The following is a 144,179-nucleotide window of genomic DNA, read 5'->3' on the forward strand; positions in this document are numbered from 1 at the left end:
TTGTGTGTGAAAGCCGTCCTTCACCTAGCTTGTTGGGAACACAAAGTTTCTTTTCAGTTGCAAACTCCATTCCATTCATATATATGGGGAGGTACTAGCTCCAACTCGGTTTTACAGTGAAAACTGCAGGAACTTCAAACCGGCACTAGGAAACAGAATGAGAAAGCAGAGAAAAAGTTTCTCCTGCAACCCGTTCCCTTGGTGCTAGATGAACGAACGTCTCTGTACACGCTCAGTTCTGAGAGATAATTGTCTGTGAAAGCCATCCTTCACCTAGCTTGTTGGGAACACAAAGTTTCTTTTCAGTTGCAAACTCCATTCCATACATTTATATTGGAGGTACTAGCTCCAACTCGGTTTTACAGTGAAAACTGCAGGAACTTCAAATAGGCACTAGGAAACAGACTGGGAAACCAGAGTAAAAGTTTCTCCTGCAACCCGTTCCCTTGGTGCTAGATGAACGAACGTCTCTTTACATGCTCAGTTTTGAGAGATAAGTGTGTGTGAAAGCCGTCCTTCACCTAGCTATTTGGGAAAACAAAGTATCTTTTCAGTTCCAAACTCCATTCCATACATATATATGGGGAGTTACTAGCTCCAACTTGGTTTTACAGTGAAAACTGCAGGAACTTCAAACCGGCACTAGGAAACAGACTGAGATAGCAGAGAAAAAGTGTCTCCTGCAACCCGTTCCCTTGGTGCTAGATGAACGAACGTCTCTTCACTTGCTCAGTTCTGAGAGATAATTGTGTGTGAAAGCCGTCCTTCACCTAGCTTGTTGGGAACACAAAGTTTCTTTTCAGTAGCAAACTCCACTTCATACATATATATGGGGAGGTACTAGCTCCAACTCGGTTTTACAGTGAAAACTGCAGGAACTTCAAAACGTCACTAGGAAACAGACTGAGAAAGCAGAGAAAAAGTGTCTCCTGCAACCCGTTCCCTTGGTGCTAGATGAACGAACGTCTCTCCATTGCTCAGTTCTGAGAGATAATTGTGTGTGAAAGCCGTCCTTCACCTAGCTTGTTGGGAACACAAAGTTTCTTTTCAGTAGCAAACTCCACTTCATACATATATATGGGGAGGTACTAGCTCCAACTCGGTTTTACAGTGAAAACTGCAGGAACTTCAAACCGGCACTAGGAAACAGACTGAGATAGCAGAGAAAAAGTGTCTCCTGCAACCCGTTCCCTTGGTGCTAGATGAACGAACGTCTCTCCATTGCTCAGTTCTGAGAGATAATTGTGTGTGAAAGCCGTCCTTCACCTAGCTTGTTGGGAACACAAAGTTTCTTTTCAGTAGCAAACTCCACTTCATACATATATATGGGGAGGTACTAGCTCCAACTCGGTTTTACAGTGAAAACTGCAGGAACTTCAAACCGGCACTAGGAAACAGACTGAGAAAGCAGAGAAAAAGTGTCTCCTGCAACCCGTTCCCTTGGTGCTAGATGAACGAACGTCTCTGTACACGCTCAGTTCTGAGAGATAATTGTGTGTGAAAGCCGTCCTTCACCTAGCTTGTTGGGAACACAAAGTTTCTTTTCATTTGCAAACTCCATTCCATACATTTATAATGGAGGTACTAGCTCCAACTCGGTTTTACAGTGAAAACTGCAGGAACTTCAAACCGGCACTAGGAAACAGACTGTGATAGCAGAGAAAAAGTGTCTCCTGCAACCCGTTCCCTTGGTGCTAGATGAACGAACGTCTCTCCATTGCTCAGTTCTGAGAGATAATTGTGTGTGAAAGCCGTCCTTCACCTAGCTTGTTGGGAACACAAAGTTTCTTTTCAGTAGCAAACTCCACTTCATACATATATATGGGGAGGTACTAGCTCCAACTCGGTTTTACAGTGAAAACTGCAGGAACTTCAAACCGGCACTAGGAAACAGAATGAGAAAGCAGAGAAAAAGTGTCTCCTGCAACCCGTTCCCTTGGTGCTAGATGAACGAACGTCTCTGTACACGCTCAGTTCTGAGAGATAATTGTGTGTGAAAGCCGTCCTTCACCTAGCTTGTTGGGAACACAAAGTTTCTTTTCAGTTGCAAACTCCATTCCATTCATATATATGGGGAGGTACTAGCTCCAACTCGGTTTTACAGTGAAAACTGCAGGAACTTCAAACCGGCACTAGGAAACAGAATGAGAAAGCAGAGAAAAAGTGTCTCCTGCATCCCGTTCCCTTGGTGCTAGATGAACGAACGTCTCTGTACACGCTCAGTTCTGAGAGATAATTGTGTGTGAAAGCCGTCCTTCACCTAGCTTGTTGGGAACACAAAGTTTCTTTTCAGTTGCAAACTCCATTCCATACATTTATATTGGAGGTACTAGCTCCAACTCGGTTTTACAGTGAAAACTGCAGGAACTTCAAATAGGCACTAGGAAACAGACTGGGAAACCAGAGTAAAAGTTTCTCCTGCAACCCGTTCCCTTGGTGCAAGATGAACGAACGTCTCTTTACATGCTCAGTTTTGAGAGATTAGTGTGTGTGAAAGCCGTACTTCACCTAGCTATTTGGGAAAACAAAGTATCTTTTCAGTTCCAAACTCCATTCCATACATATATATGGGGAGTTACTAGCTCCAACTCGGTTTTACAGTGAAAACTGCAGGAACTTCAAACCGGCACTAGGAAACAGACTGAGAAAGCAGAGAAAAAGTGTCTCCTGCAACCCGTTCCCTTGGTGGTAGATGAACGAACGTCTCTGTACACGCTCAGTTCTGAGAGATAATTGTGTGTGAAAGCCGTCCTTCACCTAGCTTGTTGGGAACACAAAGTTTCTTTTCAGTTGCAAACTCCATTCCTTACATATATATGGGGAGGTACTAGCTCCAACTCGGTTTTACAGTGAAAACTGCAGGAACTTCAAACCGGCACTAGGAAACAGACTGAGAAAGCAGAGAAAAAGTGTCTCCTGCAACCCGTTCCCTTGGTGCTAGATGAACGAACGTCTCTGTACACGCTCAGTTCTGAGAGATAATTGTGTGTGAAAGCCGTCCTTCACCTAGCTTGTTGGGAACACAAAGTTTCTTTTCAGTTGCAAACTCCATTCCATACATTTATATTGGAGGTACTAGCTCCAACTCGGTTTTACAGTGAAAACTGCAGGAACTTCAAATAGGCACTAGGAAACAGACTGGGAAACCAGAGTAAAAGTTTCTCCTGCAACCCGTTCCCTTGGTGCTAGATGAACGAACGTCTCTGTACATGCTCAGTTTTGAGAGATAAGTGTGTGTGAAAGCCGTCCTTCACCTAGCTATTTGGGAAAACAAAGTATCTTTTCAGTTCCAAACTCCATTCCATACATATATATGGGGAGTTACTAGCTCCAACTCGGTTTTACATTGAAAACTGCAGGAACTTCAAACCGGCACTAGGAAACAGACTGAGAAAGCAGAGAAAAAGTGTCTCCTGCAACCCGTTCCCTTGGTGTTAGATGAACGAACGTCTCTTTACACGCTCAGTTCCGAGAGATAATTGTGTGTGAAAGCCGTCCTTCACCTAGCTTGTTGGGAACACAAAGTTTCTTTTCAGTTGCAAACTCCATTCCATACATATATATGGGGAGGTACTAGCTCCAACTCGGTTTTACAGTGAAAACTGCAGGAACTTCAAACCGGCACTAGGAAACAGACTGAGAAAGCAGAGAAAAAGTGTCTCCTGCAACCCGTTCCCTTGGTGCTAGATGAACGAACGTCTCTGTACACGCTCAGTTCTGAGAGATAATTCTGTGTGAAAGCCGTCCTTCACCTAGCTTGTTGGGAACACAAAGTTTCTTTTCAGTAGCAAACTCCACTTCATACATATATATGGGGAGGTACTAGCTCCAACTCGGTTTTACAGTGAAAACTGCAGGAACTTCAAACCGGCACTAGGAAACAGAATGAGAAAGCAGAGAAAAAGTGTCTCCTGCAACCCGTTCCCTTGGTGCTAGATGAACGAACGTCTCTGTACACGCTCAGTTCTGAGAGATAATTGTGTGTGAAAGCCGTCCTTCACCTAGCTTGTTGGGAACACAAAGTTTCTTTTCAGTTGCAAACTCCATTCCATTCATATATATGGGGAGGTACTAGCTCCAACTCGGTTTTACAGTGAAAACTGCAGGAACTTCAAACCGGCACTAGGAAACAGAATGAGAAAGCAGAGAAAAAGTGTCTCCTGCAACCCGTTCCCTTGGTGCTAGATGAACGAACGTCTCTGTACACGCTCAGTTCTGAGAGATAATTGTGTGTGAAAGCCGTCCTTCACCTAGCTTGTTGGGAACACAAAGTTTCTTTTCAGTTGCAAACTCCATTCCATACATTTATATTGGAGGTACTAGCTCCAACTCGGTTTTACAGTGAAAACTGCAGGAACTTCAAATAGGCACTAGGAAACAGACTGGGAAACCAGAGTAAAAGTTTCTCCTGCAACCCGTTCCCTTGGTGCTAGATGAACGAACGTCTCTTTACATGCTCAGTTTTGAGAGATAAGTGTGTGTGAAAGCCGTCCTTCACCTAGCTATTTGGGAAAACAAAGTATCTTTTCAGTTCCAAACTCCATTCCATACATATATATGGGGAGTTACTAGCTCCAACTCGGTTTTACAGTGAAAACTGCAGGAACTTCAAACCGGCACTAGGAAACAGACTGAGATAGCAGAGAAAAAGTGTCTCCTGCAACCCGTTCCCTTGGTGCTAGATGAACGAACGTCTCTTCACTTGCTCAGTTCAGAGAGATAATTGTGTGTGAAAGCCGTCCTTCACCTAGCTTGTTGAGAACACAAAGTTTCTTTTCAGTAGCAAACTCCACTTCATACATATATATGGGGAGGTACTAGCTCCAACTCGGTTTTACAGTGAAAACTGCAGGAACTTCAAACCGGCACTAGGAAACAGAATGAGAAAGCAGAGAAAAAGTGTCTCCTTCAACCCGTTCCCTTGGTGCTAGATGAACGAACGTCTCTGTACACGCTCAGTTCTGAGAGGTAATTGTGTGTGAAAGCCGTACTTCACATAGCTTGTTGGGAACACAAAGTTTCTTTTCAGTTGCAAACTCCATTCCATTCATATATATGTGGAGGTACTAGCTCCAACTCGGTTTTACAGTGAAAACTGCAGGAACTTCAAACCGGCACTAGGAAACAGACTGAGAAAGCAGATAAAAAGTGTCTCCTGCAACCCGTTCCCTTGGTGCTAGATGAACGAACGTCTCTGTACACGCTCAGTTCTGAGAGATAATTGTGTGTGAAAGCCGTCCTTCACCTAGCTTGTTGGGAACACAAAGTTTCTTTTCAGTTGCAAACTCCATTCCATACATTTATATTGGAGGTACTAGCTCCAACTCGGTTTTACAGTGAAAACTGCAGGAACTTCAAATAGGCACTAGGAAACAGACTGGGAAACCAGAGTAAAAGTTTCTCCTGCAACCCGTTCCCTTGGTGCTAGATGAACGAACGTCTCTGTACATGCTCAGTTTTGAGAGATAAGTGTGTGTGAAAGCCGTCCTTCACCTAGCTATTTGGGAAAACAAAGTATCTTTTCACTTCCAAACTCCATTCCATACATATATATGGGGAGTTACTAGCTCCAACTCGGTTTTACAGTGAAAACTGCAGGAACTTCAAACCGGCACTAGGAAACAGACTGAGAAAGCAGAGAAAAAGTGTCTCCTGCAACCCGTTCCCTTGGTGCTAGATGAACGAACGTCTCTTCACTTGCTCAGTTCTGAGAGATAATTGTGTGTGAAAGCCGTCCTTCACCTAGCTTGTTGGGAACACAAAGTTTCTTTTCAGTAGCAAACTCCACTTCATACATATATATGGGGAGGTACTAGCTCCAACTCGGTTTTACAGTGAAAACTGCAGGAACTTCAAACCGTCACTAGGAAACAGACTGAGAAAGCAGAGAAAAAGTGTCTCCTGCAACCCGTTCCCTTGGTGCTAGATGAACGAACGTCTCTCCATTGCTCAGTTCTGAGAGATAATTGTGTGTGAAAGCCGTCCTTCACCTAGCTTGTTGGGAACACAAAGTTTCTTTTCAGTAGCAAACTCCACTTCATACATATATATGGGGAGGTACTAGCTCCAACTCGGTTTTACAGTGAAAACTGCAGGAACTTCAAACCGGCACTAGGAAACAGAATGAGAAAGCAGAGAAAAAGTGTCTCCTGCAACCCGTTCCCTTGGTGGTAGATGAACGAACGTCTCTGTACACGCTCAGTTCTGAGAGATAATTGTGTGTGAAAGCCGTCCTTCACCTAGCTTGTTGGGAACACAAAGTTTCTTTTCAGTTGCAAACTCCATTCCTTACATATATATGGGGAGGTACTAGCTCCAACTCGGTTTTACAGTGAAAACTGCAGGAACTTCAAACCGGCACTAGGAAACAGACTGAGAAAGCAGAGAAAAAGTGTCTCCTGCAACCCGTTCCCTTGGTGCTAGATGAACGAACGTCTCTGTACACGCTCAGTTCTGAGAGATAATTGTGTGTGAAAGTCGTCCTTCACCTAGCTTGTTGGGAACACAAAGTTTCTTTTCAGTTGCAAACTCCATTCCATACATTTATATTGGAGGTACTAGCTCCAACTCGGTTTTACAGTGAAAACTGCAGGAACTTCAAACCGGCACTAGGAAACAGACTGAGAAAGCAGAGAAAAAGTGCCTCCTGCAACCCGTTCCCTTGGTGCTAGATGAACGAACGTCTCTCCACTTGCTCAGTTCTGAGAGATAATTGTGTGTGAAAGCCGTCCTTCACCTAGCTTGTTGGGAACACAAAGTTTCTTTTCAGTAGCAAACTCCACTTCATACATATATATGGGGAGGTACTAGCTCCAACTTGGTTTTACAGTGAAAACTGCAGGAACTTCAAACCGGCACTAGGAAACAGACTGAGAAAGCAGAGAAAAAGTGTCTCCTGCAACCCGTTCAATTGGTGCTAGATGAACGAACGTCTCTGTACACGCTCAGTTCCGAGAGATAATTGTGTGTGAAAGCCGTCCTTCACCTAGCTTGTTGGGAACACAAAGTTTCTTTTCAGTTGCAAACTCCATTCCATACATATATATGGGGAGGTACTAGCTCCAACTCGGTTTTACAGTGAAAACTGCAGGAACTTCAAACCGGCACTAGGAAACAGACTGAGAAAGCAGAGAAAAAGTGTCTCCTGCAACCCGTTCCCTTGGTGCTAGATGAACGAACGTCTCTGTACACGCTCAGTTCTGAGAGATAATTGTGTGTGAAAGCCGTCCTTCACCTAGCTTGTTGGGAACACAAAGTTTCTTTTCAGTAGCAAACTCCACTTCATACATATATATGGGGAGGTACTAGCTCCAACTCGGTTTTACAGTGAAAACTGCAGGAACTTCAAACCGGCACTAGGAAACAGACTGAGAAAGCAGAGAAAAAGTGTCTCCTGCAACCCGTTCCCTTGGTGCTAGATGAACGAACGTCTCTGTACACGCTCAGTTCTGAGAGATAATTCTGTGTGAAAGCCGTCCTTCACCTAGCTTCTTGGGAACACAAAGTTTCTTTTCATTTGCAAACTCCATTCCATACATTTATATTGGAGGTACTAGCTCCAACTCGGTTTTACAGTGAAAACTGCAGGAACTTCAAACCGGCACTAGGAAACAGACTGTGATAGCAGAGAAAAAGTGTCTCCTGCAACCCGTTCCCTTGGTGCTAGATGAACGAACGTCTCTCCATTGCTCAGTTCTGAGAGATAATTGTGTGTGAAAGCCGTCCTTCACCTAGCTTGTTGGGAACACAAAGTTTCTTTTCAGTAGCAAACTCCAATTCATACATATATATGGGGAGGTACTAGCTCCAACTCGGTTTTACAGTGAAAACTGCAGGAACTTCAAACCGGCACTAGGAAACAGAATGAGAAAGCAGAGAAAAAGTGTCTCCTGCAACCCGTTCCCTTGGTGGTAGATGAACGAACGTCTCTGTACACGCTCAGTTCTGAGAGATAATTGTGTGTGAAAGCCGTCCTTCACCTAGCTTGTTGGGAACACAAAGTTTCTTTTCAGTTGCAAACTCCTTTCCATTCATATATATGGGGAGGTACTAGCTCCAACTCGGTTTTACAGTGAAAACTGCAGGAACTTCAAACCGGCACTAGGAAACAGAATGAGAAAGCAGAGAAAAAGTTTCTCCTGCAACCCGTTCCCTTGGTGCTAGATGAACGAACGTCTCTGTACACGCTCAGTTCTGAGAGATAATTGTCTGTGAAAGCCGTCCTTCACCTAGCTTGTTGGGAACACAAAGTTTCTTTTCAGTTGCAAACTCCATTCCATACATTTATATTGGAGGTACTAGCTCCAACACGGTTTTACAGTGGAAACTGCAGGAACTTCAAATAGGCACTAGGAAACAGACTGGGAAACCAGAGTAAAAGTTTCTCCTGCAACCCGTTCCCTTGGTGCTAGATGAACGAACGTCTCTTTACGTGCTCAGTTTTGAGAGATAAGTGTGTGTGAAAGCCGTCCTTCACCTAGCTATTTGGGAAAACAAAGTATCTTTTCAGTTCCAAACTCCATTCCATACATATATATGGGGAGTTACTAGCTCCAACTTGGTTTTACAGTGAAAACTGCAGGAACTTCAAACCGGCACTAGGAAACTGACTGAGATAGCAGAGAAAAAGTGTCTCCTGCAACCCGTTCCCTTGGTGCTAGATGAACGAACGTCTCTTCACTTGCTCAGTTCTGAGAGATAATTGTGTGTGAAAGCCGCCCTTCACCTAGCTTGTTGGGAACACAAAGTTTCTTTTCAGTAGCAAACTCCACTTCATACATATATATGGGGAGGTACTAGCTCCAACTCGGTTTTACAGTGAAAACTGCAGGAACTTCAAACCGTCACTAGGAAACAGACTGAGAAAGCAGAGAAAAAGTGTCTCCTGCAACCCGTTCCCTTGGTGCTAGATGAACGAACGTCTCTCCATTGCTCAGTTCTGAGAGATAATTGTGTGTGAAAGCCGTCCTTCACCTAGCTTGTTGGGAACACAAAGTTTCTTTTCAGTAGCAAACTCCACTTCATACATATATATGGGGAGGTACTAGCTCCAACTCGGTTTTACAGTGAAAACTGCAGGAACTTCAAACCGGCACTAGGAAACAGAATGAGAAAGCAGAGAAAAAGTGTCTCCTGCAACCCGTTCCCTTGGTGGTAGATGAACGAACGTCTCTGTACACGCTCAGTTCTGAGAGATCATTGTGTGTGAAAGCCGTCCTTCACCTAGCTTGTTGGGAACACAAAGTTTCTTTTCAGTTGCAAACTCCATTCCTTACATATATATGGGGAGGTACTAGCTCCAACTCGGTTTTACAGTGAAAACTGCAGGAACTTCAAACCGGCACTAGGAAACAGACTGAGAAAGCAGAGAAAAAGTGTCTCCTGCAACCCGTTCCCTTGGTGCTAGATGAACGAACGTCTCTGTACACGCTCAGTTCTGAGAGATAATTGTGTGTGAATGTCGTCCTTCACCTAGCTTGTTGGGAACACAAAGTTTCTTTTCAGTTGCAAACTCCATTCCATACATTTATATTGGAGGTACTAGCTCCAACTCGGTTTTACAGTGAAAACTGCAGGAACTTCAAATAGGCACTAGGAAACAGACTGGGAAACCAGAGTAAAAGTTTCTCCTGCAACCCGTTCCCTTGGTGCTAGATGAACGAACGTCTCTGTACATACTCAGTTTTGAGAGATAAGTGTGTGTGAAAGCCGTCCTTCACCTAGCTATTTGGGAAAACAAAGTATCTTTTCAGTTCCAAACTCCATTCCATACATATATATGGGGAGTTACTAGCTCCAACTCGGTTTTACAGTGAAAACTGCAGGAACTTCAAACCGGCACTAGGAAACAGACTGAGAAAGCAGAGAAAAAGTGTCTCCTGCAACCCGTTCCCTTGGTGTTAGATGAACGAACGTCTCTGTACACGCTCAGTTCCGAGAGATAATTGTGTGTGAAAGCCGTCCTTCACCTAGCTTGTTGGGAACACAAAGTTTCTTTTCAGTTGCAAACTCCATTCCATACATATATATGGGGAGGTACTAGCTCCAACTCGGTTTTACAGTGAAAACTGCAGGAACTTCAAACCGGCACTAGGAAACAGACTGAGAAAGCAGAGAAAAAGTGTCTCCTGCAACCCGTTCCCTTGGTGCTAGATGAACGAACGTCTCTGTACACGCTCAGTTCTGAGAGATAATTCTGTGTGAAAGCCGTCCTTCACCTAGCTTGTTGGGAACACAAAGTTTCTTTTCATTTGCAAACTCCATTCCATACATTTATATTGGAGGTACTAGCTCCAACTCGGTTTTACAGTGAAAACTGCAGGAACTTCAAACCGGCACTAGGAAACAGACTGTGATAGCAGAGAAAAAGTGTTTCCTGCAACCCGTTCCCTTGGTTCTAGATGAACGAACGTCTCTCCATTGCTCAGTTCTGAGAGATAATTGTGTGTGAAAGCCGTCCTTCACCTAGCTTGTTGGGAACACAAAGTTTCTTTTCAGTAGCAAACTCCACTTCATACATATATATGGGGAGGTACTAGCTCCAACTCGGTTTTACAGTGAAAACTGCAGGAACTTCAAACCGGCACTAGGAAACAGACTGAGAAAGCAGAGAAAAAGTGTCTCCTGCAACCCGTTCCCTTGGTGCTAGATGAACGAACGTCTCTGTACACGCTCAGTTCTGAGAGATAATTGTGTGTGAAAGCCGTCCTTCACCTAGCTTGTTGGGAACACAAAGTTTCTTTTCAGTAGCAAACTCCACTTCATACATATATATGGGGAGGTACTAGCTCCAACTTGGTTTTACAGTGAAAACTGCAGGAACTTCAAACCGGCACTAGGAAACAGACTGAGAAAGCAGAGAAATAGTGTCTCCTGCAACCCGTTCAATTGGTGCTAGATGAACGAACGTCTCTGTACACGCTCAGTTCCGAGAGATAATTGTGTGTGAAAGCCGTCCTTCACCTAGCTTGTTGGGAACACAAAGTTTCTTTTCAGTTGCAAACTCCATTCCATACATATATATGGGGAGGTACTAGCTCCAACTCGGTTTTACAGTGAAAACTGCAGGAACTTCAAACCGGAACTAGGAAACAGACTGAGAAAGCAGAGAAAAAGTGTCTCCTGCAACCCGTTCCCTTGGTGCTAGATGAACGAACGTCTCTCCACTTGCTCAGTTCTGAGAGATAATTGTGTGTGAAAGCCGTCCTTCACCTAGCTTGTTGGGAACACAAAGTTTCTTTTCAGTAGCAAACTCCACTTCATACATATATATGGGGAGGTACTAGCTCCAACTTGGTTTTACAGTGAAAACTGCAGGAACTTCAAACCGGCACTAGGAAACAGACTGAGAAAGCAGAGAAAAAGTGTCTCCTGCAACCCGTTCAATTGGTGCTAGATGAACGAACGTCTCTGTACACGCTCAGTTCCGAGAGATAATTGTGTGTGAAAGCCGTCCTTCACCTAGCTTGTTGGGAACACAAAGTTTCTTTTCAGTTGCAAACTCCATTCCATACATATATATGGGGAGGTACTAGCTCCAACTCGGTTTTACAGTGAAAACTGCAGGAACTTCAAACCGGCACTAGGAAACAGACTGAGAAAGCAGAGAAAAAGTGTCTCCTGCAACCCGTTCCCTTGGTGCTAGATGAACGAACGTCTCTGTACACGCTCAGTTCTGAGAGATAATTGTGTGTGAAAGCCGTCCTTCACCTAGCTTGTTGGGAACACAAAGTTTCTTTTCAGTAGCAAACTCCACTTCATACATATATATGGGGAGGTACTAGCTCCAACTCGGTTTTACAGTGAAAACTGCAGGAACTTCAAACCGGCACTAGGAAACAGACTGAGAAAGCAGAGAAAAAGTGTCTCCTGCAACCCGTTCCCTTGGTGCTAGATGAACGAACGTCTCTGTACACGCTCAGTTCTGAGAGATAATTCTGTGTGAAAGCCGTCCTTCACCTAGCTTCTTGGGAACACAAAGTTTCTTTTCATTTGCAAACTCCATTCCATACATTTATATTGGAGGTACTAGCTCCAACTCGGTTTTACAGTGAAAACTGCAGGAACTTCAAACCGGCACTAGGAAACAGACTGTGATAGCAGAGAAAAAGTGTCTCCTGCAACCCGTTCCCTTGGTGCTAGATGAACGAACGTCTCTCCATTGCTCAGTTCTGAGAGATAATTGTGTGTGAAAGCCGTCCTTCACCTAGCTTGTTGGGAACACAAAGTTTCTTTTCAGTAGAAAACTCCACTTCATACATATATATGGGGAGGTACTAGCTCCAACTCGGTTTTACAGTGAAAACTGCAGGAACTTCAAACCGGCACTAGGAAACAGAATGAGAAAGCAGAGAAAAAGTGTCTCCTGCAACCCGTTCCCTTGGTGGTAGATGAACGAAAGTCTCTGTACACGCTCAGTTCTGAGAGATAATTGTGTGTGAAAGCCGTCCTTCACCTAGCTTGTTGGGAACACAAAGTTTCTTTTCAGTTGCAAACTCCATTCCATTCATATATATGGGGAGGTACTAGCTCCAACTCGGTTTTACAGTGAAAACTGCAGGAACTTCAAACCGGCACTAGGAAACAGAATGAGAAAGCAGAGAAAAAGTTTCTCCTGCAACCCGTTCCCTTGGTGCTAGATGAACGAACGTCTCTGTACACGCTCAGTTCTGAGAGATAATTGTCTGTGAAAGCCGTCCTTCACCTAGCTTGTTGGGAACACAAAGTTTCTTTTCAGTTGCAAACTCCATTCCATACATTTATATTGGAGGTACTAGCTCCAACTCGGTTTTACAGTGAAAACTGCAGGAACTTCAAATAGGCACTAGGAAACAGACTGGGAAACCAGAGTAAAAGTTTCTCCTGCAACCCGTTCCCTTGGTGCTAGATGAACGAACGTCTCTTTACATGCTCAGTTTTGAGAGATAAGTGTGTGTGAAAGCCGTCCTTCACCTAGCTATTTGGGAAAACAAAGTATCTTTTCAGTTCCAAACTCCATTCCATACATATATATGGGGAGTTACTAGCTCCAACTTGGTTTTACAGTGAAAACTGCAGGAACTTCAAACCGGCACTAGGAAACAGACTGAGATAGCAGAGAAAAAGTGTCTCCTGCAACCCGTTCCCTTGGTGCTAGATGAACGAACGTCTCTGTACACGCTCAGTTCTGAGAGATAATTGTGTGTGAAAGCCGTCCTTCACCTAGCTTGTTGGGAACACAAAGTTTCTTTTCAGTAGCAAACTCCACTTCATACATATATATGGGGAGGTACTAGCTCCAACTTGGTTTTACAGTGAAAACTGCAGGAACTTCAAACCGGCACTAGGAAACAGACTGAGAAAGCAGAGAAATAGTGTCTCCTGCAACCCGTTCAATTGGTGCTAGATGAACGAACGTCTCTGTACACGCTCAGTTCCGAGAGATAATTGTGTGTGAAAGCCGTCCTTCACCTAGCTTGTTGGGAACACAAAGTTTCTTTTCAGTTGCAAACTCCATTCCATACATATATATGGGGAGGTACTAGCTCCAACTCGGTTTTACAGTGAAAACTGCAGGAACTTCAAACCGGAACTAGGAAACAGACTGAGAAAGCAGAGAAAAAGTGCCTCCTGCAACCCGTTCCCTTGGTGCTAGATGAACGAACGTCTCTCCACTTGCTCAGTTCTGAGAGATAATTGTGTGTGAAAGCCGTCCTTCACCTAGCTTGTTGGGAACACAAAGTTTCTTTTCAGTAGCAAACTCCACTTCATACATATATATGGGGAGGTACTAGCTCCAACTTGGTTTTACAGTGAAAACTGCAGGAACTTCAAACCGGCACTAGGAAACAGACTGAGAAAGCAGAGAAAAAGTGTCTCCTGCAACCCGTTCAATTGGTGCTAGATGAACGAACGTCTCTGTACACGCTCAGTTCCGAGAGATAATTGTGTGTGAAAGCCGTCCTTCACCTAGCTTGTTGGGAACACAAAGTTTCTTTTCAGTTGCAAACTCCATTCCATACATATATATGGGGAGGTACTAGCTCCAACTCGGTTTTACAGTGAAAACTGCAGGAACTTCAAACCGGCACTAGGAAACAGACTGAGAAAGCAGAGAAAAAGTGTCTCCTGCAACCCGTTCCCTTGGTGCTAGATGAACGAACGTCTCTGTACACGCTCAGTTCTGAGAGATAATTCTGTGTGAAAGCCGTCCTTCACCTAGCTTCTTGGGAACACAAAGTTTCTTTTCATTTGCAAACTCCATTCCATACATTTATATTGGAGGTACTAGCTCCAACTCGAATTACAGTGAAAACTGCAGGAACTTCAAACCGGCACTAGGAAACAGACTGTGATAGCAGAGAAAAAGTGTCTCCTGCAACCCGTTCCCTTGGTGCTAGATGAACGAACGTCTCTCCATTGCTCAGTTCTGAGAGATAATTGTGTGTGAAAGCCGTCCTTCACCTAGCTTGTTGGGAACACAAAGTTTCTTTTCAGTAGCAAACTCCACTTCATACATATATATGGGGAGGTACTAGCTCCAACTCGGTTTTACAGTGAAAACTGCAGGAACTTCAAACCGGCACTAGGAAACAGAATGAGAAAGCAGAGAAAAAGTGTCTCCTGCAACCCGTTCCCTTGGTGGTAGATGAACGAACGTCTCTGTACACGCTCAGTTCTGAGAGATAATTGTGTGTGAAAGCCGTCCTTCACCTAGCTTGTTGGGAACACAAAGTTTCTTTTCAGTTGCAAACTCCATTCCATTCATATATATGGGGAGGTACTAGCTCCAACTCGGTTTTACAGTGAAAACTGCAGGAACTTCAAACCGGCACTAGGAAACAGAATGAGAAAGCAGAGAAAAAGTTTCTCCTGCAACCCGTTCCCTTGGTGCTAGATGAACGAACGTCTCTGTACACGCTCAGTTCTGAGAGATAATTGTCTGTGAAAGCCGTCCTTCACCTAGCTTGTTGGGAACACAAAGTTTCTTTTCAGTTGCAAACTCCATTCCATACATTTATATTGGAGGTACTAGCTCCAACTCGGTTTTACAGTGAAAACTGCAGGAACTTCAAATAGGCACTAGGAAACAGACTGGGAAACCAGAGTAAAAGTTTCTCCTGCAACCCGTTCCCTTGGTGCTAGATGAACGAACGTCTCTTTACATGCTCAGTTTTGAGAGATAAGTGTGTGTGAAAGCCGTCCTTCACCTAGCTATTTGGGAAAACAAAGTATCTTTTCAGTTCCAAACTCCATTCCATACATATATATGGGGAGTTACTAGCTCCAACTTGGTTTTACAGTGAAAACTGCAGGAACTTCAAACCGGCACTAGGAAACAGACTGAGATAGCAGAGAAAAAGTGTCTCCTGCAACCCGTTCCCTTGGTGCTAGATGAACGAACGTCTCTGTACACGCTCAGTTCTGAGAGATAATTGTGTGTGAAAGCCGTCCTTCACCTAGCTTGTTGGGAACACAAAGTTTCTTTTCAGTAGCAAACTCCACTTCATACATATATATGGGGAGGTACTAGCTCCAACTTGGTTTTACAGTGAAAACTGCAGGAACTTCAAACCGGCACTAGGAAACAGACTGAGAAAGCAGAGAAATAGTGTCTCCTGCAACCCGTTCAATTGGTGCTAGATGAACGAACGTCTCTGTACACGCTCAGTTCCGAGAGATAATTGTGTGTGAAAGCCGTCCTTCACCTAGCTTGTTGGGAACACAAAGTTTCTTTTCAGTTGCAAACTCCATTCCATACATATATATGGGGAGGTACTAGCTCCAACTCGGTTTTACAGTGAAAACTGCAGGAACTTCAAACCGGAACTAGGAAACAGACTGAGAAAGCAGAGAAAAAGTGCCTCCTGCAACCCGTTCCCTTGGTGCTAGATGAACGAACGTCTCTCCACTTGCTCAGTTCTGAGAGATAATTGTGTGTGAAAGCCGTCCTTCACCTAGCTTGTTGGGAACACAAAGTTTCTTTTCAGTAGCAAACTCCACTTCATACATATATATGGGGAGGTACTAGCTCCAACTTGGTTTTACAGTGAAAACTGCAGGAACTTCAAACCGGCACTAGGAAACAGACTGAGAAAGCAGAGAAAAAGTGTCTCCTGCAACCCGTTCAATTGGTGCTAGATGAACGAACGTCTCTGTACACGCTCAGTTCCGAGAGATAATTGTGTGTGAAAGCCGTCCTTCACCTAGCTTGTTGGGAACACAAAGTTTCTTTTCAGTTGCAAACTCCATTCCATACATATATATGGGGAGGTACTAGCTCCAACTCGGTTTTACAGTGAAAACTGCAGGAACTTCAAACCGGCACTAGGAAACAGACTGAGAAAGCAGAGAAAAAGTGTCTCCTGCAACCCGTTCCCTTGGTGCTAGATGAACGAACGTCTCTGTACACGCTCAGTTCTGAGAGATAATTGTGTGTGAAAGCCGTCCTTCACCTAGCTTGTTGGGAACACAAAGTTTCTTTTCAGTAGCAAACTCCACTTCATACATATATATGGGGAGGTACTAGCTCCAACTCGGTTTTACAGTGAAAACTGCAGGAACTTCAAACCGGCACTAGGAAACAGACTTAGAAAGCAGAGAAAAAGTGTCTCCTGCAACCCGTTCCCTTGGTGCTAGATGAACGAACGTCTCTGTACACGCTCAGTTCTGAGAGATAATTCTGTGTGAAAGCCGTCCTTCACCTAGCTTCTTGGGAACACAAAGTTTCTTTTCATTTGCAAACTCCATTCCATACATTTATATTGGAGGTACTAGCTCCAACTCGGTTTTACAGTGAAAACTGCAGGAACTTCAAACCGGCACTAGGAAACAGACTGTGATAGCAGAGAAAAAGTGTCTCCTGCAACCCGTTCCCTTGGTGCTAGATGAACGAACGTCTCTCCATTGCTCAGTTCTGAGAGATAATTGTGTGTGAAAGCCGTCCTTCACCTAGCTTGTTGGGAACACAAAGTTTCTTTTCAGTAGCAAACTCCACTTCATACATATATATGGGGAGGTACTAGCTCCAACTCGGTTTTACAGTGAAAACTGCAGGAACTTCAAACCGGCACTAGGAAACAGAATGAGAAAGCAGAGAAAAAGTTTCTCCTGCAACCCGTTCCCTTGGTGCTAGATGAACGAACGTCTCTGTACACGCTCAGTTCTGAGAGATAATTGTCTGTGAAAGCCGTCCTTCACCTAGCTTGTTGGGAACACAAAGTTTCTTTTCAGTTGCAAACTCCATTCCATACATTTATATTGGAGGTACTAGCTCCAACTCGGTTTTACAGTGAAAACTGCAGGAACTTCAAATAGGCACTAGGAAACAGACTGGGAAACCAGAGTAAAAGTTTCTCCTGCAACCCGTTCCCTTGGTGCTAGATGAACGAACGTCTCTTTACATGCTCAGTTTTGAGAGATAAGTGTGTGTGAAAGCCGTCCTTCACCTAGCTATTTGGGAAAACAAAGTATCTTTTCAGTTCCAAACTCCATTCCATACATATATATGGGGAGTTACTAGCTCCAACTTGGTTTTACAGTGAAAACTGCAGGAACTTCAAACCGGCACTAGGAAACAGACTGAGATAGCAGAGAAAAAGTGTCTCCTGCAACCCGTTCCCTTGGTGCTAGATGAACGAACGTCTCTTCACTTGCTCAGTTCTGAGAGATAATTGTGTGTGAAAGCCGTCCTTCACCTAGCTTGTTGGGAACACAAAGTTTCTTTTCAGTAGCAAACTCCACTTCATACATATATATGGGGAGGTACTAGCTCCAACTCGGTTTTACAGTGAAAACTGCAGGAACTTCAAACCGTCACTAGGAAACAGACTGAGAAAGCAGAGAAAAAGTGTCTCCTGCAACCCGTTCCCTTGGTGCTAGATGAACGAACGTCTCTCCATTGCTCAGTTCTGAGAGATAATTGTGTGTGAAAGCCGTCCTTCACCTAGCTTGTTGGGAACACAAAGTTTCTTTTCAGTTGCAAACTCCATTCCATTCATATATATGGGGAGGTACTAGCTCCAACTCGGTTTTACAGTGAAAACTGCAGGAACTTCAAACCGGCACTAGGAAACAGAATGAGAAAGCAGAGAAAAAGTTTCTCCTGCAACCCGTTCCCTTGGTGCTAGATGAACGAACGTCTCTGTACACGCTCAGTTCTGAGAGATAATTGTCTGTGAAAGCCGTCCTTCACCTAGCTTGTTGGGAACACAAAGTTTCTTTTCAGTTGCAAACTCCATTCCATACATTTATATTGGAGGTACTAGCTCCAACTCGGTTTTACAGTGAAAACTGCAGGAACTTCAAATAGGCACTAGGAAACAGACTGGGAAACCAGAGTAAAAGTTTCTCCTGCAACCCGTTCCCTTGGTGCTAGATGAACGAACGTCTCTTTACATGCTCAGTTTTGAGAGATAAGTGTGTGTGAAAGCCGTCCTTCACCTAGCTATTTGGGAAAACAAAGTATCTTTTCAGTTCCAAACTCCATTCCATACATATATATGGGGAGTTACTAGCTCCAACTTGGTTTTACAGTGAAAACTGCAGGAACTTCAAACCGGCACTAGGAAACAGACTGAGATAGCAGAGAAAAAGTGTCTCCTGCAACCCGTTCCCTTGGTGCTAGATGAACGAACGTCTCTTCACTTGCTCAGTTCTGAGAGATAATTGTGTGTGAAAGCCGTCCTTCACCTAGCTTGTTGGGAACACAAAGTTTCTTTTCAGTAGCAAACTCCACTTCATACATATATATGGGGAGGTACTAGCTCCAACTCGGTTTTACAGTGAAAACTGCAGGAACTTCATACCGTCACTAGGAAACAGACTGAGAAAGCAGAGAAAAAGTGTCTCCTGCAACCCGTTCCCTTGGTGCTAGATGAACGAACGTCTCTCCATTGCTCAGTTCTGAGAGATAATTGTGTGTGAAAGCCGTCCTTCACCTAGCTTGTTGGGAACACAAAGTTTCTTTTCAGTTGCAAACTCCATTCCATACATTTATACTGGAGGTACTAGCTCCAACTCGGTTTTACAGTGAAAACTGCAGGAACTTCAAATAGGCACTAGGAAACAGACTGGGAAACCAGAGTAAAAGTTTCTCCTGCAACCCGTTCCCTTGGTGCTAGATGAACGAACGTCTCTGTACATGCTCAGTTTTGAGAGATAAGTGTGTGTGAAAGCCGTCCTTCACCTAGCTATTTGGGAAAACAAAGTATCTTTTCAGTTGCAAACTCCATTCCATACATATATATGGGGAGTTACTAGCTCCAACTCGGTTTTACAGTGAAAACTGCAGGAACTTCAAACCGGCACTAGGAAACAGACTGAGAAAGCAGAGAAAAAGTGTCTCCTGCAACCCGTTCCCTTGGTGTTAGATGAACGAACGTCTCTGTACACGCTCAGTTCCGAGAGATAATTGTGTGTGAAAGCCGTCCTTCACCTAGCTTGTTGGGAACACAAAGTTTCTTTTCAGTTGCAAACTCCATTCCATACATATATATGGGGAGGTACTAGCTCCAACTCGGTTTTACAGTGAAAACTGCAGGAACTTCAAACCGGCACTAGGAAACAGACTGAGAAAGCAGAGAAAAAGTGTCTCCTGCAACCCGTTCCCTTGGTGCTAGATGAACGAACGTCTCTGTACACGCTCAGTTCTGAGAGATAATTCTGTGTGAAAGCCGTCCTTCACCTAGCTTGTTGGGAACACAAAGTTTCTTTTCATTTGCAAACTCCATTCCATACATTTATATTGGAGGTACTAGCTCCAACTCGGTTTTACAGTGAAAACTGCAGGAACTTCAAACCGGCACTAGGAAACAGACTGTGATAGCAGAGAAAAAGTGTTTCCTGCAACCCGTTCCCTTGGTGCTAGATGAACGAACGTCTCTCCATTGCTCAGTTCTGAGAGATAATTGTGTGTGAAAGCCGTCCTTCACCTAGCTTGTTGGGAACACAAAGTTTCTTTTCAGTAGCAAACTCCACTTCATACATATATATGGGGAGGTACTAGCTCCAACTCGGTTTTACAGTGAAAACTGCAGGAACTTCAAACCGGCACTAGGAAACAGACTGAGAAAGCAGAGAAAAAGTGTCTCCTGCAACCCGTTCCCTTGGTGCTAGATGAACGAACGTCTCTGTACACGCTCAGTTCTGAGAGATAATTGTGTGTGAAAGCCGTCCTTCACCTAGCTTGTTGGGAACACAAAGTTTCTTTTCAGTAGCAAACTCTACTTCATACATATATATGGGGAGGTACTAGCTCCAACTTGGTTTTACAGTGAAAACTGCAGGAACTTCAAACCGGCACTAGGAAACAGACTGAGAAAGCAGAGAAATAGTGTCTCCTGCAACCCGTTCAATTGGTGCTAGATGAACGAACGTCTCTGTACACGCTCAGTTCCGAGAGATAATTGTGTGTGAAAGCCGTCCTTCACCTAGCTTGTTGGGAACACAAAGTTTCTTTTCAGTTGCAAACTCCATTCCATACATATATATGGGGAGGTACTAGCTCCAACTCGGTTTTACAGTGAAAACTGCAGGAACTTCAAACCGGAACTAGGAAACAGACTGAGAAAGCAGAGAAAAAGTGCCTCCTGCAACCCGTTCCCTTGGTGCTAGATGAACGAACGTCTCTCCACTTGCTCAGTTCTGAGAGATAATTGTGTGTGAAAGCCGTCCTTCACCTAGCTTGTTGGGAACACAAAGTTTCTTTTCAGTAGCAAACTCCACTTCATACATATATATGGGGAGGTACTAGCTCCAACTTGGTTTTACAGTGAAAACTGCAGGAACTTCAAACCGGCACTAGGAAACAGACTGAGAAAGCAGAGAAAAAGTGTCTCCTGCAACCCGTTCAATTGGTGCTAGATGAACGAACGTCTCTGTACACGCTCAGTTCCGAGAGATAATTGTGTGTGAAAGCCGTCCTTCACCTAGCTTGTTGTGAACACAAAGTTTCTTTTCAGTTGCAAACTCCATTCCATACATATATATGGGGAGGTACTAGCTCCAACTCGGTTTTACAGTGAAAACTGCAGGAACTTCAAACCGGCACTAGGAAACAGACTGAGAAAGCAGAGAAAAAGTGTCTCCTGCAACCCGTTCCCTTGGTGCTAGATGAACGAACGTCTCTGTACACGCTCAGTTCTGAGAGATAATTGTGTGTGAAAGCCGTCCTTCACCTAGCTTGTTGGGAACACAAAGTTTCTTTTCAGTAGCAAACTCCACTTCATACATATATATGGGGAGGTACTAGCTCCAACTCGGTTTTACAGTGAAAACTGCAGGAACTTCAAACCAGCACTAGGAAACAGACTGAGAAAGCAGAGAAAAAGTGTCTCCTGCAACCCGTTCCCTTGGTGCTAGATGAACGAACGTCTCTGTACACGCTCAGTTCTGAGAGATAATTCTGTGTGAAAGCCGTCCTTCACCTAGCTTCTTGGGAACACAAAGTTTCTTTTCATTTGCAAACTCCATTACATACATTTATATTGGAGGTACTAGCTCCAACTCGGTTTTACAGTGAAAACTGCAGGAACTTCAAACCGGCACTAGGAAACAGACTGTGATAGAAGAGAAAAAGTGTCTCCTGCAACCCGTTCCCTTGGTGGTAGATGAACGAACGTCTCTGTACACGCTCAGTTCTGAGAGATAATTGTGTGTGAAAGCCGTCCTTCACCTAGCTTGTTGGGAACACAAAGTTTCTTTTCAGTAGCAAACTCCACTTCATACATATATATGGGGAGGTACTAGCTCCAACTCGGTTTTACAGTGAAAACTGCAGGAACTTCAAACCGGCACTAGGAAACAGAATGAGAAAGCAGAGAAAAAGTGTCTCCTGCAACCCGTTCCCTTGGTGGTAGATGAACGAACGTCTCTGTACACGCTCAGTTCTGAGAGATAATTGTGTGTGAAAGCCGTCCTTCACCTAGCTTGTTGGGAACACAAAGTTTCTTTTCAGTTGCAAACTCCATTCCATTCATATATATGGGGAGGTACTAGCTCCAACTCGGTTTTACAGTGAAAACTGCAGGAACTTCAAACCGGCACTAGGAAACAGAATGAGAAAGCAGAGAAAAAGTTTCTCCTGCAACCCGTTCCCTTGGTGCTAGATGAACGAACGTCTCTGTACACGCTCAGTTCTGAGAGATAATTGTCTGTGAAAGCCGTCCTTCACCTAGCTTGTTGGGAACACAAAGTTTCTTTTCAGTTGCAAACTCCATTCCATACATTTATATTGGAGGTACTAGCTCCAACTCGGTTTTACAGTGAAAACTGCAGGAACTTCAAATAGGCACTAGGAAACAGACTGGGAAACCAGAGTAAAAGTTTCTCCTGCAACCCGTTCCCTTGGTGCTAGATGAACGAACGTCTCTTTACATGCTCAGTTTTGAGAGATAAGTGTGTGTGAAAGCCGTCCTTCACCTAGCTATTTGGGAAAACAAAGTATCTTTTCAGTTCCAAACTCCATTCCATACATATATATGGGGAGTTACTAGCTCCAACTTGGTTTTACAGTGAAAACTGCAGGAACTTCAAACCGGCACTAGGAAACAGACTGAGATAGCAGAGAAAAAGTGTCTCCTGCAACCCGTTCCCTTGGTGCTAGATGAACGAACGTCTCTTCACTTGCTCAGTTCTGAGAGATAATTGTGTGTGAAAGCCGTCCTTCACCTAGCTTGTTGGGAACACAAAGTTTCTTTTCAGTAGCAAACTCCACTTCATACATATATATGGGGAGGTACTAGCTCCAACTCGGTTTTACAGTGAAAACTGCAGGAACTTCAAACCGTCACTAGGAAACAGACTGAGAAAGCAGAGAAAAAGTGTCTCCTGCAACCCGTTCCCTTGGTGCTAGATGAACGAACGTCTCTCCATTGCTCAGTTCTGAGAGATAATTGTGTGTGAAAGCCGTCCTTCACCTAGCTTGTTGGGAACACAAAGTTTCTTTTCAGTTGCAAACTCCATTCCATTCATATATATGGGGAGGTACTAGCTCCAACTCGGTTTTACAGTGAAAACTGCAGGAACTTCAAACCGGCACTAGGAAACAGAATGAGAAAGCAGAGAAAAAGTTTCTCCTGCAACCCGTTCCCTTGGTGCTAGATGAACGAACGTCTCTGTACACGCTCAGTTCTGAGAGATAATTGTCTGTGAAAGCCGTCCTTCACCTAGCTTGTTGGGAACACAAAGTTTCTTTTCAGTTGCAAACTCCATTCCATACATTTATATTGGAGGTACTAGCTCCAACTCGGTTTTACAGTGAAAACTGCAGGAACTTCAAATAGGCACTAGGAAACAGACTGGGAAACCAGAGTAAAAGTTTCTCCTGCAACCCGTTCCCTTGGTGCTAGATGAACGAACGTCTCTTTACATGCTCAGTTTTGAGAGATAAGTGTGTGTGAAAGCCGTCCTTCACCTAGCTATTTGGGAAAACAAAGTATCTTTTCAGTTCCAAACTCCATTCCATACATATATATGGGGAGTTACTAGCTCCAACTTGGTTTTACAGTGAAAACTGCAGGAACTTCAAACCGGCACTAGGAAACAGACTGAGATAGCAGAGAAAAAGTGTCTCCTGCAACCCGTTCCCTTGGTGCTAGATGAACGAACGTCTCTTCACTTGCTCAGTTCTGAGAGATAATTGTGTGTGAAAGCCGTCCTTCACCTAGCTTGTTGGGAACACAAAGTTTCTTTTCAGTAGCAAACTCCACTTCATACATATATATGGGGAGGTACTAGCTCCAACTCGGTTTTACAGTGAAAACTGCAGGAACTTCAAACCGTCACTAGGAAACAGACTGAGAAAGCAGAGAAAAAGTGTCTCCTGCAACCCGTTCCCTTGGTGCTAGATGAACGAACGTCTCTCCATTGCTCAGTTCTGAGAGATAATTGTGTGTGAAAGCCGTCCTTCACCTAGCTTGTTGGGAACACAAAGTTTCTTTTCAGTTGCAAACTCCATTCCATACATTTATACTGGAGGTACTAGCTCCAACTCGGTTTTACAGTGAAAACTGCAGGAACTTCAAATAGGCACTAGGAAACAGACTGGGAAACCAGAGTAAAAGTTTCTCCTGCAACCCGTTCCCTTGGTGCTAGATGAACGAACGTCTCTGTACATGCTCAGTTTTGAGAGATAAGTGTGTGTGAAAGCCGTCCTTCACCTAGCTATTTGGGAAAACAAAGTATCTTTTCAGTTGCAAACTCCATTCCATACATATATATGGGGAGTTACTAGCTCCAACTCGGTTTTACAGTGAAAACTGCAGGAACTTCAAACCGGCACTAGGAAACAGACTGAGAAAGCAGAGAAAAAGTGTCTCCTGCAACCCGTTCCCTTGGTGTTAGATGAACGAACGTCTCTGTACACGCTCAGTTCCGAGAGATAATTGTGTGTGAAAGCCGTCCTTCACCTAGCTTGTTGGGAACACAAAGTTTCTTTTCAGTTGCAAACTCCATTCCATACATATATATGGGGAGGTACTAGCTCCAACTCGGTTTTACAGTGAAAACTGCAGGAACTTCAAACCGGCACTAGGAAACAGACTGAGAAAGCAGAGAAAAAGTGTCTCCTGCAACCCGTTCCCTTGGTGCTAGATGAACGAACGTCTCTGTACACGCTCAGTTCTGAGAGATAATTCTGTGTGAAAGCCGTCCTTCACCTAGCTTGTTGGGAACACAAAGTTTCTTTTCATTTGCAAACTCCATTCCATACATTTATATTGGAGGTACTAGCTCCAACTCGGTTTTACAGTGAAAACTGCAGGAACTTCAAACCGGCACTAGGAAACAGACTGTGATAGCAGAGAAAAAGTGTTTCCTGCAACCCGTTCCCTTGGTGCTAGATGAACGAACGTCTCTCCATTGCTCAGTTCTGAGAGATAATTGTGTGTGAAAGCCGTCCTTCACCTAGCTTGTTGGGAACACAAAGTTTCTTTTCAGTAGCAAACTCCACTTCATACATATATATGGGGAGGTACTAGCTCCAACTCGGTTTTACAGTGAAAACTGCAGGAACTTCAAACCGGCACTAGGAAACAGACTGAGAAAGCAGAGAAAAAGTGTCTCCTGCAACCCGTTCCCTTGGTGCTAGATGAACGAACGTCTCTGTACACGCTCAGTTCTGAGAGATAATTGTGTGTGAAAGCCGTCCTTCACCTAGCTTGTTGGGAACACAAAGTTTCTTTTCAGTAGCAAACTCTACTTCATACATATATATGGGGAGGTACTAGCTCCAACTTGGTTTTACAGTGAAAACTGCAGGAACTTCAAACCGGCACTAGGAAACAGACTGAGAAAGCAGAGAAATAGTGTCTCCTGCAACCCGTTCAATTGGTGCTAGATGAACGAACGTCTCTGTACACGCTCAGTTCCGAGAGATAATTGTGTGTGAAAGCCGTCCTTCACCTAGCTTGTTGGGAACACAAAGTTTCTTTTCAGTTGCAAACTCCATTCCATACATATATATGGGGAGGTACTAGCTCCAACTCGGTTTTACAGTGAAAACTGCAGGAACTTCAAACCGGAACTAGGAAACAGACTGAGAAAGCAGAGAAAAAGTGCCTCCTGCAACCCGTTCCCTTGGTGCTAGATGAACGAACGTCTCTCCACTTGCTCAGTTCTGAGAGATAATTGTGTGTGAAAGCCGTCCTTCACCTAGCTTGTTGGGAACACAAAGTTTCTTTTCAGTAGCAAACTCCACTTCATACATATATATGGGGAGGTACTAGCTCCAACTTGGTTTTACAGTGAAAACTGCAGGAACTTCAAACCGGCACTAGGAAACAGACTGAGAAAGCAGAGAAAAAGTGTCTCCTGCAACCCGTTCAATTGGTGCTAGATGAACGAACGTCTCTGTACACGCTCAGTTCCGAGAGATAATTGTGTGTGAAAGCCGTCCTTCACCTAGCTTGTTGTGAACACAAAGTTTCTTTTCAGTTGCAAACTCCATTCCATACATATATATGGGGAGGTACTAGCTCCAACTCGGTTTTACAGTGAAAACTGCAGGAACTTCAAACCGGCACTAGGAAACAGACTGAGAAAGCAGAGAAAAAGTGTCTCCTGCAACCCGTTCCCTTGGTGCTAGATGAACGAACGTCTCTGTACACGCTCAGTTCTGAGAGATAATTGTGTGTGAAAGCCGTCCTTCACCTAGCTTGTTGGGAACACAAAGTTTCTTTTCAGTAGCAAACTCCACTTCATACATATATATGGGGAGGTACTAGCTCCAACTCGGTTTTACAGTGAAAACTGCAGGAACTTCAAACCAGCACTAGGAAACAGACTGAGAAAGCAGAGAAAAAGTGTCTCCTGCAACCCGTTCCCTTGGTGCTAGATGAACGAACGTCTCTGTACACGCTCAGTTCTGAGAGATAATTCTGTGTGAAAGCCGTCCTTCACCTAGCTTCTTGGGAACACAAAGTTTCTTTTCATTTGCAAACTCCATTACATACATTTATATTGGAGGTACTAGCTCCAACTCGGTTTTACAGTGAAAACTGCAGGAACTTCAAACCGGCACTAGGAAACAGACTGTGATAGAAGAGAAAAAGTGTCTCCTGCAACCCGTTCCCTTGGTGGTAGATGAACGAACGTCTCTGTACACGCTCAGTTCTGAGAGATAATTGTGTGTGAAAGCCGTCCTTCACCTAGCTTGTTGGGAACACAAAGTTTCTTTTCAGTAGCAAACTCCACTTCATACATATATATGGGGAGGTACTAGCTCCAACTCGGTTTTACAGTGAAAACTGCAGGAACTTCAAACCGGCACTAGGAAACAGAATGAGAAAGCAGAGAAAAAGTGTCTCCTGCAACCCGTTCCCTTGGTGGTAGATGAACGAACGTCTCTGTACACGCTCAGTTCTGAGAGATAATTGTGTGTGAAAGCCGTCCTTCACCTAGCTTGTTGGGAACACAAAGTTTCTTTTCAGTTGCAAACTCCATTCCATTCATATATATGGGGAGGTACTAGCTCCAACTCGGTTTTACAGTGAAAACTGCAGGAACTTCAAACCGGCACTAGGAAACAGAATGAGAAAGCAGAGAAAAAGTTTCTCCTGCAACCCGTTCCCTTGGTGCTAGATGAACGAACGTCTCTGTACACGCTCAGTTCTGAGAGATAATTGTCTGTGAAAGCCGTCCTTCACCTAGCTTGTTGGGAACACAAAGTTTCTTTTCAGTTGCAAACTCCATTCCATACATTTATATTGGAGGTACTAGCTCCAACTCGGTTTTACAGTGAAAACTGCAGGAACTTCAAATAGGCACTAGGAAACAGACTGGGAAACCAGAGTAAAAGTTTCTCCTGCAACCCGTTCCCTTGGTGCTAGATGAACGAACGTCTCTTTACATGCTCAGTTTTGAGAGATAAGTGTGTGTGAAAGCCGTCCTTCACCTAGCTATTTGGGAAAACAAAGTATCTTTTCAGTTCCAAACTCCATTCCATACATATATATGGGGAGTTACTAGCTCCAACTTGGTTTTACAGTGAAAACTGCAGGAACTTCAAACCGGCACTAGGAAACAGACTGAGATAGCAGAGAAAAAGTGTCTCCTGCAACCCGTTCCCTTGGTGCTAGATGAACGAACGTCTCTTCACTTGCTCAGTTCTGAGAGATAATTGTGTGTGAAAGCCGTCCTTCACCTAGCTTGTTGGGAACACAAAGTTTCTTTTCAGTAGCAAACTCCACTTCATACATATATATGGGGAGGTACTAGCTCCAACTCGGTTTTACAGTGAAAACTGCAGGAACTTCAAACCGTCACTAGGAAACAGACTGAGAAAGCAGAGAAAAAGTGTCTCCTGCAACCCGTTCCCTTGGTGCTAGATGAACGAACGTCTCTCCATTGCTCAGTTCTGAGAGATAATTGTGTGTGAAAGCCGTCCTTCACCTAGCTTGTTGGGAACACAAAGTTTCTTTTCAGTAGCAAACTCCACTTCATACATATATATGGGGAGGTACTAGCTCCAACTCGGTTTTACAGTGAAAACTGCAGGAACTTCAAACCGGCACTAGGAAACAGAATGAGAAAGCAGAGAAAAAGTGTCTCCTGCAACCCGTTCCCTTGGTGGTAGATGAACGAACGTCTCTGTACACGCTCAGTTCTGAGAGATAATTGTGTGTGAAAGCCGTCCTTCACCTAGCTTGTTGGGAACACAAAGTTTCTTTTCAGTTGCAAACTCCATTCCATACATTTATATTGGAGGTACTAGCTCCAACTCGGTTTTACAGTGAAAACTGCAGGAACTTCAAATAGGCACTAGGAAACAGACTGGGAAACCAGAGTAAAAGTTTCTCCTGCAACCCGTTCCCTTGGTGCTAGATGAACGAACGTCTCTGTACATGCTCAGTTTTGAGAGATAAGTGTGTGTGAAAGCCGTCCTTCACCTAGCTATTTGGGAAAACAAAGTATCTTTTCAGTTCCAAACTCCATTCCATACATATATATGGGGAGTTACTAGCTCCAACTCGGTTTTACAGTGAAAACTGCAGGAACTTCAAACCGGCACTAGGAAACAGACTGAGAAAGCAGAGAAAAAGTGTCTCCTGCAACCCGTTCCCTTGGTGTTAGATGAACGAACGTCTCTGTACACGCTCAGTTCCGAGAGATAATTGTGTGTGAAAGCCGTCCTTCACCTAGCTTGTTGGGAACACAAAGTTTCTTTTCAGTTGCAAACTCCATTCCATACATATATATGGGGAGGTACTAGCTCCAACTCGGTTTTACAGTGAAAACTGCAGGAACTTCAAACCGGCACTAGGAAACAGACTGAGAAAGCAGAGAAAAAGTGTCTCCTGCAACCCGTTCCCTTGGTGCTAGATGAACGAACGTCTCTGTACACGCTCAGTTCTGAGAGATAATTCTGTGTGAAAGCCGTCCTTCACCTAGCTTGTTGGGAACACAAAGTTTCTTTTCAGTTGCAAACTCCATTCCATTCATATATATGGGGAGGTACTAGCTCCAACTCGGTTTTACAGTGAAAACTGCAGGAACTTCAAACCGGCACTAGGAAACAGAATGAGAAAGCAGAGAAAAAGTTTCTCCTGCAACCCGTTCCCTTGGTGCTAGATGAACGAACGTCTCTGTACACGCTCAGTTCTGAGAGATAATTGTCTGTGAAAGCCGTCCTTCACCTAGCTTGTTGGGAACACAAAGTTTCTTTTCAGTTGCAAACTCCATTCCATACATTTATATTGGAGGTACTAGCTCCAACTCGGTTTTACAGTGAAAACTGCAGGAACTTCAAATAGGCACTAGGAAACAGACTGGGAAACCAGAGTAAAAGTTTCTCCTGCAACCCGTTCCCTTGGTGCTAGATGAACGAACGTGTCTGTACATGCTCAGTTTTGAGAGATAAGTGTGTGTGAAAGCCGTCCTTCACCTAGCTATTTGGGAAAACAAAGTATCTTTTCAGTTCCAAACTCCATTCCATACATATATATGGGGAGTTACTAGCTCCAACTCGGTTTTACAGTGAAAACTGCAGGAACTTCAAACCGGCACTAGGAAACAGACTGAGAAAGCAGAGAAAAAGTGTCTCCTGCAACCCGTTCCCTTGGTGTTAGATGAACGAACGTCTCTGTACACGCTCAGTTCCGAGAGATAATTGTGTGTGAAAGCCGTCCTTCACCTAGCTTGTTGGGAACACAAAGTTTCTTTTCAGTTGCAAACTCCATTCCATACATATATATGGGGAGGTACTAGCTCCAACTCGGTTTTACAGTGAAAACTGCAGGAACTTCAAACCGGCACTAGGAAACAGACTGAGAAAGCAGAGAAAAAGTGTCTCCTGCAACCCGTTCCCTTGGTGCTAGATGAACGAACGTCTCTGTACACGCTCAGTTCTGAGAGATAATTCTGTGTGAAAGCCGTCCTTCACCTAGCTTGTTGGGAACACAAAGTTTCTTTTCATTTGCAAACTCCATTCCATACATTTATATTGGAGGTACTAGCTCCAACTCGGTTTTACAGTGAAAACTGCAGGAACTTCAAACCGGCACTAGGAAACAGACTGTGATAGCAGAGAAAAAGTGTTTCCTGCAACCCGTTCCCTTGGTGCTAGATGAACGAACGTCTCTCCATTGCTCAGTTCTGAGAGATAATTGTGTGTGAAAGCCGTCCTTCACCTAGCTTGTTGGGAACACAAAGTTTCTTTTCAGTTGCAAACTCCATTCCATTCATATATATGGGGAGGTACTAGCTCCAACTCGGTTTTACAGTGAAAACTGCAGGAACTTCAAACCGGCACTAGGAAACAGAATGAGAAAGCAGAGAAAAAGTGTCTCCTGCAACCCGTTCCCTTGGTGCTAGATGAACGAACGTCTCTGTACACGCTCAGTTCTGAGAGATAATTGTGTGTGAAAGCCGTCCTTCACCTAGCTTGTTGGGAACACAAAGTTTCTTTTCAGTTGCAAACTCCATTCCATACATTTATATTGGAGGTACTAGCTCCAACTCGGTTTTACAGTGAAAACTGCAGGAACTTCAAATAGGCACTAGGAAACAGACTGGGAAACCAGAGTAAAAGTTTCTCCTGCAACCCGTTCCCTTGGTGCTAGATGAACGAACGTCTTTTTCATGCTCAGTTTTGAGAGATAAGTGTGTGTGAAAGCCGTCCTTCACCTAGCTATTTGGGAAAACAAAGTATCTTTTCAGTTCCAAACTCCATTCCATACATATATATGGGGAGTTACTAGCTCCAACTCGGTTTTACAGTGAAAACTGCAGGAACTTCAAACCGGCACTAGGAAACAGACTGAGATAGCAGAGAAAAAGTGTCTCCTGCAACCCGTTCCCTTGGTGCTAGATGAACGAACGTCTCTTCACTTGCTCAGTTCAGAGAGATAATTGTGTGTGAAAGCCGTCCTTCACCTAGCTTGTTGGGAACACAAAGTTTCTTTTCAGTAGCAAACTCCACTTCATACATATATATGGGGAGGTACTAGCTCCAACTCGGTTTTACAGTGAAAACTGCAGGAACTTCAAACCGGCACTAGGAAACAGAATGAGAAAGCAGAGAAAAAGTGTCTCCTGCAACCCGTTCCCTTGGTGCTAGATGAACGAACGTCTCTGTACACGCTCAGTTCTGAGAGGTAATTGTGTGTGAAAGCCGTACTTCATCTAGCTTGTTGGGAACACAAAGTTTCTTTTCAGTTGCAAACTCCATTCCATTCATATATATGTGGAGGTACTAGCTCCAACTCGGTTTTACAGTGAAAACTGCAGGAACTTCAAACCGGCACTAGGAAACAGACTGAGAAAGCAGATAAAAAGTGTCTCCTGCAACCCGTTCCCTTGGTGCTAGATGAACGAACGTCTCTGTACACGCTCAGTTCTGAGAGATAATTGTGTGTGAAAGCCGTCCTTCACCTAGCTTGTTGGGAACACAAAGTTTCTTTTCAGTTGCAAACTCCATTCCATACATTTATATTGGAGGTACTAGCTCCAACTCGGTTTTACAGTGAAAACTGCAGGAACTTCAAATAGGCACTAGGAAACAGACTGGGAAACCAGAGTAAAAGTTTCTCCTGCAACCCGTTCCCTTGGTGCTAGATGAACGAACGTCTCTGTACATGCTCAGTTTTGAGAGATAAGTGTGTGTGAAAGCCGTCCTTCACCTAGCTATTTGGGAAAACAAAGTATCTTTTCACTTCCAAACTCCATTCCATACATATATATGGGGAGTTACTAGCTCCAACTCGGTTTTACAGTGAAAACTGCAGGAACTTCAAACCGGCACTAGGAAACAGACTGAGATAGCAGAGAAAAAGTGTCTCCTGCAACCCGTTCCCTTGGTGCTAGATGAACGAACGTCTCTCCACTTGCTCAGTTCGGAGAGATAATTGTGTGTGAAAGCCGTCCTTCACCTAGCTTGTTGGGAACACAAAGTTTCTTTTCAGTAGCAAACTCCACTTCATACATATATATGGGGAGGTACTAGCTCCAACTCGGTTTTACAGTGAAAACTGCAGGAACTTCAAACCGGCACTAGGAAACAGACTGAGAAAGCAGAGAAAAAGTGCCTCCTGCAACCCGTTCCCTTGGTGCTAGATGAACGAACGTCTCTCCACTTGCTCAGTTCTGAGAGATAATTGTGTGTGAAAGCCGTCCTTCACCTAGCTTGTTGGGAACACAAAGTTTCTTTTCAGTAGCAAACTCCACTTCATACATATATATGGGGAGGTACTAGCTCCAACTTGGTTTTACAGTGAAAACTGCAGGAACTTCAAACCGGCACTAGGAAACAGACTGAGAAAGCAGAGAAAAAGTGTCTCCTGCAACCCGTTCAATTGGTGCTAGATGAACGAACGTCTCTGTACACGCTCAGTTCCGAGAGATAATTGTGTGTGAAAGCCGTCCTTCACCTAGCTTGTTGGGAACACAAAGTTTCTTTTCAGTAGCAAACTCCACTTCATACATATATATGGGGAGGTACTAGCTCCAACTTGGTTTTACAGTGAAAACTGCAGGAACTTCAAACCGGCACTAGGAAACAGACTGAGAAAGCAGAGAAAAAGTGTCTCCTGCAACCCGTTCAATTGGTGCTAGATGAACGAACGTCTCTGTACACGCTCAGTTCCGAGAGATAATTGTGTGTGAAAGCCGTCCTTCACCTAGCTTGTTGGGAACACAAAGTTTCTTTTCAGTTGCAAACTCCATTCCATACATTTATATTGGAGGTACTAGCTCCAACTCGGTTTTACAGTGAAAACTGCAGGAACTTCAAACCGGCACTAGGAAACAGACTGTGATAGCAGAGAAAAAGTGTCTCCTGCAACCCGTTCCCTTGGTGCTAGATGAACGAACGTCTCTTCACTTGCTCAGTTCAGAGAGATAATTGTGTGTGAAAGCCGTCCTTCACCTAGCTTGTTGGGAACACAAAGTTTCTTTTCAGTAGCAAACTCCACTTCATACATATATATGGGGAGGTACTAGCTCCAACTCGGTTTTACAGTGAAAACTGCAGGAACTTCAAACCGGCACTAGGAAACAGAATGAGAAAGCAGAGAAAAAGTGTCTCCTGCAACCCGTTCCCTTGGTGCTAGATGAACGAACGTCTCTGTACACGCTCAGTTCTGAGAGGTAATTGTGTGTGAAAGCCGTACTTCATCTAGCTTGTTGGGAACACAAAGTTTCTTTTCAGTTGCAAACTCCATTCCATTCATATATATGTGGAGGTACTAGCTCCAACTCGGTTTTACAGTGAAAACTGCAGGAACTTCAAACCGGCACTAGGAAACAGACTGAGAAAGCAGATAAAAAGTGTCTCCTGCAACCCGTTCCCTTGGTGCTAGATGAACGAACGTCTCTGTACACGCTCAGTTCTGAGAGATAATTGTGTGTGAAAGCCGTCCTTCACCTAGCTTGTTGGGAACACAAAGTTTCTTTTCAGTTGCAAACTCCATTCCATACATTTATATTGGAGGTACTAGCTCCAACTCGGTTTTACAGTGAAAACTGCAGGAACTTCAAATAGGCACTAGGAAACAGACTGGGAAACCAGAGTAAAAGTTTCTCCTGCAACCCGTCCCTTGGTGCTAGATGAACGAACGTCTCTGTACATGCTCAGTTTTGAGAGATAAGTGTGTGTGAAAGCCGTCCTTCACCTAGCTATTTGGGAAAACAAAGTATCTTTTCACTTCCAAACTCCATTCCATACATATATATGGGGAGTTACTAGCTCCAACTCGGTTTTACAGTGAAAACTGCAGGAACTTCAAACCGGCACTAGGAAACAGACTGAGATAGCAGAGAAAAAGTGTCTCCTGCAACCCGTTCCCTTGGTGCTAGATGAACGAACGTCTCTCCACTTGCTCAGTTCGGAGAGATAATTGTGTGTGAAAGCCGTCCTTCACCTAGCTTGTTGGGAACACAAAGTTTCTTTTCAGTAGCAAACTCCACTTCATACATATATATGGGGAGGTACTAGCTCCAACTCGGTTTTACAGTGAAAACTGCAGGAACTTCAAACCGGCACTAGGAAACAGACTGAGAAAGCAGAGAAAAAGTGCCTCCTGCAACCCGTTCCCTTGGTGCTACATGAACGAACGTCTCTCCACTTGCTCAGTTCTGAGAGATAATTGTGTGTGAAAGCCGTCCTTCACCTAGCTTGTTGGGAACACAAAGTTTCTTTTCAGTAGCAAACTCCACTTCATACATATATATGGGGAGGTACTAGCTCCAACTTGGTTTTACAGTGAAAACTGCAGGAACTTCAAACCGGCACTAGGAAACAGACTGAGAAAGCAGAGAAAAAGTGTCTCCTGCAACCCGTTCAATTGGTGCTAGATGAACGAACGTCTCTGTACACGCTCAGTTCCGAGAGATAATTGTGTGTGAAAGCCGTCCTTCACCTAGCTTGTTGGGAACACAAAGTTTCTTTTCAGTTGCAAACTCCATTCCATACATATATATGGGGAGGTACTAGCTCCAACTCGGTTTTACACTGAAAACTGCAGGAACTTCAAACCGGCACTAGGAAACAGACTGAGAAAGCAGAGAAAAAGTGTCTCCTGCAACCCGTTCCCTTGGTGCTAGATGAACGAACGTCTCTGTACACGCTCAGTTCTGAGAGATAATTGTGTGTGAAAGCCGTCCTTCACCTAGCTTGTTGGGAACACAAAGTTTCTTTTCAGTAGCAAACTCCACTTCATACATATATATGGGGAGGTACTAGCTCCAACTTGGTTTTACAGTGAAAACTGCAGGAACTTCAAACCGGCACTAGGAAACAGACTGAGAAAGCAGAGAAAAAGTGTCTCCTGCAACCCGTTCAATTGGTGCTAGATGAACGAACGTCTCTGTACACGCTCAGTTCCGAGAGATAATTGTGTGTGAAAGCCGTCCTTCAACTAGCTTGTTGGGAACACAAAGTTTCTTTTCAGTTGCAAACTCCATTCCATACATATATATGGGGAGGTACTAGCTCCAACTCGGTTTTACAGTGAAAACTGCAGGAACTTCAAACCGGCACTAGGAAACAGACTGAGAAAGCAGAGAAAAAGTGCCTCCTGCAACCCGTTCCCTTGGTGCTAGATGAACGAACGTCTCTCCACTTGCTCAGTTCTGAGAGATAATTGTGTGTGAAAGCCGTCCTTCACCTAGCTTGTTGGGAACACAAAGTTTCTTTTCAGTAGCAAACTCCACTTCATACATATATATGGGGAGGTACTAGCTCCAACTTGGTTTTACAGTGAAAACTGCAGGAACTTCAAACCGGCACTAGGAAACAGACTGAGAAAGCAGAGAAAAAGTGTCTCCTGCAACCCGTTCAATTGGAGCTAGATGAACGAACGTCTCTGTACACGCTCAGTTCCGAGAGATAATTGTGTGTGAAAGCCGTCCTTCACCTAGCTTGTTGGGAACACAAAGTTTCTTTTCAGTTGCAAACTCCATTGCATACATATATATGGGGAGGTACTAGCTCCAACTCGGTTTTACAGTGAAAACTGCAGGAACTTCAAACCGGCACTAGGAAACAGACTGAGAAAGCAGAGAAAAAGTGTCTCCTGCAACCCGTTCCCTTGGTGCTAGATGAACGAACGTCTCTGTACACGCTCAGTTCTGAGAGATAATTGTGTGTGAAAGCCGTCCTTCACCTAGCTTGTTGGGAACACAAAGTTTCTTTTCAGTAGCAAACTCCACTTCATACATATATATGGGGAGGTACTAGCTCCAACTCGGTTTTACAGTGAAAACTGCAGGAACTTCAAACCGGCACTAGGAAACAGACTGTGATAGCAGAGAAAAAGTGTCTCCTGCAACCCGTTCCCTTGGTGCTAGATGAACGAACGTCTCTCCATTGCTCAGTTCTGAGAGATAATTGTGTGTGAAAGCCGTCCTTCACCTAGCTTGTTGGGAACACAAAGTTTCTTTTCAGTAGCAAACTCCACTTCATACATATATATGGGGAGGTACTAGCTCCAACTCGGTTTTACAGTGAAAACTGCAGGAACTTCAAACCGGCACTAGGAAACAGAATGAGAAAGCAGAGAAAAAGTGTCTCCTGCAACCCGTTCCCTTGGTGCTAGATGAACGAACGTCTCTGTACACGCTCAGTTCTGAGAGATAATTGTGTGTGAAAGCCGTCCTTCACCTAGCTTGTTGGGAACACAAAGTTTCTTTTCAGTTGCAAACTCCATTCCATTCATATATATGGGGAGGTACTAGCTCCAACTCGGTTTTACAGTGAAAACTGCAGGAACTTCAAACCGGCACTAGGAAACAGAATGAGAAAGCAGAGAAAAAGTTTCTCCTGCAACCCGTTCCCTTGGTGCTAGATGAACGAACGTCTCTGTACACGCTCAGTTCTGAGAGATAATTGTGTGTGAAAGCCGTCCTTCACCTAGCTTGTTGGGAACACAAAGTTTCTTTTCAGTTGCAAACTCCATTCCATACATTTATATTGGAGGTACTAGCTCCAACTCGGTTTTACAGTGAAAACTGCAGGAACTTCAAATAGGCACTAGGAAACAGACTGGGAAACCAGAGTAAAAGTTTCTCCTGCAACCCGTTCCCTTGGTGCTAGATGAACGAACGTCTCTTTACATGCTCAGTTTTGAGAGATAAGATGTGTGAAAGCCGTCCTTCACCTAGCTATTTGGGAAAACAAAGTATCTTTTCAGTTCCAAACTCCATTCCATACATATATATGGGGAGTTACTAGCTCCAACTTGGTTTTACAGTGAAAACTGCAGGAACTTCAAACCGGCACTAGGAAACAGACTGAGATAGCAGAGAAAAAGTGTCTCCTGCAACCCGTTCCCTTGGTGCTAGATGAACGAACGTCTCTTCACTTGCTCAGTTCTGAGAGATAATTGTGTGTGAAAGCCGTCCTTCACCTAGCTTGTTGGGAACACAAAGTTTCTTTTCAGTAGCAAACTCCACTTCATACATATATATGGGGAGGTACTAGCTCCAACTCGGTTTTACAGTGAAAACTGCAGGAACTTCAAACCGTCACTAGGAAACAGACTGAGAAAGCAGAGAAAAAGTGTCTCCTGCAACCCGTTCCTTTGGTGCTAGATGAACGAACGTCTCTCCATTGCTCAGTTCCGAGAGATAATTGTGTGTGAAAGCCGTCCTTCACCTAGCTTGTTGGGAACACAAAGTTTCTTTTCAGTAGCAAACTCCACTTCATACATATATATGGGGAGGTACTAGCTCCAACTCGGTTTTACAGTGAAAACTGCAGGAACTTCAAACCGGCACTAGGAAACAGAATGAGAAAGCAGAGAAAAAGTGTCTCCTGCAACCCGTTCCCTTGGTGCTAGATGAACGAACGTCTCTGTACACGCTCAGTTCTGAGAGGTAATTGTGTGTGAAAGCCGTACTTCATCTAGCTTGTTGGGAACACAAAGTTTCTTTTCAGTTGCAAACTCCATTCCATTCATATATATGTGGAGGTACTAGCTCCAACTCGGTTTTACAGTGAAAACTGCAGGAACTTCAAACCGGCACTAGGAAACAGACTGAGAAAGCAGAGAAAAAGTGTCTCCTGCAACCCGTTCCCTTGGTGCTAGATGAACGAACGTCTCTGTACACGCTCAGTTCTGAGAGATAATTGTGTGTGAAAGCCGTCCTTCACCTAGCTTGTTGGGAACACAAAGTTTCTTTTCAGTTGCAAACTCCATTCCATACATTTATATTGGAGGTACTAGCTCCAACTCGGTTTTACAGTGAAAACTGCAGGAACTTCAAATAGGCACTAGGAAACAGACTGGGAAACCAGAGTAAAAGTTTCTCCTGCAACCCGTTCCCTTGGTGCTAGATGAACGAACGTCTCTGTACATGCTCAGTTCTGAGAGATAAGTGTGTGTGAAAGCCGTCCTTCACCTAGCTATTTGGGAAAACAAAGTATCTTTTCAGTTCCAAACTCCATTCCATACATATATATGGGGAGTTACTAGCTCCAACTCGGTTTTACAGTGAATACTGCAGGAACTTCAAACCGGCACTAGGAAACAGACTGAGATAGCAGAGAAAAAGTGTCTCCTGCAACCCGTTCCCTTGGTGCTAGATGAACGAACGTCTCTCCACTTGCTCAGTTCTGAGAGATAATTGTGTGTGAAAGCCGTCCTTCACCTAGCTTGTTGGGAACACAAAGTTTCTTTTCAGTAGCAAACTCCACTTCATACATATATATAGGGAGGTACTAGCTCCAACTCGGTTTTACAGTGAAAACTGCAGGAACTTCAAACCGGCACTAGGAAACAGACTGAGAAAGCAGAGAAAAAGTGTCTCCTGCAACCCGTTCCCTTGGTGCTAGATGAACGAACGTCTCTGTACACGCTCAGTTCCGAGAGATAATTGTGTGTGAAAGCCGTCCTTCACCTAGCTTGTTGGGAACACAAAGTTTCTTTTCAGTTGCAAACTCCATTCCATACATATATATGGGGAGGTACAAGCTCCAACTCGGTTTTACAGTGAAAACTGCAGGAACTTCAAACCGGCACTAGGAAAGAGACTGAGAAAGCAGAGAAAAAGTGTCTCCTGCAACCCGTTCCCTTGGTGCTAGATGAACGAACGTCTCTCCATTGCTCAGTTCTGAGAGATAATTGTGTGTGAAAGCCGTCCTTCACCTAGCTTGTTGGGAACACAAAGTTTCTTTTCAGTAGCAAACTCCACTTCATACATATATATGGGGAGGTACTAGCTCCAACTCGGTTTTACAGTGAAAACTGCAGGAACTTCAAACCGGCACTAGGAAACAGAATGAGAAAGCAGAGAAAAAGTGTCTCCTGCAACCCGTTCCCTTGGTGCTAGATGAACGAACGTCTCTGTACACGCTCAGTTCTGAGAGATAATTGTGTGTGAAAGCCGTCCTTCACCTAGCTTGTTGGGAACACAAAGTTTCTTTTCAGTTGCAAACTCCATTCCATTCATATATATGGGGAGGTACTAGCTCCAACTCGGTTTTACAGTGAAAACTGCAGGAACTTCAAACCGGCACTAGGAAACAGAATGAGAAAGCAGAGAAAAAGTGTCTCCTGCACCCCGTTCCCTTGGTGCTAGATTAACGAACGTCTCTGTACACGCTCAGTTCTGAGAGATAATTGTGTGTGAAAGCCGTCCTTCACCTAGCTTGTTGGGAACACAAAGTTTCTTTTCAGTTGCAAACTCCATTCTATACATTTATATTGGAGGTACTAGCTCCAACTCGGTTTTACAGTGAAAACTGCAGGAACTTCAAATAGGCACTAGGAAACAGACTGGGAAACCAGAGTAAAAGTTTCTCCTGCAACCCGTTCCCTTGGTGCTAGATGAACGAACGTCTCTTTACATGCTCAGTTTTGAGAGATAAGTGTGTGTGAAAGCCGTCCTTCACCTAGCTATTTGGGAAAACAAAGTATCTTTTCAGATCCAAACTCCATTCCATACATATATATGGGGAGTTACTAGCTCCAACTCGGTTTTACCGTGAAAACTGCAGGAACTTCAAACCGGCACTAGGAAACAGACTGAGAAAGCAGAGAAAAAGTGTCTCCTGCAACCCGTTCCCTTGGTGCTAGATGAACGAACGTCTCTGTACACGCTCAGTTCCGAGAGATAATTGTGTGTGAAAGCCGTCCTTCACCTAGCTTGTTGGGAACACAAAGTTTCTTTTCAGTTGCAAACTCCATTCCATACATATATATGGGGAGGTACTAGCTCCAACTCGGTTTTACAGTGAAAACTGCAGGAACTTCAAACCGGCACTAGGAAACAGACTGAGAAAGCAGAGAAAAAGTGTCTCCTGCAACCCGTTCCCTTGGTGCTAGATGAACGAACGTCTCTGTACACGCTCAGTTCTGAGAGATAATTGTGTGTGAAAGCCGTCTTTCACCTAGCTTGTTGGGAACACAAAGTTTCTTTTCAGTAGCAAACTCCACTTCATACATATATATGGGGAGGTACTAGCTCCAACTCGATTTTACAGTGAAAACTGCAGGAACTTCAAACCGGCACTAGGAAACAGACTGAGAAAGCAGAGAAAAAGTGTCTCCTGCAACCCGTTCCCTTGGTGCTAGATTAACGAACGTCTCTGTACACGCTCAGTTCTGAGAGATAATTCTGTGTGAAAGCCGTCCTTCACCTAGCTTGTTGGGAACACAAAGTTTCTTTTCATTTGCAAACTCCATTCCATACATTTATATTGGAGGTACTAGCTCCAACTCGGTTTTACAGTGAAAACTGCAGGAACTTCAAACCGGCACTAGGAAACAGACTGTGATAGCAGAGAAAAAGTGTCTCCTGCAACCCGTTCCCTTGGTGCTAGATGAACGAACGTCTCTCCATTGCTCAGTTCTGAGAGATAATTGTGTGTGAAAGCCGTCCTTCACCTAGCTTGTTGGGAACACAAAGTTTCTTTTCAATAGCAAACTCCACTTCATACATATATATGGGGAGGTACTAGCTCCAACTCGGTTTTACAGTGAAAACTGCAGGAACTTCAAACCGGCACTAGGAAACAGAATGAGAAAGCAGAGAAAAAGTGTCTCCTGCAACCCGTTCCCTTGGTGCTAGATGAACGAACGTCTCTGTACACGCTCAGTTCTGAGAGATAATTGTGTGTGAAAGCCGTCCTTCACCTAGCTTGTTGGGAACACAAAGTTTCTTTTCAGTTGCAAACTCCATTCCATACATTTATATTGGAGGTACTAGCTCCAACTCGGTTTTACAGTGAAAACTGCAGGAACTTCAAACCGGCACTAGGAAACAGACTGAGATAGTAGAGAAAAAGTGTCTCCTGCAACCCGTTCCCTTGGTGCTAGATGAACGAACGTCTCTCCATTGCTCAGTTCTGAGAGATAATTGTGTGTGAAAGCCGTCCTTCACCTAGCTTGTTGGGAACACAAAGTTTGTTTTCAGTAGCAAACTCCACTTCATACATATATATGGGGAGGTACTAGCTCCAACTCGGTTTTACAGTGAAAACTGCAGGAACTTCAAACTGGCACTAGGAAACAGAATGAGAAAGCAGAGAAAAAGTGTCTCCTGCAACCCGTTCCCTTGGTGCTAGATGAACGAACGTCTCTGTACACGCTCAGTTCTGAGAGGTAATTGTGTGTGAAAGCCGTACTTCATCTAGCTTGTTGGGAACACAAAGTTTCTTTTCAGTTGCAAACTCCATTCCATTCATATATATGGGGAGGTACTAGCTCCAACTCGGTTTTACAGTGAAAACTGCAGGAACTTCAAACCGGCACTAGGAAACAGACTGAGAAAGCAGAGAAAAAGTGTCTCCTGCAACCCGTTCCCTTGGTGCTAGATGAACGAACGTCTCTGTACACGCTCAGTTCTGAGAGATAATTGTGTGTGAAAGCCGTCCTTCACCTAGCTTGTTGGGAACACAAAGTTTCTTTTCAGTTGCAAACTCCATTCCATACATTTATATTGGAGGTACTAGCTCCAACTCGGTTTTACAGTGAAAACTGCAGGAACTTCAAATAGGCACTAGGAAACAGACTGGGAAACCAGAGTAAAAGTTTCTCCTGCAACCCGTTCCCTTGGTGCTAGATGAACGAACGTCTCTGTACATGCTCAGTTTTGAGAGATAAGTGTGTGTGAAAGCCGTCCTTCACCTAGCTATTTGGGAAAACAAAGTATCTTTTCAGTTCCAAACTCCATTCCATACATATATATGGGGAGTTACTAGCTCCAACACGGTTTTACAGTGAAAACTGCAGAAACTTCAAACCGGCACTAGGAAACAGACTGAGATAGCAGAGAAAAAGTGTCTCCTGCAACCCGTTCCCTTGGTGCTAGATGAACGAACGTCTCTCCACTTGCTCAGTTCTGAGAGATAAGTGTGTGTGAAAGCCGTCCTTCACCTAGCTTGTTGGGAACACAAAGTTTCTTTTCAGTTGGAAACTCCATTCAATACATATATATGGGGAGGTACTTGCTCCAACTCAGTTTTACAGTGAAAACTGCTGGTACTTCAAACCGGCACTAGGAAACAGACTGAGAAAGCAGAGAAAAAGTGTCTCCTGCAACCCGTTCCCTTGGTGCTAGATGAACGAACGTCTCTCCACTTGCTCAGTTCTGAGAGATATGTGTGTGTGAAAGCCGTCCTTCACCTAGCTTGTTGGGAACACAAAGTTTCTTTTCAGTTTCAAACTCCACTCCATACATATATATGGGGATGTACTAGCTCCAACTCGGTTTTACAGTGAAAACTGCAGGAACTTCAAACCGGCACTAGGAAACAGACTGAGAAAGCAGAGAAAAAGTGTCTCCTGCAACCCGTTCCCTTGGTGCTAGATGAACGAACGTCTCTCCACTTGCTCAGTTCTGAGAGTTAAGTGTGTGTGAAAGCCGTCCTTCACCTAGCTTGTTGAGAACACAAAGTTTCTTTTCAGTTGCAAACTCCAATCCATACATATATATGGGTAGGTACTAGCTCCAACTCGGTTTTACAGTGAAAACTGCAGGAACTTCAAACCGGCACTAGGAACCAGACTGAGAAAGCAGAGAAAAAGTGTCTCCTGCAACCCGTTCCCTTGGTGCTAGATGAACGAACGTCTCTCCACTTGCTCAGTTCTGAGAGATAAGTGTGTGTGAAAGCCGTCCTTCACCTAGGTTGTTGGGAACACAAAGTTTCTTTTTAAGTTGCAAACTCCATCCATACATATATATGGGGATGTACTGGCTCCAACTCGGTTTTACAGTGAAAACTGCAGGAACTTCAAACCGGCACTAGGAAACAGAATGAGAAAGCAGAGAAAAAGTGTCTCCTGCAACCCGTTCCCTTGGTGCTAGATGAACGAACGTCTCTACACTTGCTCAGTTCTGAGAGATAAGTGTGTGTGAAAGCCGTCCTTCACCTAGCTTGTTGGGAACACAAAGATTCTTTTCAGTTGCAAACTCCATTCCATTCATATATATGGGGAGGTACTAGCTCCAACTCGGTTTTACAGTGAAAACTGCAGGAACTTCAAACCGGCACTAGGAAACAGAATGAGAAAGCAGAGAAAAAGTGTCTCCTGCACCCCGTTCCCTTGGTGCTAGATTAACGAACGTCTCTGTACACGCTCAGTTCTGAGAGATAATTGTGTGTGAAAGCCGTCCTTCACCTAGCTTGTTGGGAACACAAAGTTTCTTTTCAGTTGCAAACTCCATTCTATACATTTATATTGGAGGTACTAGCTCCAACTCGGTTTTACAGTGAAAACTGCAGGAACTTCAAATAGGCACTAGGAAACAGACTGGGAAACCAGAGTAAAAGTTTCTCCTGCAACCCGTTCCCTTGGTGCTAGATGAACGAACGTCTCTTTACATGCTCAGTTTTGAGAGATAAGTGTGTGTGAAAGCCGTCCTTCACCTAGCTATTTGGGAAAACAAAGTATCTTTTCAGTTCCAAACTCCATTCCATACATATATATGGGGAGTTACTAGCTCCAACTCGGTTTTACCGTGAAAACTGCAGGAACTTCAAACCGGCACTAGGAAACAGACTGAGAAAGCAGAGAAAAAGTGTCTCCTGCAACCCGTTCCCTTGGTGCTAGATGAACGAACGTCTCTGTACACGCTCAGTTCCGAGAGATAATTGTGTGTGAAAGCCGTCCTTCACCTAGCTTGTTGGGAACACAAAGTTTCTTTTCAGTTGCAAACTCCATTCCATACATATATATGGGGAGGTACTAGCTCCAACTCGGTTTTACAGTGAAAACTGCAGGAATTTCAAACCGGCACTAGGAAACAGACTGAGAAAGCAGAGAAAAAGTGTCTCCTGCAACCCGTTCCCTTGGTGCTAGATGAACGAACGTCTCTGTACACGCTCAGTTCTGAGAGATAATTGTGTGTGAAAGCCGTCTTTCACCTAGCTTGTTGGGAACACAAAGTTTCTTTTCAGTAGCAAACTCCACTTCATACATATATATGGGGAGGTACTAGCTCCAACTCGGTTTTACAGTGAAAACTGCAGGTACTTCAAACCGGCACTAGGAAACAGACTGAGAAAGCAGAGAAAAAGTGTCTCCTGCAACCCGTTCCCTTGGTGCTAGATGAACGAACGTCTCTGTACACGCTCAGTTCTGAGAGATAATTCTGTGTGAAAGCCGTCCTTCACCTAGCTTGTTGGGAACACAAAGTTTCTTTTCATTTGCAAACTCCATTCCATACATTTATATTGGAGGTACTAGCTCCAACTCGGTTTTACAGTGAAAACTGCAGGAACTTCAAACCGGCACTAGGAAACAGACTGTGATAGCAGAGAAAAAGTGTCTCCTGCAACCCGTTCCCTTGGTGCTAGATGAACGAACGTCTCTCCATTGCTCAGTTCTGAGAGATAATTGTGTGTGAAAGCCGTCCTTCACCTAGCTTGTTGGGAACACAAAGTTTCTTTTCAATAGCAAACTCCACTTCATACATATATATGGGGAGGTACTAGCTCCAACTCGGTTTTACAGTGAAAACTGCAGGAACTTCAAACCGGCACTAGGAAACAGAATGAGAAAGCAGAGAAAAAGTGTCTCCTGCAACCCGTTCCCTTGGTGCTAGATGAACGAACGTCTCTGTACACGCTCAGTTCTGAGAGATAATTGTGTGTGAAAGCCGTCCTTCACCTAGCTTGTTGGGAACACAAAGTTTCTTTTCAGTTGCAAACTCCATTCCATACATTTATATTGGAGGTACTAGCTCCAACTCGGTTTTACAGTGAAAACTGCAGGAACTTCAAATAGGCACTAGGAAACAGACTGGGAAACCAGAGTAAAAGTTTCTCCTGCAACCCGTTCCCTTGGTGCTAGATGAACGAACGTCTCTGTACATGCTCAGTTCTGAGAGATAAGTGTGTGTGAAAGCCGTCCTTCACCTAGCTATTTGGGAAAACAAAGTATCTTTTCAGTTCCAAACTCCATTCCATACATATATATGGGGAGTTACTAGCTCCAACTCGGTTTTACAGTGAAAACTGCAGGAACTTCAAACCGGCACTAGGAAACAGACTGAGATAGTAGAGAAAAAGTGTCTCCTGCAACCCGTTCCCTTGGTGCTAGATGAACGAACGTCTCTCCATTGCTCAGTTCTGAGAGATAATTGTGTGTGAAAGCCGTCCTTCACCTAGCTTGTTGGGAACACAAAGTTTCTTTTCAGTAGCAAACTCCACTTCATACATATATATGGGGAGGTACTAGCTCCAACTCGGTTTTACAGTGAAAACTGCAGGAACTTCAAACTGGCACTAGGAAACAGAATGAGAAAGCAGAGAAAAAGTGTCTCCTGCAACCCGTTCCCTTGGTGCTAGATGAACGAACGTCTCTGTACACGCTCAGTTCTGAGAGGTAATTGTGTGTGAAAGCCGTACTTCATCTAGCTTGTTGGGAACACAAAGTTTCTTTTCAGTTGCAAACTCCATTCCATTCATATATATGGGGAGGTACTAGCTCCAACTCGGTTTTACAGTGAAAACTGCAGGAACTTCAAACCGGCACTAGGAAACAGACTGAGAAAGCAGAGAAAAAGTGTCTCCTGCAACCCGTTCCCTTGGTGCTAGATGAACGAACGTCACTGTACACGCTCAGTTCTGAGAGATAATTGTGTGTGAAAGCCGTCCTTCACCTAGCTTGTTGGGAACACAAAGTTTCTTTTCAGTTGCAAACTCCATTCCATACATTTATATTGGAGGTACTAGCTCCAACTCGGTTTTACAGTGAAAACTGCAGGAACTTCAAATAGGCACTAGGAAACAGACTGGGAAACCAGAGTAAAAGTTTCTCCTGCAACCCGTTCCCTTGGTGCTAGATGAACGAACGTCTCTGTACATGCTCAGTTTTGAGAGATAAGTGTGTGTGAAAGCCGTCCTTCACCTAGCTATTTGGGAAAACAAAGTATCTTTTCAGTTCCAAACTCCATTCCATACATATATATGGGGAGTTACTAGCTCCAACACGGTTTTACAGTGAAAACTGCAGAAACTTCAAACCGGCACTAGGAAACAGACTGAGATAGCAGAGAAAAAGTGTCTCCTGCAACCCGTTCCCTTGGTGCTAGATGAACGAACGTCTCTCCACTTGCTCAGTTCTGAGAGATAAGTGTGTGTGAAAGCCGTCCTTCACCTAGCTTGTTGGGAACACAAAGTTTCTTTTCAGTTGGAAACTCCATTCAATACATATATATGGGGACGTACTTGCTCCAACTCAGTTTTACAGTGAAAACTGCTGGTACTTCAAACCGGCACTAGGAAACAGACTGAGAAAGCAGAGAAAAAGTGTCTCCTGCAACCCGTTCCCTTGGTGCTAGATGAACGAACGTCTCTCCACTTGCTCAGTTCTGAGAGATATGTGTGTGTGAAAGCCGTCCTTCACCTAGCTTGTTGGGAACACAAAGTTTCTTTTCAGTTTCAAACTCCACTCCATACATATATATGGGGATGTACTAGCTCCAACTCGGTTTTACAGTGAAAACTGCAGGAACTTCAAACCGGCACTAGGAAACAGACTGAGAAAGCAGAGAAAAAGTGTCTCCTGCAACCCGTTCCCTTGGTGCTAGATGAACGAACGTCTCTACACTTGCTCAGTTCTGAGAGTTAAGTGTGTGTGAAAGCCGTCCTTCACCTAGCTTGTTGAGAACACAAAGTTTCTTTTCAGTTGCAAACTCCATTCCATACATATATATGGGTAGGTACTAGCTCCAACTCGGTTTTACAGTGAAAACTGCAGGAACTTCAAACCGGCACTAGGAACCAGACTGAGAAAGCAGAGAAAAAGTGTCTCCTGCAACCCGTTCCCTTGGTGCTAGATGAACGAACGTCTCTCCACTTGCTCAGTTCTGAGAGATAAGTGTGTGTGAAAGCCGTCCTTCACCTAGCTTGTTGGGAACACAAAGTTTCTTTTCAGTAGCAAACTCCAATCCATACATATATATGGGGAGGTACTAGCTCCAACTCGGTTTTACAGTGAAAACTGCAGGAACATCAAACCAGCACTAGGAAACTGCCTGAGAAAGCAGAGAAAAGTGTCCCTGCAATCCGTTCCCTTGGTGCTAGATGAACGAACGTCTCTCCAATTGCTCAGTTCTGAGAGATAAGTGTGTGTGAAAGCCGTCCTTCACCTAGCTTGTTGGGAACACAAAGTTTCTTTTCAGTTGCAAACTCCATTCCATACATATTTATGGGGAGGTACTAGCTCCAACTCTGTTTTACAGTGAAAACAGCAGGAACTTCAAACCGGCACTAGGAAACAGACTTAGAAAGCAGAGAAAAAGTGTCTCCTGCAACCCGTTCCCTTGGTGCTAGATGAACGAACGTCTCTCCAATTGCTCAGTTCTGAGAGATAAGTGTGTGTGAAAGCCGTCCTTCACCTAGCTTGTTGGGAACACAAAGTTTCTTTTCAGTTGCAAACTCCACTCCATACATATATATGGGGATGTACTGGCTCCAACTCGGTTTTACAGTGAAAACTGCAGGAACTTCAAACCGGCACTAGGAAACAGACTGAGAAAGCAGAGAAAGAGTGTCTCCTGCAACCCGTTCCCTTGGTGCTAGATGAACGAACGTCTCTCCACTTGCTCATTTCTGAGAGATAAGTGTGTGTGAAAGCCGCCCTTCACCTAGCTTGTTGGGAACACAAAGTTTCTTTTCAGTTGCAAACTCCAATCCATACATATATATGGGGAGGTACTAGATCCAACTCGGTTTTACAGTGAATACTGCAGGAACTTCAAACCGGCACTAGGAAACAGACTGAGAAAGCAGAGAAAAAGTGTCTCCTGCAACCTGTTCCCTTGGTGCTAGGTGAACGAACGTCTCTCCAATTGCTCAGTTCTGAGAGATAAGTGTGTGTGAAAGCCGTCCTTCACCTAGGTTGTTGGGAACACAAAGTTTCTTTTTAAGTTGCAAAATCCATTCATACATATATATGGGGATGTACTGGCTCCAACTCGGTTTTACAGTGAAAACTGCAGGAACTTCAAACCGGCACTAGGAAACAGCCTGAGAAAGCAGAGAAAAAGTGTCTCCTGCAACCCGTTCCCTTGGTGCTAGATGAACGAACGTCTCTCCACTTGCTCAGTTCTGAGAGATAAGTGTGTGTGAAAGCCGTCCTTCACCTAGCTTGTTGAGAACACAAAGTTTCTTTTCAGTTGCAAACTCCATTCCATACATATATATGGGGATGTACTAGCTCCAACTCGGTTTTACAGTGAAAACTGCAGGAACTTCAAACCGGCACTAGGAAACAGACTGAGAAAGCAGAGAAAAAGTGTCTCCTGCAACCCGTTCCCTTGGTGCTAGATGAACGAACGTCTCTACACTTGCTCAGTTCTGAGAGATAAGTGTGTGTGAAAGCCGTCCTTCACCTAGCTTGTTGGGAACACAAAGATTCTTTTCAGTTGCAAACTCCATTCCATACATATATATGTGGAGGTACTAGCTCCAACTCGGTTTTATAGTGAAAACTGCAGGAACATCAAACCAGCACTAGGAAACTGCCTGAGAAAGCAGAGAAAAGTGTCCCTGCAATCCGTTCCCTTGGTGCTAGATGAACGAACGTCTCTCCACTTGCTCAGTTCTGAGAGATAAGTGTGTGTGAAAGCCGTCCTTCACCTAGCTTGTTGGGAACACAAAGTTTCTTTTCAGTTGCAAACTCCATTCCATACATATTTATGGGGAGGTACTAGCTCCAACTCGGTTTTACAGTGAAAACAGCAGGAACTTCAAACCGGCACTAGGAAACAGACTTAGAAAGCAGAGAAAAAGTGTCTCCTGCAACCCGTTCCCTTGGTGCTAGATGAACGAACGTCTCTCCAATTGCTCAGTTCTGAGAGATAAGTGTGTGTGAAAGCCGTCCTTCACCTAGCTTGTTGGGAACACAAAGTTTCTTTTCAGTTGCAAACTCCACTCCATACATATATATGGGGATGTACTGGCTCCAACTCGGTTTTACAGTGAAAACTGCAGGAACTTCAAACCGGCACTAGGAAACAGACTGAGAAAGCAGAGAAAGAGTGTCTCCTGCAACCCGTTCCCTTGGTGCTAGATGAACGAACGTCTCTCCACTTGCTCATTTCTGAGAGATAAGTGTGTGTGAAAGCCGCCCTTCACCTAGCTTGTTGGGAACACAAAGTTTCTTTTCAGTTGCAAACTCCAATCCATACATATATATGGAGAGGTACTAGATCCAACTCGGTTTTACAGTGAAAACTGCAGGAACTTCAAACCGGCACTAGGAAACAGACTGAGAAAGCAGAGAAAAAGTGTCTCCTGCAACCTGTTCCCTTGGTGCTAGGTGAACGAACGTCTCTCCAATTGCTCAGTTCTGAGAGATAAGTGTGTGTGAAAGCCGTCCTTCACCTAGCTTGTTGGGAACACAAAGTTTCTTTTCAGTTGCAAACTCCATTCCATACATATATATGTGGAGGTACTAGCTCCAACTCGGTTTTACAGTGAAAACTGCAGGAACATCAAACCAGCACTAGGAAACTGCCTGACAAAGCAGAGAAAAGTGTCCCTGCAATCCGTTCCCTTGGTGCTAGATGAACGAACGTCTCTCCACTTGCTCAGGTCTGAGAGATAAGTGTGTGTGAAAGCCGTCCTTCACCTAGCTTGTTGGGAACACAAAGTTTCTTTTCAGTTGCAAACTCCATTCCATACATATATATGGGGAAGTACTAGCTCCAACTCGGTTTTACAGTGAAAACTGCAGGAACTTCAAACCGGCACTAGGAAACAGAGTTAGAAAGCAGAGGAAAAGTGTCTCCTGCAACCCGTTCCCTTGGTGCTAGATGAACGAACGTCTCTCCAATTGCTCAGTTCTGAGAGATAATTGTGTGTGAAAGCCGTCCTTCACCTAGCTTGTTGGGAACACAAAGTTTCTTTTCAGTTGCAAACTCCATTCCATACATATATACGGGGATGTACTAGCTCCAACTCTGTTTTACAGTGAAAACTGCATGAACTTCAAACCGGCACTAGGAAACAGACTGAGAAAGCAGAGAAAAAGTGTCTCCTGCAACCCGTTCCCTTGGTGCTAGATGAACGAACGTCTCTCCACTTGCTCAGTTCTGAGAGATAAGTGTGTGTGAAAGCCGTCCTTCACCTAGCTTGTTGGGAACACAAAGTTTCTTTTCAGTTGGAAACTCCATTCAATACATATATATGGGGAGGTACTTGCTCCAACTCAGTTTTACAGTGAAAACTGCAGGTACTTCAAACCGGCACTAGGAAACAGACTGAGAAAGCAGAGAAAAAGTGTCTCCTGCAACCCGTTCCCTTGGTGCTAGATGAACGAACGTCTCTCCACTTGCTCAGTTCTGAGAGAAATGTGTGTGTGAAAGCCGTCCTTCACCTAGCTTGTTGGGAACACAAAGTTTCTTTTCAGTTTCAAACTCCACTCCATACATATATATGGGGATGTACTAGCTCCAACTCGGTTTTACAGTGAAAACTGCAGGAACTTCAAACCGGCACTAGGAAACAGACTGAGAAAGCAGAGAAAGAGTGTCTCCTGCAACCCGTTCCCTTGGTGCTAGATGAACGAACGTCTCTCCACTTGCTCAGTTCTCAGAGATAAGTGTGTGTGAAAGCCGCCCTTCACCTAGCTTGTTGGGAACACAAAGTTTCTTTTCAGTTGCAAACTCCACTCAATACATATATATGGGGAGGTACGAGCTCCAACTCGGTTTTACAGTGAAAACTGCAGGAACTTCAAACCGGCACTAGGAAACTGCCTGAGAAAGCAGAGAAAAGTGTCCCTGCAATCCGTTCCCTTGGTGCTAGATGAACGAACGTCTCTCCACTTGCTCAGTTCTGAGAGATAAGTGTCTGTGAAAGCCGTCCTTCACGTAGCTTGTTTGGAACACAAAGTTTCTTTTCAGTTGCAAACTCCATTCCATACATATTTATGGGGAGGTACTAGCTCCAACTCGGTTTTACAGTGAAAACAGCAGGAACTTCAAACCGGCACTAGGAAACAGACTTAGAAAGCAGAGAAAAAGTGTCTCCTGCAACCCGTTCCCTTGGTGCTAGATGAACGAACGTCTCTACACTTGCTCAGTTCTGAGAGATAAGTGTGTGTGAAAGCCGTCCTTCACCTAGCTTGTTGGGAACACAAAGTTTCTTTTCAGTTGCAAACTCCATTCCATACATATATATGGGGAAGTACTAGCTCCAACTCGGTTTTACAGTGAAAACTGCAGGAACTTCAAACCGGCACTAGGAAACAGACTTAGAAAGCAGAGAAAAAGTGTCTCCTGCAACCCGTTCCCTTGGTGCTAGATGAACGAACGTCTCTACACTTGCTCAGTTCTGAGAGATAAGTGTGTGTGAAAGCCGTCCTTCACCTAGCTTGTTGGGAACACAAAGATTCTTTTCAGTTGCAAACTCCATTCCATACATATATATGTGGAGGTACTAGCTCCAACTCGGTTTTATAGTGAAAACTGCAGGAACATCAAACCAGCACTAGGAAACTGCCTGACAAAGCAGAGAAAAGTGTCCCTGCAATCCGTTCCCTTGGTGCTAGATGAACGAACGTCTCTCCACTTGCTCAGTTCTGAGAGATAAGTGTGTGTGAAAGCCGTCCTTCACCTAGCTTGTTGGGAACACAAAGTTTCTTTTCAGTTGCAAACTCCATTCCATACATATATATGGGGAAATACTAGCTCCAACTCGGTTTTACAGTGAAAACTGCAGGAACTTCAAACCGGCACTAGGAAACAGACTTAGAAAGCAGAGAAAAAGTGTCTCCTGCAACCCGTTCCCTTGGTGCTAGATGAACGAACGTCTCTCCACTTGCTCAGTTCTGAGAGATTATTGTGTGTGAAAGCCGTCCTTCACCTAGCTTGTTGGGAACACAAAGTTTCTTTTCAGTTGCAAACTCCATTCAATACATATATATGGGGAGGTACTTGCTCCAACTCAGTTTTACAGTGAAAACTGCAGGAACATCAAACCAGCACTAGGAAACTGCCTGAGAAAGCAGAGAAAAGTGTCCCTGCAATCCGTTCCCTTGGTGCTAGATGAACGAACGTCTCTCCACTTGCTCATTTCTGAGAGATAAGTGTGTGTGAAAGCCGTCCTTCACCTAGCTTGTTTGGAACACAAAGTTTCTTTTCAGTTGCAAACTCCATTCCATACATATTTATGGGGAGGTACTAGCTCCAACTCGGTTTTACAGTGAAAACAGCAGGAACTTCAAACCGGCACTAGGAAACAGACTTAGAAAGCAGAGAAAAAGTGTCTCCTGCAACCCGTTCCCTTGGTGCTAGATGAACGAACGTCTCTCCAATTGCTCAGTTCTGAGAGATAAGTGTGTGTGAAAGCCGTCCTTCACCTAGCTTGTTGGGAACACAAAGTTTCTTTTCAGTTGCAAACTCCACTCCATACATATATATGGGGATGTACTGGCTCCAACTCGGTTTTACAGTGAAAACTGCAGGAACTTCAAACCGGCACTAGGAAACAGACTGAGAAAGCAGAGAAAGAGTGTCTCCTGCAACCCGTTCCCTTGGTGCTAGATGAACGAACGTCTCTCCACTTGCTCATTTCTGAGAGATAAGTGTGTGTGAAAGCCGCCCTTCACCTAGCTTGTTGGGAACACAAAGTTTCTTTTCAGTTGCAAACTCCAATCCATACATATATATGGAGAGGTACTAGATCCAACTCGGTTTTACAGTGAAAACTGCAGGAACTTCAAACCGGCACTAGGAAACAGACTGAGAAAGCAGAGAAAAAGTGTCTCCTGCAACCTGTTCCCTTGGTGCTAGGTGAACGAACGTCTCTCCAATTGCCCAGTTCTGAGAGATAAGTGTGTGTGAAAGCCGTCCTTCACCTAGCTTGTTGGGAACACAAAGTTTCTTTTCAGTTGCAAACTCCATTCCATACATATATATGTGGAGGTACTAGCTCCAACTCGGTTTTACAGTGAAAACTGCAGGAACATCAAACCAGCACTAGGAAACTGCCTGACAAAGCAGAGAAAAGTGTCCCTGCAATCCGTTCCCTTGGTGCTAGATGAACGAACGTCTCTCCACTTGCTCAGGTCTGAGAGATAAGTGTGTGTGAAAGCCGTCCTTCACCTAGCTTGTTGGGAACACAAAGTTTCTTTTCAGTTGCAAACTCCATTCCATACATATATATGGGGAAGTACTAGCTCCAACTCGGTTTTACAGTGAAAACTGCAGGAACTTCAAACCGGCACTAGGAAACAGAGTTAGAAAGCAGAGGAAAATGTCTCCTGCAACCCGTTCCCTTGGTGCTAGATGAACGAACGTCTCTCCAATTGCTCAGTTCTGAGAGATAATTGTGTGTGAAAGCCGTCCTTCACCTAGCTTGTTGGGAACACAAAGTTTCTTTTCAGTTGCAAACTCCATTCCATACATATATACGGGGATGTACTAGCTCCAACTCTGTTTTACAGTGAAAACTGCATGAACTTCAAACCGGCACTAGGAAACAGACTGAGAAAGCAGAGAAAGAGTGTCTCCTGCAACCCGTTCCCTTGGTGCTAGATGAACGAACGTCTCTCCACTTGCTCAGTTCTGAGAGATAAGTGTGTGTGAAAGCCGTCCTTCACCTAGCTTGTTGGGAACACAAAGTTTCTTTTCAGTTGGAAACTCCATTCAATACATATATATGGGGAGGTACTTGCTCCAACTCGGTTTTACAGTGAAAACTGCAGGTACTTCAAACCGGCACTAGGAAACAGACTGAGAAAGCAGAGAAAAAGTGTCTCCTGCAACCCGTTCCCTTGGTGCTAGATGAACGAACGTCTCTCCACTTGCTCAGTTCTGAGAGAAATGTGTGTGTGAAAGCCGTCCTTCACCTAGCTTGTTGGGAACACAAAGTTTCTTTTCAGTTTCAAACTCCACTCCATACATATATATGGGGATGTACTAGCTCCAACTCGGTTTTACAGTGAAAACTGCAGGAACTTCAAACCGGCACTAGGAAACAGACTGAGAAAGCAGAGAAAGAGTGTCTCCTGCAACCCGTTCCCTTGGTGCTAGATGAACGAACGTCTCTCCACTTGCTCAGTTCTCAGAGATAAGTGTGTGTGAAAGCCGCCCTTCACCTAGCTTGTTGGGAACACAAAGTTTCTTTTCAGTTGCAAACTCCACTCAATACATATATATGGGGAGGTACGAGCTCCAACTCGGTTTTACAGTGAAAACTGCAGGAACTTCAAACCGGCACTAGGAAACTGCCTGAGAAAGCAGAGAAAAGTGTCCCTGCAATCCGTTCCCTTGGTGCTAGATGAACGAACGTCTCTCCACTTGCTCAGTTCTGAGAGATAAGTGTGTGTGAAAGCCGTCCTTCACCTAGCTTGTTTGGAACACAAAGTTTCTTTTCAGTTGCAAACTCCATTCCATACATATTTATGGGGAGGTACTAGCTCCAACTCGGTTTTACAGTGAAAACAGCAGGAACTTCAAACCGGCACTAGGAAACAGACTTAGAAAGCAGAGAAAAAGTGTCTCCTGCAACCCGTTCCCTTGGTGCTAGATGAACGAACGTCTCTCCAATTGCTCAGTTCTGAGAGATAAGTGTGTGTGAAAGCCGTCCTTCACCTAGCTTGTTGGGAACACAAAGTTTCTTTTCAGTTGCAAACTCCACTCCATACATATATATGGGGATGTACTGGCTCCAACTCGGTTTTACAGTGAAAACTGCAGGAACTTCAAACCGGCACTAGGAAACAGACTGAGAAAGCAGAGAAAGAGTGTCTCCTGCAACCCGTTCCCTTGGTGCTAGATGAACGAACGTCTCTCCACTTGCTCATTTCTGAGAGATAAGTGTGTGTGAAAGCCGCCCTTCACCTAGCTTGTTGGGAACACAAAGTTTCTTTTCAGTTGCAAACTCCAATCCATACATATATATGGGGAGGTACTAGATCCAACTCGGTTTTACAGTGAAAACTGCAGGAACTTCAAACCGGCACTAGGAAACAGACTGAGAAAGAAGAGAAAAAGTGTCTCCTGCAACCTGTTCCCTTGGTGCTAGGTGAACGAACGTCTCTCCAATTGCTCAGTTCTGAGAGATAAGTGTGTGTGAAAGCCGTCCTTCACCTAGCTTGTTGGGAACACAAAGTTTCTTTTCAGTTGCAAACTCCATTCCATACATATATATGGGGATGTACTGGCTCCAACTCGGTTTTACAGTGAAAACTGCAGGAACTTCAAACCGGCACTAGGAAACAGCCTGAGAAAGCAGAGAAAAAGTGTCTCCTGCAACCCGTTCCCTTGGTGCTAGATGAACGAACGTCTCTCCACTTGCTCAGTTCTGAGAGATAAGTGTGTGTGAAAGCCGTCCTTCACCTAGCTTGTTGAGAACACAAAGTTTCTTTTCAGTTGCAAACTCCATTCCATACATATATATGTGGAGGTACTAGCTCCAACTCGGTTTTACAGTGAAAACTGCAGGAACATCAAACCAGCACTAGGAAACTGCCTGACAAACCAGAGAAAAGTGTCCCTGCAATCCGTTCCCTTGGTGCTAGATGAACGAACGTCTCTCCACTTGCTCAGGTCTGAGAGATAAGTGTGTGTGAAAGCCGTCCTTCACCTAGCTTGTTGGGAACACAAAGTTTCTTTTCAGTTGCAAACTCCATTCCATACATATATATGGGGAAGTACTAGCTCCAACTCGGTTTTACAGTGAAAACTGCAGGAACTTCAAACCGGCACTAGGAAACAGAGTTAGAAAGCAGAGGAAAAGTGTCTCCTGCAACCCGTTCCCTTGGTGCTAGATGAACGAACGTCTCTCCAATTGCTCAGTTCTGAGAGATAATTGTGTGTGAAAGCCGTCCTTCACCTAGCTTGTTGGGAACACAAAGTTTCTTTTCAGTTGCAAACTCCATTCCATACATATATACGGGGATGTACTAGCTCCAACTTTGTTTTACAGTGAAAACTGCAGGAACTTCAAACCGGCACTAGGAAACTGCCTGAGAAAGCAGAGAAAAAGTGTCTCCTGCAACCCGTTCCCTTGGTGCTAGATGAACGAACGTCTCTCCACTTGCTCAGTTCTGAGAGATAAGTGTGTGTGAAAGCCGTCCTTCACCTAGCTTGTTGGGAACACAAAGTTTCTTTTCAGTTGGAAACTCCATTCAATACATATATATGGGGAGGTACTTGCTCCAACTCAGTTTTACAGTGAAAACTGCAGGTACTTCAAACCGGCACTAGGAAACAGACTGAGAAAGCAGAGAAAAAGTGTCTCCTGCAACCCGTTCCCTTGGTGCTAGATGAACGAACGTCTCTCCACTTGCTCAGTTCTGAGAGATATGTGTGTGTGAAAGCCGTCCTTCACCTAGCTTGTTGGGAACACAAAGTTTCTTTTCAGTTTCAAACTCCACTCCATACATATATATGGGGATGTACTAGCTCCAACTCGGTTTTACAGTGAAAACTGCAGGAACTTCAAACCGGCACTAGGAAACAGACTGAGAAAGCAGAGAAAGAGTGTCTCCTGCAACCCGTTCCCTTGGTGCTAGATGAACGAACGTCTCTCCACTTGCTCAGTTCTCAGAGATAAGTGTGTGTGAAAGCCGCCCTACACTTAGCTTGTTGGGAACACAAAGTTTCTTTTCAGTTGCAAACTCCACTCAATACATATATATGGGGAGGTACGAGCTCCAACTCGGTTTTACAGTGAAAACTGCAGGAACTTCAAACCGGCACTAGGAAACAGACTGAGAAAGCAGAGAAAGAGTGTCTCCTGCAACCCGTTCCCTTGGTGCTAGATGAACGAACGTCTCTAGACTTGCTCAGTTCTGACAGAAAAGTGTGTGTGAAAGCCGTCCTTCACCTAGCTTGTTGGGAACACAAAGTTAATTTTCAGTTGCAAACTCCATTCCATACATATATATGGGTAGGTACTAGCTCCAACTCGGTTTTACAGTGAAAACTGCAGGAACTTCAAACCGGCACTAGGAAACAGACTGAGAAAGCAGAGAAAAAGTGTCTCCTGCAACCCGTTCCCTAGGTGCTAGATGAACGAACGTCTCTCCACTTGCTCAGTTCTGAGAGATAAGTGTGTGTGAAAGCCGTCCTTCACCTAGCTTGTTGGGAACACAAAGTTTCTTTTCAGTTGCAAACTCCAATCCATACATATATATGGGGAGGTACTAGCTCCAACTCGGTTTTACAGTGAAAACTGCAGGAACATCAAACCAGCACTAGGAAACTGCCTGAGAAAGCAGAGAAAAGTGTCCCTGCAATCCGTTCCCTTGGTGCTAGATGAACGAACGTCTCTCCACTTGCTCAGTTCTGAGAGATAAGTGTGAGTGAAAGCCGTCCTTCACCTAGCTTGTTGGGAACACAAAGTTTCTTTTCAGTTGCAAACTCCATTCCATACATATTTATGGGGAGATACTAGCTCCAACTCGGTTTTACAGTGAAAACTGCAGGAACTTCAAACTGGCACTAGGAAACAGACTGAGAAAGCAGAGAAACAGTGTCTCCTGCATCACGTTCCCTTGGTGCTAGATGAACGAACGTCTCTCCACTTGCTCAGTTCTGAGAGATAAGTATGTGTGAAAGTCGCCCTTCACCTAGCTTGTTGGGAACACAAAGTTTCTTTTCAGTTGCAAACTCCATTCAATACATATATATGGGGAGGTACTAGCTCCAAATCTGTTTTACAGTGAAAACTGCAGGAACTTCAAACCGGCACTAGGAAACAGAATGAGAAAGCAGAGAAAAAGTGTCTCCTGCAACCCGTTCCCTTGGTGCTAGATGAACGAACGTCTCTCCAATTGCTCAGTTCTGAGAGATAATTGTGTGTGAAAGCCGTCCTTCACCTAGCTTGTTGGGAACACAAAGTTTCTTTTCAGTTGGAAACTCCATTCCATACATATATATGGGGATGTACTGGCTCCAACTCGGTTTTACAGTGAAAACTGCAGGAACTTCAAACCGGCACTAGGAAAAAGACTGAGAAAGCAGAGAAAAAGTGTCTCCTGCAACCCGTTCCCTTGGTGCTAGATGAACGAACGTCTCTCCAATTGCTCAGTTCTGAGAGATAAGTGTGTGTGAAAGCCGTCCTTTACCTAGCTTGTTGGGAACACAAAGTTTTTTTTTAATAGCAACCTCCACTCCATACATATATATGGGTACGTACTAGCTCCAACTCGGTTTTACAGTGAAAACTGCAGGAACTTCAAACCGGCACTAGGAAACAGACTGAGAAAGCAGAGAAAAAGTGTCTCCTGCAACCCGTTCCCTTGGTGCTAGATGAACGAACGTCTCTACATTTGCTCAGTTCTGAGAGTTAAGTGTGTGTGAAAGCCGTCCTTCACCTAGCTTGTTGAGAACACAAAGTTTCTTTTCAGTTGCAAACTCCATTCCATACATATATATGGGTAGGTACTAGCTCCAACTCGGTTTTACAGTGAAAACTGCAGGAACTTCAAACCGGCACTAGGAAACAGCCTGAGAAAGCAGAGAAAAAGTGTCTCCTGCAACCCGTTCCCTTGGTGCTAGATGAACGAACGTCTCTCCACTTGCTCAGTTCTGAGAGATAAGTGTGTGTGAAAGCCGTCCTTCACCTAGCTTGTTTGGAACACAAAGTTTCTTTTCAGTTGCAAACTCCATTCCATACATATTTATGGGGAGGTACTAGCTCCAACTCGTTTTTACAGTGAAAACTGCAGGAACTTCAAACCGGCACTAGGAAACAGACTGAGAAAGCAGAGAAAAAGTGTCTCCTGCAACCCGTTCCCTTGGTGCTAGTTGAACGAACGTCTCTCCAATTGCTCAATTCTGAGAGATACGTGTGTGTGAAAGCCGTCCTTCACCTAGCTTGTTGGGAACACAAAGTTTCTTTTCAGTTGCAAACTCCACTCCATACATATATATGGGGATGTACTGGCTCCAACTCGGTTTTACAGTGAAAACTGCAGGAACTTCAAACCGGCACTAGGAAACAGACTGAGAAAGCAGAGAAAGAGTGTCTCCTGCAACCCGTTCCCTTGGTGCTAGATGAACGAACGTCTCTCCACTTGCTCATTTCTGAGAGATAAGTGTGTGTGAAAGCCGCCCTTCACCTAGCTTGTTGGGAACACAAAGTTTCTTTTCAGTTGCAAACTCCATTCCATACATATATATGGGGAGGTACTAGATCCAACTCGGTTTTACAGTGAAAACTGCAGGAACTTCAAACCGGCACTAGGAAACAGACTGAGAAAGCAGAGAAAAAGTGTCTCCTGCAACCCGTTCCCTTGGTGCTAGGTGAACGAACGTCTCTCCAATTGCTCAGTTCTGAGAGATAAGTGTGTGTGAAAGCCGTCCTTCACCTAGCTTGTTGGGAACACAAAGTTTCTTTTCAGTTGGAAACTCCATTCCATACATATATATGGGGATGTACTGGCTCCAACTCGGTTTTACAGTGAAAACTGCAGGAATTCAAACCGGCACTAGGAAACAGACTGAGAAAGCAGAGAAAAAGTGTCTCCTGCAACCCGTTCCCTTGGTGCTAGATGAACGAACGTCTCTACACTTGCTCAGTTCTGAGAGATAAGTGTGTGTGAAAGCCGTCCTTCACCTAGCTTGTTGGGAACACAAAGTTTCTTTTCAGTTGCAAACTCCATTCCATACATATATATGGGGAGGTACAAGCTCCAACTCGGTTTTACAGTGAAAACTGCAGGAACATCAAACCAGCACTAGGAAACTGCCTGACAAAGCAGAGAAAAGTGTCCCTGCAATCCGTTCCCTTGGTGCTAGATGAACGAACGTCTCTCCACTTGCTCAGTTCTGAGAGATAAGTGTGTGTGAAAGCCGTCCTTCACCTAGCTTGTTGGGAACACAAAGTTTCTTTTCAGTTGCAAACTCCATTCCATAAATATATATGGGGATGTACTGGCTCCAACTCGGTTTTACAGTGAAAACTGCAGGAACTTCAAACCGGCACTAGGAAACAGACTGAGAAAGCAGAGAAAAAGTGTCTCCTGCAACCCGTTCCCTTGGTGCTAGATGAACGAACGTCTCTCCAATTGCTCAGTTCTGAGAGATAAGTGTGTGTGAAAGCCGTCCTTCACCTAGCTTGTTGGGAACACAAAGTTTCTTTTCAGTTGCAAACTCCAATCCATACATATATATGGGGAGGTACTAGCTCCAACTCGGTTTTACAGTGAAAACTGCAGGAACATCAAACCAGCACTAGGAAACTGCCTGAGAAAGCAGAGAAAAGTGTCCCTGCAATCCGTTCCCTTGGTGCTAGATGAACGAACGTCTCTCCACTTGCTCAGTTCTGAGAGATAAGTGTGTGTGAAAGCCGTCCTTCACCTAGCTTGTTGGGAACACAAAGTTTCTTTTCAGTTGCAAACTCCATTCCATACATATTTATGGGGAGATACTAGCTCCAATTCGGTTTTACAGTGAAAACTGCAGGAACTTCAAACTGGCACTAGGAAACAGACTGAGAAAGCAGAGAAACAGTGTCTCCTGCATCACGTTCCCTTGGTGCTAGATGAACGAACGTCTCTCCACTTGCTCAGTTCTGAGAGATAAGTATGTGTGAAAGTCGCCCTTCACCTAGCTTGTTGGGAACACAAAGTTTCTTTTCAGTTGCAAACGCCATTCAATACATATATATGGGGAGGTACTAGCTCCAACTCTGTTTTACAGTGAAAACTGCAGGAACTTCAAACCGGCACTAGGAAACAGACTTAGAAAGCAGAGAAAAAGTGTCTCCTGCAACCCGTTCCCTTGGTGCTAGATGAACGAACGTCTCTCCAATTGCTCAGTTCTGAGAGATAATTGTGTGTGAAAGCCGTCCTTCACCTAGCTTGTTGGGAACACAAAGTTTCTTTTCAGTTGGAAACTCCATTCCATACATATATATGGGGATGTACTGGCTCCAACTCGGTTTTACAGTGAAAACTGCAGGAACTTCAAACCGGCACTAGGAAACAGACTGAGAAAGCAGAGAAAAAGTGTCTCCTGCAACCCGTTCCCTTGGTGCTAGATGAACGAACGTCTCTCCAATTGCTCAGTTCTGAGAGATAAGTGTGTGTGAAAGCCGTCCTTTACCTAGCTTGTTGGGAACACAAAGTTTTTTTTTAATAGCAACCTCCACTCCATACATATATATGGGTACGTACTAGCTCCAACTCGGTTTTACAGTGAAAACTGCAGGAACTTCAAACCGGCACTAGGAAACAGACTGAGAAAGCAGAGAAAAAGTGTCTCCTGCCACCCGTTCCCTTGGTGCTAGATGAACGAACGTCTCTCCACTTGCTCAGTTCTGAGAGATAAGTGTGTGTGAAAGCCGTCCTTCACCTAGCTTGTTTGGAACACAAAGTTTCTTTTCAGTTGCAAACTCCATTCCATACATATTTATGGGGAGGTACTAGCTCCAACTCGGTTTTACAGTGAAAACTGCAGGAACTTCAAACCGGCACTAGGAAACAGACTGAGAAAGCAGAGAAAAAGTGTCTCCTGCAACCCGTTCCCTTGGTGCTAGTTGAACGAACGTCTCTCCAATTGCTCAGTTCTGAGAGATACGTGTGTGTGAAAGCCGTCCTTCACCTAGCTTGTTGGGAACACAAAGTTTCTTTTCAGTTGCAAATTCCACTCCATACATATATATGGGGATGTACTGGCTCCAACTCGGTTTTACAGTGAAAACTGCAGGAACTTCAAACCGGCACTAGGAAACAGACTGAGAAAGCAGAGAAAGAGTGTCTCCTGCAACCCGTTCCCTTGGTGCTAGATGAACGAACGTCTCTCCACTTGCTCATTTCTGAGAGATAAGTGTGTGTGAAAGCCGTCCTTCACCTAGCTTGTTGGGAACACAAAGTTTCTTTTCAGTTGCAAACTCCATTCCATACATATATATGGGGAGGTACTAGATCCAACTCGGTTTTACAGTGAAAACTGCAGGAACTTCAAACCGGCACTAGGAAACAGACTGAGAAAGCAGAGAAAAAGTGTCTCCTGCAACCCGTTCCCTTGGTGCTAGGTGAACGAACGTCTCTCCAATTGCTCAGTTCTGAGAGATAAGTGTGTGTGAAAGCCGTCCTTCACCTAGCTTGTTGGGAACACAAAGTTTCTTTTCAGTTGGAAACTCCATTCCATACATATATATGGGGATGTACAGGCTCCAACTCGGTTTTACAGTGAAAACTGCAGGAACTTCAAACCGGCACTAGGAAACAGACTGAGAAAGCAGAGAAAAAGTGTCTCCTGCAACACGTTCCCTTGGTGCTAGATGAACGAACGTCTCTACACTTGCTCAGTTCTGAGAGATAAGTGTGTGTGAAAGCCGTCCTTCACCTAGCTTGTTGGGAACACAAAGTTTCTTTTCAGTTGCAAACTCCATTCCATACATATATATGGGGAGGTACAAGCTCCAACTCGGTTTTACAGTGAAAACTGCAGGAACATCAAACCAGCACTAGGAAACTGCCTGACAAAGCAGAGAAAAGTGTCCCTGCAATCCGTTCCCTTGGTGCTAGATGAACGAACGTCTCTCCACTTGCTCAGTTCTGAGAGATAAGTGTGTGTGAAAGCCGTCCTTCACCTAGCTTGTTGGGAACACAAAGTTTCTTTTCAGTTGCAAACTCCATTCCATACATATATATGGGGATGTACTGGCTCCAACTCGGTTTTACAGTGAAAACTGCAGGAACTTCAAACCGGCACTAGGAAACAGACTGAGAAAGCAGAGAAAAAGTGTCTCCTGCAACCCGTTCCCTTGGTGCTAGATGAACGAACGTCTCTCCAATTGCTCAGTTCTGAGAGATAAGTGTGTGTGAAAGCCGTCCTTCACCTAGCTTGTTGGGAACACAAAGTTTCTTTTCAGTTGCAAACTCCATTCCATACATATATATGTGGAGGTACTAGCTCCAACTCGGTTTTACAGTGAAAACTGCAGGAACATCAAACCAGCACTAGGAAACTGCCTGACAAAGCAGAGAAAAGTGTCCCTGCAATCCGTTCCCTTGGTGCTAGATGAACGAACGTCTCTCCAATTGCTCAGTTCTGAGAGATAAGTGTGTGTGAAAGCCGTCCTTCACCTAGCTTGTTGGGAACACAAAGTTTCTTTTCAGTTGCAAACTCCATTCCATACATATATATGGGGAAGTACTAGCTCCAACTCGGTTTTACAGTGAAAACTGCAGGAACTTCAAACCGGCACTAGGAAACAAACTTAGAAAGCAGAGGAAAAGTGTCTCCTGCAACGCGTTCCCTTGGTGCTAGATGAACGAACGTCTCTCCAATTGCTCAGTTCTGAGAGATAATTGTGTGTGAAAGCCGTCCTTCACCTAGCTTGTTGGGAACACAAAGTTTCTTTTCAGTTGCAAACTCCATTCCATACATATATACGGGGATGTACTAGCTCCAACTCTGTTTTACAGTGAAAACTGCAGGAACTTCAAACCGGCACTAGGAAACAGACTGAGAAAGCAGAGAAAAAGTGTCTCCTGCAACCCGTTCCCTTGGTGCTAGATGAACGAACGTCTCTCCACTTGCTCAGTTCTGAGAGATAAGTGTGTGTGAAAGCCGTCCTTCACCTAGCTTGTTGGGAACACAAAGTTTCTTTTCAGTTGGAAACTCCATTCAATACATATATATGGGGAGGTACTTGCTCCAACTCAGTTTTACAGTGAAAACTGCAGGTACTTCAAACCGGCACTAGGAAACAGACTGAGAAAGCAGAGAAAAAGTGTCTCCTGCAACCCGTTCCCTTGGTGCTAGATGAACGAACGTCTCTCCACTTGCTCAGTTCTGAGAGATATGTGTGTGTGAAAGCCGTCCTTCACCTAGCTTGTTGGGAACACAAAGTTTCTTTTCAGTTTCAAACTCCACTCCATACATATATATGGGGATGTACTAGCTCCAACTCGGTTTTACAGTGAAAACTGCAGGAACTTCAAACCGGCACTAAGAAACAGACTGAGAAAGCAGAGAACGAGTGTCTCCTGCAACCCGTTCCCTTGGTGCTAGATGAACGAACGTCTCTCCACTTGCTCAGTTCTCAGAGATAAGTGTGTGTGAAAGCCGCCCTTCACCTAGCTTGTTGGGAACACAAAGTTTCTTTTCAGTTGCAAACTCCACTCAATACATATATATGGGGAGGTACGAGCTCCAACTCGGTTTTACAGTGAAATCTGCAGGAACTTCAAACCGGCACTAGGAAACAGACTGAGAAAGCAGAGAAAAAGTGTCTCCTGCAACCCGTTCCCTTGGTGCTAGATGAACGAACGTCTCTCCACTTGCTCAGTTCTGAGAGATAAGTGTGTGTGAAAGCCGTCCTTCACCTAGCTTGTTGGGAACACAAAGTTTCTTTTCAGTTGCAAACTCCATTCCATACATATATATGGGGATGTACTGGCTCCAACTCGGTTTTACAGTGAAAACTGCAGGAACTTCAAACCGGCACTAGGAAACAGACTGAGAAAGCAGAGAAAGAGTGTCTCCTGCAACCCGTTCCCTTGGTGCTAGATGAACGAACGTCTCTAGACTTGCTCAGTTCTGACAGAAAAGTGTGTGTGAAAGCCGTCCTTCACCTAGCTTGTTGGGAACACAAAGTTAATTTTCAGTTGCAAACTCCATTCCATACATATATATGGGTAGGTACTAGCTCCAACTCGGTTTTACAGTGAAAACTGCAGGAACTTCAAACCGGCACTAGGAAACAGACTGAGAAAGCAGAGAAAAAGTGTCTCCTGCAACCCGTTCCCTTGGTGCTAGATGAACGAACGTCTCTCCACTTGCTCAGTTCTGAGAGATAATTGTGTGTGAAAGCCGTCCTTCACCTAGCTTGTTGGGAACACAAAGTTTCTTTTCAGTTGCAAACTCCAATCCATACATATATATGGGGAGGTACTAGCTCCAACTCGGTTTTACAGTGAAAACTGCAGGAACATCAAACCAGCACTAGGAAACTGCCTGAGAAAGCAGAGAAACAGTGTCTCCTGCATCCCGTTCCCTTGGTGCTAGATGAACGAACGTCTCTCCACTTGCTCAGTTCTGAGAGATAATTGTGTGTGAAAGCCGTCCTTCACCTAGCTTGTTGGGAACACAAAGTTTCTTTTCAGTTGCAAACTCCATTCCATACATATTTATGGGGAGATACTAGCTCCAACTCGGTTTTACAGTGAAAACTGCAGGAACTTCAAACTGGCACTAGGAAACAGACTGAGAAGCAGAGAAACAGTGTCTCCTGCATCCCGTTCCCTTGGTGCTAGATGAACGAACGTCTCTCCACTTGCTCAGTTCTGAGAGATAAGTATGTGTTATAGTCGCCCTTCACCTAGCTTGTTGGGAACACAAAGTTTCTTTTCAGTTGCAAACTCCATTCAATACATATATATGGGGAGGTACTAGCTCCAACTCTGTTTTACAGTGAAAACTGCAGGAACTTCAAACCGGCACTAGGAAACAGACTTAGAAAGCAGAGAAAAAGTGTCTCCTGCAACCCGTTCCCTTGGTGCTAGATGAACGAACGTCTCTCCAATTGCTCAGTTCTGAGAGATAATTGTGTGTGAAAGCCGTCCTTCACCTAGCTTGTTGGGAACACAAAGTTTCTTTTCAGTTGCAAACTCCATTCCATACATATATATGGGGATATACTGGCTCCAACTCGGTTTTACAGTGAAAACTGCAGGAACTTCAAACCGGCACTAGGAAACAGCCTGAGAAAGCAGAGAAAAAGTGTCTCCTGCAACCCGTTCCCTTGGTGCTAGATGAACGAACGTCTCTCCAATTGCTCAGTTCTGAGAGATAAGTGTGTGTGAAAGCCGTCCTTTACCTAGCTTGTTGGGAACACAAAGTTTTTTTTTAATAGCAACCTCCACTCCATACATATATATGGGTACGTACTAGCTCCAACTCGGTTTTACAGTGAAAACTGTAGGAACTTCAAACCGGCACTAGGAAACAGACTGAGAAAGCAGAGAAAAAGTGTCTCCTGCAACCCGTTCCCTTGGTGCTAGATGAACGAACGTCTCTACATTTGCTCAGTTCTGAGAGTTAAGTGTGTGTGAAAGCCGTCCTTCACCTAGCTTGTTGAGAACACAAAGTTTCTTTTCAGTTGCAAACTCCATTCCATACATATATATGGGTAGGTACTAGCTCCAACTCGGTTTTACAGTGAAAACTGCAGGAACTTCAAACCGGCACTAGGAAACAGCCTGAGAAAGCAGAGAAAAAGTGTCTCCTGCAACCCGTTCCCTTGGTGCTAGATGAACGAACGTCTCTCCACTTGCTCAGTTCTGAGAGATAAGTGTGTGTGAAAGCCGTCCTTCACCTAGCTTGTTGGGAACACAAAGTTTCTTTTCAGTTGCAAACTCCAATCCATACATATATAAGGGGAGGTACTAGCTCCAACTCGGTTTTACAGTGAAAACTGCAGGAACATCAAACCAGCACTAGGAAACTGCCTGAGAAAGCAGAGAAAAGTGTCCCTGCAATCCGTTCCCTTGGTGCTAGATGAACGAACGTCTCTCCACTTGCTCAGTTCTGAGAGATAAGTGTGTGTGAAAGCCGTCCTTCACCTAGCTTGTTTGGAACACAAAGTTTCTTTTCAGTTGCAAACTCCATTCCATACATATTTATGGGGAGGTACTAGCTCCAACTCGGTTTTACAGTGAAAACTGCAGGAACTTCAAACCGGCACTAGGAAACAGACTGAGAAAGCAGAGAAAAAGTGTCTCCTGCAACCCGTTCCCTTGGTGCTAGTTGAACGAACGTCTCTCCAATTGCTCAGTTCTGAGAGATACGTGTGTATGAAAGCCGTCCTTCACCTAGCTTGTTGGGAACACAAAGTTTCTTTTCAGTTGCAAACTCCACTCCATACATATATATGGGGATGTACTGGCTCCAACTCGGTTTTACAGTGAAAACTGCAGGAACTTCAAACCGGCACTAGGAAACAGACTGAGAAAGCAGAGAAAGAGTGTCTCCTGCAACCCGTTCCCTTGGTGCTAGATGAACGAACGTCTCTCCACTTGCTCATTTCTGAGAGATAAGTGTGTGTGAAAGCCGCCCTTCACCTAGCTTGTTGGGAACACAAAGTTTCTTTTCAGTTGCAAACTCCACTCCATACATATACATGGGGAGGTACTAGATCCAACTCGGTTTTACAGTGAAAACTGCAGGAACTTCAAACCGGCACTAGGAAACAGACTTAGAAAGCAGAGAAAAAGTGTCTCCTGCAACCCGTTCCCTTGGTGCTAGATGAACGAACGTCTCTCCACTTGCTCAGTTCTGAGAGATAATTGTGTGTGAAAGCCGTCCTTCACCTAGCTTGTTGGGAACACAAAGTTTCTTTTCAGTTGCAAACTCCATTCCATACATATTTATGGGGAGATACTAGCTCCAACTCGGTTTTACAGTGAAAACTGCAGGAACTTCAAACTGGCACTAGGAAACAGACTGAGAAGCAGAGAAACAGTGTCTCCTGCATCCCGTTCCCTTGGTGCTAGATGAACGAACGTCTCTCCACTTGCTCAGTTCTGAGAGATAAGTATGTGTTATAGTCGCCCTTCACCTAGCTTGTTGGGAACACAAAGTTTCTTTTCAGTTGCAAACTCCATTCAATACATATATATGGGGAGGTACTAGCTCCAACTCTGTTTTACAGTGAAAACTGCAGGAACTTCAAACCGGCACTAGGAAACAGACTTAGAAAGCAGAGAAAAAGTGTCTCCTGCAACCCGTTCCCTTGGTGCTAGATGAACGAACGTCTCTCCAATTGCTCAGTTCTGAGAGATAATTGTGTGTGAAAGCCGTCCTTCACCTAGCTTGTTGGGAACACAAAGTTTCTTTTCAGTTGCAAACTCCATTCCATACATATATATGGGGATATACTGGCTCCAACTCGGTTTTACAGTGAAAACTGCAGGAACTTCAAACCGGCACTAGGAAACAGCCTGAGAAAGCAGAGAAAAAGTGTCTCCTGCAACCCGTTCCCTTGGTGCTAGTTGAACGAACGTCTCTCCAATTGCTCAGTTCTGAGAGATAAGTGTGTGTGAAAGCCGTCCTTTACCTAGCTTGTTGGGAACACAAAGTTTTTTTTTAATAGCAACCTCCACTCCATACATATATATGGGTACGTACTAGCTCCAACTCGGTTTTACAGTGAAAACTGTAGGAACTTCAAACCGGCACTAGGAAACAGACTGAGAAAGCAGAGAAAAAGTGTCTCCTGCAACCCGTTCCCTTGGTGCTAGATGAACGAACGTCTCTACATTTGCTCAGTTCTGAGAGTTAAGTGTGTGTGAAAGCCGTCCTTCACCTAGCTTGTTGAGAACACAAAGTTTCTTTTCAGTTGCAAACTCCATTCCATACATATATATGGGTAGGTACTAGCTCCAACTCGGTTTTACAGTGAAAACTGCAGGAACTTCAAACCGGCACTAGGAAACAGCCTGAGAAAGCAGAGAAAAAGTGTCTCCTGCAACCCGTTCCCTTGGTGCTAGATGAACGAACGTCTCTCCACTTGCTCAGTTCTGAGAGATAAGTGTGTGTGAAAGCCGTCCTTCACCTAGCTTGTTGGGAACACAAAGTTTCTTTTCAGTTGCAAACTCCAATCCATACATATATAAGGGGAGGTACTAGCTCCAACTCGGTTTTACAGTGAAAACTGCAGGAACATCAAACCAGCACTAGGAAACTGCCTGAGAAAGCAGAGAAAAGTGTCCCTGCAATCCGTTCCCTTGGTGCTAGATGAACGAACGTCTCTCCACTTGCTCAGTTCTGAGAGATAAGTGTGTGTGAAAGCCGTCCTTCACCTAGCTTGTTTGGAACACAAAGTTTCTTTTCAGTTGCAAACTCCATTCCATACATATTTATGGGGAGGTACTAGCTCCAACTCGGTTTTACAGTGAAAACTGCAGGAACTTCAAACCGGCACTAGGAAACAGACTGAGAAAGCAGAGAAAAAGTGTCTCCTGCAACCCGTTCCCTTGGTGCTAGTTGAACGAACGTCTCTCCAATTGCTCAGTTCTGAGAGATACGTGTGTATGAAAGCCGTCCTTCACCTAGCTTGTTGGGAACACAAAGTTTCTTTTCAGTTGCAAACTCCACTCCATACATATATATGGGGATGTACTGGCTCCAACTCGGTTTTACAGTGAAAACTGCAGGAACTTCAAACCGGCACTAGGAAACAGACTGAGAAAGCAGAGAAAGAGTGTCTCCTGCAACCCGTTCCCTTGGTGCTAGATGAACGAACGTCTCTCCACTTGCTCATTTCTGAGAGATAAGTGTGTGTGAAAGCCGCCCTTCACCTAGCTTGTTGGGAACACAAAGTTTCTTTTCAGTTGCAAACTCCACTCCATACATATACATGGGGAGGTACTAGATCCAACTCGGTTTTACAGTGAAAACTGCAGGAACTTCAAACCGGCACTAGGAAACAGACTGAGAAAGCAGATAAAAAGTGTCTCCTGCAACCAGTTCCCTTGGTGCTAGGTGAACGAACGTCTCTCCAATTGCTCAGTTCTGAGAGATAAGTGTGTGTGAAAGCCGTCCTTCACCTAGCTTGTTGGGAACACAAAGTTTCTTTTCAGTTGCAAACTCCATTCCATACATATATATGGGGATGTACTGGCTCCAACTCGGTTTTACAGTGAAAACTGCAGGAACTTCAAACCGGCACTAGGAAACAGACTGAGAAAGCAGAGAAAAAGTGTCTCCTGCAACCCGTTCCCTTGGTGCTAGATGAACGAACGTCTCTCCACTTGCTCAGTTCTGACAGAAAAGTGTGTGTGAAAGCCGTCCTTCACCTAGCTAGTTGGGAACACAAAGTTTCTTTTCAGTTGCAAACACCATTCCATACATATATATGGGTAGGTACTTGCTCCAACTCGGTTTTACAGTGAAAACTGCAGGAACTTTAAACCGGCACTAGGAAACAGACTGAGAAAGCAGAGAAAAAGTGTCTCCTGCAACCCGTTCCCTTGGTGCTAGATGAACGAACGTCTCTCCACTTGCTCAGTTCTGAGAGATAAGTGTGTGTGAAAGCCGTCCTTCACCTAGCTTGTTGGGAACACAAAGTTTCTTTTCAGTTGCAAACTCCAATCCATACATATATATGGGGAGGTACTAGCTCCAACTCGGTTTTACAGTGAAAACTGCAGGAACATCAAACCAGCACTAGGAAACTGCCTGAGAAAGCAGAGAAAAGTGTCCCTGCAATCCGTTCCCTTGGTGCTAGATGAACGAACGTCTCTCCACTTGCTCAGTTCTGAGAGATAAGTGTGTGTGAAAGCCGTCCTTCACCTAGCTTGTTGGGAACACAAAGTTTCTTTTCAGTTGCAAACTCCATTCCATACATATTTATGGGGAGATACTAGCTCCAACTCGGTTTTACAGTGAAAACTGCAGGAACTTCAAACTGGCACTAGGAAACAGACTGAGAAAGCAGAGAAACAGTGTCTCCTGCATCCCGTTCCCTTGGTGCTAGATGAACGAACGTCTCTCCACTTGCTCAGTTCTGAGAGATAAGTATGTGTTATAGTCGCCCTTCACCTAGCTTGTTGGGAACACAAAGTTTCTTTTCAGTTGCAAACTCCATTCAATACATATATACGGGGAGGTACTAGCTCCAACTCTGTTTTACAGTGAAAACTGCAGGAACTTCAAACCGGCACTAGGAAACAGACTTAGAAAGCAGAGAAAAAGTGTCTCCTGCAACCCGTTCCCTTGGTGCTAGATGAACGAACGTCTCTCCAATTGCTCAGTTCTGAGAGATAATTGTGTGTGAAAGCCGTCCTTCACCTAGCTTGTTGGGAACACAAAGTTTCTTTTCAGTTGCAAACTCCATTCCATACATATATATGGGGATGTACTGGCTCCAACTCGGTTTTACAGTGAAAACTGCAGGAACTTCAAACCGGCACTAGGAAACAGACTGAGAAAGCAGAGAAAAAGTGTCTCCTGCAACCCGTTCCCTTGGTGCTAGATGAACGAACGTCTCTCCAATTGCTCAGTTCTGAGAGATAAGTGTGTGTGAAAGCCGTCCTTTACCTAGCTTGTTGGGAACACAAAGTTTTTTTTTAATAGCAACCTCCACTCCATACATATATATGGGTACGTACTAGCTCCAACTCGGTTTTACAGTGAAAACTGCAGGAACTTCAAACCGGCACTAGGAAACAGACTGAGAAAGCAGAGAAAAAGTGTCTCCTGCAACCCGTTCCCTTGGTGCTAGATGAACGAACGTCTCTACATTTGCTCAGTTCTGAGAGTTAAGTGTGTGTGAAAGCCGTCCTTCACCTAGCTTGTTGAGAACACAAAGTTTCTTTTCAGTTGCAAACTCCATTCCATACATATATATGGGTAGGTACTAGCTCCAACTCGGTTTTACAGTGAAAACTGCAGGAACTTCAAACCGGCACTAGGAAACAGCCTGAGAAAGCAGAGAAAAAGTGTCTCCTGCAACCCGTTCCCTTGGTGCTAGATGAACGAACGTCTCTCCACTTGCTCAGTTCTGAGAGATAAGTGTGTGTGAAAGCCGTCCTTCACCTAGCTTGTTGGGAACACAAAGTTTCTTTTCAGTTGCAAACTCCAATCCATACATATATATGGGGAGGTACTAGCTCCAACTCGGTTTTACAGTGAAAACTGCAGGAACATCAAACCAGCACTAGGAAACTGCCTGAGAAAGCAGAGAAAAGTGTCCCTGCAATCCGTTCCCTTGGTGCTAGATGAGCGAACGTCTCTCCACTTGCTCAGTTCTGAGAGATAAGTGTGTGTGAAAGCCGTCCTTCACCTAGCTTGTTGGGAACACAAAGTTTCTTTTCAGTTGCAAACTCCATTCCATACATATATATGGGGATGTACTGGCTCCAACTCGGTTTTACAGTGAAAACTGCAGGAACTTCAAACCGGCACTAGGAAACAGACTGAGAAAGCAGAGAAAGAGTGTCTCCTGCAACCCGTTCCCTTGGTGCTAGATGAACGAACGTCTCTAGACTTGCTCAGTTCTGACAGAAAAGTGTGTGTGAAAGCCGTCCTTCACCTAGCTTGTTGGGAACACAAAGTTAATTTTCAGTTGCAAACTCCATTCCATACATATATATGGGTAGGTACTAGCTCCAACTCGGTTTTACAGTGAAAACTGCAGGAACTTCAAACCGGCACTAGGAAACAGACTGAGAAAGCAGAGAAAAAGTGTCTCCTGCAACCCGTTCCCTTGGTGCTAGATGAACGAACGTCTCTCCACTTGCTCAGTTCTGAGAGATAATTGTGTGTGAAAGCCGTCCTTCACCTAGCTTGTTGGGAACACAAAGTTTCTTTTCAGTTGCAAACTCCAATCCATACATATATATGGGGAGGTACTAGCTCCAACTCGGTTTTACAGTGAAAACTGCAGGAACATCAAACCAGCACTAGGAAACTGCCTGAGAAAGCAGAGAAACAGTGTCTCCTGCATCCCGTTCCCTTGGTGCTAGATGAACGAACGTCTCTCCACTTGCTCAGTTCTGAGAGATAATTGTGTGTGAAAGCCGTCCTTCACCTAGCTTGTTGGGAACACAAAGTTTCTTTTCAGTTGCAAACTCCATTCCATACATATTTATGGGGAGATACTAGCTCCAACTCGGTTTTACAGTGAAAACTGCAGGAACTTCAAACTGGCACTAGGAAACAGACTGAGAAGCAGAGAAACAGTGTCTCCTGCATCCCGTTCCCTTGGTGCTAGATGAACGAACGTCTCTCCACTTGCTCAGTTCTGAGAGATAAGTATGTGTTATAGTCGCCCTTCACCTAGCTTGTTGGGAACACAAAGTTTCTTTTCAGTTGCAAACTCCATTCAATACATATATATGGGGAGGTACTAGCTCCAACTCTGTTTTACAGTGAAAACTGCAGGAACTTCAAACCGGCACTAGGAAACAGACTTAGAAAGCAGAGAAAAAGTGTCTCCTGCAACCCGTTCCCTTGGTGCTAGATGAACGAACGTCTCTCCAATTGCTCAGTTCTGAGAGATAATTGTGTGTGAAAGCCGTCCTTCACCTAGCTTGTTGGGAACACAAAGTTTCTTTTCAGTTGCAAACTCCATTCCATACATATATATGGGGATATACTGGCTCCAACTCGGTTTTACAGTGAAAACTGCAGGAACTTCAAACCGGCACTAGGAAACACCCTGAGAAAGCAGAGAAAAAGTGTCTCCTGCAACCCGTTCCCTTGGTGCTAGATGAACGAACGTCTCTCCAATTGCTCAGTTCTGAGAGATAAGTGTGTGTGAAAGCCGTCCTTTACCTAGCTTGTTGGGAACACAAAGTTTTTTTTTAATAGCAACCTCCACTCCATACATATATATGGGTACGTACTAGCTCCAACTCGGTTTTACAGTGAAAACTGTAGGAACTTCAAACCGGCACTAGGAAACAGACTGAGAAAGCAGAGAAAAAGTGTCTCCTGCAACCCGTTCCCTTGGTGCTAGATGAACGAACGTCTCTACATTTGCTCAGTTCTGAGAGTTAAGTGTGTGTGAAAGCCGTCCTTCACCTAGCTTGTTGAGAACACAAAGTTTCTTTTCAGTTGCAAACTCCATTCCATACATATATATGGGTAGGTACTAGCTCCAACTCGGTTTTACAGTGAAAACTGCAGGAACTTCAAACCGGCACTAGGAAACAGCCTGAGAAAGCAGAGAAAAAGTGTCTCCTGCAACCCGTTCCCTTGGTGCTAGATGAACGAACGTCTCTCCACTTGCTCAGTTCTGAGAGATAAGTGTGTGTGAAAGCCGTCCTTCACCTAGCTTGTTGGGAACACAAAGTTTCTTTTCAGTTGCAAACTCCAATCCATACATATATAAGGGGAGGTACTAGCTCCAACTCGGTTTTACAGTGAAAACTGCAGGAACATCAAACCAGCACTAGGAAACTGCCTGAGAAAGCAGAGAAAAGTGTCCCTGCAATCCGTTCCCTTGGTGCTAGATGAACGAACGTCTCTCCACTTGCTCAGTTCTGAGAGATAAGTGTGTGTGAAAGCCGTCCTTCACCTAGCTTGTTTGGAACACAAAGTTTCTTTTCAGTTGCAAACTCCATTCCATACATATTTATGGGGAGGTACTAGCTCCAACTCGGTTTTACAGTGAAAACTGCAGGAACTTCAAACCGGCACTAGGAAACAGACTGAGAAAGCAGAGAAAAAGTGTCTCCTGCAACCCGTTCCCTTGGTGCTAGTTGAACGAACGTCTCTCCAATTGCTCAGTTCTGAGAGATACGTGTGTATGAAAGCCGTCCTTCACCTAGCTTGTTGGGAACACAAAGTTTCTTTTCAGTTGCAAACTCCACTCCATACATATATATGGGGATGTACTGGCTCCAACTCGGTTTTACAGTGAAAACTGCAGGAACTTCAAACCGGCACTAGGAAACAGACTGAGAAAGCAGAGAAAGAGTGTCTCCTGCAACCCGTTCCCTTGGTGCTAGATGAACGAACGTCTCTCCACTTGCTCATTTCTGAGAGATAAGTGTGTGTGAAAGCCGCCCTTCACCTAGCTTGTTGGGAACACAAAGTTTCTTTTCAGTTGCAAACTCCACTCCATACATATACATGGGGAGGTACTAGATCCAACTCGGTTTTACAGTGAAAACTGCAGGAACTTCAAACCGGCACTAGGAAACAGACTGAGAAAGCAGATAAAAAGTGTCTCCTGCAACCAGTTCCCTTGGTGCTAGGTGAACGAACGTCTCTCCAATTGCTCAGTTCTGAGAGATAAGTGTGTGTGAAAGCCGTCCTTCACCTAGCTTGTTGGGAACACAAAGTTTCTTTTCAGTTGCAAACTCCATTCCATACATATATATGGGGATGTACTGGCTCCAACTCGGTTTTACAGTGAAAACTGCAGGAACTTCAAACCGGCACTAGGAAACAGACTGAGAAAGCAGAGAAAAAGTGTCTCCTGCAACCCGTTCCCTTGGTGCTAGATGAACGAACGTCTCTCCACTTGCTCAGTTCTGACAGAAAAGTGTGTGTGAAAGCCGTCCTTCACCTAGCTAGTTGGGAACACAAAGTTTCTTTTCAGTTGCAAACACCATTCCATACATATATATGGGTAGGTACTAGCTCCAACTCGGTTTTACAGTGAAAACTGCAGGAACTTTAAACCGGCACTAGGAAACAGACTGAGAAAGCAGAGAAAAAGTGTCTCCTGCAACCCGTTCCCTTGGTGCTAGATGAACGAACGTCTCTCCACTTGCTCAGTTCTGAGAGATAAGTGTGTGTGAAAGCCGTCCTTCACCTAGCTTGTTGGGAACACAAAGTTTCTTTTCAGTTGCAAACTCCAATCCATACATATATATGGGGAGGTACTAGCTCCAACTCGGTTTTACAGTGAAAACTGCAGGAACATCAAACCAGCACTAGGAAACTGCCTGAGAAAGCAGAGAAAAGTGTCCCTGCAATCCGTTCCCTTGGTGCTAGATGAACGAACGTCTCTCCACTTGCTCAGTTCTGAGAGATAAGTGTGTGTGAAAGCCGTCCTTCACCTAGCTTGTTGGGAACACAAAGTTTCTTTTCAGTTGCAAACTCCATTCCATACATATTTATGGGGAGATACTAGCTCCAACTCGGTTTTACAGTGAAAACTGCAGGAACTTCAAACTGGCACTAGGAAACAGACTGAGAAAGCAGAGAAACAGTGTCTCCTGCATCCCGTTCCCTTGGTGCTAGATGAACGAACGTCTCTCCACTTGCTCAGTTCTGAGAGATAAGTATGTGTTATAGTCGCCCTTCACCTAGCTTGTTGGGAACACAAAGTTTCTTTTCAGTTGCAAACTCCATTCAATACATATATACGGGGAGGTACTAGCTCCAACTCTGTTTTACAGTGAAAACTGCAGGAACTTCAAACCGGCACTAGGAAACAGACTTAGAAAGCAGAGAAAAAGTGTCTCCTGCAACCCGTTCCCTTGGTGCTAGATGAACGAACGTCTCTCCAATTGCTCAGTTCTGAGAGATAATTGTGTGTGAAAGCCGTCCTTCACCTAGCTTGTTGGGAACACAAAGTTTCTTTTCAGTTGCAAACTCCATTCCATATATATATATGGGGATGTACTGGCTCCAACTCGGTTTTACAGTGAAAACTGCAGGAACTTCAAACCGGCACTAGGAAACAGACTGAGAAAGCAGAGAAAAAGTGTCTCCTGCAACCCGTTCCCTTGGTGCTAGATGAACGAACGTCTCTCCAATTGCTCAGTTCTGAGAGATAAGTGTGTGTGAAAGCCGTCCTTTACCTAGCTTGTTGGGAACACAAAGTTTTTTTTTAATAGCAACCTCCACTCCATACATATATATGGGTACGTACTAGCTCCAACTCGGTTTTACAGTGAAAACTGCAGGAACTTCAAACCGGCACTAGGAAACAGACTGAGAAAGCAGAGAAAAAGTGTCTCCTGCAACCCGTTCCCTTGGTGCTAGATGAACGAACGTCTCTACATTTGCTCAGTTCTGAGAGTTAAGTGTGTGTGAAAGCCGTCCTTCACCTAGCTTGTTGAGAACACAAAGTTTCTTTTCAGTTGCAAACTCCATTCCATACATATATATGGGTAGGTACTAGCTCCAACTCGGTTTTACAGTGAAAACTGCAGGAACTTCAAACCGGCACTAGGAAACAGCCTGAGAAAGCAGAGAAAAAGTGTCCCCTGCAACCCGTTCCCTTGGTGCTAGATGAACGAACGTCTCTCCACTTGCTCAGTTCTGAGAGATAAGTGTGTGTGAAAGCCGTCCTTCACCTAGCTTGTTGGGAACACAAAGTTTCTTTTCAGTTGCAAACTCCAATCCATACATATATATGGGGAGGTACTAGCTCCAACTCGGTTTTACAGTGAAAACTGCAGGAACATCAAACCAGCACTAGGAAACTGCCTGAGAAAGCAGAGAAAAGTGTCCCTGCAATCCGTTCCCTTGGTGCTAGATGAGCGAACGTCTCTCCACTTGCTCAGTTCTGAGAGATAAGTGTGTGTGAAAGCCGTCCTTCACCTAGCTTGTTGGGAACACAAAGTTTCTTTTCAGTTGCAAACTCCATTCCATACATATATATGGGGATGTACTGGCTCCAACTCGGTTTTACAGTGAAAACTGCAGGAACTTCAAACCGGCACTAGGAAACAGACTGAGAAAGCAGAGAAAGAGTGTCTCCTGCAACCCGTTCCCTTGGTGCTAGATGAACGAACGTCTCTAGACTTGCTCAGTTCTGACAGAAAAGTGTGTGTGAAAGCCGTCCTTCACCTAGCTTGTTGGGAACACAAAGTTAATTTTCAGTTGCAAACTCCATTCCATACATATATATGGGTAGGTACTAGCTCCAACTCGGTTTTACAGTGAAAACTGCAGGAACTTCAATCCGGCACTAGGAAACAGACTGAGAAAGCAGAGAAAAAGTGTCTCCTGCAACCCGTTCCCTTGGTGCTAGATGAACGAACGTCTCTCCACTTGCTCAGTTCTGAGAGATAAGTGTGTGTGAAAGCCGTCCTTCACCTAGCTTGTTGGGAACACAAAGTTTCTTTTCAGTTGCAAACTCCAATCCATAAATATATATGGGGAGGTACTAGCTCCAACTCGGTTTTACAGTGAAAACTGCAGGAACATCAAACCAGCACTAGGAAACTGCCTGAGAAAGCAGAGAAACAGTGTCTCCTGCATCCCGTTCCCTTGGTGCTAGATGAACGAACGTCTCTCCACTTGCTCAGTTCTGAGAGATAAGTGTGTGTGAAAGCCGTCCTTCACCTAGCTTGTTGGGAACACAAAGTTTCTTTTCAGTTGCAAACTCCATTCCATACATATTTATGGGGAGATACTAGCTCCAACTCGGTTTTACAGTGAAAACTGCAGGAACTTCAAACTGGCACTAGGAAACAGACTGAGAAGCAGAGAAACAGTGTCTCCTGCATCCCGTTCCCTTGGTGCTAGATGAACGAACGTCTCTCCACTTGCTCAGTTCTGAGAGATAAGTATGTGTTATAGTCGCCCTTCACCTAGCTTGTTGGGAACACAAAGTTTCTTTTCAGTTGCAAACTCCATTCAATACATATATATGGGGAGGTACTAGCTCCAACTCTGTTTTACAGTGAAAACTGCAGGAACTTCAAACCGGCACTAGGAAACAGACTTAGAAAGCAGAGAAAAAGTGTCTCCTGCAACCCGTTCCCTTGGTGCTAGATGAACGAACGTCTCTCCAATTGCTCAGTTCTGAGAGATAATTGTGTGTGAAAGCCGTCCTTCACCTAGCTTGTTGGGAACACAAAGTTTCTTTTCAGTTGCAAACTCCATTCCATACATATATATGGGGATATACTGGCTCCAACTCGGTTTTACAGTGAAAACTGCAGGAACTTCAAACCGGCACTAGGAAACAGCCTGAGAAAGCAGAGAAAAAGTGTCTCCTGCAACCCGTTCCCTTGGTGCTAGATGAACGAACGTCTCTCCAATTGCTCAGTTCTGAGAGATAAGTGTGTGTGAAAGCCGTCCTTTACCTAGCTTGTTGGGAACACAAAGTTTTTTTTTAATAGCAACCTCCACTCCATACATATATATGGGTACGTACTAGCTCCAACTCGGTTTTACAGTGAAAACTGCAGGAACTTCAAACCGGCACTAGGAAACAGACTGAGAAAGCAGAGAAAAAGTGTCTCCTGCAACCCGTTCCCTTGGTGCTAGATGAACGAACGTCTCTACATTTGCTCAGTTCTGAGAGTTAAGTGTGTGTGAAAGCCGTCCTTCACCTAGCTTGTTGAGAACACAAAGTTTCTTTTCAGTTGCAAACTCCATTCCATACATATATATGGGTAGGTACTAGCTCCAACTCGGTTTTACAGTGAAAACTGCAGGAACTTCAAACCGGCACTAGGAAACAGACTGAGAAAGCAGAGAAAAAGTGTCTCCTGCAACCCGTTCCCTTGGTGCTAGATGAACGAACGTCTCTCCACTTGCTCAGTTCTGAGAGATAAGTGTGTGTGAAAGCCGTCCTTCACCTAGCTTGTTGGGAACACAAAGTTTCTTTTCAGTTGCAAACTCCAATCCATACATATATATGGGGAGGTACTAGCTCCAACTCGGTTTTACAGTGAAAACTGCAGGAACATCAAACCAGCACTAGGAAACTGCCTGAGAAAGCAGAGAAAAGTGTCCCTGCAATCCGTTCCCTTGGTGCTAGATGAACGAACGTCTCTCCACTTGCTCAGTTCTGAGAGATAAGTGTGTGTGAAAGCCGTCCTTCACCTAGCTTGTTTGGAACACAAAGTTTCTTTTCAGTTGCAAACTCCATTCCATACATATTTATGGGGAGGTACTAGCTCCAACTCGGTTTTACAGTGAAAACTGCAGGAACTTCAAACCGGCACTAGGAAACAGACTGAGAAAGCAGAGAAAAAGTGTCTCCTGCAACCCGTTCCCTTGGTGCTAGTTGAACGAACGTCTCTCCAATTGCTCAGTTCTGAGAGATACGTGTGTGTGAAAGCCGTCCTTCACCTAGCTTGTTGGGAACACAAAGTTTCTTTTCAGTTGCAAACTCCACTCCATACATATATATGGGGATGTACTGGCTCCAACTCGGTTTTACAGTGAAAACTGCAGGAACTTCAAACCGGCACTAGGAAACAGACTGAGAAAGCAGAGAAAGAGTGTCTCCTGCAACCCGTTCCCTTGGTGCTAGATGAACGAACGTCTCTCCACTTGCTCATTTCTGAGAGATAAGTGTGTGTGAAAGCCGCCCTTCACCTAGCTTGTTGGGAACACAAAGTTTCTTTTCAGTTGCAAACTCCACTCCATACATATATATGGGGAGGTACTAGATCCAACTCGGTTTTACAGTGAAAACTGCAGGAACTTCAAACCGGCACTAGGAAACAGACTGAGAAAGCAGATAAAAAGTGTCTCCTGCAACCCGTTCCCTTGGTGCTAGGTGAACGAACGTCTCTCCAATTGCTCAGTTCTGAGAGATAAGTGTGTGTGAAAGCCGTCCTTCACCTAGCTTGTTGGGAACACAAAGTTTCTTTTCAGTTGCAAACTCCATTCCATACATATATATGGGGATGTACTGGCTCCAACTCGGTTTTACAGTGAAAACTGCAGGAACTTCAAACCGGCACTAGGAAACAGACTGAGAAAGCAGAGAAAAAGTGTCTCCTGCAACCCGTTCCCTTGGTGCTAGATGAACGAACGTCTCTCCACTTGCTCAGTTCTGACAGAAAAGTGTGTGTGAAAGCCGTCCTTCACCTAGCTAGTTGGGAACACAAAGTTTCTTTTCAGTTGCAAACACCATTCCATACATATATATGGGTAGGTACTAGCTCCAACTCGGTTTTACAGTGAAAACTGCAGGAACTTTAAACCGGCACTAGGAAACAGACTGAGAAAGCAGAGAAAAAGTGTCTCCTGCAACCCGTTCCCTTGGTGCTAGATGAACGAACGTCTCTCCACTTGCTCAGTTCTGAGAGATAAGTGTGTGTGAAAGCCGTCCTTCACCTAGCTTGTTGGGAACACAAAGTTTCTTTTCAGTTGCAAACTCCAATCCATACATATATATGGGGAGGTACTAGCTCCAACTCGGTTTTACAGTGAAAACTGCAGGAACATCAAACCAGCACTAGGAAACTGCCTGAGAAAGCAGAGAAAAGTGTCCCTGCAATCCGTTCCCTTGGTGCTAGATGAACGAACGTCTCTCCACTTGCTCAGTTCTGAGAGATAAGTGTGTGTGAAAGCCGTCCTTCACCTAGCTTGTTGGGAACACAAAGTTTCTTTTCAGTTGCAAACTCCATTCCATACATATTTATGGGGAGATACTAGCTCCAACTCGGTTTTACAGTGAAAACTGCAGGAACTTCAAACTGGCACTAGGAAACAGACTGAGAAAGCAGAGAAACAGTGTCTCCTGCATCCCGTTCCCTTGGTGCTAGATGAACGAACGTCTCTCCACTTGCTCAGTTCTGAGAGATAAGTATGTGTTATAGTCGCCCTTCACCTAGCTTGTTGGGAACACAAAGTTTCTTTTCAGTTGCAAACTCCATTCAATACATATATACGGGGAGGTACTAGCTCCAACTCTGTTTTACAGTGAAAACTGCAGGAACTTCAAACCGGCACTAGGAAACAGACTTAGAAAGCAGAGAAAAAGTGTCTCCTGCAACCCGTTCCCTTGGTGCTAGATGAACGAACGTCTCTCCAATTGCTCAGTTCTGAGAGATAATTGTGTGTGAAAGCCGTCCTTCACCTAGCTTGTTGGGAACACAAAGTTTCTTTTCAGTTGCAAACTCCATTCCATACATATATATGGGGATGTACTGGCTCCAACTCGGTTTTACAGTGAAAACTGCAGGAACTTCAAACCGGCACTAGGAAACAGACTGAGAAAGCAGAGAAAAAGTGTCTCCTGCAACCCGTTCCCTTGGTGCTAGATGAACGAACGTCTCTCCAATTGCTCAGTTCTGAGAGATAAGTGTGTGTGAAAGCCGTCCTTTACCTAGCTTGTTGGGAACACAAAGTTTTTTTTTAATAGCAACCTCCACTCCATACATATATATGGGTACGTACTAGCTCCAACTCGGTTTTACAGTGAAAACTGCAGGAACTTCAAACCGGCACTAGGAAACAGACTGAGAAAGCAGAGAAAAAGTGTCCCTGCAACCCGTTCCCTTGGTGCTAGATGAACGAACGTCTCTACATTTGCTCAGTTCTGAGAGTTAAGTGTGTGTGAAAGCCGTCCTTCACCTAGCTTGTTGAGAACACAAAGTTTCTTTTCAGTTGCAAACTCCATTCCATACATATATATGGGTAGGTACTAGCTCCAACTCGGTTTTACAGTGAAAACTGCAGGAACTTCAAACCGGCACTAGGAAACAGCCTGAGAAAGCAGAGAAAAAGTGTCTCCTGCAACCCGTTCCCTTGGTGCTAGATGAACGAACGTCTCTCCACTTGCTCAGTTCTGAGAGATAAGTGTGTGTGAAAGCCGTCCTTCACCTAGCTTGTTGGGAACACAAAGTTTCTTTTCAGTTGCAAACTCCAATCCATACATATATATGGGGAGGTACTAGCTCCAACTCGGTTTTACAGTGAAAACTGCAGGAACATCAAACCAGCACTAGGAAACTGCCTGAGAAAGCAGAGAAAAGTGTCCCTGCAATCCGTTCCCTTGGTGCTAGATGAGCGAACGTCTCTCCACTTGCTCAGTTCTGAGAGATAAGTGTGTGTGAAAGCCGTCCTTCACCTAGCTTGTTTGGAACACAAAGTTTCTTTTCAGTTGCAAACTCCATTCCATACATATTTATGGGGAGGTACTAGCTCCAACTCGGTTTTACAGTGAAAACTGCAGGAACTTCAAACCGGCACTAGGAAACAGACTGAGAAAGCAGAGAAAAAGTGTCTCCTGCAACCCGTTCCCTTGGTGCTAGTTGAACGAACGTCTCTCCAATTGCTCAGTTCTGAGAGATACGTGTGTGTGAAAGCCGTCCTTCACCTAGCTTGTTGGGAACACAAAGTTTCTTTTCAGTTGCAAACTCCACTCCATACATATATATGGGGATGTACTGGCTCCAACTCGGTTTTACAGTGAAAACTGCAGGAACTTCAAACCGGCACTAGGAAACAGACTGAGAAAGCAGAGAAAGAGTGTCTCCTGCAACCCGTTCCCTTGGTGCTAGATGAACGAACGTCTCTCCACTTGCTCAGTTCTGAGAGATATGTGTGTGTGAAAGCCGTCCTTCACCTAGCTTGTTGGGAACACAAAGTTTCTTTTCAGTTTCAAACTCCACTCCATACATATATATGGGGATGTACTAGCTCCAACTCGGTTTTACAGTGAAAACTGCAGGAACTTCAAACCGGCACTAAGAAACAGACTGAGAAAGCAGAGAACGAGTGTCTCCTGCAACCCGTTCCCTTGGTGCTAGATGAACGAACGTCTCTCCACTTGCTCAGTTCTCAGAGATAAGTGTGTGTGAAAGCCGCCCTTCACCTAGCTTGTTGGGAACACAAAGTTTCTTTTCAGTTGCAAACTCCACTCAATACATATATATGGGGAGGTACGAGCTCCAACTCGGTTTTACAGTGAAAACTGCAGGAACTTCAAACCGGCACTAGGAAACAGACTGAGAAAGCAGAGAAAAAGTGTCTCCTGCATCCCGTTCCCTTGGTGCTAGATGAACGAACGTCTCTCCACTTGCTCAGTTCTGAGAGATAAGTGTGTGTGAAAGCCGTCCTTCACCTAGCTTGTTGGGAACACAAAGTTTCTTTTCAGTTGCAAACTCCATTCCATACATATTTATGGGGAGATACTAGCTCCAACTCGGTTTTACAGTGAAAACTGCAGGAACTTCAAACTGGCACTAGGAAACAGACTGAGAAAGCAGAGAAACAGTGTCTCCTGCATCCCGTTCCCTTGGTGCTAGATGAACGAACGTCTCTCCACTTGCTCAGTTCTGAGAGATAAGTATGTGTTATAGTCGCCCTTCACCTAGCTTGTTGGGAACACAAAGTTTCTTTTCAGTTGCAAACTCCATTCAATACATATATATGGGGAGGTACTAGCTCCAACTCTGTTTTACAGTGAAAACTGCAGGAACTTCAAACCGGCACTAGGAAACAGACTTAGAAAGCAGAGAAAAAGTGTCTCCTGCAACCCGTTCCCTTGGTGCTAGATGAACGAACGTCTCTCCAATTGCTCCGTTCTGAGAGATAATTGTGTGTGAAAGCCGTCCTTCACCTAGCTTGTTGGGAACACAAAGTTTCTTTTCAGTTGCAAACTCCATTCCATACATATATATGGGGATGTACTGGCTCCAACTCGGTTTTACAGTGAAAACTGCAGGAACTTCAAACCGGCACTAGGAAACAGCCTGAGAAAGCAGAGAAAAAGTGTCTCCTGCAACCCGTTCCCTTGGTGCTAGATGAACGAACGTCTCTCCAATTGCTCAGTTCTGAGAGATAAGTGTGTGTGAAAGCCGTCCTTTACCTAGCTTGTTGGGAACACAAAGTTTTTTTTTAATAGCAACCTCCACTCCATACATATATATGGGTACGTACTAGCTCCAACTCGGTTTTACAGTGAAAACTGCAGGAACTTCAAACCGGCACTAGGAAACAGACTGAGAAAGCAGAGAAAAAGTGTCTCCTGCAACCCGTTCCCTTGGTGCTAGATGAACGAACGTCTCTACATTTGCTCAGTTCTGAGAGTTAAGTGTGTGTGAAAGCCGTCCTTCACCTAGCTTGTTGAGAACACAAAGTTTCTTTTCAGTTGCAAACTCCATTCCATACATATATATGGGTAGGTACTAGCTCCAACTCGGTTTTACAGTGAAAACTGCAGGAACTTCAAACCGGCACTAGGAAACAGCCTGAGAAAGCAGAGAAAAAGTGTCTCCTGCAACCCGTTCCCTTGGTGCTAGATGAACGAACGTCTCTCCACTTGCTCAGTTCTGAGAGATAAGTGTGTGTGAAAGCCGTCCTTCACCTAGCTTGTTGGGAACACAAAGTTTCTTTTCAGTTGCAAACTCCAATCCATACATATATATGGGGAGGTACTAGCTCCAACTCGGTTTTACAGTGAAAATTGCAGGAACATCAAACCAGCACTAGGAAACTGCCTGAGAAAGCAGAGAAAAGTGTCCCTGCAATCCGTTCCCTTGGTGCTAGATGAACGAACGTCTCTCCACTTGCTCAGTTCTGAGAGATAAGTGTGTGTGAAAGCCGTCCTTCACCTAGCTTGTTTGGAACACAAAGTTTCTTTTCAGTTGCAAACTCCATTCCATACATATTTATGGGGAGGTACTAGCTCCAACTCGGTTTTACAGTGAAAACTGCAGGAACTTCAAACCGGCACTAGGAAACAGACTGAGAAAGCAGAGAAAAAGTGTCTCCTGCAACCCGTTCCCTTGGTGCTAGTTGAACGAACGTCTCTCCAATTGCTCAGTTCTGAGAGATACGTGTGTGTGAAAGCCGTCTTTCACCTAGCTTGTTGGGAACACAAAGTTTCTTTTCAGTTGCAAACTCCACTCCATACATATATATGGGGATGTACTGGCTCCAACTCGGTTTTACAGTGAAAACTGCAGGAACTTCAAACCGGCACTAGGAAACAGACTGAGAAAGCAGAGAAAGAGTGTCTCCTGCAACCCGTTCCCTTGGTGCTAGATGAACGAACGTCTCTCCACTTGCTCATTTCTGAGAGATAAGTGTGTGTGAAAGCCGCCCTTCACCTAGCTTGTTGGGAACACAAAGTTTCTTTTCAGTTGCAAACTCCACTCCATACATATATATGGGGAGGTACTAGATCCAACTCGGTTTTACAGTGAAAACTGCAGGAACTTCAAACCGGCACTAGGAAACAGACTGAGAAAGCAGATAAAAAGTGTCTCCTGCAACCCGTTCCCTTGGTGCTAGGTGAACGAACGTCTCTCCAATTGCTCAGTTCTGAGAGATAAGTGTGTGTGAAAGCCGTCCTTCACCTAGCTTGTTGGGAACACAAAGTTTCTTTTCAGTTGCAAACTCCATTCCATACATATATATGGGGATGTACTGGCTCCAACTCGGTTTTACAGTGAAAACTGCAGGAACTTCAAACCGGCACTAGGAAACAGACTGAGAAAGCAGAGAAAAAGTGTCTCCTGCAACCCGTTCCCTTGGTGCTAGATGAACGAACGTCTCTCCACTTGCTCAGTTCTGACAGAAAAGTGTGTGTGAAAGCCGTCCTTCACCTAGCTAGTTGGGAACACAAAGTTTCTTTTCAGTTGCAAACACCATTCCATACATATATATGGGTAGGTACTAGCTCCAACTCGGTTTTACAGTGAAAACTGCAGGAACTTTAAACCGGCACTAGGAAACAGACTGAGAAAGCAGAGAAAAAGTGTCTCCTGCAACCCGTTCCCTTGGTGCTAGATGAACGAACGTCTCTCCACTTGCTCAGTTCTGAGAGATAAGTGTGTGTGAAAGCCGTCCTTCACCTAGCTTGTTGGGAACACAAAGTTTCTTTTCAGTTGCAAACTCCATTCCATACATATTTATGGGGAGATACTAGCTCCAACTCGGTTTTACAGTGAAAACTGCAGGAACTTCAAACTGGCACTAGGAAAAAGACTGAGAAAGCAGAGAAACAGTGTCTCCTGCATCCCGTTCCCTTGGTGCTAGATGAACGAACGTCTCTCCACTTGCTCAGTTCTGAGAGATAAGTATGTGTTATAGTCGCCCTTCACCTAGCTTGTTGGGAACACAAAGTTTCTTTTCAGTTGCAAACTCCATTCAATACATATATACGGGGAGGTACTAGCTCCAACTCTGTTTTACAGTGAAAACTGCAGGAACTTCAAACCGGCACTAGGAAACAGACTTAGAAAGCAGAGAAAAAGTGTCTCCTGCAACCCGTTCCCTTGGTGCTAGATGAACGAACGTCTCTCCAATTGCTCAGTTCTGAGAGATAATTGTGTGTGAAAGCCGTCCTTCACCTAGCTTGTTGGGAACACAAAGTTTCTTTTCAGTTGCAAACTCCATTCCATACATATATATGGGGATGTACTGGCTCCAACTCGGTTTTACAGTGAAAACTGCAGGAACTTCAAACCGGCACTAGGAAACAGACTGAGAAAGCAGAGAAAAAGTGTCTCCTGCAACCCGTTCCCTTGGTGCTAGATGAACGAACGTCTCTCCAATTGCTCAGTTCTGAGAGATAAGTGTGTGTGAAAGCCGTCCTTTACCTAGCTTGTTGGGAACACAAAGTTTTTTTTTAATAGCAACCTCCACTCCATACATATATATGGGTACGTACTAGCTCCAACTCGGTTTTACAGTGAAAACTGCAGGAACTTCAAACCGGCACTAGGAAACAGACTGAGAAAGCAGAGAAAAAGTGTCTCCTGCAACCCGTTCCCTTGGTGCTAGATGAACGAACGTCTCTACATTTGCTCAGTTCTGAGAGTTAAGTGTGTGTGAAAGCCGTCCTTCACCTAGCTTGTTGAGAACACAAAGTTTCTTTTCAGTTGCAAACTCCATTCCATACATATATATGGGTAGGTACTAGCTCCAACTCGGTTTTACAGTGAAAACTGCAGGAACTTCAAACCGGCACTAGGAAACAGCCTGAGAAAGCAGAGAAAAAGTGTCTCCTGCAACCCGTTCCCTTGGTGCTAGATGAACGAACGTCTCTCCACTTGCTCAGTTCTGAGAGATAAGTGTGTGTGAAAGCCGTCCTTCACCTAGCTTGTTGGGAACACAAAGTTTCTTTTCAGTTGCAAACTCCAATCCATACATATATATGGGGAGGTACTAGCTCCAACTCGGTTTTACAGTGAAAACTGCAGGAACATCAAACCAGCACTAGGAAACTGCCTGAGAAAGCAGAGAAAAGTGTCCCTGCAATCCGTTCCCTTGGTGCTAGATGAGCGAACGTCTCTCCACTTGCTCAGTTCTGAGAGATAAGTGTGTGTGAAAGCCGTCCTTCACCTAGCTTGTTTGGAACACAAAGTTTCTTTTCAGTTGCAAACTCCATTCCATACATATTTATGGGGAGGTACTAGCTCCAACTCGGTTTTACAGTGAAAACTGCAGGAACTTCAAACCGGCACTAGGAAACAGACTGAGAAAGCAGAGAAAAAGTGACTCCTGCAACCCGTTCCCTTGGTGCTAGTTGAACGAACGTCTCTCCAATTGCTCAGTTCTGAGAGATACGTGTGTGTGAAAGCCGTCCTTCACCTAGCTTGTTGGGAACACAAAGTTTCTTTTCAGTTGCAAACTCCACTCCATACATATATATGGGGATGTACTGGCTCCAACTCGGTTTTACAGTGAAAACTGCAGGAACTTCAAACCGGCACTAGGAAACAGACTGAGAAAGCAGAGAAAGAGTGTCTCCTGCAACCCGTTCCCTTGGTGCTAGATGAACGAACGTCTCTCCACTTGCTCATTTCTGAGAGATAAGTGTGTGTGAAAGCCGCCCTTCACCTAGCTTGTTGGGAACACAAAGTTTCTTTTCAGTTGCAAACACCATTCCATACATATATATGGGTAGGTACTAGCTCCAACTCGGTTTTACAGTGAAAACTGCAGGAACTTTAAACCGGCACTAGGAAACAGACTGAGAAAGCAGAGAAAAAGTGTCTCCTGCAACCCGTTCCCTTGGTGCTAGATGAACGAACGTCTCTCCACTTGCTCAGTTCTGAGAGATAAGTGTGTGTGAAAGCCGTCCTTCACCTAGCTTGTTGGGAACACAAAGTTTCTTTTCAGTTGCAAACTCCATTCCATACATATTTATGGGGAGATACTAGCTCCAACTCGGTTTTACAGTGAAAACTGCAGGAACTTCAAACTGGCACTAGGAAAAAGACTGAGAAAGCAGAGAAACAGTGTCTCCTGCATCCCGTTCCCTTGGTGCTAGATGAACGAACGTCTCTCCACTTGCTCAGTTCTGAGAGATAAGTATGTGTTATAGTCGCCCTTCACCTAGCTTGTTGGGAACACAAAGTTTCTTTTCAGTTGCAAACTCCATTCAATACATATATACGGGGAGGTACTAGCTCCAACTCTGTTTTACAGTGAAAACTGCAGGAACTTCAAACCGGCACTAGGAAACAGACTTAGAAAGCAGAGAAAAAGTGTCTCCTGCAACCCGTTCCCTTGGTGCTAGATGAACGAACGTCTCTCCAATTGCTCAGTTCTGAGAGATAATTGTGTGTGAAAGCCGTCCTTCACCTAGCTTGTTGGGAACACAAAGTTTCTTTTCAGTTGCAAACTCCATTCCATACATATATATGGGGATGTACTGGCTCCAACTCGGTTTTACAGTGAAAACTGCAGGAACTTCAAACCGGCACTAGGAAACAGACTGAGAAAGCAGAGAAAAAGTGTCTCCTGCAACCCGTTCCCTTGGTGCTAGATGAACGAACGTCTCTCCAATTGCTCAGTTCTGAGAGATAAGTGTGTGTGAAAGCCGTCCTTTACCTAGCTTGTTGGGAACACAAAGTTTTTTTTTAATAGCAACCTCCACTCCATACATATATATGGGTACGTACTAGCTCCAACTCGGTTTTACAGTGAAAACTGCAGGAACTTCAAACCGGCACTAGGAAACAGACTGAGAAAGCAGAGAAAAAGTGTCTCCTGCAACCCGTTCCCTTGGTGCTAGATGAACGAACGTCTCTACATTTGCTCAGTTCTGAGAGTTAAGTGTGTGTGAAAGCCGTCCTTCACCTAGCTTGTTGAGAACACAAAGTTTCTTTTCAGTTGCAAACTCCATTCCATACATATATATGGGTAGGTACTAGCTCCAACTCGGTTTTACAGTGAAAACTGCAGGAACTTCAAACCGGCACTAGGAAACAGCCTGAGAAAGCAGAGAAAAAGTGTCTCCTGCAACCCGTTCCCTTGGTGCTAGATGAACGAACGTCTCTCCACTTGCTCAGTTCTGAGAGATAAGTGTGTGTGAAAGCCGTCCTTCACCTAGCTTGTTGGGAACACAAAGTTTCTTTTCAGTTGCAAACTCCAATCCATACATATATATGGGGAGGTACTAGCTCCAACTCGGTTTTACAGTGAAAACTGCAGGAACATCAAACCAGCACTAGGAAACTGCCTGAGAAAGCAGAGAAAAGTGTCCCTGCAATCCGTTCCCTTGGTGCTAGATGAGCGAACGTCTCTCCACTTGCTCAGTTCTGAGAGATAAGTGTGTGTGAAAGCCGTCCTTCACCTAGCTTGTTTGGAACACAAAGTTTCTTTTCAGTTGCAAACTCCATTCCATACATATTTATGGGGAGGTACTAGCTCCAACTCGGTTTTACAGTGAAAACTGCAGGAACTTCAAACCGGCACTAGGAAACAGACTGAGAAAGCAGAGAAAAAGTGTCTCCTGCAACCCGTTCCCTTGGTGCTAGTTGAACGAACGTCTCTCCAATTGCTCAGTTCTGAGAGATACGTGTGTGTGAAAGCCGTCCTTCACCTAGCTTGTTGGGAACACAAAGTTTCTTTTCAGTTGCAAACTCCACTCCATACATATATATGGGGATGTACTGGCTCCAACTCGGTTTTACAGTGAAAACTGCAGGAACTTCAAACCGGCACTAGGAAACAGACTGAGAAAGCAGAGAAAGAGTGTCTCCTGCAACCCGTTCCCTTGGTGCTAGATGAACGAACGTCTCTCCACTTGCTCATTTCTGAGAGATAAGTGTGTGTGAAAGCCGCCCTTCACCTAGCTTGTTGGGAACACAAAGTTTCTTTTCAGTTGCAAACTCCACTCCATACATATATATGGGGAGGTACTAGATCCAACTCGGTTTTACAGTGAAAACTGCAGGAACTTCAAACCGGCACTAGGAAACAGACTGAGAAAGCAGATAAAAAGTGTCTCCTGCAAACCGTTCCCTTGGTGCTAGGGGAACGAACGTCTCTCCAATTGCTCAGTTCTGAGAGTTAAGTGTGTGTGAAAGCCGTCCTTCACCTAGCTTGTTGGGAACACAAAGTTTCTTTTCAGTTGCAAACTCCATTCCATACATATATATGGGGATGTACTGGCTCCAACTCGGTTTTACACTGAAAACTGCAGGAACTTCAAACCGGCACTAGGAAACAGACTGAGAAAGCAGAGAAAAAGTGTCTCCTGCAACCCGTTCCCTTGGTGCTAGATGAACGAACGTCTCTCCACTTGCTCAGTTCTGACAGAAAAGTGTGTGTGAAAGCCGTCCTTCACCTAGCTAGTTGGGAACACAAAGTTTCTTTTCAGTTGCAAACACCATTCCATACATATATATGGGTAGGTACTAGCTCCAACTCGGTTTTACAGTGAAAACTGCAGGAACTTCAAACCGGCACTAGGAAACAGACTGAGAAAGCAGAGAAAAAGTGTCTCCTGCAACCCGTTCCCTTGGTGCTAGATGAACGAACGTCTCTACACTTGCTCAGTTCTGAGAGATAAGTGTGTGTGAAAGCCGTCCTTCACCTAGCTTGTTGGGAACACAAAGTTTCTTTTCAGTTGCAAACTCCATTCCATAAATATATATGGGGAGATACTAGCTCCAACTCGGTTTTACAGTGAAAACTGCAGGAACTTCAAACTGGCACTAGGAAACAGACTGAGAAAGCAGAGAAACAGTGTCCCCTGCAACCCGTTCCCTTGGTGCTAGATGAACGAACGTCTCTCCTCTTGCTCAGTTCTGAGAGATAAGTGTGTGTGAAAGCCGCCCTTCACCTAGCTTGTTGGGAACACAAAGTTTCATTTCAGTTGCAAACTCCATTCAATACATATATATGGGGAGGTACTAGCTCCAACTCGGTTTTACAGTGAAAACTGCAGGAACTTCAAACCGGCACTAGGAAACAGACTGAGAAAGCAGAGAAAAAGTGTCTCCTGCAACCCGTTCCCTTGGTGCTAGATGAACGAACGTCTCTCCACTTGCTCAGTTCTGAGAGATAAGTGTGTGTGAAAGCCGTCCTTCACCTAGCTTGTTGGAAACACAAAGTATCTTTTCAGTTGCAAACTCCATTCCATACATATATATGGGGATGTACTGGCTCCAACTCGGTTTTACAGTGAAAACTGCAGGAACTTCAAACCGGCACTAGGAAACACACTGAGAAAGCAGAGAAAAAGTGTCTCCTGCAAGCCGTTCCCTTGGTGCTAGATGAACGAACGTCTCTCCAATTGCTCAGTTCTGAGAGATAAGTGTGTGTGAAAGCCGCCCTTCACCTAGCTTGTTGGGAACACAAAGTTTCTTTTCAGTTGCAAACTCCATTCCATACATATATATGGGGAGGTACTAGATCCAACTCGGTTTTACAGTGAAAACTGCAGGAACTTCAAACCGGCACTAGGAAACAGACTGAGAAAGCAGAGAAAAAGTGTCTCCTGCAACCCGTTCCCTTGGTGCTAGATGAACGATCGTCTCTCTACATGCTCAGTTCTGAGAGATAAGTGTGTGTGAAAGCCGTCCTTCAACTAGCTAGTTGGGAACACAAAGTTTCTTTTCAGTTGCAAACTCCACTCCATATATATACATGGGGAGGTACTAGCTCCAACTCGGTTTTACACTGAAAACTGCAGGAACTTCAAACCGGCACTAGGAAACAGACTGAGAAAGCAGAGAAAATGTGTCTCCTGCAACCCGTTCCTTTGATGCTACATGCACGAACGTCTCTCCACTTGCTCAGTTCTGAGAGATAAGTGTGTGTGAAAGCCGTCCTTCAACTAGCTTGTTGGGAACACAAAGTTTCTTTTCAGTTGCAAACTCCATTCCATAAATATATATGGGGAGGTAGTAGCTCCAACTCGGTTTTACAGTGAAAACTGCAGGAACTTCAAACCGGCACTAGGAAACAGACTGAGAAAGCAGAGAAAGAGTGTCTCCTGCAACCCGTTCCCTTGGTGCTAGGGGAACGAACGTCTCTCCAATTGCTCAGTTCTGAGAGATAAGTGTGTGTGAAAGCCGTCCTTCACCTAGCTTGTTGGGAACACAAAGTTTCTTTTCAGTTGCAAACTCCATTCCATACATATATATGGGGATGTACTGGCTCCAACTCGGTTTTACAGTGAAAACTGCAGGAACTTCAAACCGGCACTAGGAAACAGACTGAGAAAGCAGAGAAAAAGTGTCTCCTGCAACCCGTTCCCTTGGTGCTAGATGAACGAACGTCTCTCCACTTGCTCAGTTCTGACAGAAAAGTGTGTGTGAAAGCCGTCCTTCACCTAGCTAGTTGGGAACACAAAGTTTCTTTTCAGTTGCAAACACCATTCCATACATATATATGGGTAGGTACTAGCTCCAACTCGGTTTTACAGTGAAAACTGCAGGAACTTCAAACCGGCACTAGGAAACAGACTGAGAAAGCAGAGAAAAAGTGTCTCCTGCAACCCGTTCCCTTGGTGCTAGATGAACGAACGTCTCTACACTTGCTCAGTTCTGAGAGATAAGTGTGTGTGAAAGCCGTCCTTCACCTAGCTTGTTGGGAACACAAAGTTTCTTTTCAGTTGCAAACTCCATTCCATAAATATATATGGGGAGATACTAGCTCCAACTCGGTTTTACAGTGAAAACTGCAGGAACTTCAAACTGGCACTAGGAAACAGACTGAGAAAGCAGAGAAACAGTGTCCCCTGCAACCCGTTCCCTTGGTGCTAGATGAACGAACGTCTCTCCTCTTGCTCAGTTCTGAGAGATAAGTGTGTGTGAAAGCCGCCCTTCACCTAGCTTGTTGGGAACACAAAGTTTCATTTCAGTTGCAAACTCCATTCAATACATATATATGGGGAGGTACTAGCTCCAACTCGGTTTTACAGTGAAAACTGCAGGAACTTCAAACCGGCACTAGGAAACAGACTGAGAAAGCAGAGAAAAAGTGTCTCCTGCAACCCGTTCCCTTGGTGCTAGATGAACGAACGTCTCTCCACTTGCTCAGTTCTGAGAGATAAGTGTGTGTGAAAGCCGTACTTCACCTAGCTTGTTGGAAACACAAAGTATCTTTTCAGTTGCAAACTCCATTCCATACATATATATGGGGATGTACTGGCTCCAACTCGGTTTTACAGTGAAAACTGCAGGAACTTCAAACCGGCACTAGGAAACAGACTGAGAAAGCAGAGAAAAAGTGTCTCCTGCAAGCCGTTCCCTTGGTGCTAGATGAACGAACGTCTCTCCAATTGCTCAGTTCTGAGAGATAAGTGTGTGTGAAAGCCGCCCTTCACCTAGCTTGTTGGGAACACAAAGTTTCTTTTCAGTTGCAAACTCCATTCCATACATATATATGGGGAGGTACTAGATCCAACTCGGTTTTACAGTGAAAACTGCAGGAACTTCAAACCGGCACTAGGAAACAGACTGAGAAAGCAGAGAAAAAGTGTCTCCTGCAACCCGTTCCCTTGGTGCTAGATGAACGATCGTCTCTCTACATGCTCAGTTCTGAGAGATAGGTGTGTGTGAAAGCCGTCCTTCAACTAGCTAGTTGGGAACACAAAGTTTCTTTTCAGTTGCAAACTCCACTCCATATATATACATGGGGAGGTACTAGCTCCAACTCGGTTTTACACTGAAAACTGCAGGAACTTCAAACCGGCACTAGGAAACAGACTGAGAAAGCAGAGAAAATGTGTCTCCTGCAACCTGTTCCTTTGATGCTACATGCACGAACGTCTCTCCACTTGCTCAGTTCTGAGAGATAAGTGTGTGTGAAAGCCGTCCTTCACCTAGCTTGTTGGGAACACAAAGTTTCTTTTCAGTTGCAAACTCCACTCCATACATATATATGGGGATGTACTGGCTCCAACTCGGTTTTACAGTGAAAACTGCAGGAACTTCAAACCGGCACTAGGAAACAGACTGAGAAAGCAGAGAAAGAGTGTCTCCTGCAACCCGTTCCCTTGGTGCTAGATGAACGAACGTCTCTCCACTTGCTCATTTCTGAGAGATAAGTGTGTGTGAAAGCCGCCCTTCACCCAGCTTGTTGGGAACACAAAGTTTCTTTTCAGTTGCAAACTCCACTCCATACATATATATGGGGAGGTACTAGATCCAACTCGGTTTTACAGTGAAAACTGCAGGAACTTCAAACCGGCACTAGGAAACAGACTGAGAAAGCAGATAAAAAGTGTCTCCTGCAAACCGTTCCCTTGGTGCTAGGGGAACGAACGTCTCTCCAATTGCTCAGTTCTGAGAGATAAGTGTGTGTGAAAGCCGTCCTTCACCTAGCTTGTTGGGAACACAAAGTTTCTTTTCAGTTGCAAACTCCATTCCATACATATATATGGGGATGTACTGGCTCCAACTCGGTTTTACACTGAAAACTGCAGGAACTTCAAACCGGCACTAGGAAACAGACTAGAAAGCAGAGAAAAAGTGTCTCCTGCAACCCGTTCCCTTGGTGCTAGATGAACGAACGTCTCTCCACTTGCTCAGTTCTGACAGAAAAGTGTGTGTGAAAGCCGTCCTTCACCTAGCTAGTTGGGAACACAAAGTTTCTTTTCAGTTGCAAACACCATTCCATACATATATATGGGTAGGTACTAGCTCCAACTCGGTTTTACAGTGAAAACTGCAGGAACTTCAAACCGGCACTAGGAAACAGACTGAGAAAGCAGAGAAAAAGTGTCTCCTGCAACCCGTTCCCTTGTTGCTAGATGAACGAACGTCTCTACACTTGCTCAGTTCTGAGAGATAAGTGTGTGTGAAAGCCGTCCTTCACCTAGCTTGTTGGGAACACAAAGTTTCTTTTCAGTTGCAAACTCCATTCCATAAATATATATGGGGAGATACTAGCTCCAACTCGGTTTTACAGTGAAAACTGCAGGAACTTCAAACTGGCACTAGGAAACAGACTGAGAAAGCAGAGAAACAGTGTCCCCTGCAACCCGTTCCCTTGGTGCTAGATGAACGAACGTCTCTCCTCTTGCTCAGTTCTGAGAGATAAGTGTGTGTGAAAGCCGCCCTTCACCTAGCTTGTTGGGAACACAAAGTTTCATTTCAGTTGCAAACTCCATTCAATACATATATATGGGGAGGTACTAGCTCCAACTCGGTTTTACAGTGAAAACTGCAGGAACTTCAAACCGGCACTAGGAAACAGACTGAGAAAGCAGAGAAAAAGTGTCTCCTGCAACCCGTTCCCTTGGTGCTAGATGAACGAACGTCTCTCCACTTGCTCAGTTCTGAGAGATAAGTGTGTGTGAAAGCCGTCCTTCACCTAGCTTGTTGGAAACACAAAGTATCTTTTCAGTTGCAAACTCCATTCCATACATATATATGGGGATGTACTGGCTCCAACTCGGTTTTACAGTGAAAACTGCAGGAACTTCAAACCGGCACTAGGAAACACACTGAGAAAGCAGAGAAAAAGTGTCTCCTGCAAGCCGTTCCCTTGGTGCTAGATGAACGAACGTCTCTCCAATTGCTCAGTTCTGAGAGATAAGTGTGTGTGAAAGCCGCCCTTCACCTAGCTTGTTGGGAACACAAAGTTTCTTTTCAGTTGCAAACTCCATTCAATACATATATATGGGGAGGTACTAGATCCAACTCGGTTTTACAGTGAAAACTGCAGGAACTTCAAACCGGCACTAGGAAACAGACTGAGAAAGCAGAGAAAAAGTGTCTCCTGCAACCCGTTCCCTTGGTGCTAGATGAACGATCGTCTCTCTACATGCTCAGTTCTGAGAGATAAGTGTGTGTGAAAGCCGTCCTTCAACTAGCTAGTTGGGAACACAAAGTTTCTTTTCAGTTGCAAACTCCACTCCATATATATACATGGGGAGGTACTAGCTCCAACTCGGTTTTACACTGAAAACTGCAGGAACTTCAAACCGGCACTAGGAAACAGACTGAGAAAGCAGAGAAAATGTGTCTCCTGCAACCCGTTCCTTTGATGCTACATGCACGAACGTCTCTCCACTTGCTCAGTTCTGAGAGATAAGTGTGTGTGAAAGCCGTCCTTCAACTAGCTTGTTGGGAACACAAAGTTTCTTTTCAGTTGCAAACTCCATTCCATAAATATATATGGGGAGGTAGTAGCTCCAACTCGGTTTTACAGTGAAAACTGCAGGAAATTCAAACCGGCACTAGGAAACAGACTGAGAAAGCAGAGAAAGAGTGTCTCCTGCAACCCGTTCCCTTGGTGCTAGATGAACGAACGTCTCTCCACTTGCTCATTTCTGAGAGATAAGTGTGTGTGAAAGCCGCCCTTCACCTAGCTTGTTGGGAACACAAAGTTTCTTTTCAGTTGCAAACTCCACTCCATACATATATATGGGGAGGTACTAGCTCCAACTCGGTTTTACAGTGAAAACTGCAGGAACATCAAACCAGCACTAGGAAACTGCCTGAGAAAGCAGAGAAAAGTGTCCCTGCAATCCGTTCCCTTGGTGCTAGATGAGCGAACGTCTCTCCACTTGCTCAGTTCTGAGAGATAAGTGTGTGTGAAAGCCGTCCTTCACCTAGCTTGTTTGGAACACAAAGTTTCTTTTCAGTTGCAAACTCCATTCCATACATATTTATGGGGAGGTACTAGCTCCAACTCGGTTTTACAGTGAAAACTGCAGGAACTTCAAACCGGCACTAGGAAACAGACTGAGAAAGCAGAGAAAAAGTGTCTCCTGCAACCCGTTCCCTTGGTGCTAGTTGAACGAACGTCTCTCCAATTGCTCAGTTCTGAGAGATACGTGTGTGTGAAAGCCGTCCTTCACCTAGCTTGTTGGGAACACAAAGTTTCTTTTCAGTTGCAAACTCCACTCCATACATATATATGGGGATGTACTGGCTCCAACTCGGTTTTACAGTGAAAACTGCAGGAACTTCAAACCGGCACTAGGAAACAGACTGAGAAAGCAGAGAAAGAGTGTCTCCTGCAACCCGTTCCCTTGGTGCTAGATGAACGAACGTCTCTCCACTTGCTCATTTCTGAGAGATAAGTGTGTGTGAAAGCCGCCCTTCACCTAGCTTGTTGGGAACACAAAGTTTCTTTTCAGTTGCAAACTCCACTCCATACATATATAAGGGGAGGTACTAGATCCAACTCGGTTTTACAGTGAAAACTGCAGGAACTTCAAACCGGCACTAGGAAACAGACTGAGAAAGCAGATAAAAAGTGTCTCCTGCAAACCGTTCCCTTGGTGCTAGGGGAACGAACGTCTCTCCAATTGCTCAGTTCTGAGAGTTAAGTGTGTGTGAAAGCCGTCCTTCACCTAGCTTGTTGGGAACACAAAGTTTCTTTTCAGTTGCAAACTCCATTCCATACATATATATGGGGATGTACTGGCTCCAACTCGGTTTTACACTGAAAACTGCAGGAACTTCAAACCGGCACTAGGAAACAGACTGAGAAAGCAGAGAAAAAGTGTCTCCTGCAACCCGTTCCCTTGGTGCTAGATGAACGAACGTCTCTCCACTTGCTCAGTTCTGACAGAAAAGTGTGTGTGAAAGCCGTCCTTCACCTAGCTAGTTGGGAACACAAAGTTTCTTTTCAGTTGCAAACACCATTCCATACATATATATGGGTAGGTACTAGCTCCAACTCGGTTTTACAGTGAAAACTGCAGGAACTTCAAACCGGCACTAGGAAACAGACTGAGAAAGCAGAGAAAAAGTGTCTCCTGCAACCCGTTCCCTTGGTGCTAGATGAACGAATGTCTCTACACTTGCTCAGTTCTGAGAGATAAGTGTGTGTGAAAGCCGTCCTTCACCTAGCTTGTTGGGAACACAAAGTTTCTTTTCAGTTGCAAACTCCATTCCATAAATATATATGGGGAGATACTAGCTCCAACTCGGTTTTACAGTGAAAACTGCAGGAACTTCAAACTGGCACTAGGAAACAGACTGAGAAAGCAGAGAAACAGTGTCCCCTGCAACCCGTTCCCTTGGTGCTAGATGAACGAACGTCTCTCCTCTTGCTCAGTTCTGAGAGATAAGTGTGTGTGAAAGCCGCCCTTCACCTAGCTTGTTGGGAACACAAAGTTTCATTTCAGTTGCAAACTCCATTCAATACATATATATGGGGAGGTACTAGCTCCAACTCGGTTTTACAGTGAAAACTGCAGGAACTTCAAACCGGCACTAGGAAACAGACTGAGAAAGCAGAGAAAAAGTGTCTCCTGCAACCCGTTCCCTTGGTGCTAGATGAACGAACGTCTCTCCACTTGCTCAGTTCTGAGAGATAAGTGTGTGTGAAAGCCGTCCTTCACCTAGCTTGTTGGAAACACAAAGTATCTTTTCAGTTGCAAACTCCATTCCATACATATATATGGGGATGTACTGGCTCCAACTCGGTTTTACAGTGAAAACTGCAGGAACTTCAAACCGGCACTAGGAAACACACTGAGAAAGCAGAGAAAAAGTGTCTCCTGCAAGCCGTTCCCTTGGTGCTAGATGAACGAACGTCTCTCCAATTGCTCAGTTCTGAGAGATAAGTGTGTGTGAAAGCCGCCCTTCACCTAGCTTGTTGGGAACACAAAGTTTCTTTTCAGTTGCAAACTCCATTCCATACATATATATGGGGAGGTACTAGATCCAACTCGGTTTTACAGTGAAAACTGCAGGAACTTCAAACCGGCACTAGGAAACAGACTGAGAAAGCAGAGAAAAAGTGTCTCCTGCAACCCGTTCCCTTGGTGCTAGATGAACGATCGTCTCTCTACATGCTCAGTTCTGAGAGATAAGTGTGTGTGAAAGCCGTCCTTCAACTAGCTAGTTGGGAACACAAAGTTTCTTTTCAGTTGCAAACTCCACTCCATATATATACATGGGGAGGTACTAGCTCCAACTCGGTTTTACACTGAAAACTGCAGGAACTTCAAACCGGCACTAGGAAACAGACTGAGAAAGCAGAGAAAATGTGTCTCCTGCAACCCGTTCCTTTGATGCTACATGCACGAACGTCTCTCCACTTGCTCAGTTCTGAGAGATAAGTGTGTGTGAAAGCCGTCCTTCAACTAGCTTGTTGGGAACACAAAGTTTCTTTTCAGTTGCAAACTCCATTCCATAAATATATATGGGGAGGTAGTAGCTCCAACTCGGTTTTACAGTGAAAACTGCAGGAACTTCAAACCGGCACTAGGAAACAGACTGAGAAAGCAGAGAAAGAGTGTCTCCTGCAACCCGTTCCCTTGGTGCTAGGGGAACGAACGTCTCTCCAATTGCTCAGTTCTGAGAGATAAGTGTGTGTGAAAGCCGTCCTTCACCTAGCTTGTTGGGAACACAAAGTTTCTTTTCAGTTGCAAACTCCATTCCATACATATATATGGGGATGTACTGGCTCCAACTCGGTTTTACAGTGAAAACTGCAGGAACTTCAAACCGGCACTAGGAAACAGACTGAGAAAGCAGAGAAAAAGTGTCTCCTGCAACCCGTTCCCTTGGTGCTAGATGAACGAACGTCTCTCCACTTGCTCAGTTCTGACAGAAAAGTGTGTGTGAAAGCCGTCCTTCACCTAGCTAGTTGGGAACACAAAGTTTCTTTTCAGTTGCAAACACCATTCCATACATATATATGGGTAGGTACTAGCTCCAACTCGGTTTTACAGTGAAAACTGCAGGAACTTCAAACCGGCACTAGGAAACAGACTGAGAAAGCAGAGAAAAAGTGTCTCCTGCAACCCGTTCCCTTGGTGCTAGATGAACGAACGTCTCTACACTTGCTCAGTTCTGAGAGATAAGTGTGTGTGAAAGCCGTCCTTCACCTAGCTTGTTGGGAACACAAAGTTTCTTTTCAGTTGCAAACTCCATTCCATAAATATATATGGGGAGATACTAGCTCCAACTCGGTTTTACAGTGAAAACTGCAGGAACTTCAAACTGGCACTAGGAAACAGACTGAGAAAGCAGAGAAACAGTGTCCCCTGCAACCCGTTCCCTTGGTGCTAGATGAACGAACGTCTCTCCTCTTGCTCAGTTCTGAGAGATAAGTGTGTGTGAAAGCCGCCCTTCACCTAGCTTGTTGGGAACACAAAGTTTCATTTCAGTTGCAAACTCCATTCAATACATATATATGGGGAGGTACTAGCTCCAACTCGGTTTTACAGTGAAAACTGCAGGAACTTCAAACCGGCACTAGGAAACAGACTGAGAAAGCAGAGAAAAAGTGTCTCCTGCAACCCGTTCCCTTGGTGCTAGATGAACGAACGTCTCTCCACTTGCTCAGTTCTGAGAGATAAGTGTGTGTGAAAGCCGTACTTCACCTAGCTTGTTGGAAACACAAAGTATCTTTTCAGTTGCAAACTCCATTCCATACATATATATGGGGATGTACTGGCTCCAACTCGGTTTTACAGTGAAAACTGCAGGAACTTCAAACCGGCACTAGGAAACAGACTGAGAAAGCAGAGAAAAAGTGTCTCCTGCAAGCCGTTCCCTTGGTGCTAGATGAACGAACGTCTCTCCAATTGCTCAGTTCTGAGAGATAAGTGTGTGTGAAAGCCGCCCTTCACCTAGCTTGTTGGGAACACAAAGTTTCTTTTCAGTTGCAAACTCCATTCCATACATATATATGGGGAGGTACTAGATCCAACTCGGTTTTACAGTGAAAACTGCAGGAACTTCAAACCGGCACTAGGAAACAGACTGAGAAAGCAGAGAAAAAGTGTCTCCTGCAACCCGTTCCCTTGGTGCTAGATGAACGATCGTCTCTCTACATGCTCAGTTCTGAGAGATAGGTGTGTGTGAAAGCCGTCCTTCAACTAGCTAGTTGGGAACACAAAGTTTCTTTTCAGTTGCAAACTCCACTCCATATATATACATGGGGAGGTACTAGCTCCAACTCGGTTTTACACTGAAAACTGCAGGAACTTCAAACCGGCACTAGGAAACAGACTGAGAAAGCAGAGAAAATGTGTCTCCTGCAACCTGTTCCTTTGATGCTACATGCACGAACGTCTCTCCACTTGCTCAGTTCTGAGAGATAAGTGTGTGTGAAAGCCGTCCTTCACCTAGCTTGTTGGGAACACAAAGTTTCTTTTCAGTTGCAAACTCCACTCCATACATATATATGGGGATGTACTGGCTCCAACTCGGTTTTACAGTGAAAACTGCAGGAACTTCAAACCGGCACTAGGAAACAGACTGAGAAAGCAGAGAAAGAGTGTCTCCTGCAACCCGTTCCCTTGGTGCTAGATGAACGAACGTCTCTCCACTTGCTCATTTCTGAGAGATAAGTGTGTGTGAAAGCCGCCCTTCACCCAGCTTGTTGGGAACACAAAGTTTCTTTTCAGTTGCAAACTCCACTCCATACATATATATGGGGAGGTACTAGATCCAACTCGGTTTTACAGTGAAAACTGCAGGAACTTCAAACCGGCACTAGGAAACAGACTGAGAAAGCAGATAAAAAGTGTCTCCTGCAAACCGTTCCCTTGGTGCTAGGGGAACGAACGTCTCTCCAATTGCTCAGTTCTGAGAGATAAGTGTGTGTGAAAGCCGTCCTTCACCTAGCTTGTTGGGAACACAAAGTTTCTTTTCAGTTGCAAACTCCATTCCATACATATATATGGGGATGTACTGGCTCCAACTCGGTTTTACACTGAAAACTGCAGGAACTTCAAACCGGCACTAGGAAACAGACTAGAAAGCAGAGAAAAAGTGTCTCCTGCAACCCGTTCCCTTGGTGCTAGATGAACGAACGTCTCTCCACTTGCTCAGTTCTGACAGAAAAGTGTGTGTGAAAGCCGTCCTTCACCTAGCTAGTTGGGAACACAAAGTTTCTTTTCAGTTGCAAACACCATTCCATACATATATATGGGTAGGTACTAGCTCCAACTCGGTTTTACAGTGAAAACTGCAGGAACTTCAAACCGGCACTAGGAAACAGACTGAGAAAGCAGAGAAAAAGTGTCTCCTGCAACCCGTTCCCTTGTTGCTAGATGAACGAACGTCTCTACACTTGCTCAGTTCTGAGAGATAAGTGTGTGTGAAAGCCGTCCTTCACCTAGCTTGTTGGGAACACAAAGTTTCTTTTCAGTTGCAAACTCCATTCCATAAATATATATGGGGAGATACTAGCTCCAACTCGGTTTTACAGTGAAAACTGCAGGAACTTCAAACTGGCACTAGGAAACAGACTGAGAAAGCAGAGAAACAGTGTCCCCTGCAACCCGTTCCCTTGGTGCTAGATGAACGAACGTCTCTCCTCTTGCTCAGTTCTGAGAGATAAGTGTGTGTGAAAGCCGCCCTTCACCTAGCTTGTTGGGAACACAAAGTTTCATTTCAGTTGCAAACTCCATTCAATACATATATATGGGGAGGTACTAGCTCCAACTCGGTTTTACAGTGAAAACTGCAGGAACTTCAAACCGGCACTAGGAAACAGACTGAGAAAGCAGAGAAAAAGTGTCTCCTGCAACCCGTTCCCTTGGTGCTAGATGAACGAACGTCTCTCCACTTGCTCAGTTCTGAGAGATAAGTGTGTGTGAAAGCCGTCCTTCACCTAGCTTGTTGGAAACACAAAGTATCTTTTCAGTTGCAAACTCCATTCCATACATATATATGGGGATGTACTGGCTCCAACTCGGTTTTACAGTGAAAACTGCAGGAACTTCAAACCGGCACTAGGAAACACACTGAGAAAGCAGAGAAAAAGTGTCTCCTGCAAGCCGTTCCCTTGGTGCTAGATGAACGAACGTCTCTCCAATTGCTCAGTTCTGAGAGATAAGTGTGTGTGAAAGCCGCCCTTCACCTAGCTTGTTGGGAACACAAAGTTTCTTTTCAGTTGCAAACTCCATTCAATACATATATATGGGGAGGTACTAGATCCAACTCGGTTTTACAGTGAAAACTGCAGGAACTTCAAACCGGCACTAGGAAACAGACTGAGAAAGCAGAGAAAAAGTGTCTCCTGCAACCCGTTCCCTTGGTGCTAGATGAACGATCGTCTCTCTACATGCTCAGTTCTGAGAGATAAGTGTGTGTGAAAGCCGTCCTTCAACTAGCTAGTTGGGAACACAAAGTTTCTTTTCAGTTGCAAACTCCACTCCATATATATACATGGGGAGGTACTAGCTCCAACTCGGTTTTACACTGAAAACTGCAGGAACTTCAAACCGGCACTAGGAAACAGACTGAGAAAGCAGAGAAAATGTGTCTCCTGCAACCCGTTCCTTTGATGCTACATGCACGAACGTCTCTCCACTTGCTCAGTTCTGAGAGATAAGTGTGTGTGAAAGCCGTCCTTCAACTAGCTTGTTGGGAACACAAAGTTTCTTTTCAGTTGCAAACTCCATTCCATAAATATATATGGGGAGGTAGTAGCTCCAACTCGGTTTTACAGTGAAAACTGCAGGAAATTCAAACCGGCACTAGGAAACAGACTGAGAAAGCAGAGAAAGAGTGTCTCCTGCAACCCGTTCCCTTGGTGCTAGATGAACGAACGTCTCTCCACTTGCTCATTTCTGAGAGATAAGTGTGTGTGAAAGCCGCCCTTCACCTAGCTTGTTGGGAACACAAAGTTTCTTTTCAGTTGCAAACTCCACTCCATACATATATATGGGGAGGTACTAGATCCAACTCGGTTTTAAAGTGAAAACTGCAGGAACTTCAAACCGGCACTAGGAAACAGACTGAGAAAGCAGATAAAAAGTGTCTCCTGCAAACCGTTCCCTTGGTGCTAGGGGAACGAACGTCTCTCCAATTGCTCAGTTCTGAGAGATAAGTGTGTGTGAAAGCCGTCCTTCACCTAGCTTGTTGGGAACACAAAGTTTCTTTTCAGTTGCAAACTCCATTCCATACATATATATGGGGATGTACTGGCTCCAACTCGGTTTTACAGTGAAAACTGCAGGAACTTCAAACCGGCACTAGGAAACAGACTGAGAAAGCAGAGAAAAAGTGTCTCCTGCAACCCGTTCCCTTGGTGCTAGATGAACGAACGTCTCTCCACTTGCTCAGTTCTGACAGAAAAGTGTGTGTGAAAGCCGTCCTTCACCTAGCTAGTTGGGAACACAAAGTTTCTTTTCAGTTGCAAACACCATTCCATACATATATATGGGTAGGTACTAGCTCCAACTCGGTTTTACAGTGAAAACTGCAGGAACTTCAAACCGGCACTAGGAAACAGACTGAGAAAGCAGAGAAAAAGTGTCTCCTGCAACCCGTTCCCTTGGTGCTAGATGAACGAACGTCTCTACACTTGCTCAGTTCTGAGAGATAAGTGTGTGTGAAAGCCGTCCTTCACCTAGCTTGTTGGGAACACAAAGTTTCTTTTCAGTTGCAAACTCCATTCCATAAATATATATGGGGAGATACTAGCTCCAACTCGGTTTTACAGTGAAAACTGCAGGAACTTCAAACTGGCACTAGGAAACAGACTGAGAAAGCAGAGAAACAGTGTCCCCTGCAACCCGTTCCCTTGGTGCTAGATGAACGAACGTCTCTCCTCTTGCTCAGTTCTGAGAGATAAGTGTGTGTGAAAGCCGCCCTTCACCTAGCTTGTTGGGAACACAAAGTTTCATTTCAGTTGCAAACTCCATTCAATACATATATATGGGGAGGTACTAGCTCCAACTCGGTTTTACAGTGAAAACTGCAGGAACTTCAAACCGGCACTAGGAAACAGACTGAGAAAGCAGAGAAAAAGTGTCTCCTGCAACCCGTTCCCTTGGTGCTAGATGAACGAACGTCTCTCCACTTGCTCAGTTCTGAGAGATAAGTGTGTGTGAAAGCCGTACTTCACCTAGCTTGTTGGAAACACAAAGTATCTTTTCAGTTGCAAACTCCATTCCATACATATATATGGGGATGTACTGGCTCCAACTCGGTTTTACAGTGAAAACTGCAGGAACTTCAAACCGGCACTAGGAAACAGACTGAGAAAGCAGAGAAAAAGTGTCTCCTGCAAGCCGTTCCCTTGGTGCTAGATGAACGAACGTCTCTCCAATTGCTCAGTTCTGAGAGATAAGTGTGTGTGAAAGCCGCCCTTCACCTAGCTTGTTGGGAACACAAAGTTTCTTTTCAGTTGCAAACTCCATTCCATACATATATATGGGGAGGTACTAGATCCAACTCGGTTTTACAGTGAAAACTGCAGGAACTTCAAACCGGCACTAGGAAACAGACTGAGAAAGCAGAGAAAAAGTGTCTCCTGCAACCCGTTCCCTTGGTGCTAGATGAACGATCGTCTCTCTACATGCTCAGTTCTGAGAGATAGGTGTGTGTGAAAGCCGTCCTTCAACTAGCTAGTTGGGAACACAAAGTTTCTTTTCAGTTGCAAACTCCACTCCATATATATACATGGGGAGGTACTAGCTCCAACTCGGTTTTACACTGAAAACTGCAGGAACTTCAAACCGGCACTAGGAAACAGACTGAGAAAGCAGAGAAAATGTGTCTCCTGCAACCCGTTCCTTTGATGCTACATGCACGAACGTCTCTCCACTTGCTCAGTTCTGAGAGATAAGTGTGTGTGAAAGCCGTCCTTCAACTAGCTTGTTGGGAACACAAAGTTTCTTTTCAGTTGCAAACTCCATTCCATAAATATATATGGGGAGGTAGTAGCTCCAACTCGGTTTTACAGTGAAAACTGCTGGAACTTCAAACCGGCACTAGGAAACAGACTGAGAAAGCAGATAAAAAGTGTCTCCTGCAACCCGTTCCCTTGGTGCTAGATGAACGAACGTCTCTCCACTAGCTAAGTTCAGAGAGATAAGTGTGTATGAAAGCCTTCATTCAATTAGCTTGCTGGGAACACAAAGTTTCTTTTCAGTAGTAAACTCCACTCCATACATATATATGGGGAGGTACTAGCTCCAACTCGGTTTTACAGTGAATACTGCAGGAACTTCAAACCGGCACTAGGAAACAGACTGAGAAAGCAGAGAAATAGTGTCTCCTGCAACCCGTTCCCTTGGTGCTAGATGAACGAACGTCTCTCCATTGCTCAGTTCTGAGAGATAAGTGTGTGTGAAAGCCGTCCTTCACCTAGCTTGTTGGGAACACAAAGTTTCTATTCAGTAGCAAACTCCACTCCATACATATATATGGGGAGGTACTAGCTCCAACACGGTTTTACAGTGAAAATTGCAGGAACAACAAACCGGCACTAGGAAACAGACTGAGAAAGCAGAGAAATAGTGTCTCCTGCAACCCGTTCCCTTAGTGCTAGATGAAAGAACGTCTCTCCACTTGCTCAGTTCTGAGAGATAAGTGTGTGTGAAAGCCGTCCTTCAACTAGCTTGTTGGTAACACAAAGTTTCTTTTCAATAGCAAACTCCATTCCATACATATATATGGGGAGGTACTAGTTCCAACTCCGTTTTACAGTGAAAACTGCAGGAAATTCAAACAGGCACTAGGAAACAGACTGAGAAAGCAGAGAAAAAGTGTCTCCTGCAACCCGTTCCCTTGGTGCTAGATGAACGAAAGTCTCTGTACACGCTCAGTTCTGAGAGATAATTGTATGTGAAAGCCGTCCTTCACCTAGCTTGTTGGGAACACAAAGTTTCTTTTCAGTTGCAAACTCCATTCAATACATTTATATTGGAGGTACTAGCTCCAACTCGGTTTTACAGTGAAAACTGCAGGAACTTCAAACCGGCACTAGGAAACAGACTGAGATAGCAGAGAAAAAGTGTCTCCTGCAACCCGTTCCCTTGGTGCTAGATGAACGAACGTCTCTCCATTGCTCAGTTCTGAGAGATAATTGTGTGTGAAAGCCGTCCTTCACCTAGCTTGTTGGGAACACAAAGTTTCTTTTCAGTAGCAAACTCCACTTCATACATATATATGGGGAGGTACTAGCTCCAATTCGGTTTTACAGTGAAAACTGCAGGAACTTCAAACCGGCACTATGAAACAGAATGAGAAAGCAGAAAAAAAGTGTCTCCTGCAACCCGTTCCCTTGGTGCTAGATGAACGAACGTCTCTGTACACGCTCAGTTCTGAGAGGTAATTGTGTGTGAAAGCCGTACTTCATCTAGCTTGTTGGGAACACAAAGTTTCTTTTCAGTTGCAAACTCCATTCCATTCATATATATGGGGAGGTACTAGCTCCAACTCGGTTTTACAGTGAAAACTGCAGGAACTTCAAACCGGCACTAGGAAACAGACTGAGAAAGCAGAGAAAAAGTGTCTCCTGCAACCCGTTCCCTTGGTGCTAGATGAACGAACGTCTCTGTACACGCTCAGTTCTGAGAGATAATTGTGTGTGAAAGCCGTCCTTCACCTAGCTTGTTGGGAACACAAAGTTTCTTTTCAGTTGCAAACTCCATTCCATACATTTATATTGGAGGTACTAGCTCCAACTCGGTTTTACAGTGAAAACTGCAGGAACTTCAAATAGGCACTAGGAAACAGACTGGGAAACCAGAGTAAAAGTTTCTCCTGCAACCCGTTCCCTTGGTGCTAGATGAACGAACGTCTCTGTACATGCTCAGTTTTGAGAGATAAGTGTGAGTGAAAGCCGTCCTTCACCTAGATATTTGGGAAAACAAAGTATCTTTTCACTTCCAAACTCCATTCCATACATATATATGGGGAGTTACTAGCTCCAACTCGGTTTTACAGTGAAAACTGCAGGAACTTCAAACCGGCACTAGGAAACAGACTGAGATAGCAGAGAAAAAGTGTCTCCTGCAACCCGTTCCCTTGGTGCTAGATGAACGAACGTCTCTCCACTTGCTCAGTTCTGAGAGATAATTGTGTGTGAAAGCCGTCCTTCACCTAGCTTGTTGGGAACACAAAGTTTCTTTTCAGTAGCAAACTCCACTTCATACATATATATGGGGAGGTACTAGCTCCAACTCGGTTTTACAGTGAAAACTGCAGGAACTTCAAACCGGCACTAGGAAACAGACTGAGAAAGCAGAGAAAAAGTGTCTCCTGCAACCCGTTCCCTTGGTGCTAGATGAACGAACGTCTCTGTACACGCTCAGTTCTGAGAGGTAATTGTGTGTGAAAGCCGTCCTTCACCTAGCTTGTTGGGAACACAAAGTTTCTTTTCAGTAGTAAACTCCACTTCATACATATATATGGGGAGGTTCTAGCTCCAACTCGGTTTTACAGTGAAAACTGCAGGAACTTCAAACCGGCACTAGGAAACAGACTGAGAAAGCAGAGAGAAAGTGTCTACTGCAACCCGTTCCCTTGGTGCTAGATGAACGAACGTCTGTGTACACGCTCAGTTCTGAGAGATAATTGTGTGTGAAAGCCGTCCTTCACCTAGCTTGTTGGGAACACAAAGTTTCTTTTCAGTTGCAAACTCCATTCCATACATTTATATTGGAGGTACTAGCTCCAACTCGGTTTTACAGTGAAAACTGCAGGAACTTCAAATAGGCACTAGGAAACAGACTGGGAAACCACAGTAAAAGTTTCTCCTGCAACCCGTTCCCTTGGTGCTAGATGAACGAACGTCTCTGTACATGCTCAGTTCTGAGAGATAAGTGTGTGTGAAAGCCGTCCTTCACCTAGCTATTTGGGAAAACAAAGTATCTTTTCAGTTCCAAACTCCATTCCATACATATATATGGGGAGTTACTAGCTCCAACTCGGTTTTACAGTGAAAACTGCAGGAACATCAAACCGTCACTAGGAAACAGACTGAGAAAGCAGAGAAAAAGTGTCTCCTGCAACCCGTTCCCTTGGTGCTAGATGAACGAACGTCTCTGTACACGCTCAGTTCCGAGAGATAATTGTGTGTGAAAGCCGTCCTTCACCTAGCTTGTTGGGAACACAAAGTTTCTTTTCAGTTGCAAACTCCATTCCATACATATATATGGGGAGGTACTAGCTCCAACTCGGTTTTACAGTGAAAACTGCAGGAACTTCAAACCGGCACTAGGAAACAGAATGAGAAAGCAGAGAAAAAGTGTCTCCTGCAACCCGTTCCCTTGGTGCTAGATGAACGAACGTCTCTGTACACGCTCAGTTCTGAGAGATAATTGTGTGTGAAAGCCGTCCTTCACCTAGCTTGTTGGGAACACAAAGTTTCTTTTCAGTAGCAAACTCCACTTCATACATATATATGGGGAGGTACTAGCTCCAACTCGGTTTTACAGTGAAAACTGCGGGAACTTCAAACCGGCACAAGGAAACAGACTGAGAAAGCAGAGAAAAAGTGTCTCCTGCAACCCGTTCCCTTGGTGCTAGATGAACGAACGTCTCTGTACACGCTCAGTTCTGAGAGATAATTGTGTGTGAAAGCCGTCCTTCACCTAGCTTGTTGGGAACACAAAGTTTCCTTTCATTTGCAAACTCCATTCCATACATTTATATTGGAGGTACTAGCTCCAACTCGGTTTTACAGTGAAAACTGCAGGAACTTCAAACCGGCACTAGGAAACAGACTGAGATAGCAGAGAAAAAGTGTCTCCTGCAACCCGTTCCCTTGGTGCTAGATGAATGAACGTCTCTCCACTTGCTCAGTTCTGAGAGATAATTGTGTGTGAAAGCCGTCCTTCACCTAGCTTGTTGGGAACACAAAGTTTCTTTTCAGTAGCAAACTCCACTTCATACATATATATGGGGAGGTACTAGCTCCAACTCGGTTTTACAGTGAAAACTGCAGGAACTTCAAACCGGCACTAGGAAACAGAATGAGAAAGCAGAGAAAAAGTGTCTCCTGCAACCCGTTCCCTTGGTGCTAGATGAATGAACGTCTCTCCACTTGCTCAGTTCTGAGAGATAAGTGTGTGTGAAAGCCGTCCTTCACCTAGCTATTTGGGAAAACAAAGTATCTTTTCAGTTCCAAACTCCATTCCATACATATATATGGGGAGTTACTAGCTCCAACTCGGTTTTACAGTGAAAACTGAATGAACTTCAAACCGGCACTAGGAAACAGACTGAGATAGCAGAGAAAAAGTGTCTCCTGCAACCCGTTCCCTTGGTGCTAGATGAATGAACGTCTCTCCACTTGCTCAGTTCTGAGAGATAATTGTGTGTGAAAGCCGTCCTTCACCTAGCTTGTTGGGAACACAAAGTTTCTTTTCAGTAGCAAACTCCACTTCATACATATATATGGGGAGGTACTAGCTCCAACTCGGGTTTACAGTGGAAACTGCAGGAACTTCAAACCGGCACTAGGAAACAGACTGAGAAAGCAGAGAAAAAGTGTCTCCTGCAACCCGTTCCCTTGGTGCTAGATGAACGAACGTCTCTGTACATGCTCAGTTCTGAGAGATAATTGTGTGTGAAAGCCGTCCTTCACCTAGCTTGTTGGGAACACAAAGTTTCTTTTCAGTAGTAAACTCCACTTCATACATATATATGGGGAGGTTCTAGCTCCAACTCGGTTTTACAGTGAAAACTGCAGGAACTTCAAACCGGCACTAGGAAACAGACTGAGAAAGCAGAGAAAAAGTGTCTATTGCAACCCGTTCCCTTGGTGCTAGATGAACGAACGTCTCTCCACTTGCTCAGTTCTGAGAGATAATTGTGTGTGAAAGCCGTCCTTCACCTAGCTTGTTGGGAACACAAAGTTTCTTTTCAGTTGCAAACTCCATTCCATACATTTATATTGGAGGTACTAGCTCCAACTCGGTTTTACAGTGAAAACTGCAGGAACTTCAAATAGGCACTAGGAAACAGACTGGGAAACCAGAGTAAAAGTTTCTCCTGCAACCCGTTCCCTTGGTGCTAGATGAACGAACGTCTCTGTACATGCTCAGTTCTGAGAGATAAGTGTGTGTGAAAGCCGTCCTTCACCTAGCTATTTGGGAAAACAAAGTATCTTTTCAGTTCCAAACTCCATTCCATACATATATATGGGGAGTTACTAGCTCCAACTCGGTTTTACAGTGAAAACTGCAGGAACTTCAAACCGGCACTAGGAAACAGACTGAGATAGCAGAGAAAAAGTGCCTCCTGCAACCCGTTCCCTTGGTGCTAGATGAACGAACGTCTCTCCACTTGCTCAGTTCTGAGAGATAATTGTGTGTGAAAGCCGTCCTTCACCTAGCTTGTTGGGAACACAAAGTTTCTTTTCAGTAGCAAACTCCACTTCATACATATATATGGGGAGGTACTAGCTCCAACTCTTTTTTACAGTGAAAACTGCAGGAACTTCAAACCGGCACTAGGAAACAGACTGAGAAAGCAGAGAAAAAGTGTCTCCTGCAACCCGTTCCCTTGGTGCTAGATGAACGAACGTCTCTGTACACGCTCAGTTCTGAGAGATAATTGTGTGTGAAAGCCGTCCTTCACCTAGCTTGTTGGGAACACAAAGTTTCTTTTCAGTTGCAAACTCCATTCCATACATTTATATTGGAGGTACTAGCTCCAACTCGGTTTTACAGTGAAAACTGCAGGAACTTCAAATAGGCACTAGGAAACAGACTGGGAAACCAGAGTAAAAGTTTCTCCTGCAACCCGTTCCCTTGGTGCTAGATGAACGAACGTCTCTGTACATGCTCAGTTCTGAGAGATAAGTGTGTGTGAAAGCCGTCCTTCACCTAGCTATTTGGGAAAACAAAGTATCTTTTCAGTTCCAAACTCCATTCCATACATATATATGGGGAGTTACTAGCTCCAACTCGGTTTTACAGTGAAAACTGCAGGAACTTCAAATCGGCACTAGGAAACAGACTGAGATAGCAGAGAAAAAGTGTCTCCTGCAACCCGTTCCCTTGGTGCTAGATGAACGAACGTCTCTGTACACGCTCAGTTCTGAGAGATAATTGTGTGTGAAAGCCGTCCTACACCTAGCTTGTTGGGAACACAAAGTTTCTTTTCAGTAGCAAACTCCACTTCATACATATATATGGGGAGGTACTAGCTCCAACTCGGTTTTACAGTGAAAACTGCAGGAACTTCAAACCGGCACTAGGAAACAGAATGAGAAAGCAGAGAAAAAGTGTCTCCTGCAACCCGTTCCCTTGGTGCTAGATGAACGAACGTCTGTGTACACGCTCAGTTCTGAGAGATAATTGTGTGTGAAAGCCGTCCTTCACCTAGCTTGTTGGGAACACAAAGTTTCTTTTCAGTAGCAAACTCCACTTCATACATATATATGGGGAGGTACTAGCTCCAACTCGGTTTTACAGTGAAAACTGCAGGAACTTCAAACCGGCACTAGGAAACAGAATGAGAAAGCAGAGAAAAAGTGTCTCCTGCAACCCGTTCCCTTGGTGCTAGATGAACGAACGTCTCTGTACACGCTCAGTTCTGAGAGATAATTGTGTGTGAAAGCCGTCCTTCACCTAGCTTGTTGGGAACACAAAGTTTCTTTTCAGTAGCAAACTCCACTTCATACATATATATGGGGAGGTACTAGCTCCAACTCGGTTTTACAGTGAAAACTGCAGGAACTTCAAACCGTCACTAGGAAACATTCTGAGAAAGCAGAGAAAAAGTGTCTCCTGCAACCCGTTCCCTTGGTGCTAGATGAACGAACGTCTCTGTACACGCTCAGTTCCGAGAGATAATTGTGTGTGAAAGCCGTCCTTCACCTAGCTTGTTGGGAACACAAAGTTTCTTTTCAGTTGCAAACTCCATTCCATACATATATATGGGGAGGTACTAGCTCCAACTCGGTTTTACAGTGAAAACTGCAGGAACTTCAAACCGGCACTAGGAAACAGAATGAGAAAGCAGAGAAAAAGTGTCTCCTGCAACCCGTTCCCTTGGTGTTAGATGAACGAACGTCTCTGTACACGCTCAGTTCTGAGAGATAATTGTGTGTGAAAGCCGTCCTTCACCTAGCTTGTTGGGAACACAAAGTTTCTTTTCAGTAGCAAACTCCACTTCATACATATATATGGGGAGGTACTAGCTCCAACTCGGTTTTACAGTGAAAACTGCAGGAACTTCAAACCGGCACTAGGAAACAGACTGAGAAAGCAGAGAAAAAGTGTCTCCTGCAACCCGTTCCCTTGGTGCTAGATGAACGAACGTCTCTGTACACGCTCAGTTCTGAGAGGTAATTGTGTGTGAAAGCCGTCCTTCACCTAGCTTGTTGGGAACACAAAGTTTCTTTTCAGTAGTAAACTCCACTTCATACATATATATGGGGAGGTTCTAGCTCCAACTCGGTTTTACAGTGAAAACTGCAGGAACTTCAAACCGGCACTAGGAAACAGACTGAGAAAGCAGAGAGAAAGTGTCTACTGCAACCCGTTCCCTTGGTGCTAGATGAACGAACGTCTGTGTACACGCTCAGTTCTGAGAGATAATTGTGTGTGAAAGCCGTCCTTCACCTAGCTTGTTGGGAACACAAAGTTTCTTTTCAGTTGCAAACTCCATTCCATACATTTATATTGGAGGTACTAGCTCCAACTCGGTTTTACAGTGAAAACTGCAGGAACTTCAAATAGGCACTAGGAAACAGACTGGGAAACCACAGTAAAAGTTTCTCCTGCAACCCGTTCCCTTGGTGCTAGATGAACGAACGTCTCTGTACATGCTCAGTTCTGAGAGATAAGTGTGTGTGAAAGCCGTCCTTCACCTAGCTATTTGGGAAAACAAAGTATCTTTTCAGTTCCAAACTCCATTCCATACATATATATGGGGAGTTACTAGCTCCAACTCGGTTTTACAGTGAAAACTGCAGGAACATCAAACCGTCACTAGGAAACAGACTGAGAAAGCAGAGAAAAAGTGTCTCCTGCAACCCGTTCCCTTGGTGCTAGATGAACGAACGTCTCTGTACACGCTCAGTTCCGAGAGATAATTGTGTGTGAAAGCCGTCCTTCACCTAGCTTGTTGGGAACACAAAGTTTCTTTTCAGTTGCAAACTCCATTCCATACATATATATGGGGAGGTACTAGCTCCAACTCGGTTTTACAGTGAAAACTGCAGGAACTTCAAACCGGCACTAGGAAACAGAATGAGAAAGCAGAGAAAAAGTGTCTCCTGCAACCCGTTCCCTTGGTGCTAGATGAACGAACGTCTCTGTACACGCTCAGTTCTGAGAGATAATTGTGTGTGAAAGCCGTCCTTCACCTAGCTTGTTGGGAACACAAAGTTTCTTTTCATTTGCAAACTCCATTCCATACATTTATATTGGAGGTACTAGCTCCAACTCGGTTTTACAGTGAAAACTGCAGGAACTTCAAACCGGCACTAGGAAACAGACTGAGATAGCAGAGAAAAAGTGTCTCCTGCAACCCGTTCCCTTGGTGCTAGATGAACGAACGTCTCTGTACACGCTCAGTTCTGAGAGATAATTGTGTGTGAAAGCCGTCCTTCACCTAGCTTGTTGGGAACACAAAGTTTCTTTTCATTTGCAAACTCCATTCCATACATTTATATTGGAGGTACTAGCTCCAACTCGGTTTTACAGTGAAAACTGCAGGAACTTCAAACCGGCACTAGGAAACAGACTGAGAAAGCAGAGAAAAAGTGTCTCCTGCAACCCGTTCCCTTGGTGCTAGATGAATGAACGTCTCTCCACTTGCTCAGTTCTGAGAGATAATTGTGTGTGAAAGCCGTCCTTCACCTAGCTTGTTGGGAACACAAAGTTTCTTTTCAGTAGCAAACTCCACTTCATACATATATATGGGGAGGTACTAGCTCCAACTCGGTTTTACAGTGAAAACTGCAGGAACTTCAAACCGGCACTAGGAAACAGAATGAGAAAGCAGAGAAAAAGTGTCTCCTGCAACCCGTTCCCTTGGTGCTAGATGAACGAACGTCTCTGTACATGCTCAGTTCTGAGAGATAATTGTGTGTGAAAGCCGTCCTTCACCTAGCTTGTTGGGAACACAAAGTTTCTTTTCAGTTGCAAACTCCATTCCATTCATATATATGGGGAGGTACTAGCTCCAACTCGGTTTTACAGTGAAAACTGCAGGAACTTCAAACCGGCACTAGGAAACAGAATGAGAAAGCAGAGAAAAAGTGTCTCCTGCAACCCGTTCCCTTGGTGCTAGATGAATGAACGTCTCTCCACTTGCTCAGTTCTGAGAGATAAGTGTGTGTGAAAGCCGTCCTTCACCTAGCTTGTTGGGAACACAAAGTTTCTTTTCAGTAGCAAACTCCACTTCATACATATATATGGGGAGGTACTAGCTCCAACTCGGTTTTACAGTGAAAACTGCAGGAACTTCAAACCGGCACTAGGAAACAGACTGAGAAAGCAGAGAAAAAGTGTCTCCTGCAACCCGTTCCCTTGGTGCTAGATGAATGAACGTCTCTCCACTTGCTCAGTTCTGAGAGATAATTGTGTGTGAAAGCCGTCCTTCACCTAGCTTGTTGGGAACACAAAGTTTCTTTTCAGTAGCAAACTCCACTTCATACATATATATGGGGAGGTACTAGCTCCAACTCGGTTTTACAGTGAAAACTGCAGGAACTTCAAACCGGCACTAGGAAACAGACTGAGAAAGCAGAGAAAAAGTGTCTCCTGCAACCCGTTCCCTTGGTGCTAGATGAACGAACGTCTCTGTACATGCTCAGTTCTGAGAGATAATTGTGTGTGAAAGCCGTCCTTCACCTAGCTTGTTGGGAACACAAAGTTTCTTTTCAGTAGTAAACTCCACTTCATACATATATATGGGGAGGTTCTAGCTCCAACTCGGTTTTACAGTGAAAACTGCAGGAACTTCAAACCGGCACTAGGAAACAGACTGAGAAAGCAGAGAAAAAGTGTCTATTGCAACCCGTTCCCTTGGTGCTAGATGAACGAACGTCTCTCCACTTACTCAGTTCTGAGAGATAATTGTGTGTGAAAGCCGTCCTTCACCTAGCTTGTTGGGAACACAAAGTTTCTTTTCAGTTGCAAACTCCATTCCATACATTTATATTGGAGGTACTAGCTCCAACTCGGTTTTACAGTGAAAACTGCAGGAACTTCAAATAGGCACTAGGAAACAGACTGGGAAACCAGAGTAAAAGTTTCTCCTGCAACCCGTTCCCTTGGTGCTAGATGAACGAACGTCTCTGTACATGCTCAGTTCTGAGAGATAAGTGTGTGTGAAAGCCGTCCTTCACCTAGCTATTTGGGAAAACAAAGTATCTTTTCAGTTCCAAACTCCATTCCATACATATATATGGGGAGTTACTAGCTCCAACTCGGTTTTACAGTGAAAACTGCAGGAACTTCAAACCGGCACTAGGAAACAGACTGAGATAGCAGAGAAAAAGTGTCTCCTGCAACCCGTTCCCGTGGTGCTAGATGAACGAACGTCTCTCCACTTGCTCAGTTCTGAGAGATAATTGTGTGTGAAAGCCGTCCTTCACCTAGCTTGTTGGGAACACAAAGTTTCTTTTCAGTAGCAAACTCCACTTCATACATATATATGGGGAGGTACTAGCTCCAACTCTTTTTTACAGTGAAAACTGCAGGAACTTCAAACCGGCACTAGGAAACAGACTGAGAAAGCAGAGAAAAAGTGTCTCCTGCAACCCGTTCCCTTGGTGCTAGATGAACGAACGTCTCTGTACACGCTCAGTTCTGAGAGATAATTGTGTGTGAAAGCCGTCCTTCACCTAGCTTGTTGGGAACACAAAGTTTCTTTTCAGTTGCAAACTCCATTCCATACATTTATATTGGAGGTACTAGCTCCAACTCGGTTTTACAGTGAAAACTGCAGGAACTTCAAATAGGCACTAGGAAACAGACTGGGAAACCAGAGTAAAAGTTTCTCCTGCAACCCGTTCCCTTGGTGCTAGATGAACGAACGTCTCTGTACATGCTCAGTTCTGAGAGATAAGTGTGTGTGAAAGCCGTCCTTCACCTAGCTATTTGGGAAAACAAAGTATCTTTTCAGTTCCAAACTCCATTCCATACATATATATGGGGAGTTACTAGCTCCAACTCGGTTTTACAGTGAAAACTGCAGGAACTTCAAATCGGCACTAGGAAACAGACTGAGATAGCAGAGAAAAAGTGTCTCCTGCAACCCGTTCCCTTGGTGCTAGATGAACGAACGTCTCTGTACACGCTCAGTTCTGAGAGATAATTGTGTGTGAAAGCCGTCCTACACCTAGCTTGTTGGGAACACAAAGTTTCTTTTCAGTAGCAAACTCCACTTCATACATATATATGGGGAGGTACTAGCTCCAACTCGGTTTTACAGTGAAAACTGCAGGAACTTCAAACCGGCACTAGGAAACAGAATGAGAAAGCAGAGAAAAAGTGTCTCCTGCAACCCGTTCCCTTGGTGCTAGATGAACGAACGTCTGTGTACACGCTCAGTTCTGAGAGATAATTGTGTGTGAAAGCCGTCCTTCACCTAGCTTGTTGGGAACACAAAGTTTCTTTTCAGTAGCAAACTCCACTTCATACATATATATGGGGAGGTACTAGCTCCAACTCGGTTTTACAGTGAAAACTGCAGGAACTTCAAACCGGCACTAGGAAACAGAATGAGAAAGCAGAGAAAAAGTGTCTCCTGCAACCCGTTCCCTTGGTGCTAGATGAACGAACGTCTCTGTACACGCTCAGTTCTGAGAGATAATTGTGTGTGAAAGCCGTCCTTCACCTAGCTTGTTGGGAACACAAAGTTTCTTTTCAGTAGCAAACTCCACTTCATACATATATATGGGGAGGTTCTAGCTCCAACTCGGTTTTACAGTGAAAACTGCAGGAACTTCAAACCGGCACTTGGAAACAGACTGAGAAAGCAGAGAAAAAGTGTCTCCTGCAACCCGTTCCCTTGGTGCTAGATGAACGAACGTCTCTCCATTGCTCAGTTCTGAGAGATAATTGTGTGTGAAAGCCGTCCTTCACCTAGCTTGTTGGGAACACAAAGTTTCTTTTCAGTAGCAAACTCCACTTCATACATATATATGGGGAGGTTCTAGCTCCAACTCGGTTTTACAGTGAAAACTGCAGGAACTTCAAACCGGCACTAGGAAACAGACTGAGAAAGCAGAGAAAAAGTGTCTACTGCAACCAGTTCTCTTGGTGCTAGATGAACGAACGTCTCTGTACACGTTCAGTTCTGAGAGATAATTGTGTGTGAAAGCCGTCCTTCACCTAGCTTGTTGGGAACACAAAGTTTCTTTTCAGTTGCAAACTCCATTCCATACATTTATATTGGAGGTATTAGCTCCAACTCGGTTTTACAGTGAAAACTGCAGAAACTTCAAATAGGCACTAGGAAACAGACTGGGAAACCAGAGTAAAAGTTTCTCCTGCAACCCGTTCCCTTGGTGCTTGATGAACGAACGTCTCTCCACTTGCTCAGTTCTGAGAGATAATTGTGTGTGAAAGCCGTCCTTCACCTAGCTTGTTGGGAACACAAAGTTTCTTTTCAGTAGCAAACTCCACTTCATACATATATATGGGGAGGTTCTAGCTCCAACTCGGTTTTACAGTGAAAACTGCAGGAACTTCAAACCGGCACTAGGAAACAGAATGAGAAAGCAGAGAAAAAGTGTCTACTGCAACCAGTTCTCTTGGTGCTAGATGAACGAACGTCTCTGTACACGTTCAGTTCTGAGAGATAATTGTGTGTGAAAGCCGTCCTTCACCTAGCTTGTTGGGAACACAAAGTTTCTTTTCAGTTGCAAACTCCATTCCATACATTTATATTGGAGGTATTAGCTCCAACTCGGTTTTACAGTGAAAACTGCAGAAACTTCAAATAGGCACTAGGAAACAGACTGGGAAACCAGAGTAAAAGTTTCTCCTGCAACCCGTTCCCTTGGTGCTTGATGAACGAACGTCTCTCCACTTGCTCAGTTCTGAGAGATAATTGTGTGTGAAAGCCGTCCTTCACCTAGCTTGTTGGGAACACAAAGTTTCTTTTCAGTAGCAAACTCCACTTCATACATATATATGGGGACGTACTAGCTCCAACTCGGTTTTACAGTGAAAACTGCAGGAACTTCAAACCGGCACTAGGAAACAGAATGAGAAAGCAGAGAAAAAGTGTCTCCTGCAACCCGTTCCCTTGGTGCTAGATGAACGAACGTCTCTGTACACGCTCAGTTCTGAGAGATAATTGTGTGTGAAAGCCGTCCTTCACTTAGCTTGTTGAGAACACAAAGTTTCTTTTCAGTTGCAAACTCCATTCCATACATTTATATTGGAGGTACTAGCTCCAACTCGGTTTTACAGTGAAAACTGCAGGAACTTCAAACCGGCACTAGGAAACAGACTGAGATAGCAGAGAAAAAGTGTCTCCTGCAACCCGTTCCCTTGGTGCTAGATGAACGAACGTCTCTGTACACGCTCAGTTCTGAGAGATAATTGTGTGTGAAAGCCGTCCTTCACCTAGCTTGTTGGGAACACAAAGTTTCTTTTCAGTTGCAAACTCCATTCCATTCATATATATGGGGAGGTACTAGCTCCAACTCGGTTTTACAGTGAAAACTGCAGGAACTTCAAACCGGCACTAGGAAACAGACTGAGAAAGCAGAGAAAAAGTGTCTCCTGCAACCCGTTCCCTTGGTGCTAGATGAACGAACGTCTCTGTACACGCTCAGTTCTGAGAGATAATTGTGTGTGAAAGCCGTCCTTCACCTAGCTTGTTGGGAACACAAAGTTTCTTTTCAGTTGCAAACTCCATTCCATACATTTATATTGGAGGTACTAGCTCCAACTCGGTTTTACAGTGAAAACTGCAGGAACTTCAAATAGGCACTAGGAAACAGACTGGGAAACCAGAGTAAAAGTTTCTCCTGCAACCCGTTCCCTTGGTGCTAGATGAACGAACGTCTCTGTACATGCTCAGTTCTGAGAGATAAGTGTGTGTGAAAGCCGTCCTTCACCTAGCTATTTGGGAAAACAAAGTATCTTTTCAGTTCCAAACTCCATTCCATACATATATATGGGGAGTTACTAGCTCCAACTCGGTTTTACAGTGAAAACTGCAGGAACTTCAAATCGGCACTAGGAAACAGACTGAGATAGCAGAGAAAAAGTGTCTCCTGCAACCCGTTCCCTTGGTGCTAGATGAACGAACGTCTCTGATCACGCTCAGTTCTGAGAGATAATTGTGTGTGAAAGCCGTCCTACACCTAGCTTGTTGGGAACACAAAGTTTCTTTTCAGTAGCAAACTCCACTTCATACATATATATGGGGAGGTACTAGCTCCAACTCGGTTTTACAGTGAAAACTGCAGGAACTTCAAACCGGCACTAGGAAACAGAATGAGAAAGCAGAGAAAAAGTGTCTCCTGCAACCCGTTCCCTTGGTGCTAGATGAACAAACGTCTGTGTACACGCTCAGTTCTGAGAGATAATTGTGTGTGAAAGCCGTTCTTCACCTAGCTTGTTGGGAACACAAAGTTTCTTTTCAGTAGCAAACTCCACTTCATACATATATATGGGGAGGTACTAGCTCCAACTCGGTTTTACAGTGAAAACTGCAGGAACTTCAAACCGGCACTAGGAAACAGAATGAGAAAGCAGAGAAAAAGTGTCTCCTGCAACCCGTTCCCTTGGTGCTAGATGAACGAACGTCTCTGTACACGCTCAGTTCTGAGAGATAATTGTGTGTGAAAGCCGTCCTTCACCTAGCTTGTTGGGAACACAAAGTTTCTTTTCAGTAGCAAACTCCACTTCATACATATATATGGGGAGGTTCTAGCTCCAACTCGGTTTTACAGTGAAAACTGCAGGAACTTCAAACCGGCACTAGGAAACAGACTGAGAAAGCAGAGAAAAAGTGTCTCCTGCAACCCGTTCCCTTGGTGCTAGATGAACGAACGTCTCTCCATTGCTCAGTTCTGAGAGATAATTGTGTGTGAAAGCCGTCCTTCACCTAGCTTGTTGGGAACACAAAGTTTCTTTTCAGTAGCAAACTCCACTTCATACATATATATGGGGAGGTTCTAGCTCCAACTCGGTTTTACAGTGAAAACTGCAGGAACTTCAAACCGGCACTAGGAAACAGACTGAGAAAGCAGAGAAAAAGTGTCTACTGCAACCAGTTCTCTTGGTGCTAGATGAACGAACGTCTCTGTACACGTTCAGTTCTGAGAGATAATTGTGTGTGAAAGCCGTCCTTCACCTAGCTTGTTGGGAACACAAAGTTTCTTTTCAGTTGCAAACTCCATTCCATACATTTATATTGGAGGTATTAGCTCCAACTCGGTTTTACAGTGAAAACTGCAGAAACTTCAAATAGGCACTAGGAAACAGACTGGGAAACCAGAGTAAAAGTTTCTCCTGCAACCCGTTCCCTTGGTGCTTGATGAACGAACGTCTCTCCACTTGCTCAGTTCTGAGAGATAATTGTGTGTGAAAGCCGTCCTTCACCTAGCTTGTTGGGAACACAAAGTTTCTTTTCAGTAGCTAACTCCACTTCATACATATATATGGGGAAGTACTAGCTCCAACTCGGTTTTACAGTGAAAACTGCAGGAACTTCAAACCGGCACTAGGAAACAGAATGAGAAAGCAGAGAAAAAGTGTCTCCTGCAACCCGTTCCCTTGGTGCTAGATGAACGAACGTCTCTGTACACGCTCAGTTCTGAGAGATAATTGTGTGTGAAAGCCGTCCTTCACCTAGCTTGTTGGGAACACAAAGTTTCTTTTCAGTTGCAAACTCCATTCCATACATTTATATTGGAGGTACTAGCTCCAACTCGGTTTTACAGTGAAAACTGCAGGAACTTCAAACCGGCACTAGGAAACAGACTGAGATAGCAGAGAAAAAGTGTCTCCTGCAACCCGTTCCCTTGGTGCTAGATGAACGAACGTCTCTGTACACGCTCAGTTCTGAGAGATAATTGTGTGTGAAAGCCGTCCTTCACCTAGCTTGTTGGGAACACAAAGTTTCTTTTCAGTTGCAAACTCCATTCCATTCATATATATGGGGAGGTACTAGCTCCAACTCGGTTTTACAGTGAAAACTGCAGGAACTTCAAACCGGCACTAGGAAACAGACTGAGAAAGCAGAGAAAAAGTGTCTCCTGCAACCCGTTCCCTTGGTGCTAGATGAACGAACGTCTCTGTACACGCTCAGTTCTGAGAGATAATTGTGTGTGAAAGCCGTCCTTCACCTAGCTTGTTGGGAACACAAAGTTTCTTTTCAGTTGCAAACTCCATTCCATACATTTATATTGGAGGTACTAGCTCCAACTCGGTTTTACAGTGAAAACTGCAGGAACTTCAAATAGGCACTAGGAAACAGACTGGGAAACCAGAGTAAAAGTTTCTCCTGCAACCCGTTCCCTTGGTGCTAGATGAATGAACGTCTCTGTACATGCTCAGTTCTGAGAGATAAGTGTGTGTGAAAGCCGTCCTTCACCTAGCTATTTGGGATAACAAAGTATCTTTTCAGTTCCAAACTCCATTCCATACATATATATGGGGAGTTACTAGCTCCAACTCGGTTTTACAGTGAAAACTGCAGGAACTTCAAACCGGCACTAGGAAACAGACTGAGATAGCAGAGGAAAAGTGTCTCCTGCAACACGTTCCCTTGGTGCTAGATGAACGAACGTCTCTGTACACGCTCAGTTCTGAGAGATAATTGTGTGTGAAAGCCGTCCTTCACCTAGCTTGTTGGGAACACAAAGTTTCTTTTCAGTAGCAAACTCCACTTCATACATATATATGGGGAGGTAATAGCTCCAACTCGGTTTTACAGTGAAAACTGCAGGAACTTCAAATCGGCACTAGGAAACAGACTGAGAAAGCAGAGAAAAAGTGTCTCCTGCAACCCGTTCCCTTGGTGCTAGATGAACGAACGTCTCTGTACACGCTCAGTTCTGAGAGATAATTGTGTGTGAAAGCCGTCCTTCACCTAGCTTGTTGGGAACACAAAGTTTCTTTTCAGTTGCAAACTCCATTCCATACATTTATATTGGAGGTATTAGCTCCAACTCGGTTTTACAGTGAAAACTGCAGGAACTTCAAATAGGCACTAGGAAACAGACTGGGAAACCAGAGTAAAAGTTTCTCCTGCAACCCGTTCCCTTGGTGCTAGATGAACGAACGTCTCTCCACTTGCTCAGTTCTGAGAGATAAGTGTGTGTGAAAGCCGTCCTTCACCTAGCTTGTTGGGAACACAAAGTTTCTTTTCAGTAGCAAACTCCACTTCATACATATATATGGGGAGGTAATAGCTCCAACTCGGTTTTACAGTGAAAACTGCAGGAACTTCAAACCGGCACTAGGAAACAGACTGAGAAAGCAGAGAAAAAGTGTCTCCTGCAACCCGTTCCCTTGGTGCTAGATGAACGAACGTCTCTGTACACGCTCAGTTCTGAGAGATAATTGTGTGTGAAAGCCGTCCTTCACCTAGCTTTTTGGGAACACAAAGTTTCTTTTCAGTTGCAAACTCCATGACATACATTTATATTGGAGGTATTAGCTCCAACTCGGTTTTACAGTGAAAACTGCAGGAACTTCAAATAGGCACTAGGAAACAGACTGGGAAACCAGAGTAAAAGTTTCTCCTGCAACCCGTTCCCTTGGTGCTAGATGAACGAACGTCTCTCCACTTGCTCAGTTCTGAGAGATAAGTGTGTGTGAAAGCCGTCCTTCACCTAGCTTGTTGGGAACACAAAGTTTCTTTTCAGTTGCAATATCCATTCCATTCATATATATGGGGAGGTACTAGCTCCAACTCGGTTTTACAGTTAAAACTGCAGGAACTTCAAACCGGCACTAGGAAACAGACTGAGAAAGCAGAGAAAAAGTGTCTCCTGCAACCCGTTCCCTTGGTGCTAGATGAACGAACGTCTCTGTACACGCTCAGTTCTGAGAGATAATTGTGTGTGAAAGCCGTCCTTCACCTAGCTTGTTGGGAACACAAAGTTTCTTTTCAGTTGCAAACTCCATTCCATACATTTATATTGGAGGTACTAGCTCCAACTCGGTTTTACAGTGAAAACTGCAGGAACTTCAAATAGGCACTAGGAAACAGACTGGGAAACCAGAGTAAAAGTTTCTCCTGCAACCCGTTCCCTTGGTGCTAGATGAACGAACGTCTCTGTACATGCTCAGTTCTGAGAGATAAGTGTGTGTGAAAGCCGTCCTTCACCTAGCTATTTGGGAAAACAAAGTATCTTTTCAGTTCCAAACTCCATTCCATACATATATATGGGGAGTTACTAGCTCCAACTCGGTTTTACAGTAAAAACTGCAGGAACTTCAAATCGGCACTAGGAAACAGACTGAGATAGCAGAGAAAAAGTGTCTCCTGCAACCCGTTCCCTTGGTGCTAGATGAATGAACGTCTCTGTACACGCTCAGTTCTGAGAGATAATTGTGTGTGAAAGCCGTCCTACACCTAGCTTGTTGGGAACACAAGGTTTCTTTTCAGTAGCAAACTCCACTTCATACATATATATGGGGAGGTACTAGCTCCAACTCGGTTTTACAGTGAAAACTGCAGGAACTTCAAATAGGCACTAGGAAACAGACTGGGAAACCAGAGTAAAAGTTTCTCCTGCAACCCGTTCCCTTGGTGCTAAATGAACGAACGTCTCTCCACTTGCTCAGTTCTGAGAGATAATTGTGTGTGAAAGCCGTCCTTCACCTAGCTTGTTGGGAACACAAAGTTTCTTTTCAGTAGCAAACTCCACTTCATACATATATATGGGGACGTACTAGCTCCAACTCGGTTTTACAGTGAAAACTGCAGGAACTTCAAACCGGCACTAGGAAACAGAATGAGAAAGCAGAGAAAAAGTGTCTCCTGCTACCCGTTCCCTTGGTGCTAGATGAACGAACGTCTCTGTACACGCTCAGTTCTGAGAGATAATTGTGTGTGAAAGCCGTCCTTCACTTAGCTTGTTGGGAACACAAAGTTTCTTTTCAGTTGCAAACTCCATTCCATACATTTATATTGGAGGTACTAGCTCCAACTCGGTTTTACAGTGAAAACTGCAGGAACTTCAAACCGGCACTAGGAAACAGACTGAGATAGCAGAGAAAAAGTGTCTCCTGCAACCCGTTCCCTTGGTGCTAGATGAACGAACGTCTCTGTACACGCTCAGTTCTGAAAGATAATTGTGTGTGAAAGCCGTCCTTCACCTAGCTTGTTGGGAACACAAAGTTTCTTTTCAGTTGCAAACTCCATTCCATTCATATATATGGGGAGGTACTAGCTCCAACTCGGTTTTACAGTGAAAACTGCAGGAACTTCAAACCGGCACTAGGAAACAGACTGAGAAAGCAGAGAAAAAGTGTCTCCTGCAACCCGTTCCCTTGGTGCTAGATGAACGAACGTCTCTGTACACGCTCAGTTCTGAGAGATAATTGTGTGTGAAAGCCGTCCTTCACCTAGCTTGTTGGGAACACAAAGTTTCTTTTCAGTTGCAAACTCCATTCCATACATTTATATTGGAGGTACTAGCTCCAACTCGGTTTTACAGTGAAAACTGCAGGAACTTCAAATAGGCACTAGGAAACAGACTGGGAAACCAGAGTAATAGTTTCTCCTGCAACCCGTTCCCTTGGTGCTAGATGAACGAACGTCTCTCCACTTGCTCAGTTCTGAGAGATAAGTGTGTGTGAAAGCCGTCCTTCACCTAGCTTGTTGGGAACACAATGTTTCTTTTCAGTTGCAAAATCCATTCCATTCATATATATGGGGAGGTACTAGCTCCAACTCGGTTTTACAGTGAAAACTGCAGGAACTTCAAACCGGCACTAGGAAACAGACTGAGAAAGCAGAGAAAAAGTGTCTCCTGCAACCCGTTCCCTTGGTGCTAGATGAACGAACGTCTCTGTACACGCTCAGTTCTGAGAGATAATTGTGTGTGAAAGCCGTCCTTCACCTAGCTTGTTGGGAACACAAAGTTTCTTTTCAGTTGCAAACTCCATTCCATACATTTATATTGGAGGTACTAGCTCCAACTCGGTTTTACAGTGAAAACTGCAGGAACTTCAAATAGGCACTAGGAAACAGACTGGGAAACCAGAGTAAAAGTTTCTCCTGCAACCCGTTCCCTTGGTGCTAGATGAACGAACGTCTCTGTACATGCTCAGTTCTGAGAGATAAGTGTGTGTGAAAGCCGTCTTTCACCTAGCTATTTGGGAAAACAAAGTATCTTTTCAGTTCCAAACTCCATTCCATACATATATATGGGGAGTTACTAGCTCCAACTCGGTTTTACAGTGAAAACTGCAGGAACTTCAAACCGGCACTAGGAAACAGACTGAGATAGCAGAGAAAAAGTGTCTCCTGCAACCCGTTCCCTTGGTGCTAGATGAACGAACGTCTCTGTACACGCTCAGTTCTGAGAGATAATTGTGTGTGAAAGCCGTCCTTCACCTAGCTTTTTGGGAACACAAAGTTTCTTTTCAGTAGCAAACTCCACTTCATACATATATATGGGGAGGTACTAGCTCCAACTCGGTTTTACAGTGAAAACTGCAGGAACTTCAAACCGGCACTAGGAAACAGACTGAGAAAGCAGAGAAAAAGTGTCTCCTGCAACCCGTTCCCTTGGTGCTAGATGAACGAACGTCTCTGTACACGCTCAGTTCTGAGAGATAATTGTGTGTGAAAGCCGTCCTTCAACTAGCTTGCTGGGAACACAAAGTTTCTTTTCAGTTGCAAACTCCATTCCATACATTTATATTGGAGGTATTAGCTCCAACTCGGTTTTACAGTGAAAACTGCAGGAACTTCAAATAGGCACTAGGAAACAGACTGGGAAACCAGAGTAAAAGTTTCTCCTGCAACCCGTTCCCTTGGTGCTAGATGAACGAACGTCTCTCCACTTGCTCAGTTCTGAGAGATAAGTGTGTGTGAAAGCCGTCCTTCACCTAGCTTGTTGGGAACACAAAGTTTCTTTTCAGTTGCAAAATCCATTCCATTCATATATATGGGGAGGTACTAGCTCCAACTCAGTTTTACAGTGAAAACTGCAGGAACTTCAAACCGGCACTAGGAAACAGACTGAGAAAGCAGAGAAAAAGTGTCTCCTGCAACCCGTTCCCTTGGTGCTAGATGAACGAACGTCTCTGTACACGATCAGTTCTGAGAGATAATTGTGTGTGAAAGCCGTCCTTCACCTAGCTTGTTGGGAACACAAAGTTTCTTTTCAGTTGCAAACTCCATTCCATACATTTATATTGGAGGTATTAGCTCCAACTCGGTTTTACAGTGAAAACTGCAGGAACTTCAAATAGGCACTAGGAAACAGACTGGGAAACCAGAGTAAAAGTTTCTCCTGCAACCCGTTCCCTTGGTGCTAGATGAACGAACGTCTCTGTACATGCTCAGTTCAGAGAGATAAGTGTGGGTGAAAGCCGTCCTTCACCTAGCTATTTGGGATAACAAAGTATCTTTTCAGTTCCATACTCCATTCCATACATATATATGGGGAGTTACTAGCTCCAACTCGGTTTTACAGTGAAAACTGCAGGAAATTCAAACCGGCACTAGGAAACAGACTGAGATAGCAGAGAAAAAGTGTCTCCTGCAACCCGTTCCCTTGGTGCTAGATGAACGAACGTCTGTGTACACGCTCAGTTCTGAGAGATAATTGTGTGTGAAAGCCGTCCTTCACCTAGCTTGTTGGGAACACAAAGTTTCTTTTCAGTAGCTAACTCCACTTCATACATATATATGGGGAGGTACTAGCTCCAACTCGGTTTTACAGTGAAAACTGCAGGAACTTCAAGCCGGCACTAGGAAACAGAATGAGAAAGCAGAGAAAAAGTGTCTCCTGCAACCCGTTCCCTTGGTGCTAGATGAACGAACGTCTCTGTACACGCTCAGTTCTGAGAGATAATTGTGTGTGAAAGCCGTCCTTCACCTAGCTTGTTGGGAACACAAAGTTTCTTTTCAGTAGCAAACTCCACTTCATACATATATATGGGGAGGTACTAGCTCCAACTCGGTTTTACAGTGAAAACTGCAGGAACTTCAAACCGGCACTAGGAAAAAGACTGAGAAAGCAGAGAAACAGTGTCTCCTGCAACCCGTTCCCTTGGTGCTAGATGAACGAACGTCTCTCCATTGCTCAGTTCTGAGAGATAATTGTGTGTGAAAGCCGTCCTTCACCTAGCTTGTTGGGAACACAAAGTTTCTTTTCAGTAGCAAACTCCACTTCATACATATATATGGGGAGGTACTAGCTCCAACTCGGTTTTACAGTGAAAACTGCAGGAACTTCAAACCGGCACTAGGAAACAGACTGAGAAAGCAGAGAAAAAGTGTCTACTGCAACCAGTTCTCTTGGTGCTAGATGAACGAACGTCTCTGTACACGTTCAGTTCTGAAAGATAATTGTGTGTGAAAGCCGTCCTTCACCTAGCTTGTTGGGAACACAAAGTTTCTTTTCAGTTGCAAACTCCATTCCATACATTTATATTGGAGGTATTAGCTCCAACTCGGTTTTACAGTGAAAACTGCAGGAACTTCAAATAGGCACTAGGAAACAGACTGGGAAACCAGAGTAAAAGTTTCTCCTGCAACCCGTTCCCTTGGTGCTAGATGAACGAACGTCTCTCCACTTGCTCAGTTCTGAGAGATAATTGTGTGTGAAAGCCGTCCTTCACCTAGCTTGTTGGGAACACAAAGTTTCTTTTCAGTAGCAAACTCCACTTCATACATATATATGGGGACGTACTAGCTCCAACTCGGTTTTACAGTGAAAACTGCAGGAACTTCAAACCGGCACTAGGAAACAGAATGAGAAAGCAGAGAAAAAGTGTCTCCTGCAACCCGTTCCCTTGGTGCTAGATGAACGAACGTCTCTGTACAAGCTCAGTTCTGAGAGATAATTGTGTGTGAAAGCCGTCCTTCACTTAGCTTGTTGGGAACACAAAGTTTCTTTTCAGTTGCAAACTCCATTCCATACATTTATATTGGAGGTACTAGCTCCAACTCGGTTTTACAGTGAAAACTGCAGGAACTTCAAACCGGCACTAGGAAACAGACTGAGATAGCAGAGAAAAAGTGTCTCCTGCAACCCGTTCCCTTGGTGCTAGATGAACGAACGTCTCTGTACACGCTCAGTTCTGAGAGATAATTGTGTGTGAAAGCCGTCCTTCACCTAGCTTGTTGGGAACACAAAGTTTCTTTTCAGTAGCAAACTCCACTTCATACATATATATGGGGAGGTACTAGCTCCAACTCGGTTTTACAGTGAAAACTGCAGGAACTTCAAACCGGCACTAGGAAACAGACTGAGAAAGCAGAGAAAAAGTGTCTCCTGCAACCCGTTCCCTTGGTGCTAGATGAACGAACGTCTCTGTACACGCTCAGTTCTGAGAGATAATTGTGTGTGAAAGCCGTCCTTCACCTAGCTTGTTGGGAACACAAAGTTTCTTTTCAGTTGCAAACTCCATTCCATACATTTATATTGGAGGTATTAGCTCTAACTCGGTTTTACAGTGAAAACTGCAGGAACTTCAAATAGGCACTAGGAAACAGACTGGGAAACCAGAGTAAAAGTTTCTCCTGCAACCCGTTCCCTTGGTGCTAGATGAACGAACGTCTCTCCACTTGCTCAGTTCTGAGAGATAAGTGTGTGTGAAAGCCGTCCTTCACCTAGCTTGTTGGGAACACAATGTTTCTTTTCAGTTGCAAAATCCATTCCATTCATATATATGGGGAGGTACTAGCTCCAACTCGGTTTTACAGTGAAAACTGCAGGAACTTCAAACCGGCACTAGGAAACAGACTGAGAAAGCAGAGAAAAAGTGTCTCCTGCAACCCGTTCCCTTGGTGCTAGATGAACGAACGTCTCTGTACACGCTCAGTTCTGAGAGATATTTGTGTGTGAAAGCCGTCCTTCACCTAGCTTGTTGGGAACACAAAGTTTCTTTTCAGTTGCAAACTCCATTCCATACATTTATATTGGAGGTACTAGCTCCAACTCGGTTTTACAGTGAAAACTGCAGGAACTTCAAATAGGCACTAGGAAACAGACTGGGAAACCAGAGTAATAGTTTCTCCTGCAACCCGTTCCCTTGGTGCTAGATGAACGAACGTCTCTGTACATGCTCAGTTCTGAGAGATAAGTGTGTGTGAAAGCCGTCTTTCACCTAGCTATTTGGGAAAACAAAGTATCTTTTCAGTTCCAAACTCCATTCCATACATATATATGGGGAGTTACTAGCTCCAACTCGGTTTTACAGTGAAAACTGCAGGAACTTCAAACCGGCACTAGGAAACAGACTGAGATAGCAGAGAAAAAGTGTCTCCTGCAACCCGTTCCCTTGGTGCTAGATGAACGAACGTCTCTGTACACGCTCAGTTCTGAGAGATAATTGTGTGTGAAAGCCGTCCTTCACCTAGCTTGTTGGGAACACAAAGTTTCTTTTCAGTAGCAAACTCCACTTCATACATATATATGGGGAGGTACTAGCTCCAACTCGGTTTTACAGTGAAAACTGCAGGAACTTCAAACCGGCACTAGGAAACAGACTGAGAAAGCAGAGAAAAAGTGTCTCCTGCAACCCGTTCCCTTGCTGCTAGATGAACGAACGTCTCTGTACACGCTCAGTTCTGAGAGATAATTGTGTGTGAAAGCCGTCCTTCACCTAGCTTGTTGGGAACACAAAGTTTCTTTTCAGTTGCAAACTCCATTCCATACATTTATATTGGAGGTATTAGCTCCAACTCGGTTTTACAGTGAAAACTGCAGGAACTTCAAATAGGCACTAGGAAACAGACTGGGAAACCAGAGTAAAAGTTTCTCCTGCAACCCGTTCCCTTGGTGCTAGATGAACGAACGTCTCTCCACTTGCTCAGTTCTGAGAGATAAGTGTGTGTGAAAGCCGTCCTTCACCTAGCTTGTTGGGAACACAAAGTTTCTTTTCAGTTGCAAAATCCATTCCATTCATATATATGGGGAGGTACTAGCTCCAACTCGGTTTTACAGTGAAAACTGCAGGAACTTCAAACCGGCACTAGGAAACAGACTGAGAAAGCAGAGAAAAAGTGTCTCCTGCAACCCGTTCCCTTGGTGCTAGATGAACGAACGTCTCTGTACACGCTCAGTTCTGAGAGATAATTGTGTGTGAAAGCCGTCCTTCACCTAGCTTGTTGGGAACACAAAGTTTCTTTTCAGTTGCAAACTCCATTCCATACATTTATATTGGAGGTATTAGCTCCAACTCGGTTTTACAGTGAAAACTGCAGGAACTTCAAATAGGCACTAGGAAACAGAATGAGAAAGCAGAGAAAAAGTGTCTCCTGCAACCCGTTCCCTTGGTGCTAGATGAACGAACGTCTCTGTACATGCTCAGTTCTGAGAGATAAGTGTGTGTGAAAGCCGTCCTTCACCTAGCTATTTGGGAAAACAAAGTATCTTTTCAGTTCCAAACTCCATTCCATACATATATATGGGGAGTTACTAGCTCCAACTCGGTTTTACAGTGAAAACTGCAGGAACTTCAAACCGGCACTAGGAAACAGACTGAGATAGCAGAGAAAAAGTGTCTCCTGCAACCCGTTCCCTTGGTGCTAGATGAACGAACGTCTCTCCACTTGCTCAGTTCTGAGAGATAATTGTGTGTGAAAGCCGTCCTTCACCTAGCTTGTTGGGAACACAAAGTTTCTTTTCAGTAGCAAACTCCACTTCATACATATATATGGGGAGGTACTAGCTCCAACTCGGTTTTACAGTGAAAACTGCAGGAACTTCAAACCGGCACTAGGAAACAGAATGAGAAAGCAGAGAAAAAGTGTCTCCTGCAACCCGTTCCCTTGGTGCTAGATGAACGAACGTCTCTGTACACGCTCAGTTCTGAGAGATAATTGTGTGTGAAAGCCGTCCTTCACCTAGCTTGTTGGGAACACAAAGTTTCTTTTCAGTTGCAAACTCCATTCCATTCATATATATGGGGAGGTACTAGCTCCAACTCGGTTTTACAGTGAAAACTGCAGGAACTTGAAACCGGCACTAGGAAACAGACTGAGAAAGCAGAGAAAAAGTGTCTCCTGCAACCCGTTCCCTTGGTGCTAGATGAATGAACGTCTCTCCACTTGCTCAGTTCTGAGAGATAAGTGTGTGTGAAAGCCGTCCTTCACCTAGCTATTTGGGAAAACAAAGTATCTTTTCAGTTCCAAACTCCATTCCATACATATATATGGGGAGTTACTAGCTCCAACTCGGTTTTACAGTGAAAACTGCAGGAACTTCAAACCGGCACTAGGAAACAGACTGAGATAGCAGAGAAAAAGTGTCTCCTGCAACCCGTTCCCTTGGTGCTAGATGAACGAACGTCTCTCCACTTGCTCAGTTCTGAGAGATAATTGTGTGTGAAAGCCGTCCTTCACCTAGCTTGTTGGGAACACAAAGTTTCTTTTCAGTAGCAAACTCCACTTCATACATATATATGGGGAGGTACTAGCTCCAACTCGGTTTTACAGTGAAAACTGCAGGAACTTCAAACCGGCACTAGGAAACAGAATGAGAAAGCAGAGAAAAAGTGTCTCCTGCAACCCGTTCCCTTGGTGCTAGATGAACGAACGTCTCTGTACACGCTCAGTTCTGAGAGATAATTGTGTGTGAAAGCCGTCCTTCACCTAGCTTGTTGGGAACACAAAGTTTCTTTTCAGTTGCAAAATCCATTCCATTCATATATATGGGGAGGTACTAGCTCCAACTCGGTTTTACAGTGAAAACTGCAGGAACTTCAAACCGGCACTAGGAAACAGACTGAGAAAGCAGAGAAAAAGTGTCTCCTGCAACCCGTTCCCTTGGTGCTAGATGAACGAACGTCTCTGTACACGCTCAGTTCTGAGAGATAATTGTGTGTGAAAGCCGTCCTTCACCTAGCTTGTTGGGAACACAAAGTTTCTTTTCAGTTGCAAACTCCATTCCATACATTTATATTGGAGGTACTAGCTCCAACTCGGTTTTACAGTGAAAACTGCAGGAACTTCAAACCGGCACTAGGAAACAGACTGAGATAGCACAGAAAAAGTGTCTCCTGCAACCCGTTCCCTTGGTGCTAGATGAACGAACGTCTCTGTACACGCTCAGTTCTGAGAGATAATTGTGTGTGAAAGCCGTCCTTCACCTAGCTTGTTGGGAACACAAAGTTTCTTTTCAGTAGCAAACTCCACTTCATACATATATATGGGGAGGTACTAGCTCCAACTCGGTTTTACAGTGAAAACTGCAGGAACTTCAAACCGGCACTAGGAAACAGACTGAGAAAGCAGAGAAAAAGTGTCTCCTGCAACCCGTTCCCTTGGTGCTAGATGAACGAACGTCTCTGTACACGCTCAGTTCTGAGAGATAATTGTGTGTGAAAGCCGTCCTTCACCTAGCTTGTTGGGAACACAAAGTTTCTTTTCAGTTGCAAACTCCATTCCATACATTTATATTGGAGGTATTAGCTCTAACTCGGTTTTACAGTGAAAACTGCAGGAACTTCAAATAGGCACTAGGAAACAGACTGGGAAACCAGAGTAAAAGTTTCTCCTGCAACCCGTTCCCTTGGTGCTAGATGAACGAACGTCTCTCCACTTGCTCAGTTCTGAGAGATAAGTGTGTGTGAAAGCCGTCCTTCACCTAGCTTGTTGGGAACACAATGTTTCTTTTCAGTTGCAAAATCCATTCCATTCATATATATGGGGAGGTACTAGCTCCAACTCGGTTTTACAGTGAAAACTGCAGGAACTTCAAACCGGCACTAGGAAACAGACTGAGAAAGCAGAGAAAAAGTGTCTCCTGCAACCCGTTCCCTTGGTGCTAGATGAACGAACGTCTCTGTACACGCTCAGTTCTGAGAGATATTTGTGTGTGAAAGCCGTCCTTCACCTAGCTTGTTGGGAACACAAAGTTTCTTTTCAGTTGCAAACTCCATTCCATACATTTATATTGGAGGTACTAGCTCCAACTCGGTTTTACAGTGAAAACTGCAGGAACTTCAAATAGGCACTAGGAAACAGACTGGGAAACCAGAGTAATAGTTTCTCCTGCAACCCGTTCCCTTGGTGCTAGATGAACGAACGTCTCTGTACATGCTCAGTTCTGAGAGATAAGTGTGTGTGAAAGCCGTCTTTCACCTAGCTATTTGGGAAAACAAAGTATCTTTTCAGTTCCAAACTCCATTCCATACATATATATGGGGAGTTACTAGCTCCATCTCGGTTTTACAGTGAAAACTGCAGGAACTTCAAACCGGCACTAGGAAACAGACTGAGATAGCAGAGAAAAAGTGTCTCCTGCAACCCGTTCCCTTGGTGCTAGATGAACGAACGTCTCTGTACACGCTCAGTTCTGAGAGATAATTGTGTGTGAAAGCCGTCCTTCACCTAGCTTGTTGGGAACACAAAGTTTCTTTTCAGTAGCAAACTCCACTTCATACATATATATGGGGAGGTACTAGCTCCAACTCGGTTTTACAGTGAAAACTGCAGGAACTTCAAACCGGCACTAGGAAACAGACTGAGAAAGCAGAGAAAAAGTGTCTCCTGCAACCCGTTCCCTTGCTGCTAGATGAACGAACGTCTCTGTACACGCTCAGTTCTGAGAGATAATTGTGTGTGAAAGCCGTCCTTCACCTAGCTTGTTGGGAACACAAAGTTTCTTTTCAGTTGCAAACTCCATTCCATACATTTATATTGGAGGTATTAGCTCCAACTCGGTTTTACAGTGAAAACTGCAGGAACTTCAAATAGGCACTAGGAAACAGACTGGGAAACCAGAGTAAAAGTTTCTCCTGCAACCCGTTCCCTTGGTGCTAGATGAACGAACGTCTCTCCACTTGCTCAGTTCTGAGAGATAAGTGTGTGTGAAAGCCGTCCTTCACCTAGCTTGTTGGGAACACAAAGTTTCTTTTCAGTTGCAAAATCCATTCCATTCATATATATGGGGAGGTACTAGCTCCAACTCGGTTTTACAGTGAAAACTGCAGGAACTTCAAACCGGCACTAGGAAACAGACTGAGAAAGCAGAGAAAAAGTGTCTCCTGCAACCCGTTCCCTTGGTGCTAGATGAACGAACGTCTCTGTACACGCTCAGTTCTGAGAGATAATTGTGTGTGAAAGCCGTCCTTCACCTAGCTTGTTGGGAACACAAAGTTTCTTTTCAGTTGCAAACTCCATTCCATACATTTATATTGGAGGTATTAGCTCCAACTCGGTTTTACAGTGAAAACTGCAGGAACTTCAAATAGGCACTAGGAAACAGAATGAGAAAGCAGAGAAAAAGTGTCTCCTGCAACCCGTTCCCTTGGTGCTAGATGAACGAACGTCTCTGTACATGCTCAGTTCTGAGAGATAAGTGTGTGTGAAAGCCGTCCTTCACCTAGCTATTTGGGAAAACAAAGTATCTTTTCAGTTCCAAACTCCATTCCATACATATATATGGGGAGTTACTAGCTCCAACTCGGTTTTACAGTGAAAACTGCAGGAACTTCAAACCGGCACTAGGAAACAGACTGAGATAGCAGAGAAAAAGTGTCTCCTGCAACCCGTTCCCTTGGTGCTAGATGAACGAACGTCTCTCCACTTGCTCAGTTCTGAGAGATAATTGTGTGTGAAAGCCGTCCTTCACCTAGCTTGTTGGGAACACAAAGTTTCTTTTCAGTAGCAAACTCCACTTCATACATATATATGGGGAGGTACTAGCTCCAACTCGGTTTTACAGTGAAAACTGCAGGAACTTCAAACCGGCACTAGGAAACAGAATGAGAAAGCAGAGAAAAAGTGTCTCCTGCAACCCGTTCCCTTGGTGCTAGATGAACGAACGTCTCTGTACACGCTCAGTTCTGAGAGATAATTGTGTGTGAAAGCCGTCCTTCACCTAGCTTGTTGGGAACACAAAGTTTCTTTTCAGTTGCAAACTCCATTCCATTCATATATATGGGGAGGTACTAGCTCCAACTCGGTTTTACAGTGAAAACTGCAGGAACTTCAAACCGGCACTAGGAAACAGACTGAGAAAGCAGAGAAAAAGTGTCTCCTGCAACCCGTTCCCTTGGTGCTAGATGAATGAACGTCTCTCCACTTGCTCAGTTCTGAGAGATAAGTGTGTGTGAAAGCCGTCCTTCACCTAGCTATTTGGGAAAACAAAGTATCTTTTCAGTTCCAAACTCCATTCCATACATATATATGGGGAGTTACTAGCTCCAACTCGGTTTTACAGTGAAAACTGCAGGAACTTCAAACCGGCACTAGGAAACAGACTGAGATAGCAGAGAAAAAGTGTCTCCTGCAACCCGTTCCCTTGGTGCTAGATGAACGAACGTCTCTCCACTTGCTCAGTTCTGAGAGATAATTGTGTGTGAAAGCCGTCCTTCACCTAGCTTGTTGGGAACACAAAGTTTCTTTTCAGTAGCAAACTCCACTTCATACATATATATGGGGAGGTACTAGCTCCAACTCGGTTTTACAGTGAAAACTGCAGGAACTTCAAACCGGCACTAGGAAACAGAATGAGAAAGCAGAGAAAAAGTGTCTCCTGCAACCCGTTCCCTTGGTGCTAGATGAACGAACGTCTCTGTACACGCTCAGTTCTGAGAGATAATTGTGTGTGAAAGCCGTCCTTCACCTAGCTTGTTGGGAACACAAAGTTTCTTTTCAGTTGCAAAATCCATTCCATTCATATATATGGGGAGGTACTAGCTCCAACTCGGTTTTACAGTGAAAACTGCAGGAACTTCAAACCGGCACTAGGAAACAGACTGAGAAAGCAGAGAAAAAGTGTCTCCTGCAACCCGTTCCCTTGGTGCTAGATGAACGAACGTCTCTGTACACGCTCAGTTCTGAGAGATAATTGTGTGTGAAAGCCGTCCTTCACCTAGCTTGTTGGGAACACAAAGTTTCTTTTCAGTTGCAAACTCCATTCCATACATTTATATTGGAGGTACTAGCTCCAACTCGGTTTTACAGTGAAAACTGCAGGAACTTCAAATAGGCACTAGGAAACAGACTGGGAAACCAGAGTAAAAGTTTCTCCTGCAACCCGTTCCCTTGGTGCTAGATGAACGAACGTCTCTGTACATGCTCAGTTCTGAGAGATAAGTGTGTGTGAAAGCCGTCCTTCACTTAGCTATTTGGGAAAACAAAGTATCTTTTCAGTTCCAAACTCCATTCCATACATATATATGGGGAGTTACTAGCTTCAACTCGGTTTTACAGTGAAAACTGCAGGAACTTCAAACCGGCACTAGGAAACAGACTGAGATAGCAGAGAAAAAGTGTCTCCTGCAACCCGTTCCCTTGGTGCCAGATGAACGAATGTCTCTGTACACGCTCAGTTCTTAGAGATAATTGTGTGTGAAAGCCGTCCTTCACCTAGCTTGTTGGGAACACAAAGTTTCTTTTCAGTTGCAAACTCCATTCCATACATATATATGGGGAGGTACTAGCTCCAACTCGGTTTTACAGTGAAAACTGCAGGAACTTCAAACCGGCACTAGGAAACAGACTGAGAAAGCAGAGAAAAAGTGTCTCCTGCAACCCGTTCCCTTGGTGCTAGATGAACGAACGTCTCTGTACACGCTCAGTTCTGAGAGATAATTGTGTGTGAAAGCCGTCCTTCACCTAGCTTGTTGGGAACACAAAGTTTCTTTTCTGTTGCAAACTCCATTCCATACATTTATATTGGAGGTATTAGCTCCAACTCGGTTTTACAGTGAAAACTGCAGGAACTTCAAATAGGCACTAGGAAACAGACTGGGAAACCAGAGTAAAAGTTTCTCCTGCAACCCGTTCCCTTGGTGCTAGATGAACGAACGTCTCTGTACATGCTCAGTTCTGAGAGATAAGTGTGTGTGAAAGCCGTCCTTCACCTAGCTATTTGGGAAAACAAAGTATCTTTTCAGTTCCAAACTCCATTCCATACATATATATGGGGAGTTACTAGCTCCAACTCGGTTTTACAGTGAAAACTGCAGGAACTTCAAATCGGCACTAGGAAACAGACTGAGATAGCAGAGAAAAAGTGTCTCCTGCAACCCGTTCCCTTGGTGCTAGATGAACGAACGTCTCTCCACTTGCTCAGTTCTGAGAGATAATTGTGTGTGAAAGCCGTCCTTCACCTAGCTTGTTGGGAACACAAAGTTTCTTTTCAGTTGCAAACTCCATTCCATTCATATATATGGGAAGGTACTAGCTCCAACTCGGTTTTACAGTGAAAACTGCAGGAACTTCAAACCGGCACTAGGAAACAGAATGAGAAAGCAGAGAAAAAGTGTCTCCTGCAACCCGTTCCCTTGGTGCTAGATGAACGAACGTCTCTGTACACGCTCAGTTCTGAGAGATAATTGTGTGTGAAAGCCGTCCTTCACCTAGCTTGTTGGGAACACAAAGTTTCTTTTCAGTAGCAAACTCCACTTCATACATATATATGGGGAGGTACTAGCTCCAACTCGGTTTTACAGTGAAAACTGCAGGAACTTCAAACCGGCACTAGGAAACAGAATGAGAAAGCAGAGAAAAAGTGTCTCCTGCAACCCGTTCCCTTGGTGCTAGATGAACGAACGTCTCTGTACACGCTCAGTTCTGAGAGATAAGTGTGTGTGAAAGCCGTCCTTCACCTAGCTATTTGGGAAAACAAAGTATCTTTTCAGTTCCAAACTCCATTCCATACATATATATGGGGAGGTACTAGCTCCAACTCGGTTTTACAGTGAAAACTGCAGGAACTTCAAACCGGCACTAGGAAACAGACTGAGAAAGCAGAGAAAAAGTGTCTCCTGCAACCCGTTCCCTTGGTGCTAGATGAACGAACGTCTCTGTACACGCTCAGTTCTGAGAGATAATTGTGTGTGAAAGCCGTCCTTCACCTAGCTTGTTGGGAACACAAAGTTTCTTTTCTGTTGCAAACTCCATTCCATACATTTATATTGGAGGTATTAGCTCCAACTCGGTTTTACAGTGAAAACTGCAGGAACTTCAAATAGGCACTAGGAAACAGACTGGGAAACCAGAGTAAAAGTTTCTCCTGCAACCCGTTCCCTTGGTGCTAGATGAACGAACGTCTCTGTACATGCTCAGTTCTGAGAGATAAGTGTGTGTGAAAGCCGTCCTTCACCTAGCTATTTGGGAAAACAAAGTATCTTTTCAGTTCCAAACTCCATTCCATACATATATATGGGGAGTTACTAGCTCCAACTCGGTTTTACAGTGAAAACTGCAGGAACTTCAAATCGGCACTAGGAAACAGACTGAGATAGCAGAGAAAAAGTGTCTCCTGCAACCCGTTCCCTTGGTGCTAGATGAACGAACGTCTCTCCACTTGCTCAGTTCTGAGAGATAATTGTGTGTGAAAGCCGTCCTTCACCTAGCTTGTTGGGAACACAAAGTTTCTTTTCAGTTGCAAACTCCATTCCATTCATATATATGGGAAGGTACTAGCTCCAACTCGGTTTTACAGTGAAAACTGCAGGAACTTCAAACCGGCACTAGGAAACAGAATGAGAAAGCAGAGAAAAAGTGTCTCCTGCAACCCGTTCCCTTGGTGCTAGATGAACGAACGTCTCTGTACACGCTCAGTTCTGAGAGATAATTGTGTGTGAAAGCCGTCCTTCACCTAGCTTGTTGGGAACACAAAGTTTCTTTTCAGTAGCAAACTCCACTTCATACATATATATGGGGAGGTACTAGCTCCAACTCGGTTTTACAGTGAAAACTGCAGGAACTTCAAACCGGCACTAGGAAACAGAATGAGAAAGCAGAGAAAAAGTGTCTCCTGCAACCCGTTCCCTTGGTGCTAGATGAACGAACGTCTCTGTACACGCTCAGTTCTGAGAGATAAGTGTGTGTGAAAGCCGTCCTTCACCTAGCTATTTGGGAAAACAAAGTATCTTTTCAGTTCCAAACTCCATTCCATACATATATATGGGGAGTTACTAGCTCCAACTCGGTTTTACAGTGAAAACTGCAGGAACTTCAAACCGGCACTAGGAAACAGACTGAGATAGCAGAGAAAAAGTGTCTCCTGCAACCCGTTCCCTTGGTGCTAGATGAACGAACGTCTCTCCACTTGCTCAGTTCTGAGAGATAATTGTGTGTGAAAGCCGTCCTTCACCTAGCTTGTTGGGAACACAAAGTTTCTTTTCAGTAGCAAACTCCACTTCATACATATATATGGGGAGGTACTAGCTCCAACTCGGTTTTACAGTGAAAACTGCAGGAACTTCAAACCGGCACTAGGAAACAGAATGAGAAAGCAGAGAAAAAGTGTCTCCTGCAACCCGTTCCCTTGGTGCTAGATGAACGAACGTCTCTGTACACGCTCAGTTCTGAGAGATAATTGTGTGTGAAAGCCGTCCTTCACCTAGCTTGTTGGGAACACAAAGTTTCTTTTCAGTTGCAAACTCCATTCCATTCATATATATGGGGAGGTACTAGCTCCAACTCGGTTTTACAGTGAAAACTGCAGGAACTTCAAACCGGCACTAGGAAACAGACTGAGAAAGCAGAGAAAAAGTGTCTCCTGCAACCCGTTCCCTTGGTGCTAGATGAATGAACGTCTCTCCACTTGCTCAGTTCTGAGAGATAAGTGTGTGTGAAAGCCGTCCTTCACCTAGCTATTTGGGAAAACAAAGTATCTTTTCAGTTCCAAACTCCATTCCATACATATATATGGGGAGTTACTAGCTCCAACTCGGTTTTACAGTGAAAACTGCAGGAACTTCAAACCGGCACTAGGAAACAGACTGAGATAGCAGAGAAAAAGTGTCTCCTGCAACCCGTTCCCTTGGTGCTAGATGAACGAACGTCTCTCCACTTGCTCAGTTCTGAGAGATAATTGTGTGTGAAAGCCGTCCTTCACCTAGCTTGTTGGGAACACAAAGTTTCTTTTCAGTAGCAAACTCCACTTCATACATATATATGGGGAGGTACTAGCTCCAACTCGGTTTTACAGTGAAAACTGCAGGAACTTCAAACCGGCACTAGGAAACAGAATGAGAAAGCAGAGAAAAAGTGTCTCCTGCAACCCGTTCCCTTGGTGCTAGATGAACGAACGTCTCTGTACACGCTCAGTTCTGAGAGATAATTGTGTGTGAAAGCCGTCCTTCACCTAGCTTGTTGGGAACACAAAGTTTCTTTTCAGTTGCAAAATCCATTCCATTCATATATATGGGGAGGTACTAGCTCCAACTCGGTTTTACAGTGAAAACTGCAGGAACTTCAAACCGGCACTAGGAAACAGACTGAGAAAGCAGAGAAAAAGTGTCTCCTGCAACCCGTTCCCTTGGTGCTAGATGAACGAACGTCTCTGTACACGCTCAGTTCTGAGAGATAATTGTGTGTGAAAGCCGTCCTTCACCTAGCTTGTTGGGAACACAAAGTTTCTTTTCAGTTGCAAACTCCATTCCATACATTTATATTGGAGGTACTAGCTCCAACTCGGTTTTACAGTGAAAACTGCAGGAACTTCAAATAGGCACTAGGAAACAGACTGGGAAACCAGAGTAAAAGTTTCTCCTGCAACCCGTTCCCTTGGTGCTAGATGAACGAACGTCTCTGTACATGCTCAGTTCTGAGAGATAAGTGTGTGTGAAAGCCGTCCTTCACTTAGCTATTTGGGAAAACAAAGTATCTTTTCAGTTCCAAACTCCATTCCATACATATATATGGGGAGTTACTAGCTTCAACTCGGTTTTACAGTGAAAACTGCAGGAACTTCAAACCGGCACTAGGAAACAGACTGAGATAGCAGAGAAAAAGTGTCTCCTGCAACCCGTTCCCTTGGTGCCAGATGAACGAATGTCTCTGTACACGCTCAGTTCTTAGAGATAATTGTGTGTGAAAGCCGTCCTTCACCTAGCTTGTTGGGAACACAAAGTTTCTTTTCAGTTGCAAACTCCATTCCATACATATATATGGGGAGGTACTAGCTCCAACTCGGTTTTACAGTGAAAACTGCAGGAACTTCAAACCGGCACTAGGAAACAGACTGAGAAAGCAGAGAAAAAGTGTCTCCTGCAACCCGTTCCCTTGGTGCTAGATGAACGAACGTCTCTGTACACGCTCAGTTCTGAGAGATAATTGTGTGTGAAAGCCGTCCTTCACCTAGCTTGTTGGGAACACAAAGTTTCTTTTCTGTTGCAAACTCCATTCCATACATTTATATTGGAGGTATTAGCTCCAACTCGGTTTTACAGTGAAAACTGCAGGAACTTCAAATAGGCACTAGGAAACAGACTGGGAAACCAGAGTAAAAGTTTCTCCTGCAACCCGTTCCCTTGGTGCTAGATGAACGAACGTCTCTGTACATGCTCAGTTCTGAGAGATAAGTGTGTGTGAAAGCCGTCCTTCACCTAGCTATTTGGGAAAACAAAGTATCTTTTCAGTTCCAAACTCCATTCCATACATATATATGGGGAGTTACTAGCTCCAACTCGGTTTTACAGTGAAAACTGCAGGAACTTCAAATCGGCACTAGGAAACAGACTGAGATAGCAGAGAAAAAGTGTCTCCTGCAACCCGTTCCCTTGGTGCTAGATGAACGAACGTCTCTCCACTTGCTCAGTTCTGAGAGATAATTGTGTGTGAAAGCCGTCCTTCACCTAGCTTGTTGGGAACACAAAGTTTCTTTTCAGTTGCAAACTCCATTCCATTCATATATATGGGAAGGTACTAGCTCCAACTCGGTTTTACAGTGAAAACTGCAGGAACTTCAAACCGGCACTAGGAAACAGAATGAGAAAGCAGAGAAAAAGTGTCTCCTGCAACCCGTTCCCTTGGTGCTAGATGAACGAACGTCTCTGTACACGCTCAGTTCTGAGAGATAATTGTGTGTGAAAGCCGTCCTTCACCTAGCTTGTTGGGAACACAAAGTTTCTTTTCAGTAGCAAACTCCACTTCATACATATATATGGGGAGGTACTAGCTCCAACTCGGTTTTACAGTGAAAACTGCAGGAACTTCAAACCGGCACTAGGAAACAGAATGAGAAAGCAGAGAAAAAGTGTCTCCTGCAACCCGTTCCCTTGGTGCTAGATGAACGAACGTCTCTGTACACGCTCAGTTCTGAGAGATAATTGTGTGTGAAAGCCGTCCTTCACCTAGCTTGTTGGGAACACAAAGTTTCTTTTCAGTTGCAAACTCCATTCCATACATTTATATTGGAGGTTCTAGCTCCAACTCGGTTTTACAGTGAAAACTGCAGGAACTTCAAACCGGCACTAGGAAACAGAATGAGAAAGCAGAGAAAAAGTGTCTCCTGCAACCCGTTCCCTTGATGCTAGATGAACGAACGTCTCTCCATTGCTCAGTTCTGAGAGATAATTGTGTGTGAAAGCCGTCCTTCACCTAGCTTGTTGGGAACACAAAGTTTCTTTTCAGTAGCAAACTCCACTTCATACATATATATGGGGAGGTACTAGCTCCAACTCGGTTTTACAGTGAAAACTGCAGGAACTTCAAACCGGCACTAGGAAACAGAATGAGAAAGCAGAGAAAAAGTGTCTCCTGCAACCCGTTCCCTTGGTGCTAGATGAACGAACGTCTCTGTACACGCTCAGTTCTGAGAGATAATTGTGTGTGAAAGCCGTCCTTCACCTAGCTTGTTGGGAACACAAAGTTTCTTTTCAGTTGCAAACTCCATTCCATTCATATATATGGGAAGGTACTAGCTCCAACTCGGTTTTACAGTGAAAACTGCAGGAACTTCAAACCGGCACTAGGAAACAGAATGAGAAAGCAGAGAAAAAGTGTCTCCTGCAACCCGTTCCCTTGATGCTAGATGAACGAACGTCTCTCCATTGCTCAGTTCTGAGAGATAATTGTGTGTGAAAGCCGTCCTTCACCTAGCTTGTTGGGAACACAAAGTTTCTTTTCAGTAGCAAACTCCACTTCATACATATATATGGGGAGGTACTAGCTCCAACTCGGTTTTACAGTGAAAACTGCAGGAACTTCAAACCGGCACTAGGAAACAGAATGAGAAAGCAGAGAAAAAGTGTCTCCTGCAACCCGTTCCCTTGGTGCTAGATGAACGAACGTCTCTGTACACGCTCAGTTCTGAGAGATAATTGTGTGTGAAAGCCGTCCTTCACCTAGCTTGTTGGGAACACAAAGTTTCTTTTCAGTAGCAAACTCCACTTCATACATATATATGGGGAGGTACTAGCTCCAACTCGGTTTTACAGTGAAAACTGCAGGAACTTCAAACCGGCACTAGGAAACAGAATGAGAAAGCAGAGAAAAAGTGTCTCCTGCAACCCGTTC

The sequence above is a fragment of the Camelus bactrianus genome, chromosome 3 (genome assembly GCF_048773025.1).
Source record: "Camelus bactrianus isolate YW-2024 breed Bactrian camel chromosome 3, ASM4877302v1, whole genome shotgun sequence".
NCBI lineage: Eukaryota > Metazoa > Chordata > Mammalia > Artiodactyla > Camelidae > Camelus > Camelus bactrianus.